The sequence below is a fragment of the Musca vetustissima genome, unplaced genomic scaffold, assembly GCF_032173495.1.
Source record: "Musca vetustissima isolate MV318-11 ecotype Yass unplaced genomic scaffold, APGP_CSIRO_Mvet_v1 utg106186, whole genome shotgun sequence".
NCBI classification, from domain to species: domain Eukaryota; kingdom Metazoa; phylum Arthropoda; class Insecta; order Diptera; family Muscidae; genus Musca; species Musca vetustissima.
In genome coordinates, this window is record NW_026872411.1 from 1 (window position 1) to 134,725 (window position 134,725).

The 134,725-nt window shown below is 35.5% G+C and overlaps 1 protein-coding gene across 1 annotated transcript; it reads left to right on the plus strand.

The window, feature by feature from the left end:
* The first annotated feature begins 974 nt into the window (after nt 1-974).
* LOC133322698 (polypeptide N-acetylgalactosaminyltransferase 2) lies at nt 975-110,140 on the plus strand. Its single transcript, XM_061532009.1, has 7 exons — nt 975-1,046; nt 92,055-92,545; nt 96,867-96,965; nt 97,199-97,266; nt 97,371-98,058; nt 104,894-105,063; nt 109,812-110,140. The coding sequence occupies exons 1-7, from the start codon at nt 975-977 to the stop codon at nt 110,114-110,116; spliced, it is 1,893 nt and encodes a 630-aa protein (XP_061387993.1). The 3' UTR covers nt 110,117-110,140.
* The last annotated feature ends 24,585 nt before the right edge of the window (nt 110,141-134,725 follow it).

Here is a 134,725-nt window from a genome sequence, read left to right on the forward strand (position 1 = left end):
GGGTTCTGACAGCGCGCAGCAAAATGTCCCTGTTGAGCACAGCGCCGGCATGCAGTTTTTGGGTCGATGTGTCCTTGTGACGGCTCCATATTTGTGGGTTCCATAAGTCGATGCTGCTCTCGAACGGGACCGGTACCCGGCGGTAGACTCTCGAGATCCTCAGCCATCTCCAATAGTTCTCTCAACGTTATGAAATCCCGACGGCGAATGTACCACAGACTCGGGTAACGCGTTCCGGAAGATCCGTTCTAGTTTCTGGTCCTCACTGTAGGTGGTATGCCGCATGAGATTCTGCATACACAGGGTATAGGCTTTAAATGTCTCACGATGTTTCTGCTTCCTTTTCCTTATCTCATCCTCCAGTTGCTCGAAGTAGCGTGCCGGCAAGAAAAAATGAAGAAAATCCTCTCGAAATGATGTCCACGACGGCCAATGTCTATTATTCGCGCGAAACCAGATCAAGGCATTTTCTCGTAAGACCTCTGGCATCATTCGGGGTAATTCATCCATGTCCACCTCGTACATGTGTGCCAACTCTTCTAGTCGTTCCACGAACTCCAGAGGTCCGCGTGTCCCGTCATAGGTTATATTCCATTTTCGCACCTGATCCGCCACAACCCGGGGGTCTCTGACGGCGGGAACATCTGGTTTATGCAATATTGTGGTCCTTCCTCCAGTCTCGTTAGCCTTTTCGGATCCACCTTTCTCTACACTTGGTGTAGGCGCAGAGGTAATGGAGATGCTGGGTGTTTTCATTGGAGTGATGTATTTGGCCTCCTGGCTGGTTGAAGGTCTCTCATGCCGCTCTTGTAGTTCCAAAAACCGATCCAACTGCTCTTGCGTGCACTCGTCCGATAGCAGCAGAGCAAACCTTCTTCGAAGTTCATCCACTGTTCCTGTTGTTTGACATCCAAATTCCTCCAAATACGTCAATAAATCTTCCTTACGCAGCGTATACGCCCATGAGACACGTAATGAGGGATTATATAAATAATGTAATGACACAAGTTTCCTCCTGTCGCTGGGGTGAGCTCACGGAGGCCAGGGTCCGTTACAGAAATTTGTAATCTAGTGACTGAGAGAGTAATAACACAGATTGTTTGGGTTTTAATCAAAACTTTGGTTTATTGCTTGGTTTTCGGGGAGTTACAATTGGATATTATTATATGTAGGGTTATGCTTTATTAAAATAAATATGTCCTTGTCGTGGCGTTGTGGGAGACCTGGATAAGTTCTCCACTGGTCTGAGCTGAGAGTTCCGGAGACCTCGATAAGTACTCCTTCCTTGTTCCGGCTCGAGTCCTTTGTGGGAGACCTGGATAAGTACTCCTTCCTTGTTTCGGCTCGAGTCCTTTGTGGGAGACCTGGATAAGTACTCCCCCCTGTTAGCCCTGTTACTAAGTGCAACTACCTATGGGGTGGTTCAAAACTACTTTGAATACCGAGTTATGTCGTGGTCTTAACGGGTCAAATACACCGTGCCCAAGAGTTGCGGACACTTCAAGGGTTCGTAGAGGGTTAAATACGACGGACCCTAGAGTTACGGACACTTCAAGGGGTTCTTAGATGGTTAAATTTCAACGGGCCCAAGAGTTACGGACACTTCAAGGGTTCTTAGAGGGTTAATTCCGACGGACCCAAGAGTTACGAACACTGCAAGGGGTTTTTGGCGGGTTAAATTCCAACGGGCCCAAGAGTTACGAACACTTCAAGGGTTCTTAGAGGGTTAATTCCGACGGTCCCAAGAGCTACGGACACTTCAAGGGTGATAGAGGGTTAATCCGACGGACCCAAGAGTTACGGACACTGCAAGGGGTTCTTGGCGGGTTAAATTCCAACGGGCCCAAGAGTTACGAACACTTCAAGGGTTCTTAGAGGGTTAGTTCCGACGGTCCCAAGAGCTACGAACACTTCAAGGGGTTCTGAGAGGGTTAAATTCCAACGGGCCCAAGAGGTTACGGACACGGACACTTCATGGGTTCTTAGAGTTACGGACCCAAGAGTTACGAACACTTCAAGGGGTTCTGAGAGAGGGAGTTCCAACGGGCCCAAGAGTTACGGACACTTGGGTTCTTAGAGGGTTAAATTCCAACGGACCCAAGAGTTACGGACAAGGGGTTCTTCACGGCGGAGTTCTGACCGAGAGGTTACAAACACTTCCAAAGGGCCCAAGAGTTACGATCACACTGACTCACCTGGTTTTCCTTGTCACCTGTTGTCGTCTCCGCCGTTGTTCCCTGACTCATCCCTTTTCTAACAAGAACTTTCCCTTTTATAGTCGTCAGTCAATTCCTGTTGTTGTAACCCAACTTTTCCTTATTGTCCGTGGCCGCGCATTCTCGTTACATTCGTTTGTTGTTGTCACTTCGCTAGCCTCTATCCCATTGGTCGATCACTGCCTTGTTACGCCGTTTGTTAGTTGTTAGTGTTGCTTGGTCGTCGCCTGTGTTGCTTTGTTTGTTTATTGTTCTATTGTTGCGTTGCGTTGTGTGGCCTTGAGTTGATCGACCAATGAACCTAACGGGCAGCCAACATTTGATGTAAACAACAACGAGGGTCGCTTTCACAGTTTGGGAAATTATTATAGTTTATTAATAAAATATATATAGTTTATATATATTTATAATTAAGTTCATTTTAAATTCATTTTAATTTATTTTAAATTCATTTTAAATTCATTTTAAATTCATTTTAATTCATTTTCATTTATATTAAATCTACTGTGTGGACAAAAACGAGGGTATCGACTTTTGTCGTCACATTAGTACAATCTAACCTGTGACAAGTTTCGTTGAAATCGGATTATATTTGGATATATCTTCCATGTCTATTTTCATCCCATTTTAAGTAAATGGTTCACCAAACTCCTCATGTTTGTAATATTGGCATGAAATTTTGCACAACGTACAAAATGGAGCATTTGGATATCTTTGATATTTGATGTAAATCGATTTACATAATTTTGTCCCATTGTAACAAACGAATGGCATGTTTATGGATTTGATCTAAGTCGGTTCACATTTAGATAAAGGTCACATATATTAGAGTATACAATTTCATGTTAATGGCCCTTCTGTTAGGTTGTATTCGTTAAATATACCCATATAATATACCCATTATTAATTCAGTTCATTTGCGGATTGTCTTCGTATAGAAAATTGATAAACCACCTGCCTTTAGATAAGAAACCTCATCTAATATAAACAACGAAAAAATAATATTTTCATGTCCATGCCTCATTTTCAGTTCAATGTCTACCCATTGTAGTTCTATATTTAAAATGACACAATTTTTGTTTTTGTTTTTTTTATTACATATCAGATAAACGAAAAATTAAAAAAGAAAACAACAGCAACACCAATTAATTAACACATGCGACCCAGAACCGAATTACACTGCACTGACATTGTAATTGAAATCTGTTTAATTGTTCGTTCAAACACCAACGAAAAAAACACAAAAACAATGAATGAATGAATGAATTTCAACAATAAATAATTTGCACATGACTGACAATAACATGTCGCCCCCGGTGCGGGTGACATTTGAGGGCCGGAACTGCCATTAACAATTCAAATAATTAATTTTAAATAATGGTTCGATTTTAATGAAATTAAAAAATAGTTTTTTGCCGTCTTTTTTTCGGAAATTATAGTAAGTGGAATATAAATATTTGTATTTGGTCTTCGTAATATTTTTTTTTTTTTTTGAATAAGTAATTAACCAATAACACTGGGTAGCAAATTTTGTTTTTTGTTTTGTTTGAAAAGGGTAAGTGTAGTAAAAATATGTATATATATATACGTTTTATTATTATTATTTTTTTAATAATTATTTTACAACTTACATTGGGTAAAAAAATGTTCAAGTTTTATAGCACAGCCTTTTCTAAATGTCCTTCGGATTAAAAGGTTTTTAAATATAGTTCTTATTAAATATAGTTCTTCTTGTTACCCTGTGTAGTGCAAATTTGTATGTAACTGCAAATTATGTTTGTAAAAATTCATTATAACAATTGATTAAATTGTTGTTGTTAAATGAATTTTATGTAATTGCAACTTAATTGTGGTAGAATTGTTGACAACAATTATTTTCATTAATTTGAATAATAAATTATTTTATTTATGCCAAGGGGCTATGGATTGCATAGACTGTTTCTAGGGTGAAATGCATTCTAAATGGGATATAAAAGTTAATAAGTAAATGCTACAGTTGGTGGAATCGACACCAACACAACTCCTTTTTTGGAACATAGGGATGGAAAATATGACGAAAGTAATTGTAAGCTACATATGCATAGTCCTTTGGCTATTTGTAAGTCATATAATATTTTTAAAGCGATTCTTTCCAAGAGTAGGCTCGAAAATAAGTCTTCATGTGATTCATGCAAACTACAACCTAGTTAAAATGTTAACAAATTGGCTCTAATTTAACATTTTTGTATCTCGTCTAAGTTTCAAGTACACTTCCCATAACGATACACCCATTATTCGTTATTTTGATAAAGTATTTCAACCGAGTTGGTCATATCACATTAGAAAATTCTCCCACCAAAATTTAATTATATTGGCCGACGGTTTAGTTAGGGCCTTTGTAACGGCATCCCAATTTAGTCATATTTGTCAACGGTCACGCGTCTTTGTCAATATATTCAAGGGCCTAGATCTATTTTTCAACCTTAGTGTAAGTCGTTTTGCATTCCATTTTCTACATCTGTCCGTCAGTTCTTTGAAATCACGATAGGATCGCTATATTTAAGATAGAGCTTTGATTGAAATTTTGCGTTCAACGTATTGCTACAAATCCTATTGCGATATCGATTTGCCGCAAGATCGGTATGAATAAAAAAATATCGATTTTTGCAACACTTGGCTATAATCAAGACTGCACTGAAATATTTGATCTTTCTTCAAAATTGACCCGACTTAAAACAATCCATATGCTATACTGCAGCCTATTATAAACCATTCATTCGGACAGATATAGAGTCGTTTGGTACAATGGGACAAAATTATGTAAATCGATTTAAAGTCAATATCAATCGGGCACCCGTTAATATAATGGAGCCAATTAACACGAAGTATAGGATAGTCTGCATTTCTACAGAACGCAGTTACGCCATTCTATCAATGTTTTCAGTTATGCAAAATTTCATGTCAATCTGACATACATAATGAGTTTGGTTAACCATCGTCTTAAAATCGGAAGGGAGCTATATCTAAATTTGTACCGATTTCAAGGAAACTTGCCACACACTAGGATTTTTATACCCTTCACCACACTGTGGTACAGGGTATCATGTCTTTATGCATATGTTTGTAACAGGTAAAAGGAAACGAGATAGACACATGGTTCCTTTTGAGAATATGCATAGAATCACTTTCTAAGTCGATTTATGCATGTCCGTCCGTCCGTCTGTCTGTGCATGTTAAATTGTAAACAAAATACAGGTCGCATTTATGATCCGAATTGGATGAAATTTGGCATAGGTCACTTTTTCGGCCCAAGGACGAACCCCATTGAAAGTGGGAAAAATCGGTTCAGATTTATATATATATATATATCCCTATATATCTTGCGATTTGCACGAAGTTTTGTACAGCCTAATCATTTAGGTCTAGAATTATGTCTGCCAAGTTTCATGAAAATCGGTCCAGATTTAGATATAGCTCCCATACATAGTTTCGTCCGATTTCATGTAAATGGTGCACCAAAGTCCTTATATATCCTTCGATTTGCACGAAATTTGGCATAATGTACTGAATTGAGCCTAGAGTGATGTCTGCCAAGTTTTGAGAAAATCGGCTCAGATTTAGATATACCTCCCATATATAGTTTCGTCCGATTTCATGTAAATGGTGCCCCAAAGTCCCAATATATCAATCGATTTGCACGAAATTTGGCATAACGTACTGAATTAAGCCTAGAATGATGTCTGCCAAGTTTCGAGAAAATCGGTCCAGATTTAGATATAGCTCCCTTTTACTGTAGATTGATTTTATGTAATTGACGCACCATGGATCCAATAGGCTGATAGGAACAAAACGTTCTGAAATTACTATAACCTAACCTGTGACATGTTTGTTTGAAATCGCTTAATATTTGGATAGAGCTTCCATATATATTTTCGCCCGATTTCAAGTAAATTGGGTATCAAACTCCTCATGTAGTCAGATTGAAATTTTGCACAACTTACAAAATTGGGCATAGAATTACGTAGTTGCGTTTTCTAGAAGTACAGACATAGCCCAACGGATGACTTATTTATATTTGTTTGAAGTCGATTTACATACTTTATGGATAGATCTAGGTAGATTCACATTTAGATAAATATCACATATTTTATTTCATCCAATTTCATGTTAATAGGCCTGTTTAATATACCCATAGTGGTGAAGGGTATCATATAGTCGGCCCCGTCCGACTTTACTACTTTCCTTACTGGTGTTAAAATCAGTACGTGCATATTGGCCATATTTTAAGTCCTTGGTGCATTATTTACATAAAATCAGATGAAAATATATATGGGAGCTATATCTAAATCTGAACGGATTTCAACGAAACTTTCCGAACGTTAGGATATAGTAACTTCAGGTTACTATAACCACGGTTTTTGGTGCGTCATATACTTAAAATCGGACTAAAACATATATGTGAGCTATATACAAATCTGAACCGATTTCAAGGAAACTTTACAGATGTTGGGCTTCAGAAAGTTCAGTACATTGTGCAAAATTTCCTTGTTAACGTAGCCCTCGATACTGAAATAGACCTTATCAGTTAAGGTAAATTGTCGAAGATCTCAATTATAAATAGAACATCAATAAATTTTTTATGTGGAAGCTCACGAATAACCATGGTGATTTTGATGGAGATCAGTCTACATTTAGCGGGTCTTTGATATAAAAATATGGCAATATTTGCCTAGTATGATGATATATCAACTCCGAGAATACATGATATAGAATAATGGCAGTGTGTGAAATTTTTAAAGTGGTCTACATTTTGTAAAATATCGTCAGGCTCCACACATGGTCATAAATATTATTATAGTCCAGCCACTCTGCTCCCCTTACTGATTTTAATTAACTTTCAATAAATTTATTAATTTAAAATTTTATTTCTTCTCTTTCCAGGTATTTTGTCATACATACATATTTATATTTCATATTTCGGAATAAGTAACTATTGCTCTTGCTGGCTATTACATTTATGAATGAAGTCAATTTAAACTGAAAAAAAAACTACAGAGTATGTAAATGAACTGGTATTCAAACTAAGAAAAATGATAATAAAAGATAATGATTAAAATCTGGCGCTAAGAAAACGAAAACTTTTCACCAATTTGTAATGGAAAGTAAATTGTAGCTGTTGATAATACCGAGGCAGAGTACAAAACGGACAGAGCAATGAAATCTAAAACTTGTGAAAAGTTTGCACTTGCAAATCAAGTAATGACCATTGGCGTAGCCAAAGTTCAAATGTCAGGCAAATATCAGGCAGATTTACGTGCGCTTTGTGAATGAGAGGAGATATAGAGTCCACATAACTACGCCATTGACTTTCATATGAATTTATTACATGAATTTCATATTTTTTTATTATGGTCAAATATTTAAATCGGAGAAAAATTATTTTCTTCATCATCTTTCAAAGTTTCAAGTGTCCGCTGGAGGTTAATTAAAAAACCAAAAAGCATAAATCACGAATTTAAAATGGACTTTGTTTCAACACATTCAAGTGTGGAAATGGTTGATTCACTGTAGAAGTGAGTGAAAAGCGATTTCGTTTAAATATTCATTTTTCTTTTTTTCTTCGTTTTTTTGCGCTATGCTCCATTTCTTTTACATTTATCTTAATTATACTTTCTATTTGAATGTGTTCGTGCGAATGTGTATGTGCTGGGTTAAATGTGCAATAAATTTAAATTATTTTTTTTTTGTTTCTTCACGATATTGCAAAAATAGATATATGAATAATTGTGAAAATTATATTTGAATGGAAAGGAAGTTTAAATCGTTGGATTTAAAAAAGAAACTATTTAAAATAATGTAAAAAAGAAAATTGAATGCAAATGTTGAAATGAAGAATTGTACAGGGAGATGAGGCCTGCTTAGAGACGACAATAAGGTATATTTAATAGAATACCAACAGGTCTGCCTGTAAGAGACCAAAAGGCATTCTTATAGCAGTCAAAAGGTTCATTTTATAGAAGACCACACATTTTTAATGGTATGATGATAAATCGTGACCACATGAACCACATTGAACACATCAAATAACTCAAATAAAAAACTCCCCAAATCTTTTTTAAGTTGCCCATATTGCATCAGTTTTACATTTTTCTCGAAAAAACCAATTTGTTATAATTTCAAAATATCGACGTTTGCTTCTGAATTCCGCTTTCAATCAACATAATAAATCCCCTGCGGTTATAAATCAAACATGCTGTGAATGTAATAAAATTCGAATCCACTTCAAAACAAAATATTAATAATAACGTTTGATGATTCAACAATCTGGGATAGGTCAGTTCCATATATACATGTTTGGCTATTCAGATGAATAAGAAAACAATGCTTTTTCTTCTTCTTTCATAAACTTTCTTTTGTTTTTACTGCTTAATTGTGTTTTCTTCTTTGTTTACCTTTATGATGGCAGCAAAATTTTAAAAATAGCTTATCCAAAATAAACAAAAGTTTAAAAGTTGCGAGTAAGGTGGCCATAAATGATAATGCCGTCAATAAAATACAACGTGTTTGTTTGTAGTGATAATCGCGATGATATTGTTTATATATTGTGTACCCTACACCATGTAATCAGTGTTGCCAAAACTTGATTGAGAAAAAGTTCTAGATTTTGTTGAAAAATATGCTAAAATATGCTACAAATTTTAGAAAAGTGCCAGAAAAAAGTGCTAAAAATGAATATAAAGAAATTTGATTATATTTTATATTTTGTGGGGATGTTATAAGTGCTTTGTTACAACAGCTTGTAACGTCACTAAATATTGGTCCTGGACGCACATTTTAGTGTACGGATCGTCATGTTTTTATACCCTACAAGACTTTGTAACGCCGCGAAATATTGGTCCTAGACCCATTTTTAAGTATACCGATCGTTATATCTCGACTAGCTGAGTCGATCTAGACATGTGTGTCCGTCCGTCCGTCTGTCCATTATAATTTGTAAACACGATACAGGCCACAGTTATGGACCAATCTTCACGAAATTTTGCATGTAGGATGGGTTAGGCACAATGAAGTCCCCTATTGTTTTTGGTAAAGATTGGTTAATATTTAGGGGATGAAATGGACCAAATACTGAATTTTTGGCCGCAATTATTGCCCAAACATCTCGAATTTTTACATGGAGAAGGGGATTGGGTCAAAGAATAAGCATGCCTGTTTTCATCGGTCAATATTTAGAGGGTCAAATGGACCCTGACTTTTGTGTGAAAAATTAAAAAATCGTATTGTATGGCGTATATATTTACTATTGAAGGACATAGAGCCGAGGAGTTGAGTATATCCAAGAGGAGTGGTTGGCCCTTAAATTGATACCAATTATATTGTCGTATGTACTCGGATATGAGAGTTACACGTAAATATTTGCAGGTGCTTACATATTCAGATATTATTTAGTAAACCATTACCACACTAGAGGGCCGAAATATAGCGCTGATCGCTTTGAAATGTTCCATGAGGTTCCAGTTATGGCCCAGGACAACACCTATAATTTTCGGTGACGATCAGATAATAATTTTGGGATGAAGTGGACCGGAAACTAAACTTTTTTGGATTTTTTCGAACAATATAGACAAGTAATTAGAAGGACTGTATTGAATATTTGTAATATTCGGAAATATGTCAGTGTAAGGAAGAGGTGATGTATACCTCTAATCGAGCAAGAGGGTGCAACTGTCACGAAATGTTGCCTAGGCTCGGAATAAATTTAACACGTTTTTCGATTAAATTGGATGTAATTTTGTATTTTGGGTTCTTTTAGACAAGTTTTTCAGCCGAATTGGCTGTAATTTGGTATTTTGTATTCTCATTGGCTGCCAAATCTCACTACCAAAACTATCAATATTGATCTCTGTTTTATTATAGCCCCACTATTTGATGTTTTGAGAATTTCAATATCTGTTTACCACGTATTTTCGGTATGTCCAGGATTCTATCATAACATGAGTTTTCTCCTAGGAGGCCCCATTAATTTTAGACATTTTGATTTTCATCCTCATGGCGGAGGATATAAAAAGTTCGGACGGGCCAAACTTAAAATCATGTTTACTTGTTATGTTCTGATATTGTAGTATAATTATAACCCAGGAGGTGGATAACTCGCAGAATTTTTCACCGACATGGCAATAAGTTTCGCAGAAAATGTAAGTCATGTGGTAGTTTCATATCATCATCATATGGATAGCCCCGTCCGACTATACTGCTCCAATCACTGGAAAAACATTGGAAAATCAAATCCGCTATGTAAAACATACAGAAACGTCAATGTGAAATCGAAAAACGACAATTTTTTGTGGTGATACTAAAATTTTTGAAAATATCTTGGAACAAATTAAAAATGCTAAAAAAGTGCTAGGTGCTACAGCGATTTTTTGGTGCTAAACGAGTTTAAATGTGCTAAATCTAGCACTAAAAGTGCTAAATTGGCAACACTGCAAGTAATGGAGGTATTGATTTTTTAAACCCTTCACCACACTGTGGTACAGGGTATTATGTATTTGTGCATATGTTTGTAACAGGCAAATGGAAACGAGATAGACACATGTTTCCTTTTGAGAATATGCATAAAATCACTTTCTAAGTTGATTTATGCATGTCCGTCTGTCTGTCTGCTGTCCATGTTAAATTGTATACAAAGTAGGGGAGACTGGGACACCTTCAGCACTTTTTGTTTAGAGCTCTATATCTCAGTACTTATTCAACATATATAACAACTTTATGGCTGATTATTGTCCTCTGACTTAACACACATCATTCTAAACCTACTTCAGTACGCTGTGCACAAATTTCGTGCAAATCGAAAGATATATGGGGACTTCGGTACACCATTTACATTAAATCGGACGAAAATATATATAGGAGCTATATCTAAATCTGGACCGATTTTCAGGAAACTTAACACAAATCATTCAAGACCTAAGTCAAGATATATAGGGACTTTGGTGTACCAATTGCATAAAATCTGAAGAAAATATATATGGGAGCTATATTTAAATCTGGACCGATTTTAAGGAAATTTTACACACATCATTCTAGACCTATTTGAGTACGCTGTACCAAATTTCATGCAAATCGATAGAAATATGGGGACTTTGGTACACTATTTACTTTAATTCGGACGAAAATATATATGGGAGATATATCTAAATCTGAACCGATTTTTCCCAATTTCAATAGGGTTAGTCGTTGGGCCAAATAAGAGACCTGTGCCAAATTTCATCCAATTCGGATCATAAATGCGACATGTACTTTGTTCACAATTTAACATGGACAGACAAACAGACAGACAGACGGACGGACATGGATAAATCGACTCAGGAAGTGATTCTATGCATATTCTCAAAAGGAACCATGTGTTTATCTCGTTTCCTTTTGCCTGTTAAAAACATATGCACAAAGACATAATATCCTGTACCACAGTGTGGTGAAGGATATAAATACAAAAACCCATGTATCTAAATAGGCTTATTAGCTAGAAATTTCAAACGTGGATGCTTTTAAAAACCTTTTTTGGAGTAGTATTTTAGGCGTGGGGTTTTAAAAAACCTTTTTTAAAGTAGTATTTTAGGCGTGGATTTTTTAAATAAATTTCTAAATAGGCGAGGAAATTATAATTAAAAATGCAACCTATAATTATAAATAGTACTTTATTTTTTCCAAGCATTATTTTGGACCAGAAATAAAAAAAATTAATAAATCAAAGTAGTAGTTTAGGCATGGAGTTTTTAAAACAAATTTTTCAATCTAGAATGTTAGGCTTTAATATTAAAAAAATATTTTTTGAAGTAGACGTGGGTCGTGGATCCATTCATAATTTTTACGCAGTTGTTGGACTTTGCATATTACTTGGTGTAGTGTACCTGAAACCCGCCACTGTTTTCATATTCTTTCAAGCTAAATGACCTGCCCTTTTTTGAATTATTAATGCTGCTCCGATTTCTGATACCATGGTATATATTTCATATTTTCATTGTTGTTGTTGTTTTCTCACTATCCGACAAAGAAAACCAGATTGCCACTCATTAGTTTTGTTTTTATTTCAAATCACTTTCGTTGGCAGTGCTGCCAGTTACATCTTCTTCAACTTGGCGTAGTCGCGCCACCAACAATCACCAGCAGCTGCTGCTGTTAGGTGGTCGTAGTAATAATTACAATGGTATTTCCTGCTATTTTTAAATCACTTTGCTTTAAATATGGTGACTATAGCGGTTTCTGCCTCTGCTACCACTGCCGACGTCTCTGTCTGTAATGACGGTATGTTGCCATACAAAACTGTCATCATTAGTTTTTCTTCATTTCTTGTTTTCTTTCTCGATGTGTTTTCATTAAAAATTATATCACAGTCGTTTGGGAGTATTACTACATCAGGTCGACTGAAAGTAAGCGTGGTCTACCAACCAGTAAGTCATTGTTTATAAAAAAAATATGTTTTTAATGATTTCTGTTGTTGGCCATGTTGACATTTCTCAGTTCAACAAGTTTTGTTTTTTACTCATTAACAACATTAAATGATGTTGTTCTCTGTGTTTTTCGCTTTTGCTTTCATTTACCTGGTCTAAATTAGAAATTCCAATTACTTTTTCTTTCTGGTGTGCATTTTGGAAATGTGGGCCATAGGTATTTTCTCATTACGACCATATTTAAAAATGGGACAGAAAATTTATAGCAATACATTTGTAAAACAAGTTATTTAATAGTAGAAGTGAAAGAGTGGAGAAATTTCAACAAAAGTTGAGGTAGAGAATTTTTACCAATGACCTTCTATAAGAAGTTAAAATAATTTAGCGACGGATTATGGGCTGGGTTTTTTATACCCTCCACCATAGTATGGAGGGTATATAAATTATGTTTTTCCGTTTGTAACTCATCGAAATAATCATTTCCGACCCTATAAAGTATATTTATTCTTGATCAGTGTAAAATTCTATGACGATATAGCCATGTCCATCTGTTGTAATCACTCTAGTGTCTAAACGAATTGAGATAGATCGCCAAAAATTTGCATAGAGATGGGCTTTATCGGTCCACGTTTAGGCATAGCTCTCATATAAGGGTACCCTCAAATTTCAAATTTTTTGGTAGCTCTCATATAAGGGTACCCCCCGAATTTCGGTCTTTTGGGTGGTTCTTCAGCGCGTTTTTCAAGCGAATTCGCAAAAATTTTGTACATTGGGTTTTTATTGGGTACCAAATACCTCCACTAAAAATTATAAATATAAGTCAATTTTTTTCTTTTTTCCATATAAGGGTACCCCCACATTTCGGGATTTTGTAGTTCTTGAGCGCGTTTTTCAACCGAATTCACTGAAATTTGGTGTCGTATATGGTAACAAATCTCCCTACCAAAAATTAATAATATTCACCCCATTTAAGGGGTAGTCCCCATATAATCCCCCTTTTCATACCTTTCACCACTCTGTTGTACAGGGCATTATGTCTATGTACATATGTTTGTAACAGGTAAAAGAAACCGAGATAGACACAGGGTTCCTTTTGAGAATATGCATAGAATCTCTTTCAGATTCAGATTTCATATAAACAGATTTAATATATCGTTCGATTTGCACGAAATTTGGTACAGCTTAATGAAATAGGTCTACAATGAAGTGTGTCAAGTTTCCTAAAAATCGGCCCAGCTTTGGATATAGCTCTCATATATATTTTCGTCCGATTTAAGGTAAATGATGTACCAAAGTCCCTATATATCTTTAGATTTGCACAAAATTTGGTACAACGTAATTAATTAGGTCTAGAATGATGTGTGTCAAGTTTCCTAAAAATCGGCTCAGATTTGGATATAGCTCTCATGTATATCTTCGTCCGATTGAAGGTAAATGGTGTACCAAAGTCCCTATATATCTTTCGATTGGCACGAAATTTGGCACAGCGTACTGAATTAGGTCTAGAATGATGTGTGTTAAGTTTCCTGAAAATCGGTCCAGATTTAGATATAGCTGCCATATATATTTTCGTCCGATTTAAGGTAAATGGTGTACCAAAGTCCCTATATATCTTTCAATTTGCACGAAATTTGGCACAGCGTAATGAATTGGGTCTAGAATGATGTGTGTCAAGTTTCCTGAAAATCGGTTCAGATTTGGATATAGCTCTCATATATATTTTCGTCCGATTGAAGGTAAATGGTGTACCAAAGTCCCTATATATCTTTCGATTGGCACGAAATTTTGCATGGGGTACTGAATTAAATCTAGAATTATGGATATTAAGTTTTGTGAAAATCGGTTCAGTTTTAGATATAGATCCCATATATTTTTTTGTCCGATTTAATGTAAATGGTATACCAAAGTCCCTATATATCTTTTGATTTCCACGAAATTTAGCATAGTGTACTAAATTGAGCCTAGAATGATGTGTGTCAAGTTTCCTGAAAATCGGTCCAGATTTTATATAGCTTCCATATATATTTACGTCCGATTTAATGTAAATGGTGGACCAAAGTCCCTATATATCTGTCGATTTGCAGGAAGTTTGGCATAGCGTAATGAATTAAGTCTAGAATTATGGGTGTTAAGTTCCGTGAAAATCGGTTCAGAGTTAGGTATAGCTCCTATATATATTTTCGTCCGATTTAATGTAAATGGTATACCAAAGTCCCGATATATCTTTTGATTTGCACGTAATTTGGCATTGCGTACAGAATTGAGCCTAGAATGATGTGTGTTCCGATTTAGATATAACTACCATATACAATTTTGTCCGATTTTTTATAAATGGTGCACCAAAATCCCTACATATCTTTCGATTTGCGCGAAATTTGGCATATCGTACTGAATTGAGTATAGAATGATGTGTGATGTGTTCGTAAAAATCGGTTCAGATTTAGATATAGTTCCCACATTTTAACTGAACTGCGTCTAGAATGATGTGTGTTAAATGTTGTGAAAATCGGTTCAGATTTAGATATATATCCCATGTATATTTTCATTCGATTTTATGTAAAATGTGCACTAAAGACCCAAAATTAGAACGATTGACACACAATTTTGTTGAAATCGGTTCAGATTTAGATATAGCTCCCATTTGTATTTTTGTTGGATTTTAGGTAAATGTTGCACCGGTTGACACGAAACGTATCAAATTGAGACTAGAATGACGTTATAGCTTTTGTTTAATTGGTGCAGATGCAGACACAAACGGGTATCTGATTGAGATTAAATTTATGTAAATAAAATCGGTAAAGGGTATCATATAGTCGGCCCAGTCCGACTTTACTACTTTCCTTACTGCTTTAAATAATTTTTCTTCAAGGCTTTGTCGATTTTTTAAATATTTTTCTTTAAGGCTTTATAAAAGGCGTGGATTTTTTTAAAAAGTTTTTTCAAGAAAAAAAATCTCAAATTCACTTTATTGCAATTTAAATCCTATTGACTTACAAACGTGTCCATGCCATCTGTGTCCATGGAATTTTCAGCACATCAGTCCAAAAACAAGCTGTCAATTTCAATTGTTTTAATTTGCATGCCACCCTTGGTGTTGTTATTCTAATGACCGTAACGTTAAAAGGGTTTCCAATAAAACTTTTGAAGACCATCGGAAAAAAATCTGGACCATTAAAAGGGGAAATAGCGAAATGGAAATAAAATACAAGACAAACAAACAATAAAAACCGCTGCCATAAAAAGCTGGGCAAATGAAAAATAACAAAGTAACGAAGTCCGATTTAATTGAAATTAATAAATATGATTTCGGGAATAAAAAAAAAGAAAAACATAAAACCCAAAAGAAAACAATGAAATGTAACAAACCAAATATTCAACCGAAAACAAGAGAATATATATAAAATATAAACAAACATAAGCCACAAAATACAAGAGATGAAATGAAAAAGAACTCAAAAAGGCAGTACAGCAAAATGTTTGCGATAAAAATCGTACATTTTTTCTTCCTCTTCTTTTTGATAAAGTGAAAGTGAATTTGTTTTGGTTGTTGTTGCTATATCTGGGGGTTTCTTCTTTATTTCATCTTCATCTGTAACGAAATGTTGTTGCTGTTTTTTGTAAACGACAACAGCGGCTTTAGTTTTTTTTTGGTTTAATATGAAAATAACTTCATTCGGTAAAGACCTTCCTTCTTTTTGTTTTGATAACAAAAAAAGATTAAAGAAATAACTAAGCCATTTAGCAGAAGCAAACAACAACAACACCAGCTTACAAACAAAATGCTAAAAACCACCCAAAAACTAAACATCCACAAACAAAATTATTACATCTTTGCCACGACGTAATAAGTCGCCGTTGCCTTTTTTGTTGTTGACCAAAAACAAGTGTTTGCGTTTTGGTTTGGCCAACACCAATGTGTTACAAAATACCATTTAAACTCTTTCAAACAGCAGAAGCGGCAGCAACAGCAGTAATAACCCAAGCTGCCTAAAGAAATTACCCTAGGCTATTTAGCTAAGCTGCAATAACAACAACAAAATGTTATGGCTTAAAACAAATGATTAACCATTTCTTTTTTTTTTGTTGTTATACCCTTCACCGTGGAATGATTGGTAGTACTAAAATGGTCATTGTGTTTGTAACTCGTTAATATATGTCTTAAAAGTTTACATTTAATGAGCAATGATGCCCACAAAACTTAACACATGTCCTTAAAGTTTTAAAGTTTACCCAAAATTGGTTATTTGGTGCACAATGTGCCTTACATCTGTAGTATATATATGATATGTACCTAATTTGCTATGCTTTACAAAATTTCGTCGCGTTCGGATAAATGGGAAAATTTGCATAAAATCGGTCGAAAGTACACACAGAAAACCAGTAAGGAAAGTAGTAAAGTCGGACTGGGCCGACTTTATGATACCCTTCACCACTTTGGGAATGTTGTACATATGAATCCTCACAATTGCAAATCGAAGGATATATAGGGACTTTAATGCACCATTTACATAAAATTGGACGAAAATATAAATGGGAGTTATATCTAAATCTGAACCGATTTTCCCGAAACTTAACACAAATCACTCTAGACTTTATTCAGTACACTATGCCAAATTTCGTGCAAATCCATGAATATACAGGGACTTTGGACCACTTACATAAAAACGAACGAAAATATACATGGGAGCTAGATCTAAATTTGAACCGATTTTATGAAACTTACCACTCATCATTTCAGACTTAATTCAGTACGCTATGCTAAATTCCGTGCAAATCGAATGATAGATAGGGACATTGGTGTAACATTTACATAAAATCGGACGAATATATATACGGGAGCTATATCTGAATCTGGACCGATTTTCACGAAACTTTGCACACATCATTGTAGACTCCATTCAGTACGCTATGCCAAATTTCGTGCACATCAAATGTTATGCAGGGATATTGGTGCACCATTTACATAAAATCGGATTACAATATATATGGGAGCTATATCTAAATCTGGACCGATTTTCACGAAACTTTGCACACATAATTGTAGACTCCATTCAGTACGCTATGCCAAATTTCGTGCACATCGAATGATGTAAACGGACAATGGTGCACCATTTACATAAAATCGGACAATAATATATATGGGAGCTATATCTAAATTTGGACCGATTTTCTTGAAACTTAGCACACATCGTTCTTGACATAATTCAGTACGCTGTGTTAAATTTCGTGCAAATCGAATGATATATAGGGACATTGGTGCACCATTTACTGAAAATCGGACGAAACTATTTATGGAAGCATATCTAAATCTGAACCGATTTTCACGAAATTTTACACACATCTCTATAGGCTTAATTTAGTGCGATATGCCAAATTTGGTACAAACCGAAAAATATATAAGAACTTTGGTGCACCATTTACCTTAAATCGAATCGAATTTAACATGGACAGACGGACGGACGGACATGCATAAATCGACTCAGAAAGTGATTCTATGCATATTCTTAAAAGGAAACATGGGGTATCCCGTATTCGTATGAATGAATATTGTTCAGAAAGTGTTGTCAATGCGTGGTTTCACTATTTTATGAATACAGTTCATAAAACTTTAAATTCGGATTTCTTTCCAGAGAGAGGGAGAGAGTAAAAAGAAATAACGTGTGGGTTTGGTAGTGGTGGCGGGTTTCTATGGCACAGAAATTCTTTGTCGTTTTAATTGTTCTATTTTGACTCTTTGTTTTCTTCTTCTTTCGTTATTTACTTACATGTTTATATCGAAAAAATTTGGAAAATACATATGCGAATTTTGTAACGCCAATGTAGAGGTCGGTAAGAGCGTCTGAATTAAAAAAAAAAAACATCAGAACGAAAAACTAGGCACAATCGAGTGAGTGCAAAGTCGGTGGTTGTTAGTAACAGAAACAATACGACGACGGGTGACGATACTAAAACAAAACACAACAGTCTAAATATTGAGCGATCATTATGAAAACAGTTATTCTATTTATTAGGCCCGATCCCTTCACCGATTCCATTTCACCATCGGACATGTCGAAAATTATAATCATCGTCCATGACCATAACCGGAACTTGATGTACAATTTTAAGGCGACCTCTACTGTTGTAACACTAAAGCATGTCAGAATAGATAGACCCATGTAAATATTAACTTATAACTGTCACTTCAGAGTATATACAAGTCTACAACTCCCCTTGGATAATCCAAATCTACGCCCTTCAGGAGTAAACATTAATATTAGAATGCACATTTTGTAATTTTTCACACAGATGTCTGGGCCGATTATCATGAAACGGATGATGCTAATTCCATGAAAAGATCTCCTTTTCCGTCTAAAATTTGGGGTCGATGTTCGGGTAATAATTGCAGTCTCTAGAGTGGTCAGAAAAAACAGACAAAATAATGTTGTTGGTCCATTTCATCCCCTAAATGTACAATAGCGCTCTTCTTTTTTCGGAAAGGAAATTACATGCAAAACTTCGTGTCGATTAGGCCATGGACTTCAGCTAATATTGGTCATTTTTGGTAGAGAGATTTACTGCTAAATGAGAATCCAGAATATTAAATTTGCTTCCAAATTGGTTGGAACACTAAATACTATAATACCGATTTTTAGGTTGTAGCGTTATATGGGGGCTTCTCTTAAAGGTGAACCAATATTTATAATTTTTAGCAGGAAGATTTACTACAGAAATCTAGTCCTATGGTAATTTTACTACTACTCTTATTGTAATTTTTTCCAAAACTAATTCCAAATTTCATGATACGAGCCCTATAGGTTCACCCAAATATTAATTTTATCGAATTTAGTACCATTTAGTACACATTAATATAAATCCAATCCAATGTTTCCTAATTTCAGGATTCCAGCCCGATTGCTTTACCCAAATATAATTGTGGCAAATTTATTATCATTTAGAACATACTAGGACAAGTTTCCAAAACTTTCTACATTACCCAATCCTACACTCCAACAATAATCATAATTATAAATTACAAGACGTAAGCTCTTTTTGTTCACCCATATCCAAATTTGGTACCATTTGGTACACACTAGAACAAATTTCCAAAACTACCTATATACATCCTATATCCTTAATCCAAATTTCAGGATTCAAGCTCGGTTCACCCACAACTCAAATTGTACCAAATTTAGAAAACCTTACTGCGAGTTTCCAAAACAAACCAACTCTCCAACAGTAATTTTAATTCCAAATGCTAGCTCTATCGGTTCATCCAAATTCAAATTTGGCACCATTTAGCCGACATTAGTACAAATTTCACAATTCCAGCTCTATCGGTTCTCCCAAATCTAAATTGATCTAACTCTTTTACGATTTAGTACTTTTCGTTCACATAAGTAAGAACATTTTCAAAACTACCTACATATCCCAATCCTACATTCCGATACGATAATGTCCATAATAAATTTCAAGGTTTCCAGCTCCATTCCTCCAAACTCAAATTGTAGCAAATTGATTACCGTATAGTACTATTCGTATATATTAATACACAGTTCCACAACCACCTCATTATGCCGACCCTACCTCAACTTTGATCAGATTTATATAAACAATGATTCGCATTCCAAATTTCAAGTTTTTAGCTCTATCCATTCACATGCTAAGAAATTTTACTAAATTTAGTACTTTTCGGATACTTATACTACGAATTCAAAAATAAACTTTTGGGTACATATATTCAATACTACATCAATCAATTCAATTTCAGAGTTCTAACTCCACCGGTTCGCCAAATACAAATTGTACCACATTTAGTACTTTTCTTGATGTTTTAGTGCTAATCCAAAAATCCAGCCATATCTGAAGCCTTTGGACTGGAGTTAAAATGTTTGCAAAATATTGAGGGATCCACGTAGTTATGGAAAAATAGTAGTGGAATGAAAATGTTTCGCTTTGACAGTGGTACACGGAAATATAAGCTCCCATTCCAAATGTCCAAATATCGTTTTTTTTAGTCATGGGGATGAATGAATAGAAGATTTTGTCTCTAACGCCCCAACGCCCAATAGTGAGATGCAAAGGATGAAATTGGAGGTTCAGTTGGACTCAAATAACATTTACAATAAATTCTAGAATAAGGAAACCGAAAAACAATCTTCAATCTTCAATTTGTATACCCTTCACCATACTGTGGTACAGGGTATTATGTCTTTGTGCATATGTTTGTAACAGGCAAAAATAATCGAGATAGACCCATGGTTCCTTTTGAGAATATGCATAGAATCACTTTCTGAGTCGATTTACGCATGTCCGTCTGTCCGTCCGTCTGTCCATGTTAAATTGTAAACAAAGTACAGGTCGCATTTATTATCCGAATTGGATGAAATTTGGCATAGGTCACTTATTTGGCCCAAGGACGAACCCTATTCTGATTTAGATATAAACGGTCCCTATATATCTTTCGATTTGCACGAAAATTGGTACAGCCTAATAATTTAGGTCAAGAATGATGTCTGCCAAGTTTCGTGAAAATCGGTCAAGATTTAGATATAGCTCCCATATATAGTTTCATCCGATTTCATGTAAATGGTGCACCAAAGTCCCTATATATCTTTCGATTTGCACTAAATTTGGCATAACGTACTGAATTGAGCCTAGAATTATGTCTGCCAAGTTTCGTGAAAATGGTCCAGATTTAGATATAGCTCCCATATATAGTTTCGTCCGATTTCATGTAAATGGTGCACCAAAGTCAATAAATATCCTTCGATTTGCACGAAATTTGGCATAACGTAATGAATTGAGCCTAGAATGATGTCTGCCAAGTTTCGTGAAAATCGGTCCTGATTTAGATATAGCTCCCATATATAGTTTTATCCGATTTAAGGTAAATGGTGCTCCAAAGTCCCTAACTATCTTTCGATTTGCACGAAATTTGGCACAGCGTACTGAATAAAGCCTAGAATGATGTGTGCTAAGTTTCGTGAAAATCGGTTTAGATTTAGATATAGCTCCCATATGTATTTTCGTCCGATTTAAGGTAAATAGTGCACCAAAGTCCCTAAATATCTTCCGATTTGCACGAAATTTGGCACAGCGTACTGAATTAAGCCTACAATGATGTGTGCTAAGTTTCGTGAAAATCTGTTTAGATTTAGATATAGCTCCCGTATATATTTTTGTCCGATTTAAGGTAAAAGATGCACCAAAGTACCTAAATATATTTCTATTTGCACGAAATTTCGCACAGTGTATTGAATTAGGCCTAGAATGATGTGTGCTAAGTTTCGTGAAAATCGGTTCAGATTAAGATATAGCTCTTATATATAGTTTCATCCGATTTTATGTAAATGGTGCACCGAAGTCTCTATATATCTTTTCATTTATACGGGATTTTGCATAGTGTACTGAATTGAGTCTTGAATGACGTGTGTTAAATTTCGAGTAAATCGGTTCAGATTTAAATATAGCTCTATATATATTTTCGTCCGATTTTATGTAAATGGTCCACTAAAGTCCCTATATATCTTTCGGTTTGCACGAAATTTGGCACAGCGTTATGAATTAGGTGGTATATGTTTCGTGAAATCGTTGAAATCGGTTCAGATTTAGATATAGCTTCTATTTAGTAAGGTTGCAGAATGACATGTTAAGGGATCCAATTTCATTTTACTGGTCCAGTAAAAATGTGAAGTCTGTTAGGATTCATTTGTTGAATATACCCAAAGTGGAGAAGGGTATCATATAGTCGGCCCCGTCCGACTTTACTACTTTCCTTACTGGTTTTTTTTGTCTTGGACAAAATATTGGGGTGTGTAAAATTTGGTTCAAATTGAACATTCCGTTCGCATAATATTATAAAATTAAGAATCCGAAAAATATTGATCATTTAGATGATATCGGGCAGACGGTCATTCGTAAATCGACTCCAACCGATATTTCGATGAGGCTAATTTTTGTTGTAGTGTATGTAGCCTTAGTAGCAACAATGCCGAGGTTGTAATAAATTCTTTATGACCTTTTGTAGGGCAAAACATAGTCGTCTTCCTAGCTATTTAGTTTTTAATAAAAAAATTAGTATTTAGAAAGAGAAACGCTATGAAGAAAAGCTATTCAATTATTTGTTTTTAATGACTTAATACACCCCCGTTGGTTTCACTACTGCTCACCAACAGCACTTGACCACTTAAAATTATGAAGAGGTAATGAGTGGTAAATGTGAAATAAAATAAATGAGAAATACAATTAATATACACCATACTAATATTACTTATTATTTTCTATTAAATTCATACAGTTATAACATTTAAAATCGTTTCGGTATATAACGCTTATATCTCAATGAAATTTGAATGTTGGAGTCAGTATAGACAACAGGCCAATTGAAAAGATCTGCAGGAAATCAATGAAGATGTTAGCGTTTCAATTTTACCTATTTCAAGTCGTTCTTCAAACTGGCATCGAAAATAATGAGGATCCCTATAATAATTCTAAAATTCTGCAAGGGAGTTTTTTTTTAAATAAATAATTTAAAAATCAATTGCCCTGTTATCAGTTTTGTTACAACATCCTTTTAGAATGTTTGAAAGGTTTGGCGTCTTCGAACTTCAGACCTCCATGCCACTTCATACTGACCACATTGCTCTAATAATAACCAAAATAATTAATATTTCCCATTTGTGACATTAATTCCCTAAACAATGGGTCTTAAATTCGTTCCTAGTTTTTCCAATAAATTTCAATAGAGCATGAAACCAACTATCAAGCTACCACATGATGTTGCATGTAATGAGGACAAGCACTAGCATCGCTTAGAACATAAATTATAAAAATATTGTTGCAAACATGATGATGTGGTTGGTATTCGTGTGCTGCTGCTGCTTCTGCATTTTTTTGCTAAAGATAACAGCTAAACATTTTATTTATGTTTTGGTAGTTGGAAAAAGAATTGTGTGTGTTTATGTGTGTTATTTATCGCATTCAACATGAATGTTTAACACATTAAGACATGTTGCAACAACAAAAAATATGATTTATTTTCTTTTGATATACAATATAAATTTAAATGACTGAATACTAATGTTCACACATTGTACATAATTTTAGTTTAATATACAAGACATTGGAATTCGAGAGAAATATGTGGATGTGGGCATGTCGTGTATGATAATGTGAGATCTGAAGTTGTCGGCATATAATACATGCGTCCTTGAGATCTTGACAAGTGGTCTTCATAAGTCAAGATTTTTTTAGTGTGGGATCTATAGAAACAGTCTCGCACATATATATGCGAGATTTGAAAAATCATTACATCTATCATACATACATTCAAAACAAAATATTTTCAAAGAAAACCCAGTAAGGAAAGTAGTAAAGTCGGACTTGCCCGACTATATAATACCCTTCACCACTTTGGGAATATTTTACATATGTATCCTGAAAGACGTCGCCGTTTTGAAGGAACATTGATATGCAATTGAGCGAACTTAATTATGGGATCTTAATCTATATCTAAACCGACTACACTTGTCATTGTGCATCCTATGTGCTGTTTAAAATTTAATCTCAATCAGACACCCATTGATTATTTGGTGTACAATTAACATGAGTAAGTCAAAATTCTGAACCAATTTCAAGGAAAATTTTCAACGATTAATTTATATTATATGGATCTTAAGTGCACCATTTACTTAAAATCGGACGAAAATATATGGGAGCTATATCTACACCTGAACTTTGGTGATTTTAAAATCGGGCGAAATATTTGAGAGCACTCATCGAATGATTCTAGACTTAATTCATAAAACGCTATGCTAAAAATTTCGCTATGCAAATTCGTGCAAATCGAATGATTTTCAGGGACTTTGGTGCACCATTTACCTAAAATCGGGCGAAACTATATATGGGAGCTATATCGAAATCTGAACCGATTTTCACTAAACTTAGCACACATCATTCTAGACTTAATTCAGTATGCTACCCCAAAATTCGTGCAAATCTAATTATTTTCAGGGACCATTTACCTAAAATCGGGCGAAACTATATATGGGAGCTATATCGAAATCTGAACCGATTTTTACGAAACTTAACACACGTCATTCTAGACTTCATTCAGTATGCTACGCCAAAATTCGTGCAAATCTAATGATTTTTAGGGACTTTGGTGCGCCATTTACCTAAAATTGGACGAAAATATATAGGGTTCGTCCCTGGGCCAAATACGTGACTTGTGCCAAATTTCCTTCAAATCGGATTATAAATGCGACCTGTACTTTGTTTACAATTTAACATCAACAGCCGGACGAACGGACAGACGGACGGACGAACGGACATGCATAAATCGACTCAGAAAGTGATTCTATGCATATTCTCAAAAGGAACCATGGGTCTATCTCGATTCCTTTTGCCCGTTACAAACATATGCACAAAGACATAATACCCTGTACCACAGTGTGGTGAAGGGCATAATAACATAAAACCGAATAATTTAATGTCTAGCGGCTAAGTGTGTTTTTAAAGGTATGGGTCATAGTGGTTAAATATTTCAATATAAACTAAAAAGAATTTAATATTCCGATGCTCCCATTAACTTGTCTTTGAAATGATGGAGCCAATAATGAAATAGATGTTTATTTGTTCATCAAATTCACTCTAAATTCCATAGTGATAAAAATTCGAACTTTAGATCCCATTCTAAAGGTATTCAGATTTATTAGGTACAACGGTGTCTTCAATGATCTACCGCTGTGTTATATTTTATGTTTTAATGTTATTATAAATACCTTGGTTTTAGTTCGCTCATAAATTTTGGATACCCATGTGTGAGGTATACACATAATATTGGCATTTTTATTTTATTGTATTGCTAAAATAAAGTAGCAATATAACAGCAGTAAAAAACAAGTTTGGCACAGTTGGGGCAACATCTATTTCATTTTTACTATGCTGTTGTTAAAACTGTTTTACTGTTGTATTCGTACAATTTTTTGTTGTTTTCTAGATGGTGTGTGTACTGTGTGATGCTGTCTTTATCAATAGTAGAGGAATACCCCTACAAATTGTCCCTGTATAATCAGGAAAACTAGATGAAGTATAGATACTGTTATTCCGAGGCTAATTCATCTCAAAACACGACCACATTTTTTATAACATCCGCCAAAAGGTGAAGCGAATATTAATTGTTTCATTTCGTTTGCAACACCTCCAAATATTTACCGTAGATCCAATAAATAATAATTAATATTGATCAGAATAAAACTTTAGCCGATTTACAAAGCCCGCCATACTGTTAATCTATACTCTGCTATTAGTCCTAGAACGCTTGGTATTGAAAATCAGCTAACTATTTTAATATAAAAAGGGGTAATATCTCTAAAAGGGAGCGATTATTAATAATTTTTGGGAGGGAGATTTGTTACCATATACGACTAGAATATACTAATTTACAAATTCGGTTGAAAAACGGGGTACCCCAAAAAATGGATCTATATGTGGAGAGATTTTCTACCCAATAATAACTCAATGTACTAAATTACAGCCAATTCGGTCGAAGAATGCGATCAAAATTCCAAAATACTGAAATTTGGTGGTACTGTTATATGGGTGCAACCAGAGAAATGTATCTATATTTATAATTTCCAGTGGGGAAATTTGGTTCAAGAACCCCTAATTCTAAGAGTCGGGGTCGCACCCATATTACAATTTTGTGTAAATCTTCCCATTAAAACTTACCAATACCGATTCATGATCAAGTATGTTCCCTTAATATGCTACCCCGAATTTTCGTTATTTTGAGAATTTCCGACATGGATTTCAAACAAGATGGCCTTAATTTGATACTTTTCATTGGGTGGCAAACCTTCCTTCCTTCCAACAATTATAAATATCGATCAATATTTGAGAATATTGTATGCTTATTTTTATGGTGCTAGGCGTATTTTCCAAACCGAATGTTCTGAGTGTTGGTTTACCCTGGTAACAATTTATAAAAGTCCTGATCAATTTTATGTATTTTGAATGTCCACCTCATGATGGGGCACATAAAAGTTCAGTCCGGTCGAACATTACCACTTTTGTACTTGATGAATGAAGTCATTGGGTGCCATGTATTGGTCGGTCATAGAGCAAAATTATTAGTTTTTCTAATTTCGGTGCACTGCTCAGAATGAATTGCTCAAGCGGAACAATAGCAATATAGAAAGTTTTGCCGAAGAAACAGACAACCAACTGTAATAACTTCGATATAAACACAAGTCAACAACATACGACCTTTGTAAACCATAGAGCCGGTAAGCCGTTTAACCAACGGCGAAACGCGTCGCATAGTGGTGGCTGCCGTATGTTTTTTCTCCAATTTTCCTTTTTATAGCAGGAACTTCGACTTGACTCGAAAGAGGAAAACTAACGTAAACTTGATTTAAATACCAGTGTGATTATAAAAATGCGATAAAATAAATGACTTCGGGTAGATTAAAGATTATTATTATCTACAACGACGATTTGCGGCGGTCGGAATGGTGCTACTCGGGAGTCGGGAAAGGAACGATCTGGAACGACGATTTAACGGTGATCGGGAACGATTGACGAAACTGAAATTCTTATGTTTGCGGGGTCCCAACGTGAATGAGAACTGTATGATAGAGTAGCTGGCTCTCGTTGTTGGTACTCATGGGGAAGCCATGCGAATTCGTTGCTATGATGGATGACGGGATAGTAGGTGTTGTTGTATGTGTGGCTTTTGTCACGTATCGTATGAAGAGTTTAAACAACTATGTACATTTATATGGGAACTATGTTATTGTATATTGTATGCTATTAAGTCGGTTATGCTGCTGTCGGTCAAGATATGGAATAAACTTTTAAAATGCCGCCAATGTGAAGGTAGATTTATATGGGGACTATATCAAAATATGAACCTATACAAGTTTCTAAAAAGACGTTTTCACCATACAAGTACTTGGAATGCCAATTCCTGTTTCTTCGCTGGGGAAAAAAGGCTAAAACCTTCAAAATATCGGGAATGTTGTGGAACCACAATCGATTCTTTTGCAGTTTTCCATTTTCCCTTTAAGATTCCAAATTAAAGCCAATTTAGTTGAAAATATGGAAAATGGGATGGAAGTTTTATATGGACCAATATTGAACATTTTCCGCAAAGATGTTCATCATCCTCTGAAATCCAGGAATTACAATTCATCTATTACCTTCAAACTACCTTGGCTGGGAGCTTTATATGGCTTCGATATTTAACCTTTTCTATGATCTTCCGAAAACTTGGAATGTAATTTACATGTACATTGATTAGCAAATTCGGCCAAAAAAACTAAAAAAAGACAGGGTGACATATATAAAATTTTTTGTATTGGTCGAATCGAAGGTATTTCGGCTGGGAAAAGTGGCGAAAACCTTCAAAAGACCGAAAATGGAGCCGGTAAGGTTGTGGGGTGGGGTTATATAAACACGAGAACCGATATATACCATTTTCAATACCAAAAATCCTCTATCTCATATATGAAGAAGGTCATGATTAAATGAACATAGAATTTATTCTGATCAAGAATAAATATAATTTTAAGTGGAAGCCCTGGACAATAATTCGGTGTATTGTAAATGAGACTAAGGCACAAAATAGTACGATAGCGTTGATGGTTAAATATGTATTCTCTTTTTTCTCTTCTCATCAACCGTTTTTGATAATGAATTATCAGTTACGTTCTCACATACTTACATTCAGTTTTGTTCTGTTTAACACTGTTCTAGGGATTCATAGTAGAGCACAAAAGTCGATTCTTTTGGCTTTGACTAAAAATGGACTTTTCGATCTTTCGATTTTGTCAAACTTGTTAATAATCGATTTTCGATTTTTACAAAATCGACTAAAATTAAATCTTTTTATGTGATTTTTTTTCAACAGATAAAATTAAGGTCTGAAATGGTATTTTTGGCAATTTTCGCTTTGTGATAATGAACCAAGAACATATGAAGAATATCGAATGTCGATGTTGAAAAATCAAATTCGATAATCAATTTTAATTAATACAAATAGTCGATTAGTTGAAAGTCGAGTTAGTTATCCATAATACACATCTCCTTATGATGGAGGGTATACGCGAAACAATATAAAAATGTTTATCCGGGGTTTTGAGGCCGATAATTAATTTACTATTTCCATTTTTCTCAATATTCAAGGTAGCTGGCCAAATTTTCAAAAAAAAAGAATCATGCTGACATTTGAAAATCTCCGCTTTATGAATATACAATTTGGCCATGCAGTACGTATTTCCAAAGACAACAACAATGTTTCAGATAATTGAAAATTGCAGTTTTATGTACAGAAGAATCTAATTTTGTTTAAAATTTGTTCTGTTCTCCTGAAGTGGTCTGTATATCAACCACATTCAGCTAAGAGAATAAATATTATTTATAGACTCCGTGTACCCAAACTATGTGAATATTGTATTGCTTAGGGTCGGCGTCAAATTGCATACAATCGATCAACGCCGACCCTAACTGATTGCCTTTATAACATTTAAAAGCCTCTACGTTTATTGGACCTGCATAATTGTAGATGTTACGGTAGGTTGGAATTAGGTTCACTACTAATTAACTCCAAAAAATATGTAGTTAAGTGATTAAAAACATGCAACCACCATTTGAAAGTATTTATGTTAAACTATTTTAAATTTTAAATACCTTCAACGAGTATGTTAATGGTTAACTTTCATTCGTGCATGTAGCAACACACAATTTTGTTTGCACTTTTTGCCTAAAGAAATTTTACATGTTATTTTATTTTTGTTCACTTTTTGTAAAACCAAATTCGTTTAAATTGAATTGAAGGCGATGAAGAGTCAGCCCGCAATTGCATTCACATGTACCTAGCTGCAAACACACAGCAGCGGCATCGGTGGCAACAGGAAAATACTGCCGATTCAGCCAAATGTTACATAATTACACAAAAAATAGTAAAATACATTAATTCATACCAAAAAAGACGAAATAGAAAAACTTCAGCTAATAATAAAAAACCTAACCAAAAAAGCCCAAATTTGGTCGTTTTTTGTGCCGCTCGTCGCCAACTCTATTTTGGAGATGTCAGTCAGTCAACAAAAAATTTTTTACTTTTACTTTTTCTCCCATTCAATGAAGACTGGCTGCAATGTGATTGCCTCGTATATAATTCCGTACTGATGATTTATGGCTGCAAACTAGGAGACATGGCAACAGAGATCACAGATTCCGGATGAAATGTGTGGACACATCCAACAATTGCATTAAAAACAGACGATGTCGATGTTGCAACAATTGCATTGCGCGATATGAAAAAAATGACATTATGTCAGAGTAGATTCGAGTTGTAAACGGATAGCCAGCTGTTTGAAACAAATACATACACCGACAAACAGGCGATTGGAGATGAAGCATAAGTATGTTTGTGTGTGTTCCATATAAGGAGCATTGTGGAAACTGTTGGGTGACTGGGAAGTTGTTAGCACCATAAATGATAAAATTAACATTCAACATGGATATCCAGTGGCAACAAAGACAATAAGGACAATTTTATCAGGAGCATGGAAGCTTGTGGGAGCATTTTGTATTTTTAATAGGTGGAAAGAGAATTGGGTAGGAGGAGAGTTAAAATTTGCCTTTGGAGGAATTAATGGAATTTGGTTTGTTTGACAGCGATTTATAAAAGAAGTCCATTGTGCATATACTCGAAACAGCATTATGCTCAAAGTCAATATTGAAAAGAATATTTAAATCGTCAAAATAATCCTGGATATTTAAAAACAACTGAAAATGTCACTATGTTCGGCCTGACCAAACTTTAAACCCTCCACCATGAGGTGAACATTCAAAATACCTAAAATCGATATGGGTACTATGCCAATCAGTAAGATACAAATTGAGTTACGATCTAGAATATACCGAAAATTTGTATGGTAGCTATGCAAATATTTATTGAACATTTTCAGTGAAAAAATTATTTACCCACCAAGGCTCCGGAATAGAAAAATTCTGGCACTTCTTAATGCTAAAATATACAGAAAAGACCGGCCGATATTTATAATTTTTTTTAGAAAGATTTGCCCCCAAACAGAATTTGAATCATAAAATTCGGAAAACGAGAATTAAATTGTACTATGTTTTGCTTGATCATAGAAAAATATTTTTTTTTCAAATTTCGGATATTTGTTTTAGTTTCTTTATTTCGGTATTGAGTTATATAATACCGTTGAATAGCTCAAAGCTTTAGTTCTCAAGTTCCACAGTTGGCCCGAAACTACTGGACTTCTTGCACATTGATACCATCAGCTTGGTCTTCTCGGCATTTACTGCCACTCCCACTTTGTCAAACTCCTTCTCAATTCTTTCAAATGTGGCTTTTACCGTTCACAACGTTCGACCCATTATGTCGATGCCATCGAATGTTCACATTTGCATATCATATGAGCTTTTCAAGCAGGATGTTAAAAATGTCACAAGACAGTCATCTTGTCTGAATTATCTTTCGGTGTTGAAGGGTTCCAAAAGGTCCTTTCCGACCTTGCGCCAGTTAAAGTTATCCTTCGTAGCCGTATTTATTTAAACACCGTTAAACGGATTGAGCTGTCGAATGCGGCTTTATAGTCGACGAATAGGTGGAATGTGTCGATGTATTTTTCGTGGACCATTTCAGGAATTGGAGCATTGTAAAAATCTGGTCTCTGGTGGATTTGCCAGGTTTAAATTCACACAGTATGCTGCATAGCACTTTATATGCGATGGTAAGGAGATTAATTCCCCTGTAGGTGCCGCATATCGTCTTGTCTTCTTTTATGCACAAAATACAGGATGCTGAGGTTCCAATCATTGGGCATGTATTCCTCTAACCAAATTTTACTAATCAATTGGTACATGCTGCTGATCAGCATCTGTCCGCCGGTCTTGAATAGTTCGACGGGTAACCGATCGGCACCTGCTGTTTAACTATTCATCAGCCGATGAATTACGATTCTGACCTCATTTTGGCTAGGTGGTATACTCTCTTTACCGTCATCATCTCTTATTGCTTCTGGGGTAACTTCTTCACCGTTACTATCTTATACCAGACGCTTTTCAAAATGCTCCTTTCAGATCCTCAACACGCTGTATTCATTTATCTGTATCTGTCACCAAGTTTCCTTCTTCATCCCTACAGGAGGATGGGCCTGCACCAATGCCGTCGGTTTGATATTTTAATCGTTGGTAAAATTTCCGAACTTCATTTTGACTCCTGTACATCTCGATTTGCTCCCGCACATGTTTTTCTTGTTCTTTCTTTGAAAATACCGTCCCCTCTTTCCTTTTCTCCCGATGCACTGCGTTATTATCGGAACAAGGAGTGCTTTCGTGGGTAAATTGAGTGGAGTAGGTTTCTGTAACCTGTTGCGCTTGCAGCTTATCCACGTCGAATTTTTTAGTTGTGTTAGATCTCACCCTTGCTGCTACGTTAAGACGAGTTCGAACCTTGGCAGCTACAAGATAATGGTCGAAATCGATATTCGCTCCTCGGATGGATGGAACGTCTGAAACACTGGATGAATCCCCTTCCGTCTATCACAATATGATTAATTTGATTTCCGTTGCTTGATCGGGAGAAATCTAGGTGGCCTTGCTTATATCCAGATGCTTGAATCTGGTGCTGCTTACTACCATGTTTTTTGTTGCCACGAAGTCGATCATCCTCAAGCCGTTTTCGTTTCTTCGTCTGATTTTTCCGACTGTGGGGCCAACAATATTTTTCCTTCCGTTGTTTGCATTAAAATTTCCCAGCAGAATTTTAATGTCATGGCCAGGTCAGCAGTCATATGCTGTTTCTAGGCGCTCGTTAAATATGTTTTTTGTCTGCTCATCCTTGTCTTCGGTCGCAGCAAGGCCGCAAATGAGACTGATGTAGAAGAACTTCTCTTTTATATGTGAGTGAATCTGGCGACGGGGCCTTTTATTCTCCTGTTAACCATTAATCCCCAGCCAAATGTATGTCTCGTTTTATGGCAGAAATCGGATGAAAATTGATATGGAAACTATATCCAAATATGAAGCGATTTAAGCGAAACTTGTCACAGGTTAGGTTGGACTAATTTCAGAAGGTTTTGTTCCTAATGGACATATTTTGGGTCCTTAGGTTCTACTTAAAATCGGACGAAACTGTATGTAGGAGGTATATCTAACACTGGGCGAATTCCAAAAAAAAAAAAAAAAAAAAACTTTACACACGTTTGCCTATACTATCCTAAGTACGTTGTGCAAAATGTTGTGTCAATCGGTCTAAATTTGAGTCTTTGCTGCACCATTTATTTAAAATCAGACGAAAATATATATATATATATATATATATATATAAATCTAACCGATTTCAGCAAAACTTGACGCATGTAATGTTATACAAACTTTAGTACGTTGTGTGAACTTGTGTGGCAATCGGCCTAACTTTGGATCTTAAAATCGGACAATTTTCTAAATCTGAAGCGATTTTCAAGAAATTTTACACACATTCTAGTCTCAATTCAGTACGCTATGAACAATTTCGTACAAATCGAAAGATATATATGGACTTGGGTGAATCATTTACATTAAGTCGGTCGAACACATATATATCTAAATCTAAACCGATTTTCAAGAAATTTAACACACAAAATTCTAGGCTCAGTTCAGTACGCTATGCCAAATTTCGTGCAATTCGAAAGATATATAGGGACTTTGGTACACCATTTACATAAAATCGGGCGAAAATATGTATGGGGCCAAATAATTGACTTATGCCAAATTTCATCCAAATCGGACCATAAATGCGACCTTTAATAATATAATAACAAAAATACATGGACGGACGGACAGACAGACATGCGCAAATCGACTCCGAAAGTGATTCTATGCATATTCTTAAAAGGAACCATGTGTCTATCTCTTTTCCTTTTGCCTGTTACAAACATATGCACAAAGAATACATGAAGGGTATAAAAATTTTAAATCTTGAAAAAAGTTTTTTTTTATCAATATCTACACTTGTTTCTTAAAAAAACTTTTTAAAAAAAATGTATGTCGTAATAATTCTGATAGTACTATTTTGACAGCAAATACGACGTCATTAAATTAGCCAATATATCGGGGATCATTCGGTCGATAAATGTCAATACCGGAAGGTCATTGTACCATAACAACACCTACATTTAGAATGTGAATTTTGTTTGGGGGCAATTATAAAAAAAATATTTGCTGATAGAGCCGAATTTGTGCAATGGGATAACATGGCGACAGGAGCTATTTCCAAATATTTCGAAAAAGTGCCAGGAGCAAGGCATTTTAACACCAAATTTTTTGAACTTCGGTTAAATGAAAAATATATCTATTATCCGAAATTAGCTTTATTGAAAAACTCGTATAATTAAAACGAACACACTGCATTTGCCTTTCAATTAAGCGGATTTTACTGTATAGCATTAAATCCACTATACATTATTAATATCCGTCCACCGTGCATTCCTTGCTTACAGTGGAAGCGTTCCAAATCCCAAGCCAATAAGAGTTTTTTCCACATGAAATCGAACATAAACAATAACGTTTAGGAGAGTAGTGAAGCATTACCATAACAAAGAAGACGGAGAAGGAAAACAATCGGGCGCCATAAGATAAACGCCAAGATACAAGTTTGGCCATAATTTTCCACATGCAATTCATGCGTGATTTAGTGTGGCGAATGTGTGTGTGTGTGATTTGCTGTCTTGTACAGATGTTTTGGGCCAGGCTGGTGATTACAATAATTGCAAAAAAAAAAAAACGAAATATGAATAATGTGACATTCCGAAAATGTTTACATCAAGTCTTCGGGACAAAGTTCAAATTAAATTTAATTATTAATAAAGATACTTGGACATCTATGCAATAGATAGAACACATATTGGTCTATATATGGCACATATCGATTTGTATATATTTATGCTGGATGTGACCTCAGTACCTACTTGAGAATATGTACCTCTCATCTCAGTTTGCTTGAAATTTTAATTTGAAATGGAAAACTATACATTTTTACACAAACTAAAGAAATTGATATTTTCTACCTCCTTTGAATACCTTGTCGGAACTTCGTCCACAACTTCCTTAAAAAATAACAAACTAATAACCAAACTCATTCATAATTTCAATTAAACAAAGTTTGTTACAAGTTGGGTTAAGTAGTTCCTGGTCAATGACAACAATACCCTAATAAATCTCCCCCCAAAATAATAACTCAAAAAGTCTAACAACTTAGCCGCTTACCTTCTACACTTGATCCCGATATTATTATTACTTCATAGCTAAAATTTTCATTTCACTATCTGTAAATTTTCCCCTGCAACAAGAAAAACGAAAAAGAGCGAAAAACAATCAACCTAATTTTTCATCATCTTCTTCTTCCTCGTATTGAAAATGTAGGTGTAGCCAGTTAGCTTAAGGCATTGCATAAAACATCGTCATCATCTTCATCTTCCTCCTTAGCTTCGTCGTCTACTTATTGTGTTTTAGATTGTTTTTTATTTTGGCCATTCCACTGAATGAGACTACGAATTGAGTTGAGAGTTGGTCCACCTAAAAAAGTTATTCTTTCATTACATAGCTTTTGGCAAACGTTGACGGTTGCTGCTGCAGCATCTTCATGGCTAAGACAAAACCAGTCGTCGTTGAATGAAAAAAAAAAAAAATAGTTTTGCAAGGCCGCCAGGCAGAGCAACATTTGAATTGAATTTGAAGAGGAGCCGAGTGGTGCGATTTTTGCAACACACATTTTTGGGGTTTGGGATTTTGAGTGGCATACTCCAACAGCTAGTCAGAGACCGCCACTATTCGCGGTGTCTTGTCGCGTTTTTCTAAAGTGACTGCTGGGCTGTGGTCTGCTGGTATTATAATGGAGATCATGAAGATGCTGACGATGGTGTTAGCGGTGCTGTGGCGATGCCATGGCATCATTGCAACAGAAGAAGAAGACGACATGCACTTTGAAGCATCAACGGGGCAACATTTGTTTCTTTTTCTATTTTTCTGCAACGCTTCAGTTGCGGCATTTAGCTGTAAAATTTGCAATTAATCTTAAGCAGTGAACACATAAAAAATACCATGTCAAATAAAACAACTCCAAACGTCTTTAAATTTTTTGTTTCAAACTCGAATAAAATTGAAAAACCCCCAAAAGCAAACAAAACCACTTTTGTTGGTCTAATCCAACTCCAACTGGTTACAATTCGGTGCAATACGGAAAGGAAAAGTGCTCTGGATGGCAACGAATATTTATGTTGCAAATCCAGTTAACTTTTGGCTGGGATATGATTTACAGGAATCACTGTTGCTGTTGTTGTTTTCGTTAGCTTAGAAAATAACATTTGCGGAGTGAGCTGCTGCCTCCAAAAGCCCCATAGCATTGCCATTGTTAGTTTGCAGCAATTGTCATCTGTATTACCCAATCAAGCGGCGTCATATTACATATTGATATTTCTGAATTTGATAATGTTGTCGTAGTTATTGTTTGTGTTTTGAAAAAATACAAAAGGCTTTTGTTCAAGTTTTTTTTTTAATTTTTCTTAAAAAAAAGAGATTGTATCGTTAACATTTTTGTTGGCATTCTTAATAATACGATTTTTTTGTCATTAAAAGGAATGGTAAAAAATAAGTTGTACGAGAATGGGGTGTCACAAAAAAAGTTTGGGTTAACCGCAAATTAATGCGGTTCATGCGAAAGGCCATAAAATTATTTTTTTATTACAATTTTGGGGAAATTTTAACGCAAATTCAGGGTAATTCAGTGAAAAGGTTACAATGAGAATTTGCCCTCACAAGGACTTATAAGAAATCAAGTAAGTAATAAAACCAGTGAGCGGAGCAGTATAGTCGGACGGGGCCGACCATACGATACACAACTACCACGAACTAACTTTCTGAGGATGTTTATTCCGAGTCTGAGTAATATTTCGTGATATTTGCTCCCTCTTGCCCGATTAGAAGTCACCTCATCTTTACTTTTTTGAATATTCAGTACTGTCCTTCTAATTACTTGTCCAGATTACCTTCACGGTGGGTTGTGTTGTGATTTTCGGATTACACTCGACTCGAAAACACACAAAAAATTAAGTTTTCGGTCCATTTCATCCCAAAATTTTAATCTGATCATCACCGAAAATTGTAGGCGTTGTCCTTGAACATAACTGGAACTTCATGAAAAATTTCAAAGCCATCAGCGCGATATTTCCCCCTCTAATGTGGTAATGGGTTACTAAATAATATCTGAATACGTAAGCACCTGTAAATATTTGTCTGTAACTCCCACATCTGTGTAGATACATCACTATATTTGGTATCAATTTAAAGGCCAACCACTCCTCTTGGATATATTACTATCAACTTCTCGGGTCTACATCCTTCAGGAGTAAATATATATGCCATAGAATACAAATTTTGTCATTTTCCACACAAAAGTCAGGGTCCATTTGACCCGCTAAATATTGACCGATCTTTATCAAAACATGCATGCTTATTCTCTGGCCGGATCCCCTTCTCCATGCAAAAATTCGCAGTGTTTGGGCCATAATTGCAGCCTCTGGAGCTACCAGAAAAACCGACAAAAATAATGTCTTTGGTCCATTTCATCCCCTAAATATTAACCGATCTTTTCCAAAAACAATAGGGGTCTTCATTGGCCAGAACCCATCCTACATGCAAAATTTCGTGAAGATTGGTCCATAACTGTGGCCTGTATCGTGTTTACAAATTATAATGGACAGACGGACGGACGGACACACGTGTCTAGATCGACTCAGCTAGTCGAGATATGACGATCGGTATACTTAAAGGTGGGTCTAGGACCAATATTTCGCGGCGTTACAAACTTTTGGGGCTGCACAAAGCTATAATACCCTGACAACATAGTTGTGTAGGGTATAACAAGTATCAAAATTTGCCCGGGGCGAATTTTTTACACTCTCCATTCAAAATTTCTAGAAAACGATCAGACTATGCTCTTGAATTGTGTGGAAGTAGGTTCATGCTTTCAAAAATAATATTCAAATTACAGACACTTTGGTGAAAAAAGTGATGTTTGAACTTTAACAAACCGATACCAGAAAGGAAAGGGCCGACTACATGATCCACTTCACCACTTTCGGTACAAACAAGAGATGCTGCTATGTACAATATCCTCTCGATAGAAAATACAAAACATCCTTGAAAGATCGTTGAAATTAACCCGAATAGCGCTGTAATTATGTTTTTCGAATTGTGGGACGAAACTTTCTCTCTAGACTGTGGGCCGCAAAAATTGGATTTGTTTCCTTTTTTCTTATCAGGATAATCGACAGGATCAATTTTTGGGTTGCGGCCGTATGTTCACACTAGCACTGCTCGGGTACAGTTTTTTTAGATGATTTATTGATCTATTTATGAGTAATATGATCACGCTAGCACAGATCGGGTTAAATATGTGATCTATATAGATATTTGAAGTACAGGGTTGCCCATATTTTTAATCAAAGAAAAAGATAAAAATTTGGCGGTTGGCAATATTAAACAAATTCTTCAGAAAAACTTTCTGAGTCAATTTAACAACAAACGGAAACAAATTCTTCAGAAAAACTATTGTTATGCGACTTGTGTGCGGTGGAGCGCCGTCTTGTTGAAACCAGAACTGCCTCATACGCTTTCGACGAATAATTGGCATCACAAAATTGGTCATCATGTCGCGATAACGCTCCTGATTGATGGTAACAGCATGGCCATTTATATTTTGGAAGAAAAACGGCCCAATGACCGTTTTCGCACTAACGCCGCACCAAACTGTGACTTTTTCGTCATGAAGAGGCAGGTTCATGCTCTTAAATCTCCCGATGATTTTCAGTGGCGTAAAAACGGCAATTTTGCTTATTTACGGTCCCATTCAATGTGAAATGGGCTTCATCGGACATGATAATTTTGTTCCAAAATTGCTCGTCATCTTCGGCCATTTCTATGACTCTTTGGGCCTATTCCAATCGACGAGGCTGGTCCGCAGGCAACATTCTTGGCGTCAATTGAAATTTGGACGGGAACAAATGCAAATCAATGCGAATAATCCGTTGTAAAGTGGACCGAGTCATGCCCAACTGCTGAGAACAGCGTTTTTGGGATGTTCTTGGGGACCTCTCAACACTGGCTCGTACGGCAGCTATATTCTCGGCCGATCGCCTTGGTCGGCTTTTATGTGGTCTCTTCGGATTAGAAAGAGCCTAACCAGTCGAAAATTTTTCGTATAAACGCTTAATGGTGTTTTTAGAAGGCGCACTTCTCAATTTTTTTTAATGTTAATGTAAAAGCACGTTGAGTTTTCACAATTGACTTCTTCTGTTGAATGTAAATTTCAACTATTTCAGAGCGCTCGCGTGGCGTGTATTGGTTCATGGTAAAAATTTGCTTGGACTGAAGCTTCAGACGCGGTATGTCATTAAGCGATGTGACATCTCTGTCAAAAGTTATGGCTTTGCCAGATGGGTCCGTCGGATATGGGCAACCCTGTAATTCAAAACAACCCGTACACATAGGAAATGCTGCAGCACATTGCTCTGTACAAAATTTTATCTCGATCGGAGAAACAATAATTTATTTGGGTGTATAATTTGCATGACCTCAGACGAAAATATATATAGCGGTTATATCTACATCTGAATATTTTTTGCAAAATCCAATACACGTTATTCTAGGTTCAATTTGGGAGGTTGTGCACAAACTCGTCCCAATCGGACAAACTTTAATTATTTTCTACACCATTAAGATGGAATTAGATGAATATGTGGAATCTATATCTAAACCGTTACGCAAAAATTCCTCTCAATCGGATAACCCGATTGATGCATATTTTTTTTTTTTAAACGGACGAAGCTATATATTTTGGACCTATATCAAAATCTGAACCGATTTCAACCAAACTTCACATACATCAACCTGGACTTAATTCAGTATATTGTGCAAAATGTTGTCTCTATCGGACAAACATTGGGAGTTTGGTGCATCTTTTATATAAAATAGGACGAAGTTAAATATGGTAGCTATATCTAAAAGGATTTTCTAAACCAATTTCAATATGGTTCGTCCTTGGCCAAATAATTGTCTTGTGCCAAATTTCATTCAAATCTATCATAAGTGCGACCTGTACTTTGCTCATAAAAATACATGGACGGACAGACGGACATGCATAAATTGACTCAGAAAGTGATTCTATCCATATTCTCAAAAGGAACCGTGGGTCCATCTCGATTCTTTTTGCCTGTTACAAACATATGCGCAAAAACATAATACCCAGTACCACAGAGTAGTGAAGGGTATAAAAAAACACAAATGCCAAGTCAGCTATAAACTGAAGGTGACCCATTTGTCGTACGTTTTGATTAGTCGAAAAGTTGCTAGCTTGAGTGGTATGAGAGAACTCGTATAATTTGCATGGTTTACAACGCTCCATCTTCTCATGTTCGTTTCTTGATTCATTCCAATACAAGGATTCAAGTCCTTCCTTTCCCGATAATCCACATCGACCTTCAGAAGTAGATGTGATAATTGTTCGGCTGTGTATTATATTAGTATCGTTCTCCGCCTCTCCCTTTAGGTGGAGTTTGTTATTTTTATTTGACTGCTCTTTCCGTTGCTAACAACCTCCGATTGTTTCTTTACTCTTACCGACTCCCATCGACCACTCTTACCGACCTCTGCAATGTTGTTCCAAAATTCGCATATGTGTTTTTCAAATTATTTCGATATAAATGCTAAATACAGCACACCCTTTCTCTGACAAGAACCCAACATTTAAACTTTTATCAATTGCATTCATTCGGACATAGACAACACTTCCTGAACACTATTCATATAATATAAGAATTATTTTTTTTCTGTGTAGATTAAGTTCTATTAACACCTAGGTCATCATCTAGATCCATAGACATTTAAGAAAATTAATTTCCTTCAATTATATATAACCAATAAATTCTAATTTTATTTATTTTTTCTTTTATTTTCAGGTAAGATTTTTATATTCCTTTATAAATAAGAAATCCACAGTTCGTAAGTTTTGAAAATGTCTTATATAATATTTATGTTATTGTTCAGTTTATCCACTACTAAATTTTGATGTCAGAATATAAACAATATGTTAAAATTTAGACAAACCAAAATGAGGCTTTATGGAAGAGTTGAAGGACGTCTTTATAGGCGAGCTGAAGGAAGTTTTTTTTAGGCGAGCTGAAGGATGTCTTTATGGAGAAGTTGAACGTAATCTCTATAGACGAGCTGAAGCAGGGAGTCTATATTGTGGACGAGCTGAAGCAAGGCGTCTTTCATAGACGAGCTGAAGCAGGGAGTCTTTCATAGACGAGCTGAAGGCAGGGAGTCTTTCATGGACGAGCTGAAGCAGGAATTTTTTCATAGACGAGCTGAAGGCAGGGAGTCTCTATAGACGAGCTGAAGGCAGGGAGTCTCTATAGACGAGCTGAAGGCAGGGAGTCTTTCATAGAGGAACTGAATGAAGCAGGGAGTCTTTCATAGACGAGCTGAAGGCAGGGAGTCTTTCATAGACGAGCTGAAGGCAGGGAGTCTTTCATAGACGAGCTGAAGGCAGGGAGTCTTTCATAGACGAGCTGAAGGCAGGGAGTCTTTCATAGACGAGCTGAAGGCAGGGAGTCTTTCATAGACGAGCTGAAGGCAGGGAGTCTTTCATAGACGAACTGAAGGCAGGGAGTCTTTCATAGACGAGCTGAATGAAGCAGAGAGTCTTTTATAGACGAGCTTAATGAAGCAGAGAGTCTTTCATAGACGAGCTGGGGCAGGGAGTCTTTCATAGACGAGCTGAAGCAGGGAGTCTATATAGACGAGCTGAAGCAGGGTGTCTTTCATAGACGAGCTGAAGCAGGGATTCTTTCATAGACGAGCTGAAGCAGGGAGTCTTTCATAGACGAGCTGAAGCAGAGAGTCATTCATAGACGAGCTGAAGCAGGGAGTCTTTTATAGACGAGCTGAAGCAGGGAGTCTTTTATTGACGAGCTGAAGCAGGGAGTCTTTCAAAGACGAGCTGAAGGCAGGGAGTCTTTCATAGACGACCTTTAGACTTTATAGACGAGCTGAAAACTATAAGTCTTTATAGGGAAGCTGAAAGTTAGGAGTCTTTATAGGTGATAAGGCTCAAAGAATCTTTATAGATGAGCTGAAGGCAGGAAGTCTTTATGAACGATCTGAAAGTAGTATTTATAGACGAGCTGAATCAGAGAGTCTTCCCCGAAATTCCCCAACCCACCTCGTATATATTACATTAGACATACCTCTCAGATGCCATCACTGAGAAGTCGAGTCGTCTATTTTATGGCACGTCGTATATCTGTGTCATTAATCTCTGCTTCTTCTCATGGTGTAACTACCACTTGGTCTTCTTCATTCTGTGTTTTTTTCTTCACTTCACTTTTATTTTTTGATGATGATTTCCTTCAAGCATTCACATCAATTTTCGACTACGTTGTAAGCACTTCTCCAAAAACAAAAACCAACAAGAACTAGAAGAAGTAGAACAAAATTTTTGTTTGGCATTGAACAGCAGCAGCGAGTGACTGGGTGTCGGATTGTGTAACTCTTCCAAAAAAATATATAAGAAACGAAACTTTATGTCTTTCAAAATAAAATAAACTTTGATTTTTTTGATTCAACATTTTTTCTATTTTATTTTTCGGCTCATAACAACTGCTTGTTAGACAAAAATAAAAATCTGGCAGCAGCAAATAATGTATTTGAGAGGGAATGTGTGTATAATATACATATATAGGAAAATATTTTTTGTTTTTGTTGTGCATGATATTTGATGATGAATGCAATTTTGAAATTAGAAAAATTAAATAAAAATCAAATAAAGTTAGAGGCATTGCCGATATGCTAAGAAAAATACAGTTTAAACATTTTTACAATCTTATATTTATTATTAAAAAGTGTTTACCCGATTCCATGTACCTTACTTTGATAATATCCCAAAAGGGAATTTCCGGTACTAAGTACCAATCAGTTTTTTCAGATATGCATTCAATTATATATATACTCGCTTGTTTCTCGTGTTCTTTGGAAATTTTATAGGTTAACTAGATTCGATTACATTATACGTTCGGGTTTTTTTTTTTTTGTTATTTGTTTATTTTTGTTTTTGGCCAAATGCCAAATATGGCTTGTTTTCGTGCTTGTATCTGAAACCAGATATGGAAGGAGTTCATAAACAAATGTTAAGAAAAACACATTTCATACTCTCAGGCAACAAATATACATTACTATGGCATGGTAAGGGGCATGGATGGCTGTCACACAGCATACACACTCTGTAAATATACGTGACCATGAAGGGTTGGCTACATAAAGTTACTCGTTTTGTTGTTGCTGTTGATGTATATTGGCTTATCATTATCCTTAGGTGGAAATGAAGTTTGGCAACTATACAGAGAATTGTCAATATGTACATTTAAGCAAGTAGACACGAAAATGTAATTGAAACAAGTACGCCGAGGGTCTAGCCAAAATAAAAAAAGTCAAATGGCTTTTTCCAGATTAAATGTGACAGATCATGTAATGGAGAATTAGAGTAGACATTCGTTAAATGTTGAAAAAGGATTTTTATAAAACATAATTGAAACATGTTTAGAAGTTATTAGATTGTAGGCAGGACTTAGAAGATAATCGATTAGTCTTTATATAGAAAAAGAAGCGAGTCTTTGTAGACAAATTAAAGTGAGTCTTTATAGCCAGCCCTTATAGACGAGCTGAAGTCAGTCTTTATAGACGAGCTGAAGGGAGTCTTCCATAGACGAGCTGAAGCAGGGAGTCTTTATAGACCAGCAGAACACACGACTCAAGAACGAGCTGAAGTGAGTCTTTATAGACGAGCTGAAGCAGTGAGTCTTTATAGACGAGCTGAAGCAGTGAGTCTTTATAGACGAGCTGAAAGTGAGTCTTTCATAGACGAGCTGAAGCAGAAGTGAGTCTTTCATAGACGAGCTGAAGCAGGGAGTCTTTCATAGACGAGCTGAAGAAGTGAGTCTTTCATAGACGAGATGAAGCAGGGAGTCTTTCATAGACGAGCTGAAGCAGGGAGTCTTTCATAGACGAGCTGAAGCAGGGAGTCTTTCATAGACGAGCTGAAGGAGTCTTTATAGACGAACTCAAGGAAGTCTTTCATAGACGAGCTGAAGTGAGTCTTTCATTGACTGGCTGGGAATCATTCATAGAAAAATGGAAGGCAGGGAGTCTTTCAAAGGCGAACTGAAAGCTGGATCTTTCATAGATGAGCTAAAGGCAGGGAATCTTTAATTGACGAGCTGAAGAGATTTTTTATAGACTTCCTGAATAGAGTCTTTCATAGACGAAGTGAAGGTAGTATTTCATAGACTGAAGGACATCTTTCATCGACCAGCTGAAATGAGTTTTTATGAAAGAACTGTTGGGAGTCTTTATAGACAAGATGTAGGGAGTTTTTATAAACGAACTGTGATGAGTCTTTATAGACTAGCTCAAAGAGGTAGTCGTGTTGAGGAATGAAGGGGATCTTTATAAACGAGCTGAAGGGAGTTTTTATAGACGTGCTGAAGGGCAGAGTGCCATTATATATCGGCTGAAGGGGGAATTTTTATAGACATGCTGAGGGGCAGAGAGTCTTTATAGATGAGCTGAATGGCAAAGTGTTTTATAGATGATCTGAAGGCAAAGGTATCATTATTGAGGAGTTCAAGAGCAGGGATAGGATTTTTTTAAATACGATCTAAAAACGATGCTGCAGCATCGTGGAGTGTTTGAATTCTAAAGGATCAGAAGTCCACATAAATGCATTCTGAGGAACGGGAGGATTATCATATAAACGGTCTAAATATATAGAAAAGCACTACGGTGTAATATAAATATGGTTCGAATATCTTCGACTTGGTGTCGACAGAAAAATTGTGAGAGCCTCGAGGGTATAAAAATAGACCATAGGTCTTGAGAGCTTTTTTCTATCGATTTCTATAGAAATAACTAAAATGCACGTCCCGCTAGTCTAGCTGGCTAGTCAGCATAATGACTCTCGAAAGGAGTTGCCAAAAAACTGCATGTAATTTTTGTCTGACAGAGATCATAATATTCCAGATAAAATTCGTCGGGGTAGGCGAGTACCATATGCTGTTTGGTGTACAATGTGCCATTTGCCTCTCGTATGACCTTTTCCAGCACGATATTAAACAGGTCACACGACAAACTGTCACCTTGTCTGAATTCTCGTTCAGTATTGAAGGGCTCCGAGAGGTCCTTTTCAAAACATCAACTGTTGGCCTCGTGCCAGTTAAAGTTATCCTACATAACCGGATTAATTTTGCACGAACGCAGACATGGCTTTAAACACTTCTGAAAGGATAGGACTGTCGATTGCAGCTCTACATTGAAATAATCATTTCCGACCCTATAAGGTATATATATTCTTGATGAGCGTAAAATTCTATGACGATTTAGTCATGTCCCTCTGTCTGTTATAATAACTCTAGCCTCTAAACGAATTGAGATAGATCGGCAAAATTTTACATAAAGTCATCATTGTCTGCAGGCAGGTCAAGTTCGAAGATGGGCTATATCGGTCCACATTAAGGCATAGCTGCCATATAAGGATACCCCCCAATTTTGGGGTTCTTGAGCGAGTGATTTAAATGAATTCGCTGCAATTTGGTAAATTGGGTTCTTATTGGGTACCAAATTTCCTCACTTAAAATTATAAATATAGGTTCAGTTTTTCTGGTAGTCTCCATATAACAGTACACCCAATTTTCAGTATTTTGGGTGTTTTGAATTGGCTGTAATTAAATACTTTGAGATCTTATTGAGTAGCAAATCTCTCCACTAAAAATTATAAATATAGGTCCATTTTTCGGGTAGCCCCCATATAAGGGTTCCCACCAATTTTCAGTATTTTGGGGCTCTTGAGCGCGTTTTTATACCCTTCACCACACTGTGGTACAGGGTATTATGTATTTGTGCATATGTTTGTAACAGGCAAAAGGAAACGAGATAGACACATGGTTCCATTTTAGAATATGTATATAATCACTTTTTAAGTCGATTTATGCATGTCCGTCCGTCCGTCTGTCCATGTATTTTTGTCGCATTTATGATCCGATTTGGATGAAATTTAGCATAGGTCACTTATTTGGCCAAAGGACGAACCCTATTGAAATTAGGAAAAATCGGTCCAGATTTAGATATAGCTCCCATATATATTTTCGTCCGATTTAATGTAAATGGTGTACCAATGTCCCTATATATCGTTCGATTTGCACGAAATTTGGCATAGCGTAATGAATTATGTCTAGAATGATGTGTGTTAAGTTTCGTAAAAATCGGTCCAGATTTAGATATAGCTCCCATATATAGTTTCTTCCGATTTAAAGTAAATGGTGCACCAAAGTCCCTATATACCTTTCCATTTGCACGAAATTTGGTACAGAGTACTGAATTAGGTCCAGAATGATGTGTGCTAAGTTTCGAGAAAATTGGTTCAGATTTAGATATAGCTCCCATATATATTTTCGTCCTATTTAAGGTAAACGGTACACCAAAGTCTCTTTATATCCTTCGATTTGCACGAAATTTGACATAGCGTACTGAATCAAGTCTAGAACGATGTGTGTACAATTTCTTGAAAATCGGTTCAAATTTAGATATAGCTCTCATATATACTTTCGTCCGATTTTATGTAAATGGTGCACCAAAGTCTCTATATATTCTTCGATTTGCACGAAATTTGACATAGCGTACTGAATCAAGTCTAGAACGATGTGTGTAAAATTTAGGTAAAATAGGTAATTGGTGCACCAACATCTCTGAAAATCATTCGATTTGCACGAAATCTGTCATAGCGTTCTGAATTAAGGCGAAACTTAGCACACGTCATTCTAGTGTGCTAAGTTTCGTGAAAATTGGTTCAGATTTAGATATAGCTCCCATATATATTTTCGTCCGATTTTATGTAATTGGTGCATCAAAGTCCCTATATATATTTCGATTTGCACGAATAGGGTACTGAATTAAGTCTAGAATGATGTTGCTAAGCTTCGTAAAAAAAATCCATAGCTAGGCCGATTTACACAACGTACTGATGTAAAATAAATTATTCTCTGGCAAGTTTCCCTGAAATCGGTTCAAATCATATAGTCGGCCCTGTCCGACTTTACTACTTTCCTTACTGGTTTAAAACCGAATTTGCTATAATGTAGTACTTTGAGTTATTATTGGAAAGAAAATCTGTCCACAAAAAATTATAAACATAGGTCTATTTTTTCGGGTAGCTCCTATATAAGGATACCCAAACTTTCCCGCATTTTGGGGCTAGTGAGCACGTTTATCAATCGAATTCGCTGTAATTTGATATTTTGTAGTCATATATGGGAACAAATCTTCATACCAAATTATTAATATTAGCCCCCTTTAAGGGGTAGTCCCCATATAACCCCCTTTTTATATTAAAAGTTATCTGATTTGTTCCGTGTGTTGGGGTTGTCCCCATATAGGCGTATTCTACCATAGTATGGATATTTGTTACTCGAAATTATCAGCATTCGTCCAACACAGTAGGGAATTTAGCCATCTGCTGTAATCATTCCGCCTTCTAAGGATATTGCGATATAAAAAAACTCGAACCTGAAGATGGTGGAGTATATCGGCCAACAATTAGGCATCTCCCCTATATTATGATAGCTCCTGAAGGAATGTATTGAGATACTATACTAAAATATTGGGTTCGAAATTTACATATGTCGGTCATTAATTAGGCATAGCCCCTCATGTAATGATAGGCCCAAATATTCGTTAATTCCTACATATGTAATCAATATTGGTCCCCCTTTAGGCATAGCCACATATAACTTTTAAGTTTCACTCTACCACGCGTTATTAATATCGCTTCACGTTTTGGGGTTTTCAGATTTTAGGAAAAAAATTCCCCTGTAAAAATCGCTAAAATTTGTATTTGGCCGCATAATGGTTTACATAAATCGGTTTGTACAATTGTCGTTATAGGTCCACTTTTAGGTATGTTCTCTATATTTTCATCTCAAGTACCTTTCAGTATACCTATGGTGGAGTGGATCCAATGTTCGACCCGGTCGAACTTATCACTGTTTTCACTTGTTTTATTTCTTTGTATTCTTGTATTCTTGTCAGAAGCCGTCCGTCCTTTTGAGTGCTCTAAGTTTTTGAAAATTTCTCGTTCCTTGTAATTTTTAATGAAAACAGGATTTCCATGAAAATGAATATAACTTTTATTTTGCAAATGACTGCAAGTGTGTAATGTTGCAAATTTGCCTTAATAGACAAAGTTTACTTTTTAAGTTATGTGTTTTATTATTTTTATGCTGTATTCGCTTAACGAAGTTTTTGTTACTTTATTTGTTGTTGTTGCTATTTTTGTAATTATGTGATAAGCTTTCTATTATTTTTCGCTGTTGTTGTTGCCGTTGTTTTTGAAAAATACGAACAAGAACTTCCTCCATTCTTCCAATGAAATGGCGAAATCTGTGAAACAGGCAGGCAGACAGGCTGAATGGTATGCAGGCGATCCGCCTGCAAAGTTCAGGCGTTGACAATATCCATTAAGAAAAGTTGCAATCTCGGAAAAATGTTTACTTTATATGTTTCAGAGTTTAACTTTTGGCTTGTAGTTGGCAGCTACAGCAGCAGCAGCAGTCACCAGCCACACATTTTATCAGCTGCATTTGCACTAATTACTTAAGAGAGTGAAAATGCAAGCCTTGCACTAACGCCATCACCGTCACCCTCGGTAGTCATTTACCCTTCCAAAATATGGCATTAACATCTTAAAACTTTATTATTAACTTGGCAAATAAAATCTAAGTGATTTTTTTGGTAGAAATAATAATTTAATGGCAAATGATGATATTAGCACTGACAGTTTTTAATCTCCCCTCCCAAAAAATAAGTATTTCCCCTAATAAAACTTCAAAGTAATTTAACTTTCATGAAGTTAACCGCCCTTAATATTAAATTTTTTATATAAATTATATTTTGTTTTTTATTAAATATTTGCCATTTAATAGCTAACAACCATTTGTGTAACCTCGATCTTACCTTGACGATGCTACTATGCGTAGTGTTTTGTTGGGTGGTGATTGTGGCGTTGGTGGGTCAACGTCATGACCTACATTTTTTTCTAAATTGTTGCAATGGTAAACAAGAAAATATTATTTTGCTGGTTGCTCTTCGTCGTTATCTAGTGTAAAGTGAATGTAGGATGTTGTTGTTGTCTTTGTTGTTGATTTTCCTCCTACCGTGTTATTTGTCGTTGTTGTTTTCAGTTTTCTTTGAAAATTTATAGTTTTACAGCCCTTTAGCCCTTTTCATAGAGCAAATAACCTAACAATGATGGTAATCCCTATTGTACATGGAACTAGTTATGAACTATGAATTATGTGAATAAGCGTTGTAGTAGTTTAATTTTAAATAACTACAGATGGTGATAGCTTGGTCCTTTTGATGGTAATTACGGTGTGACTAGCATTGAGAAGATTCTAGGCACGCCGTAATGTTGTTTGATAAAAAAGTATTTAGTATTTTAATTTGTATCTAGTTCTCTCCTTAAAATTATTTTTTTAGAATTTAGAAATAATTTAGTTGAAATTATAGTTTTTTAATCGAGAAAAATAAGACAATATTCTGCTACTATTCCTTTGATGTTTGGTTTTGGAAATGGGATATGCGTACCGATACACATTGTGGTACAGCTCCCATATAACAGTAGAGCCTCATTTTAGGTATTTTGAAGGTTTCAGTTTCGTATTTCTACAAAAATGGCTGTAATTTGGCATTTCGGATTCTTGAAGTGTGTAAACACCTTGCAGAATTTTTTTTTTTCGATGAAGGAACATATTTTGAAAGTTTGACTGACTATGTAGAAAATGTCCGGTATATGCCCATGTTTTGACATTTCTCTCAAATAAAAGTCCCGCCCCATTTTCTGTGTTTCTTATCAAAATCTTTCTAATATACCATTTCACGCTTATGAAGGGAGAAAAACACGTTTTAAAAAAGTTTTTAGTATAGGTCCATATTTTTCCATAGCCTCCATATAAAGGTACCGCACCATTGTCAGTATATTGCAAATATTCAACGAATTGGGGGGTCTATAACACTATAAGATGGCATTTCGGGGTCTTGGAGGGTCGAAATTTTAACATAGCCACCATATAACCAGTAAGAAAAGTAGTTAAGTCGGAGTGGGCCGACTATATGATACCCTTCACCACTTTGGGTATATTCTACATATATATCCTAACAGAAGTCACCTTTTCGAAGGAACATTGACATGAAATTGAATGATCTTAAATCTAAATCTAACTCGTTTTCCTCGAATCTTAACACACGAGCTATTCTAGGGATAGTTGTACATGATACAATTGTCATGAGCGAACAAATATATGAAAGAGGTTGTTAGAAATAGTTCAACGTACAAATCATTCAGTTATAATAACTTCAGTACATTATACAAAGTTGTGTGCTGTCAGTTTGATCTGCCAAATTTCGTGCAAATAGAAAGATATATAGGGCCTCGTTTACCTTAAATATATATATATATATACAGTGGTGGACACAGAATTAAAACATTTACTGTGGTAAACATTTTTTGATCAGCCCTCGATTCGTTTGAAGTATTTTTGAAAATGTTTTAACTCAGAACAGTTCGATATACTGCACTTAAGAGATTTAGTGCGAAAATAGAAAATTATTGCATGGAATTTTCCATAAATAACGGTTTTTATGAAAATACAGCGATTTTGAACTGGCCATTTAATTAAAACATTGTGTGATTTTTTACTTTACTGTATTTTTTTGAAAATATTTTTAAAAAAGCTCATTAATTTAATTCAATTATGTAAACTAAGCACTGATAGAATCATTTACAGATAAAAATATCTGAAAAAATCTGTAAAATCTATCAAAATTGCCAAAAATTTGTACAGTACACCTAACATTCAGAAAACACCTTTATTATAGAAAATAAAGGTCCGAATGCACTAGAAATTGCTAGAATTAGTAAAAAACAATTAATAATTCTCAAAAAGTATAAATATTTGAAATAAAAACTCAAAAAATTGGAATTAACCTAAAGGAACGATTCAATTTCAATAGCCTTTACTAAAGAAGGCCGGAATATTTTTGCAGTATGTGAGAAAATCTAGATTGATATTGGTATTTATTATATCAATTCGATTGTTCGAGTAGTACAGAATACATTTTATCAAAAAATATATCAGTCACAACAGAACGAACAGAGATCAAGGCCTATGTTGACGTGTAAAGGTTTCTGGCACACAGCAGCATGATTGATGGTCAACTCTTAACCCTTAAAATCTATTGAACATGACAATATTTTTCCAAAATAATATTTTATGAAGAGAATAACTTCCACTTAATCTATTTTAGTAAAAAATTAGGAAAAATTTTACACTTTGACAAATATTTGAAGACTTGTGTTGAACATCAAAAATACTGCTGTGTGCCAGAAACCTTTACTCGTCAACATAGGCCTTGATCTCTGTTCGTTCTGTTGTGACTGACATATTTTTTGATAAAATGTATTCTGTACTACTCGAACAATCGATTTGATATAATAAATACCAATATCAATCTAGATTTTCTCACATACTGCAAAAGTATTCCGGCCTTCTTTAGTAAAGGCTATTGAAATTGAATCGTTCCTTTAGGTTAATTCCAATTTTTTGAGTTTTTATTTCAAATATTTATTCTTTTTGAGAATTATTAATTGTTTTTTACTAATTCTAGCAATTTCTAGTGCATTCGGACCATTATTTTCTATAATAAAGGTGTTTTCTGAATGTTAGGTGTACTGTACAAATTTTTGGCAATTTTGATAGATTTTACAGATTTTTTCAGATATTTTTATCTGTAAATGATTCTATCAGTGCTTAGTTTACATAATTGAACTAAATTAATGAGCTTTTTTAAAAATATTTTCAAAAAAATACAGTAAAGTAAAAAATCACACAATGTTTTAATTAAATGGCCACTTCAAAATCGATGTATTTTTATAAAAACCGTTATTTATGGAAAATTGCATGCAATAATTTTCTATTTTCGCACTAAATCTCTTAAGTGCAGTATATCGAAGTGTTCTGAATTAAAACATTTTCAAAAATACTTCAAACGAATCGAGGGCTGATCAAAAAATGTTTACCACAGTAAATGTTTTAATTCTGTGACCACCACTGTATATAGGAGCCGAATATATATATATATATATATATATATATATATATATATGGGAGCTATATATAAATCAGACTCGATTTTCTCGAAACTTGACACACATCATTTTAGCCTCAATTCAGTACGCTATGCCAAATTTCGCGCAAATCGAAAGATATATAGGGACTTTGGTGCACAAACTTAATGGGCTTTGGTACTTTATTTACATAAAATCGGACGAAACTATATATGATAGCTATATCTAAATCTGAACCGATTTCCTCGAAACTTAACACATTTTAGACACACTTGAGTACACCGTGCCAAATTTCGTGCAAATCGAAAGATATATTGGGACTTTGGTGCACCATTTACCTTAAATCGGACGAAAATATGTAGGACCTATATCTATATCTAGACTTAATCCAGGTTGCTATGCCAAATTTCGTCCAAATTGAAAGATATATAGGGACTTTGGTACACCATTTACATTAAATCGGGCGAAAATAAATATAAATTTATTTTGAGCTATATCTAAATCTGTACCGATTTTCAAGAAATTTTACACACATTATTCTAGACTTAATTCAGTATGCTCTGCCAAATTTCCTGCAAATCGAAAGATATATAGGGACATTGGTACACCATTTACATTAAATCGGGCGAAAATATATATGGGAGCTATATCTAAATCTGAATCGATTTTCAAGAAATTTTACACACATCATTCTGGATCTAATTCAATACACCGTGCGTGCTAAAATCGGACGAAAATATGTAGGACCTATATCTAAATCTGAACCGATCTTCACGAAACTTAACACACATCATTGTAGACTTAATTCAGTTTGCTATACCAAATTTCGTGCAAATCGAAATATATATAGGGACTTTGGTACACCATTTACATTAAATCGGGCGAAAATATATAGGAGCTATATCTAAATCTGAACCGATTTTCAAGAAAATGTACACATATCATTCTAGACTTAATTCAGTATGCTCTGCCAATTTTCGTGCAAATCGAAAGATATATAGGGACTTTGGTACACCATTTACATAAAATCGGGCGAAAATATATATTGGAGCTCTATCTAAATCTGAACCGATTTTCAAGAAATTTTACACACATCATTCTGGGTCTAATTCAGTGCGCTATGCCAAATTTCGTGCAAATCGAGAGATATATAAGGACTTTGGTGCCTATATCGGACGAAAATATATATGGGAGCTATATCTAAATCTGAACCGATTTTCACCAATTTCAATAGGGTTCGTTCTTGGGCCAAAAAGTGACTTGTGCCAAATTTCATCCACATCGGATCATAAATCCGATCTGTAGTTTGTTTACAATTTAACATCTACAGACGGACGGATAGACGGACATGCATAAATCGACTCAGAAAGTGATTCTATGCATATTCTCAAAAGGAACCACGTGGCTATCTCGTTTCCTTTTGTCTTTTACAAACATATGCACAAAGACATAATACCCTGTACCACAGTGTGGTGAAGGCATAAAAATTGTACAATTAATTTGAGCGAATGGAGTAACAATTTAATCCATTGATTGCAAATGATATTTTTTTTATCAAACCTACATTAAATCCAAAGGTGGGGACTATAGGGCAACACCTTCTTGTACCTCCTCACAGACAGGCACTTTCTATATAAAGCAAATAATAAAACCTATGTATAATTCTGTAGACTTCTGCAAAACATATGCTTAGGTTACATTGATATGATTTGCTAATTCCATTTTTTTAGTTCAATGTCAAGTTATTTCTTTTTACAGGTAATAATCTCCTGAGTTATACCCTCTAAAAACTATGCATTTATTGATATTTCAATTGCATATAATTTCTAATGTTCTTACTTTAGATAAAAATCTCTCTCTATAGTTAACATAGAAATAAAAATAAATGTAACAGATGCCCAGATGAAAAACACACATACTCATTTTTGTACATTTCTCCGGCGAATTCCAACACTTGACACAATTTATTCTAGACAAACTTTTTGTTGCTGTCGCTGTGTTCTGTTCTACACAGAAGAATGTCAGAGTACGGTAATTACCTAATATGCCATTTCACTTCCATGGACCTGTGTCCATATACAACTACTCGTATAATATAGACTTATCTACACAGACTCTTACCACATTGCCTTTTTTGTATACGGTAACTGCATTTATGTTGCATTCAACACATCCATTAGCGTCATTAGCGAAATAGTAACAAAAACAACGAAACAAATGCAACAACTTTTATGTTAAAAATTCTTAAGAAGAACAGTTTTTTCTTCATACTACAGCAACAAAAACATGCGAAAAAAAAGTGCGAAAATTACAACAATACAAAAAGAAAAGTTAAAAATTTAAACAATACACCCGCAAAAACCTCCTTCCATCCGTATGAAAGCGATATGGAACATTAAAGTACAAGTACATAGCTGGCTGGCTGACTGACTGCCATTCATAGCTTCTGGCTATTAAGTGTGAAATTATTCTGCCAAACAAATGGGCTTAATAGCCGACATGTGTAAGAGTTATGCATGATAATGCAGTTAGATGATGATGGGGGTGATGAGAGGTGGGGTGATGAGAACTTTTTGTGAAAAAAAAAATTAAATTGTATTATGCTATGTAATGTATATTAATTTTTTTGCTGTCAAAAAAGATCTACTACATATACATACATTCCGCCATATACCTGACCAAAACGTTACGTTTTTTCGGTTATAGAGTAGGATCAATATTTGCACTAAATATATGTTTAGTACAATTATAAAGGTGTACAAAATTTGACAAAATCTAGTTCAAAATTGTGACCATTTGTGGGTGAGGTACCAGAAGTTGCAATTGTAATACAAATTGTGGGCAATTTCTACCAAATCCGGGATTTGAGATTTACAATTTTGAATCGTTTTTTGTTAACGACTTTGGCAACTGACATTGGAGTCGCATACAGCCATAGATCAAATTAGCACACACATTTCTAGACTCGATTCAATACACTACAAAAAAATTTCGTCTCAATCAGACTAATAACACTGTGCGAAAAATTCAATTTTTTATTTTTTTTTATTTTTTTTTTTATTTATTTTTTTTATTTTTATTTATTTTTTTTATTTTTTTTCTTGATGAAAATTCTATGACGATATAGCCATGTCCGTCTGTCACTCTGTCCGTCTGTCTGTTGTAATCAAAATTTTGCATATGGTCGTCTTTTGTCTGCAGACAGGTCAAGTTCGAAGATGGGCTTCATCGGTCCACGTTTAGGCATAGCTTCCATATAAGGGTACCTCCAATTTTCGGTATTTTGGGGTTCTTGAGCGCGTTTTTCAAAAAGGTTTAATATTCGCCCCCTATTTGGGGTAGTCCCCATATAACCCCCTTTTTATACCCTTCACCACACTGTGGTACAGGGTATTATGTCTTTGTGCATATGTTTGTAACAGGCCAAAGGAAACGAGATAGACCCATGGTTCCTTTTGAGAATATGCATAGAATCACTGAGTCGATTTATGCATGTCCGTCCGTCTGTTGATGTTAAATTGTAAACAAAGTACAGGTCGAATTTATGATCCGATTTAGATGAATTTTGACACAGCCCACTTATTTGCCCCAAGGACGAACCCTATTGAAATGGGGAAAAATCGGTTCAGATTTAGATATAGCTCCCATCAGGGACGTACGCAGGGGGGGAGCCCTGGGGGCCCGGGCCCCCCCGAAATGAATTTTTTCACAGTAAATTTATGTTTGCAACAGCGAATTTTTTCATTTTGTACTACCGGGCCCCCCCCGAATTTAAATCCTGTGAATGTTGCTGGCTCCCATATTTTCGTCCGATTTAAGGTAAGTGGTGTACGAAAGTCCACATATATCTTTCGATTTACACGAAATTTGGTATAGCGTACTGAATTACGTCTAAAATGATGTGTGCTAAGTTTCGTGAAAATCGGTTGAGATTTAGATATAGCTCCCATATATAGTTTCGCCCGATTTTAGGTAAATGGTGCACCAAAGTCCCTGAAAATTATTTGATTTGCACGAATTTTTACATAGTGTGTTGAAATAAATCTAGAATGACGTGTGCTAAGTTTCGTAAAAATCGGTTCAGATTTAGATATAGCTCCCATATATAGTTTCGGCCGATTTTAAGTAAATGGTTCACTAAAGTCCCTTAAAATCATTTGATGGTGGACCAAATTCCCTGAAAATCATTCGATTAGCACGAATTTTGGCATAGTGTATTGAATTAAGTCTAGAATGATGTGTACACCTTCTATATATATGAACTATAGCCGCATTTAGACTTGTGTCTAAACCTCCCTGTGTGGAGGTTTCCGAAGGAGTGGGTCGATATTCCCCATCTTCGAATTTGAATTATCAATTAAAAATTTCTGAAATTTGTATTATGGATTACATAATCCGTTTTTAGACATATCGGTATAGGTCTACTTTTTCTTATGTCCCTATATTTTCATTTCTAGTACCTGTCGGCCCGGCCGAACTTAACGCTTTTTCACTTGTTTTTATTATTACCGGGAAATTCCAACGTATTATGAAAGAGGCGCTAAAAAAAGAAGACACGTGTATCGGCGTTTTGAGGGTATATGGAGCTATATTTAAATCTGAACCGATATTCGTAAAACTTACCACTCATCATTTTAGACTCAGTTCTTTACGCTAAGCCAAATTTCCATCGATTTGGATGGGATGGGACTTTGGTGCACCATTTACCTAACATAGGACATGAATACATATGGGAGCTATATCTATATCCGATTTCGACGTAACTTTGCACACGTCATTAATCGCGCAAACATTGGGAATTTAATGCACCATTTATATAAAATCAGATGAACAGAGCTATAACAAAATTTAAACCGATTCCAACGAAACATAGCGCACATCATTCTACACTCAAATCGATACGCTATGCACAATTTCGTGTAAGTCGATAGTAATATAGGGACTTTTAGCTATATCTAAATCACATAGACTCAATACGATAAGGTATTCCAAATTTCGTTTTAATCGAAAAAACTTTGCGAAATAAGTGCGCCATTCATATAAAATCGGTTTAACATATGTATGGGGCCGATCTGGACCGATGTTAGTGAAACATCGTATATGTCAATCTGTATGTAATCCATTTTGTCTCAATCGTAGAACCTTGTGACTTGGGTGAACTGTGGCAGAATCGAACAAACCTATATATGGGAGCTATATCTAAATCGTAATCGATTTTCTCCAATTTCAATAGTGTTAATTTTTGTCTCATCCAATTCGGATCATAAATTCGAGCTGTACATAGTTTACAATTTAACGCACCTCAAAAGGAACACTGGGTCTAACTCGTTGCATTTTGCACACTCTGGTACAGGACATAATACCCTGTACCAGAGTGTGGTGAAGGGTATAAAAAACAAATACGTTGACGATCCACTGCCGCAACAAAAACTTCTTGTAAAACTCGTACACTTCGAGTACTGCCACTCGGGAGTATTTTTCGCTAGAGAAAATCGGAAGTAACAGGCTGTCTTTAAAAACCATTATAAAATTGGTTGTTTCGCGAAATATCAAAATAGACTAATTGAAAAATTCGACGAGAATAAAAGACATGCCGAAAATGGATCGGGACCTTATGCAGGAGCTAATTCTGAGCATAGATTTCTATTGAAATTGAAATTGGAGATAATCGATTAAGATTTAGTTATAGCTCCCATATATAGTTTTGTTCGATTCTGCCACAGTTCACCCAAGTCACAAGGTTCTACGATTGAGACAAAATATGAATTACGTACAGATTGACATATGCGAAGTTTCACAGACATCGGTTCAGATCGGTCCAATATATATGTTAATCCGATTTTATGAGAATGGCGCACTTATTTCGAGTTTTTTTCGGTTAAGACGAAATTTGGAATACCTCAATGCGACGTGTACTTAGTTAACAATTTAACGCACCTCAAAAGGAACCCTGGATCTAAATCGTTTCATTTTGCACACTCTGGTACAGGACATAAGTGTGGTGAAGTGTGGTGAAGTGTGGTGAAGGGTATTATAAACAAATACGTTGAATATCCACTACCGCAACAAAAACTTCGTGTAAAACTCGTACACTTCGAGCACTGCCACTCGGGAGTATTTTTTGCTAGAGAAAATCGGAGGTAACAGGCTGTCTTTAGAAACCATTCTAAAACTGGTTGTTTGACGAAATACCAAAATACACTAATTGACAAATTCGGCGAGAATAAAAAACATGCCGAAAATGGATCGGGACCTTGAACAGGAGCTAATTCTGAGCATGGATCTCTATTGACCATTTTTTACGTTCACGCTAAAATACAAATATTTCGTTTGGAAGCCATAAAATACCAAAAAAGGGGCTGGACTTTTATACGGTAGCGTTGTCCAAACATGTACTTGTATCGAACATTTTCTGGCCAGAATTTTTACACCCTCCACCATAATGTTGAAATTTCGTTTGCAACACCTCTAAAAAAAATCGGCGGAAATTATTGATGCAAATAAAATTCTATATCGATTTACCCGTGCCCGCCTGTTGAAATCACAATAGAGATCGCTATATTTAAAGGAAGATCAAATTGGAAAAATCGGACTACGTTTTCACATAGGTTTTTTTCGGATATTTGGGATATTGATATTCTGTGTTATCATTGTATAAAAAATATTTCAATCGAATAGGCTGCAATTGACCTACTGAAAACTATGAATATTTTCCTACTTTTTAAAACAGCCTCCATATAACGACACCTCCCAAATTCCGGCATTTTGGAGGGTTTTTGTCAGTTTTTCAGACTAATTGCCTATCATTTCATATTAAAACCCTCAACCTTATGGCTAATGAGGGTATATAGGCTTTTATACGGCAAACATATGCCTCAAAGAAATAATGGTTTCATTTTTCTTTGGACCAAATTCATTTCACACAATTTTGAGTCAATTTATAAATGTCCGTCCACCTGTATGTCTGGCCGACTTTGTAATATTTCTTCCAAACTTAATTCAAACTCGAAGATGGTGAAAATCGGTCCACTCCTTCTGATACCTCCCTCACAAAATGGTCAACATTGTGATGAAAAATAATTTGATAAAATCATGTGAAGTTACCATCGGATTTGAACCAAGTTTTTCAAAACCTATTACCATTACCAAGTCCGAATATATCACTCATTGGTCCACTCCTTCTTCAATATTTATAGATCAAATATAAGGCTAATGTCCGATTTGAACTAAACTTTGAACAACCTATTATATTTACCAAGCCTAGATCAATTCCGTAGGTGGGACCCTTTGGTCTTCTCCTTTCAGTATTTATAAATCCAATATCAAGTGAATTGAATGTCCAATTTGAACCGAACTTTGCACAACCTATTATCTTTACCAAGACTAAATCATGTCTGAAAAATGGACCCATTGGTTCTCTCCTTCTGGTAACATCCCAAAAAAATGCCCAACATTTTGGAAAAAAAAAATAATTTTATAATACCAAGCGAACTGACTATTCGATTTCAACCAAACTTTTAATAACCTATTATCTTTGCCAAGCCTGTATCAAGTCCGAAGGTTGGGCTTGTCAATCATCTGATTCTTGTACCTCCCCTACAAAGTGTGAATACTCTATAAACTTAATCTGAAGCGAATTGAATAACCGATTTGATTAACAACAAGGAATTTTGAATGAGCATCATGTGGTGGGGGTTATAAACAGTTCGGCCCACCTTCCGTTCGCATTCTGGGATCTTAGCGTCGAACGATGAGTTTAATCAGACTCATTACCAATGAGTTCTCATTAGCAATGTGTTTGGCAATTTGGAATTTACACCCTTCACCACACTGTGGTACATGTTATTATGTCTTTGTGCATATGATTGTAACAGGTAAAAGGAAACGAGATAGACACATGGTTTCTTTCCGTCCGACTGTTGATGTTAAATTGCAAGCGATAAGTATGCTTTTATGATCCGAATTGGATGAAATTTGTCACAAGTCACTAATTCGGCCCGAGACGAAATTTTGAAAAACAGTCAACATTTTTCGATTGATACATAATATTGTAGAATGTACTGAAAATAGTATGGCCTAACGTGTATCAAGTTGTGTTGAAATCGGCCCAGATTAAGATATAGCTTCCATACATAGTTTTGTCCGTTTTCAAGTAAATGGTGCACCAATCTCCTCATGTTTGTCAGATTAACACGAAATTTTGCACAAAGTTTCAAATTGAGACTAGAATGACGTCAGTGCGTTTTGTAAAAATTGTTGCAGATTCAGACAATGCTCCGATATTTATTTTCGATCGACTTCAGGTTAATTGTGTACCAAATACTCAACATGTGTCCGAGTGAGATTGAATTTTGCACAGTGTGCTATGTTGCAGCATATCGAATAGCATGTGTTATGTTTACTTTAAATCGTTTTACATAAGTTTGTCCTGTCCCATTGTACACACACGACTCTAAATCTGCCCGAATGAAATAAAATTTAGAATAGGTTGCAGATGGATTGATGTTAGTCGGTTCATATATAGATAAAGATCACATATTTAAGTACGTCCTATTTCATGTTAATGTTCTTTCAAAAATTCGGCGGATACATATGTTGGATATGTCCAAAGTGGTGAACAGTATTATATAGTCGGCCTCGTCTGACTTTACTATTTTCCTCACTGGTTTTACTTTGAATTATAAGTCCAGTTAATAAAGAGAATTGTTGCAGCCGTTATGATATCCTGCAAATTTCTCTGAGCTTCCCCATATGATGGGTATATCACTGGAAAGCGGTGAAACCTTGTCAATCCCTTTATACATGGTTTATAAAAGAAAGGTGAGCAAGGTTATAAGATTGAAAGGGCCATGATGAGAAAGAAGTTTGAGCGAATGGAAATGAGGGTTGTCATTTTACGTTATTAGACAAACTTCGTGGCACAATGTTGATGTGTATTCCTCTAAATTTAAATTTAAAAATTATACCAGAGGTTGTTGTAGACAATCAAATTTATTCTAACTCTATTGATTTTCACTGATTTTAATATAAAAAAATTGTTTCAATTCCTTCACTTTTTGAGCGTTCCTGAAATTTTGTTCAAACTTCACACGAAATCTCTACTCTTCTAGCCATTTCAAAAATTGTTTTTAATGTTCTGTTAATTTTGTTGTTTTTTGTTTGTTTTGTGAACATCAAAAATGTACCACACCGTTACAACAACAACACATCTTCTCGTTTTTATGCGTCAATATTAAGTTTCACTGTCATTACTTGGTTACACACACGCACACATTTCGCCAGTGACTTCAAGTGGAATTTTTTTTTTTTTTGTCGGTTTGAGATGGTTGGTAAGAATGACTATCGCAGTACATAGCTGCCACACAATATTTAAACATGTGTATCACATCACATCAGGTAACACATAAAAAGCATCTTCTCGTGTCTCGTGACTTGAATTTCTTGTGTTGCGTTATTTCTTAATTGGCGAAAGAATTTCTGTATTTTTTGTGTTTTGTTGTTCATCTGAGAAACACTTAAAGCGTTGGAGAGTTTCGTTTGGCTTTTTATGGCAGGATAGAAAAATATAAAACACATTTTATATACAATTTAAAATTTAATGTAGGCGAAATTGTTCAGCCATTTGAGAGTTTACAATTTCATTTAATGGCTATTCTGTTCTAGTATTACGAACATTTCTAAAAAACATGTTGCTAGCTTTAAAGTTTTATTGTTGGCTATAACTGAAAACATGTAATTTCAAATGTTTGCTGCTATTTAAACAGACATTTATGCCAAATATGTTATTAAATTGAATTAACAAAAATTAACATCAAATAAGGATAGAATCAAGTGTTGTAAGCATTATATGGTTTGACAATCATTGTTATGAGCGTGCTTATATTTTTTTCAAATATTCACTAATGTTAACAATTAGCTTTGCCTCGTTAACAACAGGTTTCCTTTGCAGGAGAATACTACATTTTCCATATCAAGCTCATGCTAGTGTACATATGTGTTCTGTTTTGTTTATGAGGGCTACTATATATTTTATATACTATATATTTTATATACTATATAATTTAGGCCCAAGAAATACAATTGGAATATTTTTCATGGTAAATGGCGGGATTGTTTTGTCCTATAGAATTATTTTCTAAGGGTAGTATAATTATGTTTGGTCTTAAGGGTTTGTAACACCACAAAATATTTGTCGTAGACCCACTAGAAGACATTTATGGAGCAAAAGTCACGAAATTTTGATTGTATGCTCGAATCAGACCAAATATGACTCCTATAATCCGTGTAGTTTTCGCTTATTATTTTTGGGATCAAATGCACCAAAAATCTTTATTTTTGTGTGTATTATATTTGTAGAGGTAAAAAATTACAAACTGAACAGCGTGGAATTAGACCTAGCATTTTTGGGTTGGAAGAAGTAGAGTAGACCAATGAACAATAAACACCTTTTCATATAATTAATTATATGTTCACTCAGAAAATACGTAATATAAATGCAATTTTTAATGCTAATTTTTTTCCTAAAAAGCCCAAGCAGTGGAGCTATATAGATCACCAACGTACATAGGTTTTATTTCGGTGCACGGGTTGGGTGGTAGCTGCTCGTTCAATATGAAAATTGTCATTGTAGAAAAAAAGTATGCGCACGTCCCTAGAGGCTATATCTAAAATAAATATTTATTACATCGTGTAGGAATTACCGAACATTTGTAGTATATGAGGTGTTATGCGTAATTGAAGACTGATATAGCTCAATTTCGAGACTAAAAATTTTGCATCACAATACCTTCCTTTACGCTACATTTTAAAAATACCGAAAATCGGTAATTATGATTCCCCATGCTGGGCCTAAATGCGGACGATATAGTTCATCCTCGAACCTAACGTTATAGTTTTTGATTTCGATAACCTCCTCAGGTAGAATGTATACAACATAGACTTAGGACCAAATCCAAAACGAGGAACAATTAGATAACTATTTTATTATACAGGGTTGCCCATATTCGATGGACCCATCTGGCAACGCCATAACTTTTGACAAAGATGTCACATCGCTTAATGACATACCGCTTTTGAAGCGTCAATCCAAACAGATTTTTACCATGAACCAATACACACGCGAGCACTCTGAAATAGTTGAAATTTGCTTTCAACAGAAGAAGTCCGTTGTGAAAACTCAACGTGCTTTTAAAACATTACAAAATGTGAGAAGTGCGCCTTCTAAGAACACCATTAAGCGTTTATACGAAAAATTTTCGACCGGTAAGGCTTTTTCTAATTCGAAGAGGCCATATAAAAGTCGACCAAGGCGATCGGGCGAGAATATCGCTGCCGTACGAGCCAGTGTTGAGAGGTCCCCAAGAACATCCTAAAAACGCCGTTCTCAGCAGTTGGGCATGGCTCGGTCCACTTTACAATAGATTATTCGCATTGATGTGCATTTGTTCCCGTACAAAATTCAATTGACGCAAAGAATGTTGCCTGCGGACAAGCCTCGTCGATTGGAATGGGCCCAAAGAGTCATCGAAATGGCCGAAGATGACGAGCAATTTTGGAACATCATGTCCGATGAAGACCATTTCACATTGAATGGGACCGTAAATAAGCAAAATTGTCGTTTTTACGCCACTGAAAATCCTCAGGAGATTCAAGAATTGCCATTTCATGACGAAAAAGTCACAATTTGGTTGCGGCGTTACTGCGAAAACGGTCATTGGGCCGTTTTTCATCCATGTCGCATAACACACAAGTCGCTTAACAATCGATTTTCTGAAGAATTTGTTTCCGGGCCGTTTGATGTAGAAAAGTGGTGATTTGGACTGGCCATCGCGTTCACCCGATTTGACGCCGCGTGACTTCTTCTTGTGGGGATATTTGAAGTCAAGGACCGTAGAAGAGCTCAAGGACAACATTCGTGGAGAAATAGCCGCTATTCCGGCCGAAATGTTGGCAAAAACGATGGAAAATGCAGCAAAAAGGCCACAAATGGGGACCAGCCCTAAAAGGGAGCGAATATTAATAATTTTTGGTAGGGAGATTTGCTACCATAGCACGACAAAAAATCAAATTACAGTTGAAACACGCGTTCAAGAACCCCAAAATACCGAAAATACCGAAAGTACCCTTTTTTGGGGAATACCCTAAAAAATGGACCTATTAAACGCAAAGTACTAAATTACAGACAATTCCATGGAAAAATTCGGTCAAAACCCCCAAAAAAAACCAATCTGTGGTACAGCGTATTTGTCTTTGTGCATATGTCTGCAACAGGCAAAAGGAATCATATTCCTCTTGAGAATATGCATAGAATCACTTTCTGAGTCGATTTATGCATGCGATTTATGCATTTGTGAGCAAAATACAGTTTGCATTCATGATCCGATTTGGATGAAATTTGGCACATGTTAATTAATTGGTCTAAGGACGAACCCTATTAAAATGAAGAAACCCGTCTGATTTTATATAAATGGTGCACCAAACTCGCAATATTTGTCGGATAGAGACTAAATTGGGTCCAGTTTGATGTACATGAAGTTATGCTGAAATCGGTTCAGTTTCAGATATAGCTCCCATATATAGTTTTGTCGGATTTTATCTAAATGGTGCACCAGTTTGATGTACGTGAAGTCTTATTGAAATCGTTTCAGATTTAGATATAGCTCCCATATATTGTTTTTTGTCTTCAGTTCAGCTTCTGATATACCTCCCGATTTGTCCGATTTTATGTAAATAGTTCACCAAACTCCGAATATTTATCAGATTGACACAAAATTTTGCATATCGTACAGAATTTGGAAGATGAGTGTATTAAAGTTGCAAAAATCGGTTTAGATGCCACATATATATTCGTCTTATTTTATGTAAATGGTTCACCAAGAAGCTTACCTCTGTTTGATATACCATACCAAATGGTATATGCCACGGTTGCTCAATTAGGTCCAAATTTACACACAAATGTACATAGGTTTCATACAAATCCAAATCCAAGAATCCATGTTTCCCCTATTGACATGGAATTTTTCATAGATTTCAGAATGCTATGTATATGAGGGGTTTTCAATAGGTTCAAATATCTATGAAAATTTCGCCCGTTTCCATTTCAATGATCCTCTAATGATTATATGTCTGTTCTATTTACAGGATATTGTATATATTAGCATCTCTTATATGTACCCAATGTGGTGAAGGGTATCATATAGTCGGTCCATTCAAATTCCGTGGAACCCCGCGTGATATTAGTTTTTTTACGTGCCGGATCTAATGAGCCCATCCATGTTCAATTCCGCCCAATAATACGACGGATATAGGTACCTTGAATGTGGGAAAAACTGCAAAAACTTATTTTGACAAATTCGCGTATATAATCGCGTTTTTCTTCGAATTGATTTCACATACATTCATTCTTGTGTTATCATATTCGCGAATCTGTGTGAAAATAGGTCAAAAATATTTCGATACGCGAATAATATGCGTATTTTATCCAAAATCGATTGTGGAGGCACATCCGCGGTTCTTAACCGATCCTTTTAATATAGGTGTCCTTTTGTGTTTTTTCATAGGAGATTACTGAAATCGGGTGCGCATAAAAATCGTATGCACGTTGCGTGATTTTTATACATTTTTAGGGTTTTTGCAGAGTAGAGTGCATCGAGCGGCACACTTTGACCGCTATATTAAACATCGAATAATTCATAATTAATGAAAGACATTGATTTGTTTTATACAAAAACCGCATTACACATTTATATCTGAACCGATTCCTCTCAAATTTTGCAAATAGGTTTTTTAATGCGTTTTATAAACATACGAACGACATTTAAAAGGTTTAGCTGTGATTTGTTGCCTCTGAAACCTGATATTGGGCCCATAGGGACTGATCGTTTTATGTTCAGATAGCTAAATCGACATACAATTGGGATAATATTTCGAACTGCTGCAAGTGGAATGACAAAATTTGTATATCGTCCATCATATGGTTGTCATCGAAAAAAATCGAATGCTCCGTTTAACGTGGTTCTGTACTTGCATAGTTACATGTATAAATTCTATCAAAAGGTAACATCATTGATATTTTTATTTGGTCGAGCTTATTATTGAGGTAAGCCTTAAAAGCAATTGATATGATGATGCGGATTTTTTGAGCGTTTAGATGATGCCGCTATTTAGTATATTTTTGATGGTAGCAATTACAGTAATATTTGAGTACATTCGATACGTTTTGGACACAACTAAGTCATTGTTAAGCTTTTTGTTTGTCTGTGCCAGCAGCATTCGTTAGCGATTATTGCTAACATTGTTATGCGGGGGTGGGTGGTGGTGGCGTGTAGGTCATGGTTTTTGGGGGGAACTATTGCAATCCAAAGCATTGTTGTCATTTTGTGTGTGTGTAACTGATATTGTTAGCGATTACACTGCAATATAATACTCACGACAACGGATGGATGGATGGCATGCTGCTGCTGACATCAGTTGCCAAAAAACCGAAAAAAATGTGAACCACAAAGTTCAATGATATTTCAATGATCACGGTTACAATGACTGTCATTGCGGATGATTGGTGGTGGCCTTTGGTAAATTGATGTGAAGGCAGCAAATCTTTTGTATAGCATTATGCTTGCAAAAAATTTCACAGTTCAATTAATAATTGAATAGTAAGAGATAGAAAATGATTTGGAATCATAATTGCAATTAGATGAAGGGTAGATTCGATTGATTTGAGAGAAATTTGAAGGTGGGTTGTGGGCCAAGAGTATCTTTTTATACCCTACACAACTATGTTGTCAGGGTATTATAGTTTTGTGCAGCCCCAAAAGTTTGTAACGCGGCAAAATATTGGTCCTAGACCCACCTTTAAGTATACCGATCGTCATATCTCGACTAGCTGAGTCGATCTAGACATGTGTGTCCGTCTGTCTGTCCATTATATTTTGTAGACACGATATGGACCAATCTTCACGAAATTTTGCATGTAGAATGGGTTCTGCCCAATGAAGACCCCTATTGTTTTTGGTATGATGAAATGGACCAAAAACTTTCTGATTTTCTGGTCGCTCCAGAGGCCGCAATTATGGCTCAAACACCGCGAATTTTTGCATGGAGAAGGGGATCGGGTCAAGGAATAAGCACGCCTGCTTTGATAAAGATCGGTCAATATTTAGCGGGTCAAATGGACCCTGACTTTTGTGTGAAAAATGTCAAAATGTGTATTCTATGACGTATATATTTACTCTTGAAGGACATAGACCCGTGAAGTTTAATGAATATCCAAGAGGAGTGGTTTACCTTTAAATTGATACCAATTATATTGTCGTATGTACTCGGATGTGGAAGTTACACTCAAATATTTACAGGTACTTATGTATTCAGATATTATTTAGTAACCCACTACCACAATATATGACGGTAATACAGCGCTGATGGCTTAGAAATTTTCCAAGAAGTTTCAGTTATGGTCAAGGACAACACCTATAATTTTCTGTGATGATCAGATTAACATTTTGGGATGAAATAGATCGAAAACTTATTTTTTGTGTGTTTTCGACTCGAATATAATCCGAATATCACAACACAACTCACGGTGAAGAGAATCTGGACAAGTTATTAGAAGGGCTGTACTTTATATTAGTAATATTAGGAATATATGTCAGTGTAAGGAAGAGATGCTGTTGACCTCCAATCAGGCAAGAGGGTGCAAATATCAGAAAAAATGTCCCAGGCTAGCCAGAAACATCCGCAGAAAGTTAGAGTTTCGTGGTAGTTGTGTAGGGTATCGTATGGTCGGCCCCGTCCGACTATACTGCTCCGCTCACTGGTTTTTATTGTGTTTTTTTTTTTTCAAATCGATCTATATGCCACAATTATAAGCAGAATATTACACTGGAGAATGAATCTGGCCAACTAATTTGATGAGCTTTTGTAATGATCAGTCACTATTCAGCGGGTCAAGTCAACCAAGACCTTTCTGTCTAAAATGAAAAAAATAAGATATTATGAAATAAAACATAATTCGAAATAGATTTCATGTCAAGAAATAGGAGCTATTGACCTCTAATCGGTTAAGAGGGTGCAAAAATCGCGAAAAATTTGTCCATTCTTGGAATAAAGATATGCAGAAAGTTAGAGTTCCGTGGTAGTTGTGTAGGGTATCATATGGTCGGCCCGTCCGACTATACTGCTCCGCTCACTGGTTTTTAATATATTTGAGAATTTACTTCCAACAGCCTCAAAGCCATATTTGTCGCTTTTGTTTGAATTTTTGCAATTTTTCACAATTAACAAAGTTTTTGCAGACCCTTAACCAACATTTTTGTCGGTTTTCAGTTTTGTTCCAGTTGTTATTATTATCTTTCATTTTTTTGTCCTATAATTTCCTCCTTTCACTTTAACAAGACCCATCATCAAACATAAAAGAAGAAGACAATAAAATTGTAACAAAAGAATGAAAAAAAATCTAGGAAATTTTATTTTATCATAAAAAATGGCACCGCGAAAAAAATATTGAAAAACTCTTACTATGAATAATAATTTTCCAATTTTAAGACTTGACAAGAAAAATGAAAACTTCATTAGTGTAACGCAAAGTACGAAAAATGAAAAAAAAAACGCGAAAGAAAGAGCTGAAGCAAAGGAAGAAGACATAATAAGCACTTGACTGACTCAAATCTTGAGAAAGATATTTTACAACGCAAAAGATGCCAAGTAAGGCAACCCAACAAAAAAGTTGTCGTAAACTAGAAAACAACGAACAAAAACAAAAAAAAAAGTTATGAACAAAAGTATGCTAAAGATGCTTGAAGAAAACAAAAAAAAAAAAAACAAAAAACAATATGGCATAAAGTAGTATTTGACGTGGGTGGAACCTTACAAAAATAGAGCAGAATTTATGGCGTTGCGAAAGGTAGAGAATAAGGGAACAAAATAAGGTAGTTAAATAAAATGACAATGTTTTTCGTTGAAAGAAAGCTTCTGAAGGAGAGAAAAAGGTCTCTTCGTTCTGATAAGTAGCATCATAGTGATGATGTTGATTGTACCCTTTGTAAGACATTTTTACACCCTTCACCATTATATAAGCCTCGAGGTTGTGTATTTTGAAAACATTAGCCAAGCTTAATGAGTGCAAATTGGAATTTCGGATTATCAGAGGGTAATATATCTCTTGGCTGGCGACAGCGACGAACTTCATTCTTTCCCTACCGAGGGCTCGTTGTTTAACGCCACTCGACTAGACAACAGCTTCACTGGCTGATAGCTCCCATAAGTCGTAGTTTTTTTTAAGGAATATTTTTTTATGGCTTCTATAAGGGTTGGATTATTTAAGGAATATTTTTTCACTGCTCCTACTCGTATAAGGCATTGGTTATTTAAGGAATATTTTTTTCACGGCTTCTATAAGGCGTGGGTTATTTTTGCTGCATTTTCCGTCGTTTTTGCCAACATTTCGGCCGGAATAAAGGACATTTCTTCACGAATGTTGTCCTTGAGCTCTTCTACGGTCCTTGGCTTGTTAAAGTAAACCTTTTACTTCAAATATCCCCACAAGAAGAAGTCAGGCGGCGTCAAATCGGGCGAACGCGGTGCCCAGTCCAAATCACCACTTTTCCCGGAACCAAATTCTTCAGAAAATCGATTGTTATGCGACTTGTTGAAACCAGAACTGCCTCATACGCTTTCGACGAATAATTGGCATCACAAAATTGGTCATCATGTCGCGATAACGCTCCTGATTGATGGCAACAGCATGGCCATTTTCATTTTGGAAGAAAAACGACCCAATGACCGTTTTCCCACTAACGCCACACCAAACTGTGACTTTTTCGTCATGAAGAGGCACTTCTTGAATCTCCTGAGGATTTTCAGTGGCGTAAAACGGCAATGTTGCTTATTTACGGTCCCATTCAATGTGAAATGGGCTTTATCGGACATGATAATTTTGTTCTAAAATTGCTCGTCATCTTCGGCCATTTCGATGACTCTTTGGGCCGATTCTAATCGAAGAGGCTTGTCAGCAGGCAACATTCTTTGCGTCAATTGAATTTTGTACGGGAACAAATGCAAATCAATGCGAATAATCCGTTGTAAAGTGGACCGAGCTATGCCCAACTGCTGAGAACGGCGTTTTTGGGATGTTCTTGGGGACCTCTCAACACTGGCTCGTACGGCAGCGATATTCTCGGCCGATCGCCTTGGTCGACTTTTATATGGCCTCCTCGGATTAGAAAGAGCCTTACCAGTCGAAAATTTATCGTATGAACGCTTAGAAGGCGCACTTCTCACATTTTTTTATTGTTTTAAAAGCACGTTGAGTTTTCACAATTCTGTTCTTCTTCTGTTGAATGAAATTTCAACTATTTCAGAGCGCTCGCGTGGCGTGTATTGAATCTGCTTGGACTGACGCTTCAAACGCAGTATGTCATTGAGCGATGTGACATCCTTGTCAAAAGTTATGGCGTTGCCAGATGGGTCCGTCGAATATGGGCAACCCTGTACAAGAGTCGTGGTTTTTTTAAAGACTATTTTTTGAAGGATCTACAAGAGTCGTGGATTTTTTAAAGCATATTTTTTTGAAGGATCTACAAGAGTCGTGGATTTTTTAAAGAATATTTTTTCCATTTTATGTATATGCCGCATCGTAAATTCGGTTATCCTCTCGAAACAACCTTCCTGAATAGACTTCTGTGAGTAAATTCACTATCAAACTCAAACTTCGAAGTATGCATGTCCGTATGTCTGTGACAGGACATACGGACATGCATACATCGAAATAAATTAGCTAGAGAAGCCGGGAATATATAGACGGACGGAAAGGTTAGCTTCTGTTATGCGAATGCATGGTCTGATAAGTTTGGTTAAGGAGCGAATGCGTATACAGTATGATCTGAAGCGCTAATATGGTAGCTGATCAGTCATAAAGTCTTTCTAGACGGGATGAAGGACATGCTGAGGGGCCAAGGGGTACAATTTAGACAAGCTTGTCGGACCCTTTTGTGGGCCTTGAAAAAATATTCTTTTCAAAATTCTACAACTTTTGTGGGCATAGAAAAAATTTTATTGAAAATATCCAAGCCTATTACTTGCTTACTTAACAGGCTTGATACATAACATTTGTTCCATAAGCCGAACTTAAGAAAGATTTCCAGGTGCGTCGGTCTTGTGCGCAACTCTTCAAATTTTAAAGACCATATTTCAAAATGTTGTCTCCCCTTGACTTTTGTGTATCGATGCTATAGCTTGTGGTTCATTCGACGTTGATATTCGCCATGGGCGCAAATCAGCCCTTAGATCTTTCAGAGGATTTTTCTCTCAAATACTCCATGAAGTGCCTCAACTGCTTACGCAATTTCCTATGATTCAGATACATATAACAGCACGGGTAGTATAAGCGTCTTATAGAGTGTGAGACGGGAAGTGGCCTTATTTCTAAATTGCTTACTTATGCCATAGAGGCATCTGTTGGCCAACGCTATTCTTCTCCGGATTTTAAAACAGATCTCATTCGTTTGTATATGGCGGTAAAGAGGTATATAAAATCAGAACTTTAGTTTTCAAATTCCACAGTTGGCCCAAGTCTACTGGATGTGTTGCGTTTGATATCATCAGCTGGATCGTCTCGCAATTTACTGCAAGACCTACTCTGAAAGACTTCTTCTCAATTCGTACAAAAGTAGCTGCTACAGCACGCAATGTTCGGCCCATTATGTCGAAGTCATCGGCGTAGGCGAGCTACATATGTTGTTTGGTGTAAAGAGTGTTATATCTGTTCACTTTTGCATCTCGTATGACCTTTGCCAGCAGGATGTTAAAAAGGTCACACGATACGCTATCACCTTGTCTGAACCCTCGTTCGATATTGAGGGGCTCCTAGGACCTTTTCCGAATTTAACTGATAACATTATGTCAGTTAAAGTTATCCTCCATAACCAATCCGAATGCGGCTTTATAGTCGAAAAAATGGTAGAATGTGTCGATGGGTTTTTCGTGGGTCTTTTCCAGGTATTGTATAGTCCTATAACGTCATTGTTTGCTTTAGTTGTTCACATAGCCTCTATAGTTGCTACATATCGTCTTGTCTCCTTTTTATGCACGGGACCTCGATAAACTTTGTCCGATTGAGCCGAAGTTTGACATTACATTACAAATTGTCTAGAATGCCATGTTTTAAGTTAAGGGTACACCAAGTAACCAATATTTTACCGATTTACACGAAATGTCGATAATATGTTTTGTTTTCCCGAAAAACATTCCTATAACTCTTAAAAAATGACCTTTTATATTTAACCTTGGTTCATTGAAACTCCATACTAAATGTTAAATATGCTAGGAAAAAAAAACAAGTGAAGAAGCGTTAAGTTCGGCCGTGACGAACATTGAATACTCTGAGGTATACTGAAAGGTAATTGAAATGAGAAAATATAGCGAACATACCAAAAAGTGGTCTTATACCCTCAAAGGGGGTCCAATTTTGATTCCATCGACATGAACTAGCGAATATTTGAGGTTATCATTATGAGGGTGGGGATATGCCTAATTGATTACCGATGTAGTTAAATTTCGAACCCAATATTTTAGTTTTGTATATAAATTCTTTCCATCAAGGGGCGAATAAAAATATTTTGTGTTGGTACCATATACGACTACAAAATACCAAATTATAGCGAATTCGGTTGAAAAACGCGTACAAGAACCCAAAAATACGGAAAATTGGAGAGTACCCTTATATGGGGGCTACACGAAAAATTTACATATTTTTATACCCTTCGCCACACTGTGGTACAAATCATTCGATTTGCATGAATTTTGGCCTAGCGTACTGAATTAAGTCTAAAATGATGTGTGCTAAGTTTCGTGAAAATCGGTTCAGATTTAGATATAGCTCCCATATATAGTTTCGCCCGATTTTTGGTAAATGGTGCACCAAAGTCCCTGAAAATCATTCGATTTGCATGAATTTAGGCATAGCGTACTGAATTAAGTCTAGAATGACTTGTGTCAGGTTTCGTGAAAATTGGTTCAGATTTAGATATAGCTCCCATATATAGTTTCTGCCGGTTTTTGGTAAATGGTGCACCAAAGTCCCTGAAAATCATTCTATTTGCACGAATTTTGGGATTGCGTACTGAATTTAGTCTAAAATGATGTGTGCTAAGTTTCGAAAAAATCGGTTCAAATTTAGATATAGCTCCCATATATAGTATTGCCCGATTTTTGGTAAATGGTGCACCAAAGTCCCTCAAAATCTCTCGATTTGCACGAATTTTGGCATAGCGTACTGAATTAAGTTTTGTGAAAATCAGTTCAGATTTAGATATAGCTCCCATATCTAGTTTCGTCCGATTTTTGGTAAATGGTGCACCAAAGTCCCTCAAAATCTTTCGATTTGCACGAATTTTGGCATAACGTATTGAATTAAGTCTAAAATGATGTGTGCTAAGTTTCGAGAAAATCGGCACAGATTTAGATATAGCTCCCATATATAGTTTCGTCCGATTTTTGGTAAATGCTGCACCAAAGTCCCTGAAAATCTTTAGATTTGCACGAATTTTGGCATAGCGTAATGAATCAGGTCCAGAATAACGTGTGCTAAGTTTCGAAATATCGGTTCAGATTTAGATATAGCTCCCATATATAGTTTCACCCGATTTTATGTAAATAGTGCACCAAAGTCCCTCAAAATCTTTCGGTTTGCACGAATTTTGGCATAACGTTAAGTCTAGAAAGACGTGTGCTAAGTTTTGTGAAAATCGGTTCAGATTTAGATATAGCTCTCATATATAGTATCACCCGATTTTTGGTAAATGGTGCACCAAAGTCCCTCAAAATCTCTCGATTTGCACGAATTTTTGCATAGCGTACTGAATTAAGTCTAGAAAGACGTGTGCTAAGTTTTGTGAATATCGGTTCATATTTAGATATAACTCCCATATATAGTTTCGGCCGATTTTTGGTAAATGTTGCACCATTTACCAAAACAGTGCACCAAAGTCGCCATATATCTTTCGATTTTGGATAGCGTACTATTTAAATCTAGAATGATGTGTGCAAAGTTTCGTGAAAATCGGTTCAGATTTACATACACCTCTATATATATTTCCGTCCGATTTTAAGTAAAGGGTGCACTAAAGATCCATAGCTAGGCCGATTGACACAACGTACTGAAGTTAATATAAATTAATATCTGATAAGTTTCCTTCGGTTCAGTTATAGATATAGCATAGCTTCCATATGTAATTTCGACTTTAGGATACATATGCTGAATATACCCAAAGTGGTGAAGGTTATCATATAGTCGGCCCAGTCCGACTATACTACTTTCCTTACTGTTTTTTTTTTTTTTTTTTTTTGTTAAGAGTTTTGTTAACCAATAAGAACTCCAAGTATTAAATTGCAGCCAACTCAGTCGCAGAATAAGCTCAAAACCCTCAAAATACCGAAAATTGGGGGTACCGTTATATGGGGGCTACCAGAAAAAGTGGAAATTTGATATCTCAATTCAAATTTCCACCTGATTACAACAGACAGACGGACATGGCTAAACTTTATAGGTCCGAAAATGATTATTTCGATCAGTTACAAATAAAAAAAACATCAATATACCCTCCATACTATGGTGGAGGGTATAAAAATCTGAACAAATTCTCTGATTTTAGAAAATCGTACTGCTACTAACGGTGTCCAAGTCTGCACTATTAAGCTAACAGACTACAGTAATTTATGGATATTTTTATCTATTTTGTATTTTTAATTACATTTTTAACGTAAAATTTCACTTTAAAGAATATTAAATATAATTTTTTCACTACAATACAGCTTTATAATATTTCTACTTTTATCCCTTTTCAGGTTAGTACAAAGCAACACACAAACAATGTAAGTTTATCTCATATTCATATGTGTCATTCATTTCAAAATATTTTTCATTTTGTTAATTGAAGTTAGACAGACAAAACCAAGAAGACCTAATTTAATTTGAGTTTTTTTCTAGCCCTCAAACATGTCTATAAAGTTATTTTTAATAAAGTTTTAGAATTTTGCTTCTATACCCCGAAAAAAAAACTTCTCCCTCATGTGACATAATTTTTTTATATGACTTAAATTTAAATTGACATTTTCATTGGCCATTAAAATAATACACCGGAATAGCAACAACAACAACGACAATTTATGTATGATCCTATTTCTATTAACAACTTTTGGCACCCATATGCCAAATTTTGTTCTTGGGTCATATTTTGATTTGCCTGGCATAAAATAAGCCGATTAAATTGTTGTGGGAGCGAAAAGCTGTTTAGTATTTTTAAAATAAGTATGGAGAATTTTGTTTATTTCTATACCGAATGTTGAATTTCAGCGAAATAATATGGCCAGAGTAATAACGATAATTTCCAATACCAACTTTTTTTTATAAGTTCATAATGAACTAGAAGTGGAGGTTTATTCTCAGTTGCGAAGAAATTATTTTTGCAGGAATAAGATCAGAGTAGCATCGTGTTTACTCCAATACCAAAATAATTGTTTATATGTTTTTAATGAGCTAACAGTGGAGATTTATATTAGGTTCCGAAGAATTGATTATTGCAGGAATATTTTTTCCTTTAGAATTGTCTATTCTTAACAGAAAATAAAATTATTTTTAAAGAATAACTTTATTTATTTTAAAACCCTACAGTGGTGCACATAATTACTGTCGATTGTGTGCTTCCAATGATTACTTACATTCTTCAACATCCCTAATATCCTATACAATATGATTACATTCAGTAACCACTAGACTTCAGGCTATACTTGACAACACTAACCACAACGGAGATCAACATAAGCTAGTTGACAATATACGTACATATATACGCTTCTAGTTCCTGTCCCTCCAAATGGTCATATGCCAACAGGCATTGCAGTAGCAGCAACAACAATAGCAAATGTCGTTTCATTTGCTATTCCTTGTAGCCAAGAACTTGGTTTTAGTGGCTTTTCATTTGAAATTTTGTGGCAATGATGATGACAACGACAGCGACAATGAAACTGTGTTATCATGGTTGGCATTTATAGTTTAGCAAAAGAATTTGATGTCATCACTACCATATCCATGGAACGTATTTCCGGTTTCCGGTGGAGGATAATGATGATAGACATGGAAATCGCATAGTAGCAATTAAAATAAAATTTTTAAATTTCTCTTTATTTTATTCGCTAAATATGGTATTCGTTAAGTCACCATAAGGTAAAGGATATCACACATCCATTAGCATGTATAAGTTGACAATTTTCCGCATCATTTGTGAAATGTTAAAAGTCGTAAAGTTGGTGTAAATTCATACGGTGTCCTGCTACATCACTTGGAAGGAGAATAACCCTAAAGTGCTCAACATTGCACAATCTTTAAATTTTATGCTGAATGATTTTCCAGCGATACAAAATAGTCAAAGAAATATGAGCCGAAATTACCTATTACCTTAGAAGGCCTTCATTACAATGGTATCAATGTAAAGGTAAACCACTCCTCTTGGATACACTATCAACCTCTTTAGGTATATGTCCTTCAGGAGTAAATATATACGCCATAGAATACAAATGTTGTCATTTTCCACACAAAAGTCTGGGTCCATTTGACCCGATAAATATTGACCAATCTTTATCAATATAGACCTGCTTATTCTTTGGCCCGAACCCCTTCTCCATGCAAAAATTCGCGGTGTTTGGGTCATAATTGCGGCCTCTGGAGCGACCAGAAAAACCGACAAAAATTAAGTTTTTGGTCCATTTCATCCCCTAAATATTAACCGATCTTTTCCAAAAACAATAGAGGTCTTCATTAGCCAGAACCCATCCTACATGCATTTCGTGAAGATTGGTTCATAACTGTGGCCTGCATCGTGTTTACAAAATATAATGGACAGACGGACGGACACACATGTCTAGATCGACTCAGCTAGTCTAGGTGGGTCTATTTCGCGGCGTTACAAACTTTTGGGGCTGCACAAAGCTATAATGCCCTGACAACGTAGTTGTGTAGGGTATAATAAATGCTGGAGGAAAAATAAATTTGGTTAATACTACAATTGTTCGGGTAATGTACTGATGTGTTCTAATGATAAATTCCATCGCGGATAAGTTTTATATTTAGAAAATAATATTTCATATTTTGGGTTACAATATCAACTTGGACTTTGCGACTGGGTTTACAATTATTTTGTAGATCCAACAGAACTGCTTGACCTATAATCTCTCAAGGCATCATGAAAATAGTATATACCAGTCCAGATTGTTGGGTATTTCAATTTGGTATTTGGTATTTCATGTAGAAATTGTTTCTATCCTATTTTATAGGATAACTGTAACCCCAATACACGTTTTTTTTGGAATCTAATATTAGAGATTTCCATTAAGCCCAAAATGTCTCTACCAAAAATTATCAGTATTGACTAGTATTGCCAAATTTCTATTGGCAAAAAGCTGGGAAAACTGGATATGAAGAAACACCTGAAAATTGGTACCTTTGATTTTGTGTAAATCATTTTTATTAAAACATACATTGATATTATAACCCGCCCAACTATCTTTTGAGGCCATTATAAGTTTGAGGCTATTATAAGTCTACCAAAAAATACATTACGCAATATAGACCCATTTTATACCCTCAGCCTTATAGTTAATGAGGATATATACGCATTGTTACGGCAAACATGTGCCTCATCGATATATTAGTTTTGTTTCGTTGGACCAAATCCGTTTCAGACAACTTGGAATCGATTTACGCCGTCCGTCTGTCTGGCCGGCTGGTGCGCACAATTATTCTCGAAGGGTCAAATTGGTCAACATTTTGCTGGAAATTAATTACAAATTGTCATACGAACTGACTATCCGATTTGAAGCAAACTTTGTACATCCTATTACCTTTACCAAGCCTAGGTCTAGTCCAAAAAATGGGACTCAAATGGTTCAAATTTTTAAAATTTATAAATCCAATATAAGGCGAATGGAGTGTATTAAACTTTATACCACCTATTATCTTCACCAAGCCCCACAAAAGGTCAATATTTTATAAACTTGTAACATTAATTTGAAGCGAATTGAATATCCGATGTGGTCAATATTACATCCAAAACCTATCTTTTTGTAATCAGTCCGCTTCAAACTGATACCGATATTGCCATAGCGAATTTTTTCCGGGAAAGATTCGGCCAATATTTAGGGGGTCAAGTATACCATGATTTTTAGTTGAACATTTTAAAATTAGCCAGGCCGGCAACCCTAGTATTGACCCACTTGTTATACCCTTCACCACACTGTGGTACAGGGTATTATGTCTTTGTGCATATGTTTGTAACAGACAAAAGGAATCGAGGTAGACCCATGGTTCCTTTTGAGAATGTGCATAGAATCACTTTCTATCCGTCCGTCTGAAAGAAATCTCAAGAACTCTTGAAGATATAGCCGATTTATTGTGTCAGCATAAAGTGACGGCTAAAGGGTTTCTCAAACTTTAAACGCGTTTTTCTCTTTTGCGAATGGCGGGCACGATAACTCCAAAACCAATAATCCAATCGGTTCCAAATTTTGACACGTTTCTCTGGGAGGGTATAGCTCTCGTATGAACTAGGATAAAGCCATTCGGTGAAGAACTTCCTTATTTTTTAACTTAGTTTGTTCAAATTTCCGCCATTTTGTTAATTGTTGCGCGAAGTCAATCCTAGTTCATACGAGAGCCAGACATGTAATCTTTCTAACACCGTTGGAATTTTCGGATTCCGATGTTCCAGGGAGGAGTTATCATGCCCGCCATCAAAAATAAGCACTTTTCTTTGATCACAAAAAACAACAACAAAATTTTATTGTACATTATTTTTCTTCCTTTTTAAATCTTCAAATATATATGTGCAAAGTTACAAATCTTAACAAGCATTGGCATTCATTTACCAGCCCATTTAAAATCTTAAAAATAAAAAATCGTGAATTTTCCCTTAAATAAGTGGAACGTCTTTTAGGATGTATCTGTTAAATATACCTAAAGTGGTGAAGGGTCGCAACTGACATTACTAATTCCCTCACTGATTTTGTCTTAAGCCTCATCAGGTTGATCATCATTATACATCGCGCTTATTATTCGTTTTTTTATACCCTTCACCACACTGTGGTACAGGGTATTATGTCTTTGTGCATATGTTTGTAACAGGCAAAAGGAAACGAGATAGACACATGGTTCCTTTTGAGAATATGCATAGAATCACTTTCTGAGTCGATTTATGCATGTCCGTCCGTCCGTCCGTCTGTCCGTCTGTCCATGTTAAATTGTAAACAAAGTACAGGTCGCATTTATGATCCGAATTGGATGAAATTTGGCATAGGTCACTTATTCGGCCCAAGGACGAACCCTATTGAAATTGGGAAAAATCGGTTCAGATTTAGATATAGCTCCCATATATATATTTAACCGATTTAATGTAAACGGTCCCTATATATCTTTCGATTTGCACGAAATTTGGTACAGCCTAATCATTTAGGTCTAGAATGATGTCTGCCAAGTTTCGTGAAAATCGGTCCAGATTTAGATATAGCTCCCATATATAGTTTCGTCCGATTTCATGTAAATGGTGCCCCAAAGTCCCTATATATCTTTTGATTTGCACGAAATTTGGTATAACGTGCTGAATTAAGCCTAGAGTGATGTATGCCAAGTTTGGAGAAAATCGGTCCAGATTTAGATATAGCTCCCATATATAGTTTCGTCCGATTTCATGTAAATGGTGCCCCAAAGTCCCTATATATCTTTCGATTTGCACGAAATTTGGTACAGCCTAATCATTTAGGTCTAGAATGATGTCTGCCAAGTTTCGTGAAAATCGGTCCAGATTTAGATATAGCTCCCATATATAGTTTCGTCCGATTTCATGTAAATGGTGCCCCAAAGTCCCTATATATCTTTTGATTTGCACGAAATTTGGTATAACGTGCTGAATTAAGCCTTGAGTGATGTATGCCAAGTTTGGAGAAAATCGGTCCAGATTTAGATATAGCTCCCATATATAGTTTCGTCCGATTTCATGTAAATGGTGCCCCAAAGTCCCTATATATCTTTCGATTTGCACGAAATTTGGTACAGCGTAATCATTTAGGTCTAGAATGATGTCTGCCAAGTTTCGTGAAAATCGGTCCAGATTTAGATATAGCTCCCATATATAGTTTCGTCCGATTTCATGTAAATAGTGCCCAAAGTCCCTATATATCTTCTGATTTGCACGAAATTTGGCATAACGTACTTAATTGAGCCTAGAATGATGTCTGCCAAGTTTCGTGAAAATCGGTCCAGATTTAGATATAGCTCCCTTTTATTATAGATTGATTTTAAGTATGACGTACTAAGGAACCAATTGGAATAAAACGTTCTGAAAGTTGTATAACCTAACCTGTGACAAGTTTGTTTGAAATCGCTCAATATTTGGATAGAGCTTCCATATATATTTTCGCCCGATTTCTAGTAAATTGGGCATCAAACTCCTCATGTTAGTCAGATTGACATCAAATTTTGCACAACTTAAAAAATTGAGCATAGAATTACGTAGTTGTGCTTTGTAGAAGTACAGGCATAGCCCAACGGATGACCTATTTATATTTGTTTGAAGTCGATTGACATACTTTATGGATAGATCTAGGTAGATTCACATTTAGATAAATATCACATTTTTTTCATCCAATTTTATGTTATAGTCCTGCTTAATATACCCATAGTGGTGAAGGGTATCATATAGTCGGCCTCGTCCGACTTTACTACTTTCCTTACTGGTTTTTCATTCGCCTAATGGTGTCAAAAGATTTCTTCAAATTGATGAACAGTTGGAACCTGGGGCTTGAGTCATTCTATACACTGTTATTTTATTAATTGTGGGTCTACGTAAGTCTACAATGCGCCCATCCAAAATACCAATACAGCAACATACCAAGACAGCAATATACCATGGCAAAGCCCACATATCCCGATCGGATCCACGTAATTTTAATGTCCACTTTATAGTACATAACTCTTATTATTAGGATTTTTTCTGGACTTTCTTGAAGTTATATGTTTGCCATTCAGTATATTGTCCTATTAATGTATACGCGTTTGTTAAAAGGTTCATATATTTGTACATAGACCCTATACAAATGAATTTTCTTATGCTCAAGGACGTAGAGGAATATTCTGTAGGGTAGTAACTCATTTTCTCTTGGCAGCAATTTACCATGATATGGGCTTCACATCCATACAGGATTATCGTATGGCCATAACCGGAACTTCATGTAAAATTTCAAAGCGATCAACGTGTCCCACATTCGAGTATATACAACAATATAATGGGTATAAATTTAAAGGCCTACCACTCCTATTAGATATTCTAAAAAACTTCTTTGGACTATGTCATTGAGTTTTAAATTTTCATTGTCATTTTCATACAAAAGTCTATTCGGTTAAATAATGTTTTCTAACATTTTTTTATCTTTTGTTGTTTCAACCACCCATTTCGTTCTCATTCACCTTAACCAACAAATTTGATTACCTACATCAATCTAAGCAATTTCCAAATTCAAATCCAAAAAGAAATTCTATGAATAAATCAGCATCATCATCACCTACATACATTTGTATGTATATTTTCTTATTAAAGAAATTTATTTTTAATTTTTTACAAATTATATTACGGTAGAATTCCTCTGAAGTGGAGATGTGTCAAGAATTGTTGTGCATTTTTTCGTTGTTGTTATTGTATAGCTACATAAATACATTTGAAAGGATTGCAATTCATGTCACGTATACGCTACGTTTTACCAACGTTTTTTTTTTTTTTTTTGTTATTTATTAAATGACATGATGGCACAGCAACTGCTGTGAACTGACACACGACGTTTTGTGGGAAAAATAAATATATATTTGTTGATGTGGTATATATATAGTACAGTATTGGGAATCTGAAAGTAATTCCATTATACCCATCCATTCTAGCTATCAAAATATTGACTTTTGTTTTTTACCTAATTCAAACCTAAATTAAATGAAGAATGGCCTTATAATATGTCATGCGAAAATCTCTACAACTCTTGAAGATATAGCAGATTTATTGTGTTAGGATCTAGTGACGGCAAGAAACAGTGTTTTTACGAATGGCGGGAACGGTAACTCAAAAACTAATATTCAAATCGCTTCGAAATTATGAAGCTTTTCTCTTTGAGTATATAGTTATCGTATGAACTAGGATACATCCAATCGGTTATGATCGTCCTGATTTTTTGAAAAAGTTTGTGGTCAAAAATAGATTTTCAAAAAAAAAAAAAAAATAATAAATAAATAAATGAATAAATAAAAATTCCGGTTTGAATATATTCATGCCGATATTATTGAATATAACAATAAGCTTAACAAGTATACAAGTGTCAGTCGGTGTTGTTAATCTTCGTATAAGGTATATGTTTTTATGTTTCGGATTTAATGTTGATAAAATCGGTTATTTTATTCGCTTCAAATTACATTTATAAGTTTATAGAATATTAACATTTTTATGGGGGGAGGTACCAGAAGGAGAGCGCTGACGGGTCTCACCTTCAGACTATTTATAGTTTTGGTAAATATAATAGGTTATGCAAAATTTGGTCTAACTCGAATATTCTTTTCACCTAATATAGTATTTACAAACTTTGAAAATCTTCATCCTTTACGGGGGAGGTACAAGAAGGAGTGAACTAATAAGTACCATATTCGGACTTGATCTAGATTGTGTAAAGTTTGATTTAAATCGGACACTCGCCTGATAATGGATTTATAAATATTGAAAATGTTGACCATTAGTGGGGTAGGTACCTGAAGGGATGCATCAAAGGGTCCCAACTTCGAACTTGATCTAGACTGTGCGAATTTAATAGTTTATGAAAAGTTTGGTTCAAATGGGAGACTCTAATATTGGATTTATAAACAATGAATATGTTGACCTATTACGGGAAAGGTATCAGGAGGTGCGGACCATCGTTGCACTTGACGTATTCTTGGTAAAGATAATAGGTTATACAAAGTTTGGTTCAAATCTGTTCGCATGAATTAATTTTCAGCAACATATTGTCATTTTTGTGTTAGAGGTACCAGAAAGAGTGGACCGATATTTCCAGTTTTAGAACTTGAACTAAGTATTCAAGAAATATTACGATGTTCAAAGTTTGGATGAAATCGGTTACTCTCTTTGGCCAAAGATACATATGGTCTAAATTGTATGTACCGAATACGGTATAGACAATTTGGTGTCAATTAGTAGGAAAATATCGGTCCATTCCTTCTGGGACCTGTATCTCCATCACAAAGTGTCAAAATTTTGAATATTTTTGAATCAGTGCCCAGTTATACCCCGCCCTTCTGTTACCTCTCTCACAAAGTTTCAAAATTTTTGAAAATCCATTATCAATCGGTTTGAGTGTTTGAGTTAATCCAATCTGAAAATAAATATATTCTAAGTTCAAAAATGAGACTCATCGATCCTCTTATCCAGACCACCCTTCCCCCTCATTAAGTGTCGGAATTTAGAAAATTTCGCATAAAGTTAATGGTTCATACGATTGGAACCGTTAAATGCACATCGTAACATGTTTATCCAAACTCAGATCAAGACAGAAAATGCGACCCATCGCTTCAGCTGTTTCCACCCAAAGAGATCAACATTTTAAAAGCGTGTACATTTGAAATGAAGCGCATGAATATCTATACCGAACTTATATCTTCAACTTTTCCTGGTTCCCAACAAATGCTTGCAATTAAAAAAAATATATATAAACAAATTAATACGAATTATTACACAACCACCAAAATAGATAACAAAAGTAGGAATATGTTTAAAGTACATAGGCTGAGGGAATATATATCCTGAACTTATTGATCCTATTTAGCAGCACTGTGCCATTCGTCACTTTTCATCCTAGCAGGCTTTTACTCACATTTTTTTTGTGTTCGAATTGCAAATTGCAAATTGCAAGGATTTGCTGTGGTGTTGGTGAAATTTATTCCATCACTTGTTCACACACACAAACACTCACAAATATACCTCGAACATGTATTGAGAATTTAAATAGAATTGTAAATGTCAGCTGCATAATCAGCACGAAAAAAAAATGTTGACTTAACAAAGGAAAACAAGGAAAATACTCACATACACCGACACAAATGAAAAAAAGAAAAATATTTGCTTGACAAATAGATGATGTTGTGAAGTGTCAGCAATTAATAACTGTTGCACGTGATAGCCGCATGCGGTGGCAATTTTGGGTATATATACTCACTTGGTGTGTTTTATACGTGTTGTTCATTCTAAAGATGATAATATGGGGAACAGATGAAGGGAAAATGATTAAAAATGCAATCTTGGAAAAAAGGTATAATTATGCTAGAGTGATTAAAAGGGAAGTATATTCGGATAAAAGGAAACAATTTCGAAAATTCTGGTTTTGCTTAGTCTATAGTAAATAATTCTTTTAAAATATTTATGCCCTACACAACTATGTTGTCGGGGTATTATAGCTTTGTGTAGCCCCAAGAGTTTGTAACGCCGCGAAATATTGGTCCTAGACCCACCTTTAAGTATACCGATCGTCATATCTCGACTAGCTGAGTCGATCAAGACATGTGTGTCCGTCCGTCCGTCTGTCCATTATAACTTTTAAACACGATACAGGCCACAGTTATGGACCAATCTTCACGAAATTTTGCATGTAGGATGGGTTCTGGCCAATGAAGACCCCTATTGTTTTTGGTAAAGATCGGTTAATATTCAGGGGATGAAATGGACCAAATACTAAATTTTTGTCGGTTTTTCTGGTCGATCCAGAGGCCGCAACTATGGCCCGAACATCGTCAACATCGTGGTGCGTACTCGGATGTGGTAGTTACACTTAAATATTTACAGGTGCTTACGTATTCAGATATTATTTAGTAACCCATTACCACATTAGAGGTCGGAAATATAGAGCTGATCCCTTTGAAATTTTTCATGAGGATCCAGGTATGGTCAAGGATAATGCCTATAATTTTCGGTGAACCGAAAATTTAATTTTTTTGTGTTTTTTTTTTTTTTTTTTTGAGTCGATCTATAGGCCACAAGCTGAACATCAGAACACAAGGGAAGGGAATCTGGGCAAATACTTAGAAGAGCTTTACTGAATATTAGTAATATTTGTTGGTTGGCCACTAGTCGGTCAAGAGGGTGCAAATATCCCGAAATATTACCTCAGAATGTAGTGCCGCAGAAAGTTAGATTTTCGTGGAAGTTGTGTAGGGTATCATATGGTCGGCACCGTCCGGCTATACTGCTCCGCTCACTGGTTTTTTAATGATTTTATGCAAACTAAGTGGATATGGGATTAATAATTCGCAACATAATGAAAAAATACATTTCACCTTTTTCAAATTCTTGAATCCACAAAGATATCCCTCTATCTTGTCCGCCGCCTTTGCAACCTCCGTCCAACATGTTATTCATTAATCATGTTCGTTTTGAAAGTCCATTATGTTTCCAGTGACAATACCGATGACAATTGTTGTTATTCATTTAATTTCAATAGACATCAAAGAATACCAAGAATAGCAGAACCACCACAAGACGATAATTTAATAAATTTTCATTTGATGTGTAGAAGTTCAAACGGCAATGGCCTTTGGAATGGTTACACTTACACTTATTCAAGAGTCTCGTCGTACTTTTTTCTTCTTCTTTTATTATACATACGTATATTGTCTGACGACCTATAACAATGTTTCAATTTCACGCCCCAATGTCTCCAGTGGGCATTTAATTTGATTGATTCATTATTTTCCAGCTGAATTGCAATTTCTGTTTGATGATGCTGCTGCTGATGTTGCCTGCCGGCCTGCCGGCTTTCCCTCTGTCATCATCATCAGCATAGAATTGAAATGATGACAACAACAGAAAAACCAAACCAAAAATATCCGAACACACAAAAAATATAGACAATTTCAATGGTCCATAAGTTATAGAAAATGTAACTTTAATATTGGACCCAAGAGTAAAATCTTTTCCTCTTTGTATTTTTTTATTCTATGCCAAAGAAAAACTCTACACAATAATGTTCGAAAAAATAAATGTATTGATTGGTAGATAAAAAGAAAATTGTTGAATTATTCTCCATTTATGAATCGTTAGCCTGTTCAGCTGTGATTGTTGTAGTCGTTTTGTTTCATTGTGAAAGATTTTCTCTTGTCTTATTGTTGTTGCTGCTGGTGTTATTATTGTTTTTTTTTTTTAATCCCATAAAAACTATTTTAATAAATAAAAAGTTTAGAACAAATGAAAAATACAAAAAAAAAATACATAACAATAAAAATAAAGTTATGTACTGCAATCTGAATTCAACTTCCATTGAGAACAATAGCAAACATAGAATGTGGAACAAAAGTTGGAATAAAAGGATGCATATTCCTGGGATGTGAAAATAAAAACAACAAAATCGAGTTGTGGTACAATTATGTTGGAGTTACATTGAAATGTTTCTGGGACAACAAATATACCAAATTCGAGCCACTTCGTTTGGAAAACACGACTAGATCCTTAAAATAAACTTTAAATGAGGCTGCATCACGTCACCTAAAATTGGTCTGGATCGTTATGTGGCGAAGATCATCGGAGCGAATGGAGTATTCGATTTGATCTAAACTATACCGAATCTACAATACAACCTACAGCGCACAACCAGGAGAAAGGTTCCTCCGCCAAAAAATTGTGAGAATTAAAAAATTAATAAATTGTTGTATTAAAATTATATATTCATTTAAATTCCAAATTTGTATATCCTTCACCACACTGTGGTACAGGGTATTATGTCTTTGTGCATATGTTTGTAACAGGCAAAAATAATCGAGATAGACCCATGGTTCCTTTTGAGAATATGCATAGAATCACTTTCTGAGCATGTCCGTCTGTCCGTCCGTCCGTCTGTCCATGTATTTTTGTTAACAAAGTACAGGTCGCATTTATGATCCGATTTGGATGAAATTTGGCACAGGTCACTTAATTAGCCTAAGGACGAACCCTATTGAAATTGAAGAAAATCGGTCCACGTTTAGGCATGACTCCCATATAAGGGTACCCCCAATTTTTCGGTATTTTGAGGTTCTAGAGCGCGTTTTTTAACTGAATTCGCTGAAATTTGGTACTTTGAGTTCTTATAGGGTAGCAAATCTCTCTACTAAAAATTATAAATAAAGGTCAATTTTTTCGGATAGCCCCCATATAAGATTACCCCCAATTTTCGGTATTTTGGGGGTTTTGATCGCATTTTTCGACCGAATTCGCTGAAATTTAGTACTTTGTGTTCTTATTGAGTAACAAATCTCCCTACCAAAAATTATAAATAAAGGTAAATTTTTTCGGATAGCCCCCATTTAAGGGTACACCCAAATTTTCGGTATTTTGAGGTTCTTGAGCGCGTTTTTTAACTGAATTCGCTGAAATTTGGTACTTTGAGTTCTTATTGAGTAGGAAATCTCCCTACCAAAAATTATAAATAAAGGTCCATTTTTTCGGATAGCCCCCATATAAGATTACCCTCAATTTTCGGTATTTTGGGGGTTTTGATCGCATTTTTCGACCGAATTCGCTGAAATTTGGTACTTTGTGTTCTTATTGGGTAGCAAATCTCCCTATCAAACATTATAAATAAAGGTCCATTTTTTCGGAAAGCCCCCAGATAAGGGTACCCCCAATTTTCGGTATTTTCGGGTTCTTGGGCTCGTTTTATAACTGAATTCTTTGAAATGTTGTACATTGGGTTCTTATTGGGTACCAAATTACTCCACTAAAAATTATAAATATAGGTCCAGTTTTTCTGTTAGTCCCCATATAACGGTACCCCCAAATTTTTGGTATTTTGGGGGTTCAGATCGTATTTTTCGACCATCTCTTACATCTCTTCACTATAAATTATAAATATTGGTCAATTTTTTCTGGTAGCCCCCAGGTTTTGAGGTTCTTGAACCAAATTCTTTTTTCTGGTACAGGGTATTATGTCTTTGTGCATATGTTTGTAAGAGGCAAAAGGAAATGAGACAAATGAGACACATGGTTCCGTTTGAGAATATGCATAAAATCACTTTTTGAGTCGATTTAAGCACGAAATTTGGCACAGCGTAACAAATTAGGTCTTGAATGATGTGTGTTAAGTTTCCTGAATCCTGAAGATCTGACCAAATGAACAATTTAGTATCGGTTGCAGAATGACCTGTTTATGGTTCCAATTTCATTTTACTGGTCCTTTAAAAATGCGACGTCTGTTAGGATTCATCTGTTGAATATACCCAAAGTGGGGAAGGGTATCATATAGTCGGCCCCGTCCGACTTTACTACTTTCCTTACTGGTTAAATTTCCGAAATGGCCTACAAAAGTCAAGATATGTGTATATTACATTTGCTTGTGATAGGCTGAGGGAATATAACCAGAACTTTGTGATACTATCTAGCAGCACTGTGCCATTCGTCACTTTTCATCCTAGCAGGCTTTTACTCACTTTTTGGTGTTTGAATTGCATGGATTTGCTGTGGCGTTGGTGGAATTAATTTTATCACTTGTTCACACACACACACACACACAAACATACCTCGAACATTTATTGGGAATTTAAATAGAATTGAAAATGTCAGCTGCACTTTTATAATCTATATTACATATTGCTATCTCTATCGTAATTTCAAAAGACCGATAATCTGCTTAGATGGACAATGTGGCAAAGATCATTTACTTAATTTAAAGGATTAATAAAACTAAAAATTTGATATGTATTATTTTAATAAATTGAAGAATAAATTAAAATTCCGATGGGAGGTTTTAATACAAAAATCGGAAGGGAAAATTTTTTGGCATCGCACTCGTTCTAATGTAGCAGCAATGGTCGACTAGGTGTAAACACAACGCACCTGCTTGACGAAAGCAATCCTTGTCCCGATAATATAGAAGCACGATGCAAGTAATTGCCCACTCCCTATACACTGTAGCAAAAAATAAATAAATAAATGAAACAAAACACTTGGGTAACCAAAAAAATTATCCGATCTTTGTCAAACGTATCGAGCTGCATCGACTACGGTGGCTATGTCAAGTTGTGAGAATGGATGATGATGCCCCAGCTCAAATGGCATATAAAAGCGAGCCAACTGATGGTTCACTCAGAAGGCAAAGGTCATGAATTCAAGTGGAAGACAACATTCTATACATGGTCTTTCAATTTGAAAAGTCCGATGTGCCTGGAAATCTTTTTATACAATCGTCTGAAGAACAATAAAACAGCAAGTGCCGATGGGTTATAAGCCGAATGAATGCAACCTCAGCATTCTGTGTCCCGTGCAAAAAGGATACAAGATGATATGTGCCAACTTTAGAGGAATATGTCTCCTTCCCATCGGATATAGAGTGTTATCCAGATGGTCAATGGCATTATTAGATGCGGCTGCAGACCTGGCAAATCCACTATTGATCAGATTTTCACTCTGCGCCAAATCCTGGAAAAGTCCCACGAAAAACACATCGACACATACCACCTGTTTGTCGACTTTAAAGCCGCATTCGACAGACATATTAGTTCAGAGGTGTTTAAAGCCATTTTTGCGTTCGGCATTCCTAAAATTTTAAAACAGCTATGCAGGATAACTTTAAATCGCACAAGATCATCAATGCCGAACGAGGATTCAAACAAGGTGACTGTGTCGCGTGGGATTTTTTACCATCCTGCTGATGAATGTCATGCGAGTTGCCAAGGTGAACGAACAGAAATGACACTATGTACACAAAAAAACCCATGTTACTCGCCTACGCCGATAAATACAACTTTGAACGATAAATACAACTTTGAATATGCCAAAGTGGTTCTGACAGTAAATGGCGAAAAGACCAAGCTGATGGTATCAAGGCGAAAGACTACTGGATGTCTTTTGCCTTGATGCCATGCCACCAGACTCGGACCAACTGTGAAACTTAAAGACTACAGCTTTGATGTAGTCAAGAATTTCATCTAACTCGGTACCGCCATAAATGGCAAATGTCTTATTTCGGACATTATTGCCAACCTCAACATTGGTGTTACAAAATTCGCATATGTATTTTCCAATTTTTTTCCATATAAATGCTAATTACAATATGTCAAAAAAGTGTTCATACGAGTAACAAGCCCAAACGAATCTTTACCATTGTATATGGTTGTACTAATGAGGTAGTACTTTAAAAGGAACGAGGCAATACATAACGAAGACGAAGAAAACAAAAAAATGAATTAGAACAAGTGAATACCCTCCCCCATACATGCAATGAAAATATAGGGAACATATTAAAAAAGTGGGCATATACCGATAATTCTCCAAACCGATTTATGTAAACCATTATGTACACCAAATACAAACTGCAGCAATTTTTAATGGGGATTTTTCCTAAAATCTGTAAGATCCAAAAAGTGGACTGATACTGATAACACATTGTAGAGTATAAAATCCTCAAACTACTGTAATTTAGATTACAAAGTAATATGAGGGTATGCCAAAAGTGGGACTAATATTGATTACACTATTGATTATAGTGTAGGAAATAGTGAATATTTGGGGATATCATTTTATGAGGGCTATGCCTAATTAATGTCCGGTATATGCCAATATTGAACCCAATATTTTAATTGTTTATCTCAATTATTTCCTTCAGGAGGTTTCACTATATTGAAGAGATGCCGAAATGTCTGCCGATATATTTCATTATCGTCATGTTTGAGTTTTTTATCACAATACCTTTAGAAGGCGGAATGCTTACAACAGATGGCTAAATAGTCTTTGTAGGGTAAAAATTGACTATTCCCCGTAACGACTACCCAACCGCAACACACGGACCAGATCAGATAACTATTTTAATATAAAAAAGGGGGTTATATGGGGACTACCCCTAAAAAGGGGTGAATATTAATAATTGTTGGTGGTGAGATTTGTTACCATATACGACTATAAAATACCAAATTTCAGCGAATTCGGTTGAAAAACGCGCTCAAGAACCTCAACATATCGAAAATTGGGGGTACCCTTATATGGGGGCTACCTGATAAAATTGACCTATGTTTATAATTTTTGCTGCCCAATAAGAACTCAAATCACTAAATTACAGCCAATTTGGTGAAAAAATCCGGTGAAAACCCACCAAAAACTGGAAATTGGGAGGTACCCTTATATGGGGGCTACCAGAAAAAGTCGACCTATATTTATATTTTTTAGTGAGGAAATTTGGTACCCAATAAGAACCCCATTTGCTACCGAATAAGAGCTCAAAGTACCGAATTTCAGCGAATTCAGTCGAAAAATACGATCAAACCCCCCAAAATACCGCAAAATTAGGCGTACCCTTATATGGGGGCTATCCGAAAATATGGACCCATATTTATAATTTTTAGAGGAGAGATTTGCTACCCAATAAGAACTCAATGTACCAAATTTCAGCGAATTCAGTTGAAAAACGCGCTCAAAAACCTCATAATACCGGGGTACCCTCATATGGGAGCTATGACTAAACGTGGAGCGATAAAGCCCATCTTCGAACTTGACCTGCCTGCAGACAAAATACGACTCTATGCAAAATTTTGGCGATCTATCTCAATGTGTTTAGACGCTAGAGTGATTACAACGACAGACGAACAGACGGACATGGCTATACCGCCATAGAATTTTACGCTGATCAAGAATGTATGTAAGGACATAATACCCTATTTAAAAATAAGTCACACATTTGTGCATAACTTGCTCAACCTACACACAGATATAAATTCCATCACCTGTATATAGGATTTCCATAAATACCTTAAGAGCTTCAATTTTTCCAACATAAAATAATTTTCTTGTTTCTATTAAAAAACCCACGTTGGCTTCGTTGTTGTATTGTTTTGCCTGTTGGTATGCAATGCTTATTATGTCATTATAGCACAAATGTTAATTTCACACTTTTATGGTCGAGTTATGTGAATCTATGTCACTTCGACTTGAGTTGCAACGAAAAAACAACCTCCTCTTTCCATCTTATCTCGTTCAACAGTCTATGCTAAACAGTAGTACGGATGTTTTTTCATTTCTGTTTTTCCCTTTGTTTTCATTTCAGGTGGAAAATCGTGCTTTAAGGTTACGTGAGGCTATGCAACAATACCAAGATGAGACAGTGCCCTCGGCATCGGCCTTAAGGCAACAAACACAACAGCAGGCATTGCTGCAGGATACAGCAAATCAGCCACTGCACTATGGACCACAACAGAATACGAATGGCTTGCATGTCAATGTCATAGAATCTAGCGATGATCCTGGCGGATTGCATACACGTATCGGTGGTTTAGGCCTGAACGGTTTATCACCACAAGAGGAGACATCACGCCTCATTATTTCGAGTGGTTTGGCAGCATCGCCAAATGGAGCAGCAGTTGCCGCGGGCGGTGTTGTCGGTAATAATGGTGATTGGGAATATTTCGATGAGGCTGGGTATATACGTGGTGGTGCATTACGTACCGGAGAAGATCCGTATATACGCAATCGTTTCAATCAGGAGGCAAGTGATGCATTGCCAAGTAATCGTGAAATTCCCGATACAAGACATCCAATGTAAGTAGAAAATGTGTGACACATTCAATGAATGTTTGTGTTTATTTTTAAATTTTGGGTTGGTAAAGGAATCCAAAGGTTGATTTGATAATCCGTGAAAGAGGTAACTTGATGGGTTTGTACTCGGAATTTAATTTATCGATTTAGCTTTCGTCTCACCATTAATTGAATCTCCTCATCCTCGTGGTGGAAGGATCAAAAAATTGTTGAAGCTCAATTGCCTCTCCGATTGAGACACATCCAAAACGACGAAAATCGTCGCCCACATATTTTTTCTTAATGTACGGATTAAAAGGAAGTCATTGGATGTCAAGTCAGGGCTGTGCCACTGATAACCTCTATATAGCACGTTTGATCAGTTAAAAATACAAAAGGCCGATATGTGACGACTGGAATTGTCGCGGTGCGCACTGATATGTCCTATCTTATTTGCATTTCGAATATCTTCGAATATTTCGAAGCGTTTCTTTCGCGAATATCTATCGTTGGATTCTGCTCGTCTTCTTAGACCTACATGGTCGTTTGCTCCTTTGATTCCGCCTCATACGCATAAATCGATGTTTCGTCACCCATGATTGTATTATTCAACATTTTGTTCATCTCTATTTCACGGTATGCCAAATACCAATCGTGTATTATGAATTCATAAACTGAGCAGATGGTCCGCGGCACAACTGACGTTTTTTTTTTGGAGAACTTCACTTTCTTAGGAATAGAGTGATCTTCGGCCTTGATTGTGGCCATTGCTATTTGATTGTGAATCATCGTCTTTCAATGTTCAATTTTCGGGTTTTTCAAGGTCCTAACCGCATTTTCCAAGAATTGTTGCTGTAACTAGGAACTTTCATTTCACATGTAGAGCCATGCTTTGTCATAGCTCCCATATAAAGGTCCCGGTCAATTTAAGGGTCCTTTCCCTATTTCCAACAGCAGTGCTTTTAATTTTGCATTCGTAAAGGAAAAAATATATGTAATTACTTTTTTGGTTTTTCACAGTGTACTATGAGCCACAGATCTTATTTTTTGGCAATAAGTGGAGCAGAAGGTTTATGAAATATAATAAAAGTAGGGACGCTGATTCAGACAATTTCGGCCCGATTTACGCATGTCCGTCTGTATGGCCGACTAGTGCGCACGACAACTCTTAAAACGAGTAACCAATTTCATCTAAACTTTGTCAGAATGTTTCTTTCAAACATAGTTCAATTTCGAAGATGGGGAATATCGGTCCACTCCTTCTGCAAATTGCAGACAATCCGTAATCCCCACAAAGGATCAATATTTTGTAACCTTTTAAATTCAATTTGTAGCGAATTGATTTTGATTGAAATCGATTTGATCAACATTAAATCCGAAACACTTTGATAAAAACATACATTCGTAAAAGCGTACATTAAAATAATAAAACATGTGTGTAATTCCGAAGACCTACGCAAACCATAGGCTGAGGGTATTTATCTGTCGGAAACACCAACTGTGGTCTTTTTATTTGCTTTCTTGTAAAACGAAAATCAACCTAAGCCAGTGGTTGGTAAATCAGGGGTGTTCGGCAAATGACCCATCAATTTTCAGTATGTTGAAGGTCCTAGCTATATCTAAATCCGATTTTCAGGAAACTTAACACACCTCATTCCAAACATAATTCAGTACGCTGTGCCAAATTTCGTGCAATCGAAAGATTTCGACTTTAACGAAACGTTGCATAATCGGCTAAGATTTAGATATAGCTCCCATATATATTTTCGTCCGACTTAATTTAAATAGTGCACCAATGTCCCTACATATCATTCGATTTGCACGAAATTTGGCGTAGGGTACTGAATTAAGTCCAGAATGATGTTTTCCAAGTTTCGTGAAAATCGGTTCAGATATGGGTATAGCTCCCATATATATTTTCGTCCGATTTTATGTAAATGTGGCCTCAATGAGTTAAATTTTGCCCGATTGGCAAAAACATATTGTACAGCGTGCTGAATTAGGTCCAAATTTAGGATCTCTTGTATGCACCCAAAGTGGTATCATATAGTCGGCTCCGTCGAACTTGAACATTCCTTACTGGTTCGGTATGCTGAAGGTCCAAGCCCAATTTTCCAATCCGTCTGTAGATTAGTATTTAGTTTTCCTACGGTATAAATTTACTGTAACATAGCCCCCATATATCTTTTTGAGCGGAATAAAAAGAAGTGGGTCTAAAGTTGTTGCTGTGAAAACAGAAAGGACTTGTTTTCAGTTCACATATATAAGCTACAATTTGCTTCGACGTATTCCTATCACGAACAACTGTCGTTGGATGGACCCAGGGCTCCTTTTGAGAATATGGCTGCCTGTCCATGTTAAATTGTAAACAAAGTACAGCACGCTTTTATGATTCGAATTGCTTGAAATTTGGCACAGCTCATTTATTTCGTCCAACGAAACTTATTGAAATTGGGAAAATCGGGTCAGATTTTTATATAGCTCCAATATATATTTTCGTCCGATTTTAGGTAAACGCTGCACCAAATCCCATAAATTTCATCCGATTTACACAAAATTGTGCATGGTATATTAAATTGAGTCTTGAATGATGTGCGCTAAGTTTCGTGAAAATCAATTTAGATTTAAATATGGCTCCTATATATATTTTTATCTGATTTTATGTAAATGGTGCACCAAAGCCCTGATTTGCACGAAATTTATCATAGTGGTCTGGTTCGGATTTAGATATAGCTCCCGTATCTATTCTCGTCTGATTTATTGCTCTGTCCGACTAATAATACAAAAGATTGAGTTCGATTCCGAATAAATCTTATATTTTTATACCCTACACAACTATGTTGTCAGGGTATTATAGCTTTGTGCAGCCCCAAGAGTTTGTAACGCCGTGAAATATTGGTCCTAGACCCACCTTTAAGTGGTATACCGATCGTCATATCTCGACTAGCTGAGTCGATCTAGACATGTGTGTCCGTCCGTCTGTCCATTATAATTTGTAAACACGATACAGGCCACAGTTCTGGACCAATTTTCACGAAACTTTGCATTTAGGTTGGGTTCTGGCCAATGAAGACCCCTATTGTTTTTGGTAGAGATCGCTTAATATTTAGGGGTTGAAATGGACCAATTTTTAAATAATTTTTGTCGATTTTTCTAGTCGCTCCAGAGGCCGCAATTATGGCCCTAACAACGCGAATTTTTACATGTAGAAGGGTATTGGGCCAAAGAATAAGCAAGCGGGTCAAATGGAACCTGAATTTTGTGTGAAAAATGACAAAACCTGTAGTCTATGGTGTATATATTTACTCCGGTAGGACATAGACCCGAGAAGTTGATAGTATATCCAAGAGGAGTGGTTAGCCTTTAAATTGATACCAATTATATTGTACTCGGATGTGGGAGTTACACGTAAATATGTGGGTTGTGGTAGTTACACGTAAATATTAATATTATTTAGATATTTTTTAATAAATGATTTCCACACTAGAGGGCTGAAATATAGCGCTGATCGCATTGAAATGTTCCATGAGGTTCCAGTTATGGTCAAGTACAACGCCTATAATTTTGGGTGATGATCAGATAATTTGGGATGAAGTGGACCGAAAACTTATTTTTTTTTTCGATTCAATATATAGATTACAATTATAAGCCGAACATCGCAACACAACCCATGGTGAAGGGAATATGGACAAGTAATTAGAAGGGATGCGGTTAGGTTGATGCAAATATCGCGAAATAATAATAATAGCTCAGAATAAAGAACCACTGAAAGATAGTTTTTCGTGGAAGTTGTGTAGGGTATCATATGGTCGGCCCCGTCCGACTATACGGCTCCGCTCACTGGTTTGAATATATTAAGGATTATAATGATAATAGTAAAATAACCTCCTGATAGGGCCTCATATTTTCGATCCGGATCGCCGTAATTATTTCTTGCTGGTTCTTATGTATTAGTATAGTTTCGAGACAACCAACCAATACTCAACCAAGCTTGGTTGGCATTTGTGCAAAGAAAAATGGGGTCTATTTTTTTTTTTTTTTTTTTTGACAAATTGCCAAACAAGCTAATGAAATATATCACCTCAACATCATGATGAACCATTCTCAATTCATAAGACTGGCTATTTTGCCTAGCTATAAATCATAAATGTTTAAACAAATTTTTGCTGCGTACATTTTGTCATATCCTTTACATGACCTTGATTGTTCTATTCCTTTTTTTGCAAAAAGAGTAACCTTTTTTTAAAATATCCTTTAGCTATATTTGACCACATTTATTAATGAATTGCCATTCGGGTTTTTTCTTTCTTTTTGCTGTGGCCTGGCTTCATGTCATATTTTTCAGGTGCCGTAACAAATCATATCGCAAGGATTTGCCAGAGACCAGTGTGATTATAACATTCCACAATGAGGCTAGATCCACATTGTTGCGGACCATTGTGAGGTAAGCAAGATGGCCAAGAGCTATCAGTGCATACACACACACACACCGCATTGAGTGGAGTACGTTAAGAATCCATTCATTGTGGTAGCGGTTGTGGTGGTGTTTATTTGGCCATAAATTTCATTTAAAATCCTACAAAATAAATTAATGGTAATACCGTTTTTATGCTCTCCATTTTCCCCCATATTCTTTTTTTTTTTGTTCCTCCATTTCCATTACTTCCAACCAAACAGTGTGCTTAATCGCAGTCCGGAACATTTAATACGTGAAATAATTTTGGTGGATGACTTCAGTGATCATCGTAAGTATAAATCATGCGATTAATGTAAAGGATTCTTGTCATTAAAATATTTTCGATTTTTTGTTCTCCTTCTTTCTTTACTTTTCATTTGCTTGCATACACAGCTGAGGATGGCCAAGAATTGGCGAAAATCGATAAGGTACGCATAATACGCAATGACAAACGTGAGGGTTTGGTGCGCTCACGGGTACGTGGTGCCGATGCTGCGGTCTCTGAAGTTCTCACCTTCCTCGACAGCCATGTCGAGTGCAACGAACAGTGGTTGGAACCTTTGCTCGAACGTGTCAAAGAGGATCCCACCCGCGTCGTCTGCCCTGTCATTGATGTCATCAGCATGGATAATTTTCAATATATTGGTGCATCGGCCGATTTACGTGGCGGTTTCGATTGGAATCTCATATTCAAATGGGAATATTTGAGTCCGGCCGAGCGAACGGCACGTCAACATGATCCGACCACAGCCATTCGCACCCCCATGATTGCCGGTGGTCTGTTCGTTATCAATCGGGCCTATTTCAATAAACTGGGCAAATACGACATGAAAATGGATGTGTGGGGTGGTGAGAATCTGGAAATCTCATTCCGGGTGTGGCAGTGCGGTGGCAGCCTGGAAATTATACCATGCAGTCGGGTGGGCCATGTGTTCCGCAAACGTCATCCGTACACATTCCCCGGTGGCAGTGGCAATGTGTTTGCACGCAACACACGACGTGCCGCTGAAGTGTGGATGGATGATTACAAGCAATACTATTATGCCGCAGTGCCGTTGGCCAAGAATATTCCATTTGGCAAGTGAGTATCCCCGAAAAAAAAAGATATAAAAACAAAAACAGAAAGAGCAACCACTAGTATTTGAGAAATCTTCTGTTTTTGTTGTTGTTGTTACTATTTTTATTTGATTTTGTTGTTTTCTGTGAGTGTGTGTGTTTTAGGGGGGTCCACAATTCATCTGTTCTTTGATTGTGATTGAACGGACACTCTTGTGTACATATGTATGTTTGTGTGTGTGTGAGCGAGTGTTTGTATGTGTGTGTGTAGAAATGTGGTTGTGGTTAGAAAAGGACTCATGAGTGTCAGTGCAAATTGTGGTAGGCATTCGACTGAAGGAATATAAAATTGATTGAGTCCGTTGGATGGACGGACAAACAAACAAACGAACTGACACAAACACAGCATCCGAGTCATATTCTGTGCTCGGAGTTTTTGCTGCTGTTGTTGTGGTTAAACAAAGGTGTGAGTGTGTGTGTGTAGATTAATATATAGATAGTGACTATTTGTTTATCCTTTAGGTTATGTGGGTGGTAGGGTGTGCGGTTTGTCCACCATCATATTTTCTGACGCAGTAATCAAATTAGCACTTGCTATTATGATGGTTATGATGGCCATCGATTTTTGGAAAATACCGGATTTTTTTTTTACTCCGGGGACAGTTGTCGATTTAAGAATAATAATATTCTGCTGACAAGAGATTATTGTATGGTAGGTGGGAGATATAAAGGCTTTAGCTATGTGGTATAGCTATCGGGTATATTCGGGAAAACTTTTATTTCGAATATGTGGAGAGAGTTATATATTTTGTGAATTTCTGACATAAAAATCAAATCATATTAAGAAAATATAAAATACAATGTTGTAAAAAATTTATTATATGAGATGAAGGAAACAATTCTCTCCTTCTATCGATCGGAAGGCGAGAACAAAAAATTTGGACTGCACGTGGAAAATGAATGCAACCAAATAATTTTTTTGAGTATAATTTTGACGGACACAACATAACTTCGTACGTGAAGAATATGCCAAATATGCCATAATTTCGGCAATCATCTATTCATTTCAAGAAAATGCATTCCCATCGACCTTTATTTATATACCATCAACCTTATGGTTAATGACGACTAATGATACGGCAATGTACCTCATCGAAATATTGTTTTTAGACCCCATGTTTCTTTGGACCAAATCCATTTCACACAATTTGGAGTCGATTTACAAATGCCCGTCTATCTGCCTAGGCGGCTGATGCGCTCGATAACTCTCGTAATATTTCTTCTTAACTTATTATACCCTTCACCACACTGTGGTACAGGGTATTATGTCTTTGTGCATATGTTTGTAACAGGCAAAAATAATCGAGATAGACCCATGGTTCCTTTTGAGAATATGCATAGAATCACTTTCTGAGTCGATTTATGTCCGTCTGTCCATGTTAAGTACAGGTCGCATTTATGATCCGAATTGGATGAAATTTGGCACAGCTCATTTGTTTGTCCCAAGGACGAACCCTATTGAAATTGGGAAAAATCGGTTCAAATTTAGATATAGCTCCCATATATATTTTCGTCCGATTTAAGGTAAATGGGGTACCAGAATCCCTATATATCTTTCGATTTGCACGAAATTTGAATTAGGTCTAGAATGATGTGTGCTAAGTTTCGTGAAAATCTGTTCAGTTTTAGATATAGCTCCCATATATAGTTTCCCCAGACTTTAGGTAAAGTCCCTGAAAATCATTTGATCTGCACGAATTTTGGCATAGCATATTGAATTAAGTCTAGAATGACGTGTGCTAAGTTTCGTGAAAATCGGTTCAGATTTAGATATAGCTTCCATATAGAGTTTCGCCCGATTTTAGGTAAATTTGATTGATTGAAAATAATTTGATTTGCTCGAATTGTGGCACAGCGTATTGAATTAAGTCTAGAATTAAGTGTGCTAAGTTTCGTGAAAATCGGTTCAGATTTAGATTTAGCTTCCATACATAGTTTCGTCCGATTTTAGGTAAATGGTGCACCAAAGTCTCTGAAAATCATTCGATTTCCACGAAGTCTAGAATGATGCGTACTCCTCCCATATATATATATATATATGACACAACATTTTGAAATTAAGTCAAATCGGTTCAAAACGGTTCAGATAGCTTCCATATATAATTTCGACTTATTTATTGAGATTTTAAACAGTGCAGCATACCGAATAGCATGTGTCACGTTTGCTTTAATTCGATTTACACAAATCTATCCCACTGTGCGCAAACGACTCTAAACTTGCCCAAATGAAATGAAATTTAGCATAGGTTCCAGTAAGATATACAAATCACATATTTAAGTTCATTCAATTTCATGTCAAAATTCCTTCTGAAAGGCGACGTCTTTTCGGATACATATGTAGAATATACCCAAAGTGGTGAAGGGTATCATATAGTCGGCCCAGTCCGACTTTACTACTTTCCTTACTGGTTTCAAGTTCGAAGTTGGGGAATATCGATCCATTCCTTCTGTTACCTCCCCCACAAAATGGTCAAAATTTTGCTGAAAATAAATTTTATAAAATCATGACAACGGACTTTCCGTGTTGAATCAAACATAAAAAACTATTATCTTTACCAAGCCTAGAACTAGTCCGAATACGGGACCTCTCTCCCATAAATGGTCAACATTCTCAATATTTATAAATCTTATGCAAAATATAAACATCTTAACCTTTCTTTCACGTGTATATTAAATTCGAAGATGAGGAAAATTGGTTGACTGCTTCGGGCATCTATTCATCAAAATTGTCAAAATTGTGCTGCGAACAGAGCATCCGATTCAATTCAAACATCGCAAAATTTAATATATTAACAATACCTGTAAATTGTTGGGAGATCGGACTTACCGACCCATTCTTAGATCGAACGCAAAGACGAGACTTTTCTTGTCTATAGATCAACTTCATCAGGAACCTATCCAAAGATGATGAACGCTTTAAAAAAACATATACTGCCTAAAAACATGCTTAGGGTATATAATATGTTGGGGAAAAAGAAATCCATTATTTTTATAAGAACTACAGGACTTTATTTCTTCAGAATGTACGATTTGGGCCAAATATGCACCGTTTTGTTGTATGATTTGTTGTCATTTCAAAGGCAACTTCAAAATGCCTTTTTCATAGAAGTCCTGCTCTTTATTTGCGAAAAACTCTAGTAGTTGATGTTCACAATCAACCCTAGATACCAATTTTTTTATCATTAAAGACATTTTGCAATGGAAGAAAAAGATGGCAATCGTTTGGTGCCAAGTCCGGACTGTATGTTGGATGCATTACAACCTCCCAACAAATCTCCCAAAGTTTCTGGTGAGTTATTGGTAGATGTGTGTGGCATAGCGTTGTTTTGGTGGAACGCGACGCCTCTCCTGTTGACCAATTCTGGCCGTTTCTGATCAATTGATATCTTCAAACGGCCCAGTTGTTGACAGTAGAGATCAGAATTTAGCGTTTGGAAGCAACTCATAATAAGTAATTACCTTCCAGTTCCACCAAATGCATAGCAGAACCTTCCTGGCCGTTAGTCCTGGTTTGGCCACAGCTATTTGACCAGTATCGTTTTCGCATAGGATTATCGTGATCCACTTCTCATCTCCAGTCACCATTTGGCCAAGGCTTCGATCTATTCTATTTTGTTCTTTTAATTGGTGTGACACCCAAACATCGAACTTCTTTTTGAATCCAGCTTTGTGTAAATGGTTTAAAACAGTTTTATGGTAGATTTTTAGCTCCTGAGCGATGTTGCGACTGCTACCATGCCGGCCAACTTCGATAATTTGTGTAAATGGTTTAAAACAGTTTTATGGTAGATTTTTAGCTCCTGAGCGATGTTACGACTGCTAACATGCCGGCCAACTTCGATAATTTCTCCGGTTTTATCGACATTTTCCTAATAGATTTCTTCTTCCCCAACCTAATATCTGTCGGCAACACTAACTGACACTGTTTTAACCCTTTACCACACTGTGGTACAGGGTATTATGTCTTTGTGCATATGTTCGTAACAGACAAAATAAAACGAGATAGACTCATGGTTCCTATTGAGAATATGCATAGAATCACTTTCTAAGTCGATTTATGCATATCCGTCCGTCTACATTACATTCTATACAAAGTACAGGTCGAAAATTGGCACAGCTCATTTACTTGACTCAAGGACCCCTATTGAAATTGGGAAAATCGTTTCCGATTTACATATAGCTTCCATATATAGATTCGTTCGATATTATGTTTTATGTTTTTATAAAATTTTCGTACTGAAGTTACTATAACGAGTGTCAAGTTTTAACATTTTGGTTCTCAATATAGTCGACAAATGTTTTCGACCCCACATACCTCCAATTCCATTTTGTGTTACATAGTTATATATCGTTATCATAAGGAATATATTTTGGCATTCCGCCTCATTTTCAATGAAGGTCAATGTTTTCATACAGCTTCTCTATAGAAGTCCCCCCTGACATAGCTCCCAAATATAGGGACTCTATAGAAGTCCCCCCATGACATAGCTCCCAAATATAGGTGCTGACCTTTATTTATGTGTTTTGACATTAGGTTGAAAATCTTCCTACCAAAAGTTATAAATATTGGTTCGCTTTTTAGTTAGCCCCCATAAGCGGAAGCTTCCAAACTTCGGTGGTTTGGGCACGATACAAAAATGATATATATATGGATTCAAATTCCAAGGTAGCCCCCATTTATTGACATTCCCCATTACTCAGTATTTTGGTCAAGTTTTTCTAAGTTGATATTTATAGCCTTCACCACACTGTGGTGAATTTAGTCGCAAGTCGCATTTATGATCCGAATTGGATGAAATTTGGCATAGGTCACTTATTCGGCCCAAGGACGAACCCTATTGAAATTGGGAAAAATCGGTTCAGATTTAGATAGAGCTCCCATATATATATTTAACCGATTTAATGTAAACGGTCCCTATATATCTTTCGATTTGCACGAAATTTGGTACAGTCTAATCATTTAGGTCTAGAATGATGTCTGCCAAGTTTCGCGAAAATCGGTCCAGATTTAGATATAGCTCCCATATATAGTTTCGTTCGATTTCATGTAAATGGTGCGCAAAAGCCCACATATATCTTGCGATTTGCACTAAATTTGGCATAACGTACTGAATTGAGTCTAGAATAATGTCTGCCAAGTTTCGTGCAAATCGGTCAAGATTTATATATACCTCCCATATATAGTTTCGTCCGATTTCATGTAAATGGAGCACCGAAGTCCCTATATATCCTTCGATTTGCACGAAATTTGGGATAACGTACTGATTTGAGCCTAGAGTGATGTCTGCAAAGTTTCGAGAAAATCGGTCCAGATTTCTATATAGCTCCCATATATATTTTCGTCCGATTTAATGTAAATGGTGTACCAAAGTCCCTATATATCTTTCGATTTCCACGAAATTTGGTATAACGTACTGAATTGAGCTTAGAGTGATGTCTGCCTTGTTTCGTGAAAATCGGTCCAGATTTAGATATAGCTCCCTTTTATATTAGATTGATTTTAAGTAATTGACGCACCAAGGAACCAATAGACTCATAGGAAAAAAACGTTGTGAAATTAGTATATCCTAACCTGTGACAAGTTTGTTTGAAATCGCTTAATATTTGGATAGAGCTTCCATATGTATTTTCGCCCGATTTTTAGTAAATTGGGCATCAAACTCCCCATGTTAGTCAGATTGACATCAAATTTTGCACAACGTACAAAAATGAGCAGAGAATTACGTAGTAGCGTTTTCTAGAAGTGCAGCTATAGCCCAACGGATGGCCTACATATATTTGTTTGAAGTCGATTTACATACTTTATGGATAGATCTAGGTAGTTTCACATTTAGATAAATATCACATATATTATTTCATCCAATTTCATATTAATAGTCCTGTTTAATATACCCATAGTGGTGAAGGGTATGATATAGTCGGCCCCGTCCGACTTTACTACTTTCCTTACTGGTTTTTGTTTCGCATTGGGTGGCAACTCTTCTTACGTTACAATGGTATACCTAATTTTCGGCGTTTTTGGTATGTTCAAGATCATATCCCAATTTTCCAAGCTGAGTGTTTGTTTCGTATTTATTTTTTCCTGGCAATAATTTACCATGTTACAGTCCCCATATAAAAGTTTCGATCGATTTTAGTTGTATTAAATGGACGCGAATATTTTCTCACCGAACGAAGGCTTTTGTGATTCCCAGAAATACCAGCCGACAGAACATTTTCATTGAAGGTCTATGGTTTGAGGCCCTAACCGATTTTCAGAATTTCAAATATATACACATCAGCGCGGAGGGTATTAAAATGAACCAACGTCTTTACTAGTTGATATTAGGCTTCAATTTCCGTTTTTATTTACTACAAATGCCAATACATTCATAAATTAACTTGAGAGGAGGAACGATAATATTTCCACATATAGATTTTGGTATACAATATAAATTCGGATTTTTTATTCAAGCGTTTTCAGAATTCGTGAGGGAAAATACGAAAACAAAAATTCTGAGGTTTTACATTAACTTGCATTCGCTGTAAAAATCGAAATCATTTCAAAAATTTACTTCCATTGATTGTACACCCATCGCCGTGGGACAATTTGTTTGCAATTTAATTTCACTTTTATCGAACATTCGTTCAACTACGTCTGCCTTATCCTATTAAGTTGATTAATTCTCTTTCCCATTCACTAGTCATTTTGTGTCTGTGTGTGTATTTTCCCCATAAGTTCTACTTCATAGTTGTATTAATGCATTTTTCTCAATTTTTTTCCTTCTCTTTCTTATTTTCATCCGCCGTATGAACCACAGCATCGACGACCGTTTGGCTCTCAAGGAAAAATTGCACTGTAAACCATTCAAATGGTACTTAGAAAATGTTTATCCTGATTTACAAGTTCCTGATTCATATGAATTTGGCCAATTTCGCCAAGGTGATTTCTGTTTGGATACCATGGGAAATTTGGCGGATGGCACAGTTGGTAAGTAAACAAAGCAAAACAAAATGAAATGAAAAACCAAAATACAAGAACGGTGAGTTTAATGTTTTATGGCATTGTTGAAGTTCAAATAGGATTGTTTTTAAAGATAAAGGTTTATTATTGTTTTCATATCCTTTTTTTATATGAAATATAATGTGTTGAAATGGCAAGTTCCATTGAAAACGACACATACTTTTTTTGATATCAGTGGAATTGAAAAGGATTTAAAGATTAGGTCATGAGCCGTCGTCGTGGGTACATTGACATTCTGGTCAGAGGTAAATTTACCCTTTCTCAGTCGTCGTCTCTACAGAAAATCGGAAATTCTGTCGAGAAGGATTGCATCGAATATCTTATAGGCAGTATTAGACTTTTCACTCAATTGTCTAATGAAATTGACTGAGGACTGTTCGTCAACCATTGGTTCCAATGATTACATGAAAATCCACCGAAGCATAGTCAACTTATGCTAAAATCTTTCAAGTATAGAAATCTACAGAACAATTTTGAAGTGTAGGTATTATATATATATACTAGCGGGCCCGCAAACGTTGTCTTGCCTTAACAATATTGTTTAGAAATAATTTTCTGTATTTCAGATTTGTTTTTCTTGTTTGCTTTTTTATTCATACTTGCATAAACAATTTTTCTGGGTAAGAGATGTTCATGAAAATTGTGGGAATAGATAAATTTTTAATAAATTTCGCCATATACCGATTTTGATAGTTATATTGGAAGCTATAGCACACGCACAATAAATTTAAATAAACTCATAGCGTACTGAATTGAGTCTAGAATTATGATGCGCTAAATTGAGTCTAGAATTATGATGCGCAACGGTACCCGCAATATTTGGTATTTTGGAGAGTTTAGTCACATATTTCAATAAAATCGGCTGTAAATCTCCTTAGCAAAAATCAATATTGGTGCAAGTTTCCAGATAGCCCCCATATATGATATTCCCCTTTGTTCGGCATTTTATCATGTGGTGTCAAATCTTCATACCAAAAGTTCACATTTGGTATAACGGATTAGTGTAATAGACAAAACTTCTTCCCATGCATGTTACAATTAGAATTCTCTGAATGGACTCAACCTCGATTTCGAATGTCTTCTGATTTTCCATTCTTGCATTTGCCCCAAAAAAATTGTGAATTCTTTGGGAAACGTGTGCATACAATGATCGTGTGTACATTCAATGATATACTTCTGAATTATTTTTTGTATTCTCACCTCAAATATTTTCAATACAATGTCAGTCCAATTGAAAAAAAAATATTTTCAAAATTTTCAGGGTCGTACCTAAATTCATACGTATGCGTACGAATTTATTCACCTCAAAAGTTAAATACATGTATTTTAATGAATGTTACCCAAATACGCATTGCGTATAAAAATATAAAGTTGAAAATTTTCAACTCTGCGTATTTTCAAATTTTTGTTTTTTGAAAATAGAATTCTAGTCATTGAAAAAATTGTTTTTCTATAAATGGAAACTTTTTTGATCAATTAAAAAAATATTTTCGTCCATTTTCGCCGTTTTTAATTGGCACAGATGCAAATAAAGTCCTTGCGTATTTGGGTAATACGGACGTCTGACAAACCTTATAAAGGTGAGAAGGTGAGTATTTTTGTACGGAGCACAATAAATTAGGTACGACAAATGAAGGATTAAAGGAATGATATGCTACCAATTTTCGCCTAAAATATCTCAAAATAACAACTACGATGTGGTGCAATAATAATAGCTCAATACTAATTTCGTGGAAATGCAAATGTGCTTCATAATATTTTGGCACACCAATTACCTTAAATCGGATGATGTACCAAAATCCCTATATATCTTTCGATTTGCACCAAATTTGGCATAGCGTACTGCATTAGGTCTAGAATGATGTGTGTTAAGTTTCCTGAAAATAGGTCCAGGTTTAGATATAGCTCCCATATATATTTTCCTCCGATTTAAGGTAAATGGTGTACCAAAGTCCCTATATATCTTTCGATGTTAACGAAATTTGGCACAGCGTACTGAAATATATTTTGTATTCTATGCAGGCTTTCCGATCAAAATATTTTCTTCTTAATACAAGTCCACAGAATCCTTGAATTTTTATACCCTTCACCACATTGTGCTACAGGGTATTATGTCTTTGTGCATATGCTTGTAACAGGCAAAAGGAAACGAGATAGACACAATTTTTCTTTAGATAATATGCATAGAATCACTTTCTGAGTCGATTTATGCATGTCCGTCTATCCGTCCGCGGATTCTGAATGCCTGGATCAATTCGATATAGTTTTTTTAGAATTCTGAAGACCTGATTAAAAAATATTTTTCAATGAGCGGGTATTTATGTATAGTTTCAACATCCGATTACATACAACAATAAATTGGTATCGATTTAAAGGTCAACAGTTCCTCTTGGATATAATATCAACTTCTCGGGTATAAGTCCTTCATGAATAAATACGGCGTTACATGCCATTGGGGCTGCACAAAGCTACAAAAAAGCAACAAAGTTGTGTATGGTATAAAAACTCGGAAAACCTTGATTTATTAGAATTTTTTTTCTTTAAGGATTTAGAAGGTTCGGTTTAATTAAAATTAGTTAGAAATGTTTAAATCATTCTGGAGGCCTTGATAAGGTTTCATGGACTCTGAAGGCATACACTAATTAGAAAATTATTTTGTTCAAGGTGTATGAAGGTCCGAATTAATATGAAAATATTTTTCCAAGGACTCTAAAAGCTTGCATTAATTAGAAAATATTTGTTATACCCTTCACCACACTGTGGTACAGGGTATTATGTCTTTGTGCATATGTTTCTAACAGGCAAATATAATCGAGATAGACCCATGGTTCCTTTTGAGAATATGCATAGAATCACTCGATTTTTACATGTCCGTTCGTCCGTCTGTCTGTCCATGTTAAATTGTAAACAAAGTACAGGTCGCATTTATGATCCGAATTGGATGAAATTTGGCACAGCTCATTTATTTGGCCCAAGGACGAACCCTATTGAAATTGGGAAAAAATCGGTTCAGATTTAGATATAGCTCCCATATATATTTTCGTCCGATTTAAGGTAAATGGTGCACCAAAGTCCCTATACTTCTTTCGATTTCACGAAATTTGGCACAGCGTAATGAATAAGGTCTAGAATGTATTTGCTAAGTTTAGTGAAAATCGGTTCAGATTTAGATATAGCTTCCATATATATCTTCGTCCGATTTAAGGTTAATTGTGTACCAAAGTCCCTATATATCTTTCGATTTGCACGAACAATTTGCCACAGCGTACTAAATTAAGTATAGAATGATGTGTGCAAAGTTTCGTGAAAATCGGTTCAGATTTAGATATAGCTCCCATATATAGCTTCGCCCGATTTTAGGTAAATAGCTCACTAAAGTCCCTGGAAATCTTTTGATGTGCACGAAATTTGGCACAGAGTTATGAATAAGATCGAAAATTATGTCTGCCAAGTTTCGTGAAAATCGGTACAGGTTTAGATATAGCTCCCATATGTATTTTCATCCGATTTAAGGTCATTGGTGCACCAAAGACCTTATATATATTTCGATTTGCACGTATTTTGGTATAGGGTACTGAATTAAGTCTAGAATGATGTTGCTAAGCTTCGTGAAAAGATCCATAGCTAGTCCGATTGACACAACGTACGGATGTTATATAAATTAGTCTCTGGCAAGTTTTCCTGAATCGGTTCAGATATAGATTTATAACAAAACGCGTCGTCTGTTAGGATACATATGTAAAATGAAACCAAAGGATACATATGTAAAATAAAAGCAAAGTGGTGAAGGGTATCATATAGTCGGCCCAGTCCGACTTTACTGCTTTCCTTACTGGTTTTAATTAAAAAATTCCTTCGTTTCTTCGACGTGCTTGATTTCTGATCACTGGAACATCCGAATGCCAAAATTAAAATAGCAGACCTAGGAAAATTATTTCTGAAGCAATTTTACCCTTTACTCTAAAATTACACAATGTGCAAAGTTTGGATTAATCGATTTTTAAAAATATCTCTGTATACTTATGATATTTATATGGAAGTTATGCTGTTGTAAATTGTCTGCTAATAAGTTCGTCCTTCTTTGGGAATGTCAAATTGCTGCCAAATCGAGGTTGAAACCTTTAGAATAATAAAATTGGAGGGTTCGTATTTATAAAGTTGGAAAAAATGTATCCACTTTTGTAGGAAAATGTGACTGAAACCGTCAAAATACCGAAAAGGGGGCGAAGCTTTATAGGGAGCATGGACATATCTTAGAATAATTTCCAAATATATTTTCCAATTAACAATTTATTCACTTCGATTGGAAAATGCGACTGAAACCGTCAAAATACGAAAATTTCCTAGGACCTTTTATATATGAGTCACTAAAATTTCAAGTCACTAATTGGAACCGTTTTCAGTTCCAATTATTTTATTCATCACATTCTTTAAAACTTTCAATTTTGACTTCCATAAAGGATGTCAATAAAATAAAACGTTATGATTTTTCTCACACAGTTAATTGACATATTCATATGCTTGACAAAAAAAGCTTTAAAACAAATTAAGAAAACACAAAAAAACAACAACAACGAAACGATAAAAGTGATTTCTTATTTTAATTCACCACCCCCACTCCCACATACACACACACATGTATTTCGCATTTTAACGTCAACGTTGTTTTTCTTTTCGCCTGTTTTTTTCATTGTTTACCTTTCATTTATTTGCAGGTCTCTTCCAGTGCCACAATACTGGCGGCAATCAGGAGTGGGCCTACACCAAACGCCAACAAATAAAACACGATGATCTCTGCTTAACACTGGTGCAATTCTCACGCGGCTCACAGGTCATCATGAAACTATGCGACGATTCGGAAAATCAAAAATGGGTGCTGCGTGAAGGCGGTTTTATACGGCATCACAAATTGAATGTCTGCCTGGATTCGAGGGATCACACACAGGTCGGTATCTCGGCCCAGCGATGCAATTCGGCATTGGAGACCCAACGATGGTTGTTTACCACAACAAAAGCGTGAGGACGACGACAACAGCATCAACACAACAACAACATCACTGATGAGGGCAGTTAAATTCTGAATATGGTATGGGTACTGGCATAGGGTATGTGGGCTATTAAAGGCAAAGAAGTGGAATTAAAATGGGAGTGAAAAAAACGAAAAATGCTAAGGGATAAATATTTGACAAGAGATGGCATGGATTGATGAAAAGAAAATAAAGGACTTGACTGAAGAATATTTTTTTTTGAAAGAAACAAGAACAACCAACGGGGCTACATCAGCAGCTATTACTACCACTAAAGCAACAAAACAATAAACGAAAAACTGAGCATTTCACAAAAACAGAAAAAAACAAAACAAGAAAATAAAGAAAAACCAAAAAATAACGACAAATAAATGTAGTGTACGTGAACCCAACGATGGATGGATGGATCGACCAACAGCAGATGAAATGAGGCTCCATTTTCACTTAAAAAAATCCATCACTAGCTAACTGCCTGTATATTGTCCATCAACGTTGAGAGGAACGCATTGAGAATGAGTTGGGGTGTTGGGTGGTTGGTTGGCTGGTAGGTCGGTCACTGATTTTTCTGAGATTGTGTTAAACATTTGCCAGTGATATTAATTATTGAAACTGTTATGTTTTCGTGTATGCCTTTTTTGATAAGTTTTTCAGATTTATTGGATCAACAGTGCAACCAAATTTGTATGTATTCATACAAAATATAATTTCGAAATTATAAATATGTTTTTAAGCGTTTTCATACTGGGTTCCACTGTAAATTGCAATATTAACTTTTAATACACCATAAATGCGGGGGGCAATTGTACAAGGAAATTGTTAAAAAATTGTAGCCGGCAATGTTAATGAAAATCATTGTTTGCGAACGATATGAAAACTTAATGACGTGAATGATCTGACAATGAGTTTAATTTGTTTGCAAAAGAATGGTTGCGATGGAAAAAGAGTATAATTACTTTTTTAATAAAAATACACAAATTTTATTTAATATTAATTGTATCAAATGTTATCGAAATTAAGATATTCAAACAGGATGAAATTGTATGTCAAGAAAATGGATTTTTTTTTTTTGGTACAAAATGTCCGATTAGTAAACGGTTTGAAGAAAATGGTCATAGATTGTGACGCGAAGTTAATATTATTATAGGCTCCGCTGTCGGGCATTTTAAAGGTTTAGTTGATGCTCATGTCCAGTAGTTGGGTCAATATTAATTATTTTTGGTACGGATATGTGATACTCAATGACAACCCAAAATACTGAATTACAGCCAATTCGATGGAAAAACGTGTCCAAAACGTAAGAAACGGGGGGTACCGTTATATGGGTACGTCACTGATACTTGGTACGTCATTTTTGGTACGGATATGGTGTTATACAATGAGAACCCAAACCCAAATAAGCTGAGTCCAAAATACCAAATTACAGCCAATTCGGTTCGAATACCTCTCCAAAATCCCCAAATACCGAGTACTGGCGAAAAGTGTTTTATGGGGATACCCAGAAACTTGGGTCAATATTAATAATTATTGGTACGTATGTGTGTTATCAAATAGAAGGACAAATTCGACATAGGTCAAATATTTCATTGATTATTTTTACTTATGCCTTACATTTCCTTTGACTATATTTTTGACCAAGTTTTTGTTGCATTTCCTACCGAACGGGCTGATATTGAATAGATTTACAAATTAGTCTCTACCCATTTGTACTTAAGGGGTTTTGTCCAAAGAGGTTATTTTAGTATTGCGGGTTTTGGCAGACTGAATAGACATATATAGAAAATTATCAATATTGAGCCATGTTTAGGAATAGCTTTTATATATAGGTCCCTAACCATTCTCGGTATTTTTAGGGATGAGGTTTGGAGCTTGAGCTTTGGTGTTTTTAGACACATTATTCCACTGACGTGATAGTTGTATGTTTTGACTTAAACTACATATATAGGCCTCCAAAGCATTGTTGTTTATTTTTAAAGTTTTTGTCGATTTTTTCCATGAAATTGCTGTAATTTGGCCATACGGTTTTTTGTAGGGTGGTAATGATATTTGAATGACAATTGTCGATGTAAGTTTCCTATTTTGAAGTATTTTTAGGATTTTAACCACTTCCCAACGAAGTAGCTGTAAATTAACAATCAAGATTCCCAAAGAATATAATATTCTTTCCCAGACCCATTTTTTCACCTTAAATGGCTGCAACTTACAATGACATAGTTTCTCTATGAAGGTCCCGACTTTTTTACGAAATTGTGAATGCAAAACATAGTGGAGAAAGAGACCCAGTTTTTTTCACTTTGAGTGGCTGCAACTTACAATGACATAGTCTCCGTATAAAGGTCCCGACCTTTCTAAAAAATTTTGAAAGCACAACACAGTGGAGAATATAAAGAGATCGGACCAGCTGAAAATAATATTTTTTGAACAAGTTTTGACTGCACCGTATTATGGAAGGTTTATTCATTTTGTAATTCCGTTTGTAACTCATCGAAATGCTAATTTTTGGCCCTATTAAGTAGGACGGTCTAAACAATTTTGTCCGTGTGCTGTGTAATCATTGCTATAATCTTCCAAAGGAATTGAATAGGAATGGCATAGAGTTGTCTTTTGTCTGCAGGCAGGTCAAGCTCGAAGGTGGGCTATATAACCTAAAAGGTTCAGGTTTAGTGCAAATCGAAAGAAATATAGGGGCATAGATGCTCCATTAACATAAAATCGGATAAAAAATATATAGGAGTTATATCTAAATCTAAACAGATTTTCCTCAAACTTACCACACACCATGCCATCCCTAATTCAATACGCTGTGACAAATTTCGTGCAATTAGAAAGGTATATAGGGACTTGAGTGCACCATTTACATTAAATCAGACAAAATTTTTTTTGGATGTATATCTAAATCTGAACCGATTAAACCTTCCCAATTTTAGTGGGGTTCGTCGGATTCATATCATAAATGTGACCTGTACTTTGTCTACAATTTAACATGAACAGACAGATAGACAGACAGACGGACATGCATTAATCGACTCATAAAGTGATTCTATGTGGTGATGGGTATACAAATGATCAATATCGGTCCATTTTTTTTTGTTTGGTATCTATGAATCTCCAAAATAGGCGGTTCTTGAGGATTTTGGACTAGTTTTTCACTCAAATTGACTGTAATTTAGTATGTTGGGTACTAATTAGGTACCAAATCTTCCATCAAGATGTCATCAATTTTGTTACATGTTCGGTATTTAAAACTGTAATTTGGTATTTTGTATTCGTATTTGATAATAAATCTCACTACCAAAAAATTTTTAGTATTAGCCTCACAATACAACACCATAAAGGCATGTTCCACCGTGGTATGGGGGAAATACCTTACTCGAAATTGTAAGTTTATACCCAACAATGTATGAAATTCATGATTTAGCCATCTTTTGTAATCATTCTATCTTCGATTGATATCGAGATAAAAAAACTTGAACCTGGCGAGAATGAAATATATCGTTTCGCATTTAGGTCTATCATCCCGAATTTTGGCATTTTTAATATTTATTTTGAAGGAAAGTATTGAGGTACAAAACTAAAATATCAGGTTACACAGTCCCTCATAGAATGGTCATGCTTTACGTATGTACAACTTTGCCCTCTAAATTGCAGTATTTTGAAGATTTTTTTTGTTTAACTTGTTTGGTGGTTTTGAGTTTGTTTGGGAAAAATCCCCATTAAAATTTGCTGAAATTTGTAAAGAGTGATTTGTTAAGAGCTTGATAACTTTTTTTAAAAAAAAAAAAACGCATAAAATTTGCAAAATCTCATCGGTTCTTTATTTGAAACGTTAGATTGGTCCATGACAACTTTTTGAAGATAATTTCATTTAAATGTTGACCGCGGCTGCGTCTTAGGTGGTCCATTCGGAAAGTCCAATTTTGGGCAACTTTTTCGAGCATTTCGGCCGGAATAGCCCGAATTTCTTCGGAAATGTTGTCTTCCAAAGCTGGAATAGTTGCTGGCTTATTTCTGTAGACTTTAGACTGGACGTAGCCCCACAAAAAATAGTCTAAAGGCGTCAAATCGCATGATCTTGGTGGCCAACTTACCGGTCCATTTCTTGAGATGAATTGTTCTCCGAAGTTTTCCCTCAAAATGGCCATAGAATCGCGAGCTGTGTGGCATGTAGCGCCATCTTGTTGAAACCACATGTCAACCAAGTTCAGTTCTTCCATTTTTGACAACAAAAAGTTTGTTAGCATCGAACGATAGCGATCGCCATTCACCGTAACGTTGCGTCCAACAGCATCTTTGAAAAAATACGGTCCAATGATTCCACCAGCGTACAAACCACACCATACAGTGCATTTTTCGGGATGCATGGGCAGTTCTTGAACGGCTTCTGGTTGCTCTTCACTCCAAATGCGGCAATTTTGCTTATTTACGTAGCCATTCAACCAGAAATGAGCCTCATCGCTGAACAAAATTTGTCGATAAAAAAGCGGATTTTCTGCCAACTTTTCTAGGGCCCATTCACTGAAAATTCGACGTTGTGGCAGATCGTTCGGCTTCAGTTCTTGCACGAGCTGTATTTTATACGGTTTTACACCAAGATCTTTGCGTAAAATCTTCCATGTGGTCGAATAACACAAACCCAATTGCTGCGAACGGCGACGAATCGACATTTCACGGTCTTCAGCAACACTCTCAGAAACAGACGCAATATTCTCTTCTGTACGCACTGTACGCATTCGTGTGGTTGGTTTAATGTCCAATAAAGTAAACTGAGTGCGAAACTTGGTCACAATCGCATTAATTGTTTGCTCACTTGGTCGATTATGTAGACCATAAATCGGACGTAAAGCGCGAAACACATTTCGAACCGAACACTGATTTTGGTAATAAAATTCAATGATTTGCAAGCGTTGCTTATTAGTAAGTCTATTCATGATGAAATGTCAAAGCATACTGAGCATCTTTCTCTTTGACACCATGTCTGAAATCCCACGTGATCTGTCAAATACTAATGCATGAAAATCCTAACCTCAAAAAAATCACCCTGTATTTTCTGTGCATTACGGCTTACATCAATCGTAGAATTGAATCGGTAGAATTGTCGATATAGGTCCATTTTTGATATGTTCCCAATATTTTCATATTTATGGTGTCCCGTCTATATATTCATTAGAAACAACTTCTAAATGTGACGAAGTGGTAGCTAGAAATATGAAAATAAATAGTATTCTGAGGTTATAAGTAGTATTCAGAGGTTATTTCTTTCAACTTGGTCTCTACGGACTACATTTGATCGATATGTGTGGAACTTGTATTCTCAGCTTAATTGCGAACCCAGTATGTTTTAAACAAACAGTAAATAAACCTCCAATCGATTGCCACCCAACTGCCCTTTACTAATGGATGTGTTAAATATTCAAAGTCCAGTAATAATAAAACACTTTTTATGTTATCATTATTCTCTATGAATTTAGACTGAAAAATAAAATATCCCACGTTCTTTTTGTTTTTAAAAATATATAATAATTAAGTTTGCTAAACTGTTTTTTGCTCAACAAATTTCTAAAACAAAAGGATTACAAAAACACCTAAAAACATTCCATATAAACGTGGCTTTGAGAAATTCTCTCATTTTTATAAAAACAGAAAATGCTAAAAAATTAACATCCCTCCCCCTACCTATGTATACCTATCTCTGTGTATAAGTAAATCTGTTCCATTCTGTTTCCTATGTAAATTTCAATGTGTGTGTTTTTTTATTCTAAAAAACTATCCATATATTTAATTATTATTAAGTGTCAATTAATTGTTAAGTATCTATGAATTTTAATAAAAAAACAGTAAAAATTAAAAAAAAATATCTTTCAACCATTCATTTGCAGAACACTTTTTTAGTAATTTTAATTTTATTATTTTAATAAACTATAAATAATTAAGTTAAGTTGTTTAAACATATATAAGTATAACTTATCCCAATCCTTCCATTTTTTTATAATGTTTAGTTTATAATGCATTTTTTTTAATTGTCAAGTTAACAGATGGACTAAAAAACTAAAAACACCACAAGGTATTAAATCTTGAAATTTTTAGTCCGTTTGTTATCCCTATAAGGTACATATAGTCCTTAAATACATAAAAAATAAATAACTGTTTTTTGTACTTAATATATGAAACCCCATTTTTAAAAACAAACAACAACAAAAATAAACAAATAAAAATAAAATTACATTCAAAACAAAATATAGAAAAAAATGTCAAACAAAACATAAGAAGGTACGACTAAAACTAAAATTAAAAATTTATAAAATAATAAAAATAAAAAACCTTAATTAAAAATTATATATGTAAATAATTATTTGATAATTATGAAATTAATGAATACAGAAATTGTAAATGTAATTTGTAATAATTTGCGTTTTTAGCCAAAAAAGATAAGAGCAAGTAAAAAAATATAAATCATAATCATTAACATAAACATCAAAATAAAAATAAAAAACTAAATACATTTAATTATTTTTAGTTATTGGAAACGCCAAAGAAGCTCTACTATCCATTATCTTTTCGTTCTTTTTTTCGGTGGGCTTAGTCCAAATTCGTTTCCAAAAAAAATTGAGACATAAATTCTATATATGTATATTTGTATAATTTTTTTTTTAATCTTATAAATTTTGTTTATCTATACATAAATATGTACGAACATAAAAATACATACATAACTACATTAATAGCGATTATACCAAAATTATACAAAAATGGCAAGAAAAACAAAACACATTTAAAAAAATAAAATCTGAAATAAATAAAAAAATATTTAAAATTTATTTTTGGTTTTTCATTTCAAATGGGTATAATAAAATGGTATTTTTTATCACGATATATTTGGAAATTTTCAAATGAGTATTTTGGCGATGCTTGGAGAATTTTCCAACCAAAGTGATTGTAATTTGGAATACCAGAGTGTCAGCTGGTAGATATGTACAGGTGGATATATGTTTTGACTTAGCCACATATAAAGGCCCTTGTAATTTGGTATACCGGATGCCTGGTAAAACGTTTCTACATTAACCAGAAACAAAGGTCCCATCCAGTTTTCCAATCTGAATGTCCATAATTCCTCAGAGAATAATCATAAACCATAATCTACTGATAGTGAATTTAAAATGTCCTGATCGATTTATTAAAAATTTCGGCCCCGACGAACATAACGATGTCTTTATTTGTTATTTCTATGATTTCATTCAGATCTGCCCAAAACGGAATAAAATACATTACTGTTCTCTTATAGTACTTATTATATTTCCAAAACTATGTCCATATCTCAATACTACACACCCATTCTGACCACAACAGAAATCTAGGTGTATACTAATTTTGGTACCATTTATTAGCATCCGTACTCTTGTAGTTTTATGTCCAAACTTCATGATTCGAGCTCTATAGGTTCAACGAATTCTTAATTTTACCAAATTTAGTAACACATATAAATCCAATAGAAATCATATTTTCCAATTTCAGGATTCCAGTCCGATCACATCACCCAAATATAATTGTACCAAATTCAGTACAATTTTAAACATATTATTACGAAATTCCACAACTTCCTTCATACCCCAATCCAACACTCTAACTGTAATCTTCATTTCAAATTTCAAAATTCCAGCTTTATCGGTTCAGCCAAATCCAAAATTAGGTATATTTAGTACAAATTAGTACGAAATTCCAAACTTACCTATACACCGTAATCCTATACCCTAACAATGATTGTAACTCCAAATTTTGGGATTCCAGCTCTATCAGTTCAATCAATATTCAAATTGTAACAAATTTAGTACACATAAGTACGAGTTTCAAATACTACCTATATCAAACAACCAAATCGGGAAATAAGATTTCGCAATACTGCACCATGACAGCGATGCTTACTTCAAATTTCAAGATTCTAGCACTTTAGGTTTAACTAAATTTGGTACAAATTTAGTACACCTTATTACGAAATTTAGTACACATAAGTACGAATTTTCTAATCTACCTATATGATACAACCAATGGAAATCTTAATTCCCGATTTCAGGATTCCATTGTGCCAAATTTAGTACACATTTGTACGAATTTCCAAAATTTCCTACATAACCCAATCCTACAACCCGACAATGATCCTTACTTCAAATTTGGATACTTATAATTGGTCGAATTTCCAAAAAAATAACCTTTAAGTACATTTATTCTACATTCCAAATTTAAGAGAACCCAACATTTTTTGACATCACAAATTTCATATTCCAACTTCAGTCGGTGTTTTGATGAATCGTTAAGTCAGTAAACAAGTTTGCTTTTTTTATACCCTTCACCACACTATGGTACGGGGTATTATGTCTTTGTGCATATGTTTGTAACAGGCAAAATGAAACGAACGAGATAGACACATTGTTCCTTTTGAGAATATGCATAGAATCACTTTTTAAGTCGATTTACGCATGTCCGTCCGTCCGTTAATGTATTTTTGTGAACAAAGTACTGGTCGCATTTATGATCCGATTTGGATGAAATTTGGCATAGGTCACTTATTTGGCCCAAGGACGAACCCTATTGAAATTGGGAAAAATCGGTTCAGATTTAGATAAAGCTCCCATATATATTTTCGTCCAATTTAATGTAAATGGTGCACCAAAGTCCCTATATATCTTTCGATTTGCACGAAATTTGGCACAGCGTAATGAATGAAGTGGAGAATGATGTGTGTTTAGTTTCCTGAAAATCGGTTCAGATTTAGATATAGCTCCCATATATATTTTCGTCCGATTTAATGTAAATGGCCCAGCAAAGTCACTATATATCTTTCAATGTGCACGAAATTTGGCACAGCGTAATGAATTAGCCCTAGAATGATGTGTGTTAAGTTGCCTGAAAATAGGTTCAGATTAAGATATAGCTCCCATATATAATATCGTCCAATTTACTGTAAGTAGTGTACCAAAGTCCATTAATATCATTCGGTGTGTACGAAATTTGGAACAGGTCCAGAAATTAAGTCCGGATTGATGTGTGCGAAGTTTTGTGGAAATCGGTACAGATTTAGATATAGCTTCGTTCGATTTTAGACAAATTGTGCACCAAACTCACAAAGTTTGTTCGATTGAGACAAAATTTTGCAAAGTGTACTGAATGAAGCTCATTTTGATGTGTGCGAAGTTTCGGGGAAATCGGTGCAGATTTAGATATAGCTCCTATATATATAGTTTCGTCCGATTTTAAGTAAACTGTGCACCAAACTCGAAATTTTTGTCCGATTGAAATAAAATTTGCAAAGTGTACTGAATTAGGTCCTGATTGATGTATTGTGATACGTTCTTATTAATGTATACGACGTTTTGTGAAAATCGGTTCAGATTTAGATTGGGCTACCTTATATAGTTTCTTCCGATTTTTGGTAAATGGTGCACCGAGGAGCCTACGTCTGTTTCATATACACGAGATAAAATTGTGAACAGCGCTCTGTGCTGCAGCATACCAATGGTATATGCAACGGTTGCTCAATTAGTTCTAGATTTACATATAGCTCCAGATTATTTATTTAGATTTCATACAAATGGTACACAAAAAAATCCGATTGACATAAAATTTTTCATAGATTTCAGAATGGTATGTGCATTGAGTTTTTTACTTGGTTCACATATCTATGTAGCTCACACATTTAGTTTCGCCCCATTCCATTTCAATGGTCCTCTAAACATTAGATGTCGGTTCTATCTACAGGATATTGTATATATTAGCATCTCTTGTATGTATCCAAAGTGGTGAAGGGTATCATAGTCGGCCCCGTCCGACGTTTGATCTTTCCTTACTGGTTAATGCATCAATAGATTACGCAGCGATCGCCGATTTATCAGGCCGTTACGGAAAACCAAGGCAACCATACCAGTTCGTCTTCGGACGGCTCACAAGAAAGACACATTTAAAGAGTTAATCACGTCTACAGGCTTAAAAAAGTACAAAATGGTGCTGTGTTAAGCTTTCGCTTAACTTGCCATGTGTTTTATTATCGAACTAAACTAAAAATATAAGTAAATCTCGATTTTCTCGTGCATATGGTTTATGGTCTTATATATTATATTCGAATATAAAATGGGCTAGCTGGAGGAGGCAACCATACAAATTAAATTACTTTTGAACGAATTCTTAACTTTGGAAGATTTGAACGTTTATAACTAGTTTAATTTAACTCACTGTATATCTATGAGGTAAAATACTTTTAAATTTCCAATGATAACAGACCTGTGGTCTCTATGCACTTTAAAGCGATAAAAGCAGTTTTAAGACCAATTGATTTTCAATGCTAAGTGGTTGGAACCAAATTGTACGATAAATCGTAAATTCCACTATTATAAATATAATAATTAGCATACTTTTAGGCGGTTTTTTTTATTAAATTAACTATCCTAACCACTAGAGGTTCTTAACCAATGATAACAGACCTGTGGTCTCTATACACTTTAAAGCGATAGAAGCCGTTTTAACACCAATTGATTTTTAAATAGACCTACGGTCTCACAGCAGACCTATTGGTCTTTATAAATTAATTGTAAAGTGGAGTGTGTCTATAATTGAAAATTCATGGGTTATAAAATGGCATATACATTAGAACTTTTTACCGGGTTAACCTACTTTATGAGGATTTATTTGACATATATGCAAAGGAATTGAAAATTGAAACCCACTGGGTTAACAAAATCCGGTTAAATCTAAACGTACTATAACTGGAGAAAAAATTAGTCAAATATGAAATTCTATCACACTAAATGACAAGACGTTAATAAACCCGATGCATAATTGAATAAATGCGTTAATTAATGTGATGTCATTCAATGTTAAATTATGTTTATTAATGCCGCACCAATCTTTTATGGTCAAAAATAAAAACAGGCAAAAGGAATCGAAATGGACCCTTGTGAGAATATGTTCAGAATCATTTTCTTAATCCATTTATGCATGTGCGTCTGTCTGTCCGTCCATGTATTTTTGTGAACAAAGTACAGGTCATATTCATGATCCGATTTGGAAGAAATTTGGAACATGTCACTTATTTGGCCTAAGGACAAATTTGAAAGATTCGGTTTAGATTTACATATAATTCACATACATATTTTCGTCCGATTTTATCTAAATGGTGTTTCAAACACTCACTCCAATCGAAACAAATTTTGTGCAGCGTACAGAATTCATGTATACGAAGTTTTATGGAAATCGGTTCAGCTTTAAATATAGTTCCCCTATATATAGTTTCGACCGATTTTGGTAAATGATGCACCAAACTCCCAATATTTGTCCGATTCACGCTACATTTTGCACAGCGTAATAGAATATGTCCGTATTTGTGTATACAAAGTTCTGTGAAAATCGGTACAGATTTAGATATTGCTATCATATATAGTTTTACACGATTTTTGGTAAATGATGCACCAAATTCCCAATATTTGTCCAATGATACAAAATTTTGCATAGTATACTGAATTAGGTTCAGTTTGATGTCTGTGAAGTTTTGTTGAAATCGGTTCAGATTTAGATATAGCTCCCATATAGTTTCATCCGATTTTATGGAAATGGTGCACCAAACCCCATTTATATTTTCCGACTGAGACGCAATTTTGCACAGCGTACCAATAAAGTCCAGTGTGATCTATCTGGAGTTTCGTTGAAATCGGTTCAGATTTAGATATTGCTCCCATATATACTTACGTCCGATTTTATGTAAATGGTGCACCAAACTCCCAATATTTTTCCGATTGAGACAAAATCTTGCGCTATGAACGGTGTTAGGTCCAGATAGGCGTATGCGAAAGGAGTGAAGCAAGTACCCAAAGTTTTTCATAATTCGACTATTGCCCAGCTTACCTTATTGAATATTTTTCTATAACAGCTACAATAAAATAGCACGAAACAATGTTGTTGGCGCTTTTCACTTCCTATGAATATGAATTTTTAAAAACAAATAACTTGACCAGAACGAGATATTTCCTTTTATTGGAGATCTGTATTACAATTTATGTTCACTGTAGAGACTGAGAAAAGTAGATATATTTATATTAATATGACTTTATTTTCGAGTCTCACCCACTAATAAAAATATAACGATTAAGCTTGTCTATTTTTGAAATAACAAAATAACGAAGGCACTACGTTAGAATTAAATCAGGCATGCTTACCCATATACGCTACGGTAACTGAGGGTCGATGTGTAAATAAATTTTCTCTTTCTTTCTCTTTACGTCAGTCGTTTTTAATGGTGAATTCTCACTAACGCTCGCACACACTTGCTCTCAATTTAATTTTGACCAACACTGAATTAAATCTCCATGTTCAATAAATATGAACAAAACCTTCAATTATTTTTCATAATATTTTTTTTTAACAAATTTACATACACACATAAAGTATTCTGTCACCCTTAAGGCTTACATCGTTCAAGGACACATCTGTAACGGAATGATTGCACAGCAATTATGAGAAATTTATACTTAGCACAATATATTGGTTGCTTGGCAAATAAATTGGTTGGTTACAATTGAAAACGACACGCATCGTTAGAAAATTTTGTCAACAATTTTGTATGTCTAGCGGTAAAATATCAAATTTGAATTTCAAACACTTCTAGAGAATTTATAAGTAAAGAACATGTCAAAGTAGCCTTGAGAGTTTATATATTAGGAAGCAAAACAAAATTTGTATACAATTTGCATGTAGTGATGTAAAATAAAATGAACACAGAAATTTTAGAACGCAATTGAAATAATCAATCATGAAGGGTATATGTACCTTACGTACGTACATATGTACTCATACACATGTAGCTATTGCGAAAATAGAATGTAGTGTAATTTATGCACTTTGACTCACATTGGAATAATAATGATTTTAGACACAAAATATTCAAATTTTGAAAAATTATTCCTTAGGAGCCAATGTGTTTTTTGAACGTAAACAATCAAGAGCTAGAACAAAATCAGAGTGATTTTATTTGGTATATGAGGTATTTTAAAAATACAAATAATACATACATACATATCCACAAATATTTGGTTTATAGAATTCAAACAATTACAAATGCTAAAATCATCATTCTTACTTACTTGACTGGTTTGTGAAAGAACATTTGTTCCATAAGCCGAGCTTAAAAAATATTTCCAGGCGCATCAGTTGTGGTGTGCGCCTTGTAGGGTTAAATTTAAAAGAAGAAGAAGAAAAATTGATAACACGCATAATACAGCTGTTGTGTATAACAGTTGGCAAACGTCATAAAGAGGGATAAAAGAAGAACTAATAAGAGGGTAGGAGAAATTTGCTGGAAAAAATGGTAGGAAAACTGTCCTTTTGATCTACACCTGCGAAGAATACTGGACGTGTGACCTCCCTGAACCGCAAGAAAACAAAATTTGAATTCAAAAATCGGCATTTCAATTTTATTGATCTAGATATATATATATATATATATATATATAAAGGAAAAACATATATGCATTTTTCCAATACAAAAAGAAAAACATACAAAGCATAAAAATATTGAACAAAAGCGATAAAAACTGCAAATAAAGTAAAACAAATCGATGCTAATATTTGAAGGAAAACTAAATATCACTACGACAACTAAATCTATATAAATCTAAAGGGAGTCACACACGCCGTCCAAGTCCAACGCATAGCCAATCCGGCATGCGCTGGTATATTCCCCCAATAGACATAAGACACTGAAACTCCGGACAGACAGACGGACGACCAGCAGATACTTAAATTCCTAGTTGATTTTTTGTTCATGTAAAGAAAGAAGAAGAAGCATTAAGAAGACAAAAAGGGGAAACAAAGGTGAAATTATATTAACTTGTAGTTACCTTGTCGTTGAGGTTCAGATGGTTAGGACTCCGAATTGAGCTCAACTCTGGGACACAACGAAGGATGGTCACCTACATCCTTCGTTGTGTCCTAGCGTTTGTCGTAGGTTTTATAGGCGACCCTTTCCTTTGTTTGTCCTTAGGCTGTAATAAAAAAGAAAAATTTATTATATAATAATTCGGAATATAATTATACGCTAATACTATAAACATACTTACTTGCATATTGGGAGAAGCTAGCATCCAACACAAATACCACCTTCAGCGTCCAAGCCCTGAAAAGACAGAAGAAGAAAAGTAAATGCTTGGCGTTCACCTTATCGACTACCTAATATTCTATTTGATATAAATGAAGTTCATAATATTTTAACTAAACTGTATGTTTGATTGTTTGAAATGAATTACAATAACCCCATGAACTACATCGATTCGAAAACCAATGAAAGATTTTAATGAATAAAAATATTATTACGTTTTTGCTTTAAAAATGAAACAGTATGTCTTGTGATATGGACCACTAAAATAAAAATAGGTAAGAAACCGTAGATTCAAAACAGGTGGGGAAAGTATGGGGTATTCCCTGATAAAAAATGTAGAATAGGAATACCATGGTGGGGTGGGATCTCTCCTTGCAAAATTACCATAGAAAAGTGCCCAATAAACCATGCTATTTGCTGTTGCTATCTTTTGTTTGTCCTCCCGCTGGCTATAGATGGTTTTGGTTTTTTGTCCATTTTATCGACGTCTAATTTATTGACAAGAACTGCGACCCCAAAGACTGAGCTGTTGCCGGAGCAAGCTGTCAGCCAGCCAACGCCGTCCGTAGATTAGTTCCTATTCCAGACGATAAAGGTCCCTAGGACAGGACACAGTCTTTTGCGCAACTATTCCAATTTGAAAGATCATACTCGAAAATTTTGTCTTCCACTTGATCTTTTTATCGAGTTCTTGGCCTTTTCCTTTTGCGTGAACTATCAGTTGGCTCTCTTTAATGTGCCTTTTGTGCTGTCTCATCCTTATTCATTGTCACAATATGATCTAGCCAATGTAATCGCTGCAGCTCAATACGTTCGACTATGTCTATGTCCGAGAAAAGATGGTACAACTCAAGGTTCATTCGGCGACGATATTCACCGTCCACGCAGACCGGCCCATACATCTTTCGGAGAATTTTTCTCTCGAACACTCCAGGAGCTGCCTTATCTGCTTGCGCAAGTACCCATGATTCCGATCCATACAACAGCACGAATAGTATCATCTTGCAGAGTGTGAGTTTAGACTGGCGGGATGTGGCCTTGTTTCTAAACTGCTTACTCAGACCAAAGTAGCATCTGTTGGACAACACTATCCTTCTCCTAAGGTATATATAATCGAAGCTGTAATTTTCACATTCCACAGTTGGTCCCAGTCTACTGGATGTCTTGCGCGCTGATACCATCAGCTTTGTCTTTTCACCATTTACTGCCAGACAAACTGTCACCTTCACTGAATCCTCGTTCGGTATTAAAGGGCTCCGATGGGTCTTTTCCGACTTTAACTGCTGATCTTGTGCCACTTAATGTTATACTTCATAGTAGTATTCATTTTTCAGGAATACCGAACGCAGACATGACATTTAATAACTCTGAACAGATAGGGCTGTGGAATACGGCTTTATAGTCGACTAATAGGTGGAATGTGTCGGGGATCTTTTCTAGGAATTGGCGCAGAGTAAAAATCTGGACAATAGTGGATTTGCCACGCCTGAAAACGCATATATATGGTCAAATAATGTCATTGATCATTGGCTTCAGTCGTTCACACAGCTCGCAGGATAACACTTTATATGCGATGGGAAGGAGAAGAGAGTTATACCTCTATAATTGGCACATATCGTCTTGCCTCTTTTTTTGTGCACGGGATAAAGTATGCTGACGTTCCAATTATTGGACATGTATTCCTTTAGCAAAATTTTACTAATCAGGTGCATGCTCCAGATCGGTGTCTGACCATTAATTTTGAATAGTTCAGCGGGTAATGCTTCGGCACCTGCTGCTTTATTATTCTACCGTCATCTCTTATTGGTTCTGGGTTATCAGAACCAGAAACGCTATTTGATACCAGAAGCGCTACCAAAATGCTCCTTCCAGATCCTCAAAACGCTGTCCGTATCTGTCACCAGGTCTCCTTCTTAATCTCTACAGGAAGATTTGCCGACACCAAAGCCGGTTTGTTGTTTTACTCATTGATAAAATTTCCGGACATAGGACGGGTGCGAACCTTGGCTGCTAAAAGGTAATGGTCCGAATCGATATCCGCACCTCTTATCGATCAAACGTCTAATACACTGGATGAATGCCTTCCGTATAACACAAAATGATCGATTTAAATTCTCGTTGTTCGATCGGGAGAAATCCAGATGGACTTGTGTATACCATGTTTTTGCTGCTTTATGCCGTTGTCAGATGTTTCTTCGTGGAGGCTGCATTTTCCGACTGGGGAGCCAAAAATATTTTTTCTTCCGATTTTTGCATTAAAATCTCCTAGCAGAATTTCAATGTCATGGCGATGGCAGCGGTCATACGTTGTTTCATCTATGTCTTCCGTCGGAGCATGGGTGCAATTAAGACTAATGTAGAAGAACTCTACTGTACTGAATCTAGAGTCGAAGTCTTTATACCCTACACAACTATGTTGTCAGGGTACTATAGCTTTGTGCAGCCCCAAATGTTTGTAACGCCGCGAAATATTGGTCCTGGACCCACCTTTAAGTATACCGATCGTTATATCTCGACTAGCTGAGTCGATCTAGAGATGTGTGTCCGTCCGTCCGTCCGTCTGTCCATTATAATTTGTAAACACGATACAGGCTACAGTTATGGACCAATCTTCACGAAATTTTGCATGTAGGATGGGTTCTGGCCAATGAAGACCCCTATTGTTTTTGGAAAAGATCGGTTAATATTTAGGGGATGAAATGGACCAAATACTAAATTTTTGTCGGTTTTTCTGGTCGCTCCAGAGGCCGCAATTATGGCCCAAACACCGCGAAATTTTGCATGGAGAAGGGGATCGGGCCAGAGAATAAGCATGCATGTTTTGATAAAGATCGGTCAATATTTAGCGGGTCAAATGGACACTGACTTTTGTGTGAAAGTTGGCAAAATTTGTATTCTATGGCATACATATTTACTCCTGGAGGATGTAGACCCCAGGAGTTGATAGCATATCCAAGAGGAGTGGTTGGCCTTTAAATTGATACCAAATATAGTGATGTATCTACTCAGATGTGGGAGTTACAGTCAAATATTTACAGGTGCTTACGTATTCAGATATTATTTTGTAACCCATTACCACATTAGAGGGAGAAATATCGCGCTGATGGCTTTGAAATTTTTCATGAAGTTCCAGTTATAGTCAAGAACAACGTCTACAATTTTCGGTGATGATCAGGATACAATTGTGGGATGAAATGGACGGAAAACATAATTTTTTGTGTGTTTTCGAGTAGAGTATAATCCGAAAATCACAACACAACCCACCGTGAAGGTAATCTGGACAAGTAATTAGAAGGACTGTACTGAATATTCGAAAAAATTAAGAAAGAGGTGTTGTTGACCTCTAATCGGATAACAGGGGGCAAATATCACGAAATACTACTCAGACTCAGAATAAACATCCTCAGAAAGTTAGAGTTCGTGGTAGTTGTGTAGGGTATCGTATGGTCGGCCCCGTCCGACTATACTGCTCCGCTCACTGGTTTTATTCCCCTGTTAACCATGAATCCTCAGCGAAATTTATGTATCGTTTCATGGCACCTATAATGCAGGGCGTAATCATGTTATTAACTTACACCAGTCCCTTTTCATCGCATTTCCTGTAAGTCAATAAAATCGGCTTTGTACTTCTTGAGTACATCCGCCAAGGCGAAAATGCGCCCGTTCTGTAAAACGTGCGCACATTCCAAGTGCAGATTCGCAGATCGGGGTCCTTTATACGTTTGCGTTGGAAAACCTAAATCCAAAATACGCCACAACGCGTTGTAAGACAGTCCTAATTCCTGGAAACGACAAGGAATCGACACATTCGGGTCTTCGGCAACACTTTTACATGTATGTAAACCATATTCTCCTCCTAAGGCACGATATGTGGCTGTGGCAGGCTCATCAATATACTCATCTCCACACTGTGGTATTGTGTGCATCAGTTTCTAACAGGCAAGAGGAACGGGATGGCTCCATGGTTCCGTTTGAAATTTTGCAAGGAGTCACTTTATATGTCCATCCATAAGATGAGCGTCTGTCTGTCGATCTATGGTAAATTCTAAGCAAAGTACAAGTCACATTTATTATCCGAATGACATTAAATTTGGGATAGCTCAGCCCAAGGACGAACCCAATTGAAATTGGTGAAAATCGATTCAGATTTAGATTATTTTTTTTCGGTAGCAAAATTTACTGCCCAAATCCCCCAAAATTCCTACCCAAAGGTTTACTACTGGGGACTACTGTCAAATATTGACTCAAATCGGCGACTTTTTGACCGGCTAGAACGCGGATTTGACGGGTTATCCGCCATACAGGCCTGAAACAAGACGTGATGACTTATTTTTATTATTTAGAATAACCGATTTACAATTTAACATCTCTGATTTTTCAGAAGATACCAACACGTAACAGATACCAGAAACCCAACGTTTCTACACATTTCTTCGAGATCTGTAATATTTTAAACTTCTTGGATGATAGGTTTATCAATTGTTCAGTTTGCCTTTGTTTTAAAATTGCAATTCACTCCTTCAAAGATGCGATATGAAAGGTAATAGACATCATCCTCATAGTAGTATGTTATAGAAAGAAATTCATTTAAATTATTATTCAATTATGATTTTTATGGGAAACCCCCCCATTCTCAATTTTTTATTTTTAAGACTTTAAATGGCCATGTAAATGAATACCAATGCTTGTTAAGATTTGTAACTTTGCACATATATATTTGAAGATTTAAAAAGTAATAAAAATAATTTACAAATAATTTTTGTTGTTGTTTTTTGTGATCAAAGAAAAGTCCTTATTTTTGATGGCGGACATGATAACTCCTCACTGGAACATCGGAATCCGAAAATTCCAACGGTGTTAGAAAGAGTACATGTCTGGCTCTCGTATGAACTAGGATTATTGACTTCGCACAACAATTAACAAAATGGCGGAACTTTAAATTTTTTTTTTTTTTTGGAAAATCGCCTATTTTTTACCAGAAACTAAGTTAAAAATAAGGAAGTTCTTCGCCGATTGGCTTTATCCTAGTTCATACGAGAGCTATACACTCCCAGAGAAACATGTCAACATTTGGAACCGATTGGATTATTAGTTTTTGAGTTATCGTGCCCGCCATTTGCAAAAGAGAAAATCGCGTTTAAAGTTTGAGAAGCCCTTTAGCCGTCACTTGATGCTGACACAATAAATCGGCTATATCTTCAAGAGTTCTTGAGATTTTCATTTGAAATTTTGTAGAGACATTATTGAATTAGTGTAGAATCGAATTAAATCAAAAAAATTTTGACCCCGAGAATGGGAGGGGTCCCCTTAATACATGGTCTTAGGGTTTACATACACCCCTGCAAAAAACTCATCAATTCCATTTACCCACGTACTGGTTTCCTAATGAAAGTACATAACGAATTTAATTACATTTTCCAATACCAAGTCCTATCTCCTTTTTTACGACATAAAAAATCTAATATCTAAAAGGATCTCACATACTATACAAAAAAATCATTACAACGACAAAGAGAAGGATAAAATAATTTTCATAAATTCAAAAAAAAACTTCTACGCCCAAACCTCTGTACAAATGAATTTTTCTGCATTGTTTCTTTTTTGTTGTGGTTGTTCGTGGTCCGTCATTGTTATGAAAATATGTTTTTCATTTACATTTACACTTCAGTATATATGTGTGTGTGTGAGAACGTGTCTCCCATCCTTTTGACAATAATGAATGTAAATGGGCGCCATTATCACGCATCAAAAGCATAATTTACAAATGCCACCCTGGACGACAATGGAACGAACAATGCAAAACAGATGTTGGGACATTCACATACCCACATAAAAATCAGGCCATTTAAAAATAGTTGAAATGCAAAAAAGGGTTCGCTATTTTGCAAAGGCTTATTCACCACTTCCAGCTCTTCGGAGAGAGTATAATGAAATGGAAAACACACTTTAGGGGCATTTGATATTTATAAGTGTAATTTTCTTATTTTCCAAAAAGGAATTTATTCATGGAGAAGTGATGACTGATTAGAACATGATACAATACAAACCATTACATTTGTAATAATTTAAGAGCGTTTAGTGGTTAGGGTAGTATGTGATACATTTCATATTGGGTTGCGTACCCTGCCAGACCAAATCGGTTTTATTCGTGAGCAATGACAAATTACTTTTATTCAGTTTGTTCAGTTTGTTCTTTTAAAAATCCACGCCTTAAGGCCATGTGGAAGGCTTTAAAAATTCTTTAAAAAATCCACGCCTTAAGGCCATGTGGAAGGCTTTAAAAATTCTTTAAAAAATCCACGCCTTAAGGCCTTATGGAAGGCTTAAAAAATTCTTTAAAAAATCCACGCCTTAAGGCCTTATGGAAGGCTTTAAAAATTCTTTAAAAAATCCACGCCTTAAGGCCTTATGGAAGGCTTAAAAAATTCTTTAAAAAATCCACGCCTTAAGGCCTTATGGAAGGCTTAAAAAATTCTTTAAAAAATCCACGCCTTAAGGCGTTATGGAAGGCTTTAAAAATTATTTAAAAAATCCACGCCTTAAGGCCTTATGAAAGGCTTTGAAAATTCTTTAAAAAATCCACGCCTTAAGGCCTTATGGAAGGCTTTAAAAAATCCACGCCTTACGGCCATGTGGAAGGCTTTAAATATTCTTTAAAAAATCCACGCCTTACGGCCATGTGGAAGGCTTTAAAATTTCTTTAAAAATCCACGCCTTAAGGCCATGTGGAAGGATTTAAAATTTCTTTAAAAAATCCACGCTTTAAGGCCATGTTGAAGGCTTTAAAATTTCTTTAAAAAATCCACGCCTTAAGGCCATGTGGAAGGCTTTAAAATTTCTTTAAAAAATCCACGCCTTAAGGCCATGTGGAAGGCTTTAAAATTTTATTAAAAAATCAACGCCTTAAGGCCATGTGGAAGGCTTTAAAATTTTATTAAAAAATCAACGCCTTAAGGCCATGTGGAAGGCTTTAAAATTTCTTTAAAAAATCCACGCCTTAAGGCCATTTGGAAGGCTTTAAAATTTCTTTAAAAAAATCCACAACTTAAGGCCTTATAGAAGGCTTTAAAATTTCTTTGAAAAATCCACGCCTTAAAGCCTTGGGGAAGGCTTTAAAAATTCTTTAAAAAATCCACAACTTAAGGCCTTATAGAAGGCTTTAAAATTTCTTTGAAAAATCCACGCCTTAAGGCCTTGTGGAAGGCTTTAAAAATTCTTTAAAAAATCCACGCCTTAAGGTCATGTGGAAGGCTTTAAAAATTCTTTAAAAAATCCACGCCTTAAGGATTTGTGGAAGGCTTTAAAAATTCTTTAAAAAATCCACGCCTTAAGGCCTTGTGGAAAGCCTTAAAAATTCTTTAAAAAATCCACGCCTTAAGGTCATGTGGAAGGCCTTAAAAATTCTTTAAAAAATCCACGCCTTAAGGTCATGTGGAAGGCTTTAAAAATTCTTTAAAAAATCCACGCCTTAAGGATTTGTGGAAGGCTTTAAAAATTCTTTAAAAAATCCACGCCTTAAGGCCTTATGGAAGGCTTAAAAAAATTTTTAAAAAATCCACGCCTTAAGGCCTTATGGAAGGCTTAAAAAATTCTTTAAAAAATCCACGCCTTAAGGCCTTATGGAAGGCTTAAAAAATTCTTTAAAAATCCACGCCTTAAGACCTTATGGAAGGCTTAAAAAATTCTTTAAAAAATCCACGCCTTAAGGCCTTATGGAAGGCTTAAAAAATTCTTTAAAAAATCCACGCCTTAAGGCCTTATGGAAGGCTTAAAAAATTCTTTAAAAAATCCACGCCTTAAGGCCTTATGGAAGGCTTAAAAAATTCTTTAAAAAATCCACGCCTTAAGGCCTTATGGAAGGCTTAAAAAATTCTTTAAAAAATCCACGCCTTAAGGCCTTATGGAAGGCTTAAAAAATTCTTTAAAAAATCCACGCCTTAAGGCCTTATGGAAGGCTTAAAAAATTCTTTAAAAAATCCACGCCTTAAGGCCTTATGGAAGGCTTAAAAAATCCACGCCTTAAGGCTTATGGAAGGCTTAAAAAATTCTTTAAAAAATCCACGCCTTAAGGCCTTATGGAAGGTTTAAAAATTCTTTAAAAAATCCACGTCTTAAGGCCTTATGGAAGGCTTTAAAATTTCTTTAAAAAATCCACGCCTTATGGAAGGCCTAAAAATTTCTTTAAAAAATCTACGCCTTAAGGCCTTATGGAAGGCTTTAAAAATTCTTTAAAAAAATCCACGCCTTAAGGCCTTATGGAAGGCTTTAAAAATTCTTTAAAAATCCACGCCTTAAGGCCTTATGGAAGGCTTAAAAAATTCTTTAAAAAATCCACGCCTTAAGGCCTTATGGAAGGCTTAAAAAATTCTTTAAAAAATCCACGCCTTAAGGCCTAATGGAAGGCTTAAAAAATTCTTTAAAAAATCCACGCCTTAAGGCCTTATGGAAGGCTTAAAAAATTCTTTAAAAAATCCACGCCTTAAGGCCTTATGGAAGGCTTTAAAAATTCTTTAAAAAATCCACGCCTTAAGGCCTTATGGAAGGCTTTAAAAATTCTTTAAAAAATCCACGCCTTAAGGCCTTATGGAAGGCTTTAAAAATTCTTTAAAAAATCCACGCCTTAAGGCCTTATGGAAGGCTTTAAAAATTCTTTAAAAAATCCACGCCTTAAGGCCTTATGGAAGGCTTTAAAAATTCTTTAAAAAATCCACGCCTTAAGGCCTTATGGAAGGCTTTAAAAATTCTTTAAAAAATCCACGCCTTAAGGCCTAATGGAAGGCTTAAAAAATTCTTTAAAAAATCCACGCCTTAAGGCCTTATGGAAGGCTTAAAAAATTCTTTAAAAAATCCACGCCTTAAGGCCTTATGGAAGGCTTTAAAATTTTATTAAAAAATCAACGCCTTAAGGCCATGTGGAAGGCTTTAAAATTTCTTTAAAAAATCCACGCCTTAAGGCCATTTGGAAGGCTTTAAAATTTCTTTAAAAAAATCCACAACTTAAGGCCTCATGGAAGGCTTTAAAAATTCTTTAAAAAATCCACGCCTTAAGGCCATGTGGAAGGATTTAAAATTTCTTTAAAAAATCCACGCTTTAAGGCCATGTTGAAGGCTTTAAAATTTCTTTAAAAAATCCACGCCTTAAGGCCATGTGGAAGGCTTTAAAATTTCTTTAAAAAATCCACGCCTTAAGGCCATGTGGAAGGCTTTAAAATTTTATTAAAAAATCAACGCCTTAAGGCCATGTGGAAGGCTTTAAAATTTCTTTAAAAAATCCACGCCTTAAGGCCATTTGGAAGGCTTTAAAATTTCTTTAAAAAAATCCACAACTTAAGGCCTTATAGAAGGCTTTAAAATTTCTTTGAAAAATCCACGCCTTAAAGCCTTGGGGAAGGCTTTAAAAATTCTTTAAAAAATCCACAACTTAAGGCCTTATAGAAGGCTTTAAAATTTCTTTGAAAAATCCACGCCTTAAGGCCTTGTGGAAGGCTTTAAAAATTCTTTAAAAAATCCACGCCTTAAGGTCATGTGGAAGGCTTTAAAAATTCTTTAAAAAATCCACGCCTTAAGGATTTGTGGAAGGCTTTAAAAATTCTTTAAAAAATCCACGCCTTAAGGCCTTGTGGAAAGCCTTAAAAATTCTTTAAAAAATCCACGCCTTAAGGTCATGTGGAAGGCCTTAAAAATTCTTTAAAAAATCCACGCCTTAAGGTCATGTGGAAGGCTTTAAAAATTCTTTAAAAAATCCACGCCTTAAGGATTTGTGGAAGGCTTTAAAAATTCTTTAAAAAATCCACGCCTTAAGGCCTTATGGAAGGCTTAAAAAAATTTTTAAAAAATCCACGCCTTAAGGCCTTATGGAAGGCTTAAAAAATTCTTTAAAAAATCCACGCCTTAAGGCCTTATGGAAGGCTTAAAAAATTCTTTAAAAATCCACGCCTTAAGACCTTATGGAAGGCTTAAAAAAATCTTTAAAAAATCCACGCCTTAAGGCCTTATGGAAGGCTTAAAAAATTCTTTAAAAAATCCACGCCTTAAGGCCTTATGGAAGGCTTAAAAAATTCTTTAAAAAATCCACGCCTTAAGGCCTTATGGAAGGCTTAAAAAATTCTTTAAAAAATCCACGCCTTAAGGCCTTATGGAAGGCTTAAAAAATTCTTTAAAAAATCCACGCCTTAAGGCCTTATGGAAGGCTTAAAAAATTCTTTAAAAAATCCACGCCTTAAGGCCTTATGGAAGGCTTAAAAAATTCTTTAAAAAATCCACGCCTTAAGGCCTTATGGAAGGCTTAAAAAATCCACGCCTTAAGGCTTATGGAAGGCTTAAAAAATTCTTTAAAAAATCCACGCCTTAAGGCCTTATGGAAGGTTTAAAAATTCTTTAAAAAATCCACGCCTTAAGGCCTTATGGAAGGCTTTACGCCTTATGGAAGGCCTAAAAATTTCTTTAAAAAATCTACGCCTTAAGGCCTTATGGA

Excerpts from the sequence above, each read along its gene's own strand:
- LOC133322698 (XM_061532009.1), top strand. The coding sequence starts at position 975 with ATGAGGGATTATATAAATAATGTAATGACACAAGTTTCCTCCTGTCGC. Across the intron at positions 1,047-92,054 it reads GTGAGCTCACGGAGGCCAGG|GTGGAAAATCGTGCTTTAAG; the intron begins GTCCGTTACAGA and ends TTTTCATTTCAG. Across the intron at positions 105,064-109,811 it reads TTTGGCGGATGGCACAGTTG|GTCTCTTCCAGTGCCACAAT; the intron begins GTAAGTAAACAA and ends ATTTATTTGCAG.